The sequence below is a fragment of the Castor canadensis genome, chromosome 15 (genome assembly GCF_047511655.1).
Source record: "Castor canadensis chromosome 15, mCasCan1.hap1v2, whole genome shotgun sequence".
Taxonomy (NCBI): domain Eukaryota; kingdom Metazoa; phylum Chordata; class Mammalia; order Rodentia; family Castoridae; genus Castor; species Castor canadensis.
This window is the reverse complement of record NC_133400.1, coordinates 74,365,774-74,509,952: the sequence shown is the minus strand read 5'-3', so window position 1 is coordinate 74,509,952 and position 144,179 is coordinate 74,365,774. Positions and strand designations below refer to the sequence as shown.

Sequence of the window (144,179 nt, the reverse complement as noted above, 5' to 3'; positions counted from 1 at the left end):
ATCAGTTTTATCTTACTGAGTTCATTTCCCTCAGGTATCACAGTCCCAACTGTCTGTTTTCCAGTGTCTAAAAACTGTAGTTTCAGATATTTTGTCCAATTTTCCAGTTATTTATGGCTAGTTCAGTACCACGTATTTTGTCATGGCTGAAAGAAGAAATCTGTGTTTTCTCTTAGTTGCATTGTTGAGCAACTCAATCAAATGAAAAACAACCTACCTCTGGACTGGAGGTATGAGCCAATAAATTTCCTTTTTATTTTAATACAGGATGAGTTTGATTTTTCTGCTGTCTACTATCAAAATGTGCATCCTAATAATATATTAAACCAAGATTTGAAATGATAGTGGTCAGTATTTCTCTACATTTCCTCCCAAATTATATTTACCAATGCAAACATTATTGTAATTGAGTTCAGTTGCCTTCTACACACATTTGTTAAATGCTTAAGTGTAATGCTATCCTACATACTAGAGAACAAAAATAAACATCCTTCTCTCAGGCAGCTAGTTGTTTACTAGGAGAAATCTATGTATGAACAAATAAAGATAATATAGTTATTATAGGTTGTATAATGTCCCTCAAAAAGATATGTTGATATGTGGTGCTTGAAAAGATAGTTTTATTAGGAAATAGGGTCTTTGCAGAGCTAATCAAATTAAGATGAAGTCATGCCAAGTTATGGCAGGTCCTAATCCAATGACTGCATAACTTATATCCTCATGAAAAGGAGAAATTTTGGAAACAGACACACAGAGAGGAGCACAACATGTGAAGGCAGAAACACAGAGACACATAAGAGATAAGGACACATAAAGACAAAGGTAGTGATGGGAGTGATGCATCTACATGTCAAGGAGTACCACAGATTGACTCTAGCCACTTAGTTTGTGGCACTTTGACATGGCAGTCCTAGGATCTAATACACAGCTTTTTACATGCAGCAGTGGACTACACAGTAAAGAAGTTGCACAAGCAAGCAATGAAGCTTCCGAACTCACAGGTGCTGTGGTGCATCTCTTAGTAGTGAGGGGAGAGATCTCTCACTAGGCACTGATCTAAGTACTTTGTGCCAATCAGGAGAATCAGAGGAAGAGGGGAACAGTAAAATATTTGAACAAATATGGCTAAGATTTTTTCAAAATTGACAAAAACTACAAATCTGCATATCCAAGATTCTTGGGTCTTGGTGGCTAAAAACAGCAAAGATGTGTTTCTCATGCACACCAGTTCACTGTGACTTTGGGAGATTCTCCAGGGCAGCTGTCACACAGATGATCACCAGCAGGATCTGCCTCAGCTTTGAAGCCAGCGTCACACTGACCTCAGGACGACCCCAGTACGGGACACTTCTAATGTGTAATCTTGACCCCAGAGTTCTGTCTTGATGACAGAGACTGTCCCATCTGTAGTCTGAGGGATCTCCTGCCCAGTCCTGCTTTTTTACCTTTTTCCTTTTGTAACTTTCATTCCCAATAAAAATTTTATATCCCTAATTCTATCACTGTAACTGCTTTCTGGAGAATCCAACCAGTGCCATTCTCCTTCTCAAAAAGTAATTTAAAAATTAAAATTAAACAAATTGAGAAAATTGTCATTTAAATTGAGAGCACATTTTAATGAAAACAGGTCCAGGTAAGAGGCCAGTAGTAAATGGTATTATCTTGTAAAATAAATTGGCAAAGTCATAATCATAGGAGAAAAATGTTTCTTGTGGTCTTCAAAACAATATGAATTCTTAGTGGAGTCCAGAAAAGCTGGCTGCATTCTGTCTGTAGAGAGACAGCATCCTAACAGTTTCTGTGTAAGTCAGTTTTTGTCTCTGTGACATATAGCTGAGAGAAATAAAGGAGAAAAGATTTATTTTGGCTCACAGCTTTAGAGGTTTCAGTCCAAAGTCAGCTGGATCCATTGGTTTGGGGTTGAGATGAGACAGAATATCATGGTGGACAGTAGCTGAGGCCACTGACCTCATAGCAGCTGGGAAGCAGAAAGAGAGAGACAGGAAGGAGCAAGGGGCCAAAGTACATCTTTCCAGGGAAGCCCCCAGTGACCTACCTCCTCAACTAGGCCCTACCTGTTCCTTTATACCACCTCCCAAAAAGTGCCTCCAGCTGGAAACCAAGCCTTCAACAGATGAGCCTGTGGGAGACATTTCATATTCAAACTATGACAGTTCAGCTCAACACCAAAGCCAGAGCCTCTTTTCATTTTTCCAGATCCAGTCCACAGCTGGGCAGAAGAAAACCCATCAACTCCCGTTAGGTGTGGATTTGGCATGTTTTGCAATATCTAGAAAGGACCTGGGGCTGAGGCTCTTTTTTATGATTAAATAACCAAAATTCCCCCAAATTGGTCCTATAAAGAGATTTTAGCCAGCAAAGTCCCAAGGAACCATTTTCTGGTGGTGTGTTGCTTTAGGATGCTTGCTGGAACATACGGGTGATGACATTTTCATTTTTTATTTTTGCAAAGATTGCTTTCACTGCTGTCCCAGTTTCCTATGATTAATCTGGGAAGAAAACCACATGGCAATATTTAGAGGGGCTGCTTCTCTTCCTGATGGCCAGGGAGTCATTGTCTGAGCTTTTCCATGGCAGAAAGGACATGTTCATTTCCCCTCTCCAAAAATTATTGTAAGGATATTCCTGGTGGAATGAGAAGAGGTCTCTGTCATGCTAAGGACACATACATGTGTCTGTGTGTACATGCTCTGGTGAAATGTGGCCTATTTTAATTTTATGAGCCTCAGCAGTGTGCTGGTTTTATATTGTGGTTTCCCAATGACTATAAGACAAAACTCATAAAGTCCTTTCTGCTTCCCTAGCCTCCCCTCATTTGTCAACTCATGTCATAGTAATGTTATTATAGTCTATAAAATGTATTTTGTTATTATTATTTCCTCTATCTGAAATGAGATCCACCTATTGTCATTGTGGCTAAAATGTAATCAATTCTTGCAGTTCAACTTATACCATCTTCTCCTTGACTGTTCTTTATTCTTCTGCCCACCCTGAACTGGGGTTGTAATGCCTTTTTATTCTCCTCCTACTTTGCATACCTAATCATTTAGACTGAGAACTGGTGACTTATTGATAGAGCTTCTATGAAAGAACTAATATTTTCATGTATATATGGAACATCTTTTTCCTACCCTGCTCCTATCATTCAGATGAATTGAAGTAGAAACACCTGTAACATAATAATTCCTAAGGAAAATACTTTACTAACACTAAGCAGTGGCATAATAGCCTCAATGCTACATTCTTTAGGAGTTTTACTGAGAAAGGAGTCTTATATTTAGATCATGAAATATATGATGGACCACAATCCCCAAAGAGGAATTAGTATGTATACATTTAATCAAATACAATTTTTCAATAGGTTTTTAATATAATCAAAATTTTGCCTGTGAAACTCTATTAATCTAATTAAATACTAACTTTCTAGTTACAGAAATGTAAGGGCAAAACACAAGTTTGTTGATCCCTGACATCCTCCAGAGATGCAAAAAAGAAAAACAAGAAAGATCTTTGGTTAAGTAGGTAGTCGAGTCCTAGGAATTTCTTACATGTCAGATAGGGTTAAGTGTCCAGTGTCAACAGAGAGGTAGGGATAGTTTTGTATCTAAAATTCATAGGTCTCTGGAGAACCAGCCTCTTCCTCAACTGTTTAGGCAAAATTACACTGGCATAGGCAGTAAAATTGGCTGATTGTGTGTGCTGTCATGACTGTCCCTATAGGTGAAGACCATGACTGCTGGCTTATGGTGCCAACTGGACACACCTCTGGTTTGATCAAGAATAGCTGGGCATTTTGGGTACAGGTGCCTACACAGAAGTTTTCCATTATTCTTTTGGTTTTATATTTTGCTTTGATTTTTCATTTTAAAACTATTGTGTTTATCTTTAAATAGGTAATATAATTATATGTCACACAAAATGTTCCAAATGTCATACCTTGAAAAGTCAGTCTCAGTTTTTGAAGAGCATGACAAGATGGCAGATTAGAACATTCTAGCATCACCATGAACCTGAAATAAAACATTAGTGTACCTTACAATAACCTTAATTCCTTTTATAGGACTATAAATGATGTTTCAAATTGTTACATACTTCATTTAGCTATCTGGTTTGATTTTGAATTCACAATTTTGTTATTCTGAGGTAAACCCCAGGACAAGTGGCAAGAAATTGTACATGAACCTTGACACTACTCAGTCCTGAAAGATCTCTGAGAATACAACAAGAAGACTGTAAGTGATTAAAACTTTCAGCCAATAACTTGGCCACAGAAGTGCAAATCCCAATGCAGAAACACAAGAAATATGAAAAAAAATAAGGCAATGTTGCTTCTCAAAAAATTAACAATTCCACAATACAGGACTTAAATGATAGTGAAGTACATGAAATCTCAAACAATGAACTCAAAATAATGATGCTAAGAATGATCAATTAAAGAGGAATCTTTAAAAATCCCCAATGAATTCAAAGAGAATGCAAACAAACAGCTGAATGAAAAAAGGAGGAATATGAGGAGGAAATCAATGAAGAAATAGAAATCCTGAAAAAAGTCAAATTGAAATTCTAGAAATGAAAAACTCAATAACTTATATAAAAAACTCAGTTGAAAGCCTCATTAACATACTGATAAAATTGAAAATAGAATAGAAAGTCTTGAAAATAAGGTAGAGGAATAAGAACATTTAGTAAAGAAAGCATGAAAATAGCATATAGGTCTTCATGGAAACCATTAAAAGACCAAACCTATGAGTCATGGATGTAGAAGAAGGAGAAGAGGTACAAACTAAGGGCATGGAAAACATATTTAAGCCAGGCACTGTGGCTCACTATGTAATCTTAGCTACTCAAGAGGCAGAGATCAGAAGGAGCATGGTCTGAAGCCAGCATGGGCAAATAGTTCATGAGACCCTATTTCAAAAAAATCCTTCACAAAAAGGGCTGGTAGAGTGGCTGTGTGCAAACCCCAGTACAATAAAAAAATATATATATTTAATAAAATGATAACAGAAAAATCTCCCAATCTTGAGAAAGAGATGGTCATCCACATACAGGAGGATGTCAAACAGATAAGATCAGAAAAGGAACTCCCTGAGGAATATTAGAGTTACAACATTAATATACAGAACAAAGAAAGAATTTTTAAAGCTGTAGGAGAGAAGCAACAGTTACACATAAGGGCACACTCACCAGAACAATAGCAAATTTCTCAACAGAAACTCACAAAACAAAGAATGCCTGGAATGATGTATTTTAAGGCCTGAAATGAAAGAACTGTCTGCCTAGATTGCTGTGTCCAGCAAAGCTGTCATTCTTAATTAAAAGGAAAATAAAAACTTTCCATTATAAATAATAATAAAAAAAGAACTAAAAGAATTCATAACCACTAAACCAGCACTGCAGAAGATACTTAAAGGAATCTTACCTAGACAAGATGATAAATACAACCATGAAAGTAAGGAAAGAATAAATTTCACAAGATGAATAGATAAGCAAATGAGGATTATAAAAGAATCAAACATTACAAAAACAACAAAAGTCACAGGAATTATTATATACCTTTCAATAATAACTCAATGTCAATTTTCTAATCAAAAGACACAGACTGGCAGATTGAATTAAAAAACAATATCCAAGCATTTGTTGCTTATAAGAAATGTACCTCACTGGCAAAAAGCACAGGCTTCAGGCGAAAGGATGGAAAAAAATATTCCAAACAAATGGAACATGAAAGTAAGCAGGAGTACCTACATTAATATCTGATAAAGCACTTCAAACCAAAATTGTTCAAATGAGACAAAGGTCACTTCATTTTGATAAAGAGAACAACCCAAAAATTATATATAAAAATTGTAAACATATACGCACCAAATATTGACACATCCAATTTCATAAAAGAAACCCTACTGGACATAAAAGCATGGATAGACCCCAACATAGTGATGATGTCTGACTTAAATACCCTACTCTCATCAATAGATAGCTCATCCAGAGAAAGCAAATCAACAAAGAAACTTCAGAATTAAATGACAGTATAGATCAAATGGACTTAACATTTACAGAATATTCCACTCAATAGCTGCATAATGTACTTTTTTCTCAGCAGCCTGTGTTTCTCCAAAACACATCATATTTTAGGACATAAAGCAAGTTTTAACAAATACAAGAAAATTGAAGTATATGGTGACCTGTATTTTGTCAGGTCACCATGGAATAAAACTAGAAATCAATGCCAAAAGAAACCATAGCAAACTTTCCAACATGTGGAGAACGAGCAATACACTGTGAATGATTGTGGGTCATTGAAGAAATAAGGGGGGAAATCAGAAAAATACTAGAATCAAGTGAAAATGGGAACACAGCTTTAAAGACCCTTTGGGAAACAGCAAAAGCCATACTTTAAGAGGAAAATTAATAGCTTTGAGAGCCTACATTAAAAAAATCAGATAAAAAATTAATAACCTGATTATGTACCTTGAGCTCTTAGAAAAACAAGAACAAGCCAAACTCAAAGTTAGTAAGTGAAAGAAATAATAAAAATTAATGCAGAAATTAATGAAATGGAGACTAAAAAACAATACAAAGAATCAATAGAACAAAAAGTTTGTTCTTTGAAAAGATAAATAAGCTGACAAACCATTAGCCTAACTAACCAAAAGAAAGAGGGGGAAGATCCAAATTTATAAAATTAGAGATGAAAATTGTGACATAACAACAAATACCAATGAAACTCAGAAGATCATTAGGAAATACTTTGAATATTTATGTTCTAATAAATTGGAAAATCTAGATGAAATGGAAAAGTACATATTATCTATGTTATAGTGACCCAAGAGGATATAAACCACATGAACAGATCTACAATGAGAATGAGATTGAGGCAGTAATAAAGAGCTTCCTGACAAAGAAAAGCCCAGGACTGGATGGATTCTCAACCAAATTCTATAAGATCTTTAAGGAAGAACTGACACCAATGTTCCTCAAACAATGCTTCATATAATAGAAAGGGAAGGAATGCTATCAATCTCATTCCATGAAGCTAGTATTATCCTGACACCAAAACCCAATAAGGACACAACAAAATGAAAACTTATAGACCAATTTCCTTGATGAAAAGGTTCTGAATAAAACACTTGGAAACCAAATTGAACAACACATTAAAAAGTCATACATCACAATCAAGTTGGTTTCATTCCAGAGATACAAGGATGTTTTGACATATGCAAATAAATAAATGTAATACAGCACATAAACAGAATAAAGAATAAAAATCACATGCTCATTTCAATAGATGCAGAAAAAGCCTTTGACAAAATTCAACATCCTTTCATAAGAGCACTGAAGAATCTAGAAATAGAAAAAATGTACCTCAACATTACAAAGGTTTCTTGTGATATGACAAACCTATAGCCAACAATTGTACCAAATGAGGAAAAACTGAAACCATTCCTTCTAAATTTGGGAAGGAGGCAAGAATGTCTACTCTCTCCTCCCATATTCAATATAGTGTTTGAATTTCTAGGCAGAGCAATAATGGAAAAGAAAGAGAGAAAATGGATTGAAATAAGGAAAGAAAAAGTCAAATTACCTCTATTTACAGATGATATCATACTATATTTCAATGACCCTAAAGACTCTAACACCAAACTCTTAGATCTGATAAACACCATTTGGCAAAGCAGTAGGAGACAAAATCATCATATAAAAATCAATAGCTTTTCTATATATGAAAAATAGGCTGAGAAAGACAGAAAATAATTCCATTCATGTTAGCTCAAAAAGAGAAAGAAAAGAAACAAAAAAGAATATACCTAATTTCATTACTTACTTTAACTAATAAAATCACCACCATGAAAACAATACAACCTCAACAAGACTGAAGAAGACACTAGAAGATGGAAAGACCTTCCATGTTCATGGGTTAGCAGAATGAATATTGTGAAAATAGCTATACTACTGAAAGCAATGGATAAGTTCAATGAAATCCCCATGAAAGTTCCAATGTAATTCTTAGAGAAATAGAAAAATAAATACTCAAATTTAAATGGAAGCATAAAGGCCCCAACAAGTTGAAACAATTATGAGCAAAAAGAGCAATGCTGGAGATATCACAATATCTGACTTCAAATTATACTACAAACCATAGTAACAAAAACAGCATGGTACTGGCACAAAAGCAAACACACAGACCCATGGGATAGAATAAAAGAGGCAGAAATAAACCCACATAGCTACAGTCATCTGATTTTTGACAAAGAACCCAAAAACATGTTAGAGAAAAGAAGACCTCTTCAATGAATTGTGTTGAGAAAACTTGATATTCACATACAGAGGGATGACCCCTATCTCTATGTCAATTCAAAATGTATCAAAGACCTTAAAACTTGAAGCATTGAAACTACTATAGGAGACTTAGGGAAAACTTAGGCATACTCAACAACTTTCTGAATAGGCTTCCAATTCCTCAGGAAAAATAGTAATAATTGATAAGTGGGATTGCATCAAATTAAAAACTTCTTCACATCAAAGGAAACAATAACAAGAATGAAGAGACAGCTCACAGAATGGGTGAAAATCTTTGTAAACTATTCATTGGATAAAGGATTAATATCCAGAATATATAAACATCTAAAAAATTTAGGCACCAAAAGATCAAATAATCCAATTACTAACTCAACAAACAAATTGAATATAGTTCTCAAAAAAAGATGTAGAAATGGCAGATAAATACATAAAAAAATGTTCGACATTCTTAGCCCCAAAGTAAATGCAAGTCAAAACCACACTGAGATTCCATCTCTCCCCAAGCAGAATGGCCATCATCAAGGAAGCAAATGCTGGCTAGGATATGGGGAAAAGAGACTCCTCATGTGCTGTTGGTGGCAATGTAAATTAGTGCAGTCACTATGGAAATCACATTGGAAGTTTCTCAAGAAATGAAAAATAGAACTACCCTATGATCATGCTGTACCACTTTTTGGGATATACCCAGAGGAACATAAATCAACATAAAATAGATAACCTGCACACCCATGTTTATTTCAGCATTATTTACAATAGCCTAGCTGTGGAACCAACCTTAGTGACCATCCACAGATGAATAAAGAAATTATGGATGGAGGATTCCAAGATGCTGGCTAGAGGGAGGAAGCAGAAAGCGTGCCTCCTAAAGTAAAATCTTGGAGAGATGCTGGAGAAACACCTTACAGGAAGAACCACTGAGAAGAGGCAAAACTTTGACCCCTCCACACCTCCAGCCTGAGCAGAGCATCTCCACGTCACGTTAAACAGAGAAACCAGGAGGGCTCCTGTGCTGCCAGTCACCATGCCCAGATGGCTTGGGAAGACGCAGACAAAGTGAGCTAAGTCATATGCAGTACTCCCACAGACAACCCTGGGCCAGATCAGCATAGCCCCCTGGACAGACCAACCCCCACCTGGGAAAAAGAAAAAAAAATGAAAAATAAGCAATAACAACAAAAAAGACATGTAGCAAAGAGGGTGGGGCACCCTCAGGGCCAAAAGGGAGGGGAATCCCTCATGGAACTGTAAATAAACAAGCCAGGCCAGAGAAGTCAGGAGCAGCAGCAACCGCCCAGCAACCAGGAGTGGGAAAGTTGGTAAAAGTGGCGGTGGGAGGAAAACTCCACAGGAGAGGGGGGAAGACCCAATTCCCATGTGAACTGTAAATAAACACGCAGGCCTGAGAAAACTGGTGCAGTGTCACCTCCCCCAGTGTGCTTCAAAAGGGGAAAGCTTGTAGCAGTGGCTCACACAAGGAGAACTCTAAGTAAACAAAGCCTGCAGGGCCAGGTGAGTGCTAAGCTCACTCCTGAGATCTGCATAAATAAAGCCTCCAGCAACAGCAGGCTGACAGCAGTGGGCAGGCAAACCACAGCCTCAGATACCATTCTCAGAACTGTCTCCAGACTCTTTTTTTTCCCTCTCTTCCTTTGATGAGACAACAACCAAAGTACACCTACATGCTGAAAAACTTACTGAAACTGTATTGCATTTGAACTTGGGACACTTTGTAGGGTTTTTATTTTTTTGTTTTAGTTTTTTTCCCCTTTGATGAGACAATGACAGAATTACTTCTGAGACACCATCTCCAGGATTGGAGGCTGAGGGATGAACACCAAAATTATTAAGACAGAGACTTTATTGCATTTGAACTTGGAGATTTTTATTTATTTATTTATTTTTTATTTTTATTTATTTTCAATCCTTTCTCTGTCTCTCTAATGACTGTTCAGCTTGCTGTTGATTAGTACACTATCTCTCCCTATTTATATCTTTGAAACTTTTGTTTGTTTGTTTTGTTTTTTCTACTTGTTTATTTGTTTTTCCCTTTTTCTTTAACTTCTTTGCTTTAAATCTCCTCTCACCCTTCCATTCTAAAAATCACCATTGTTATCATTAGAAGCTAGAAAATACTTAATTGCACACAATACAAGGCCAATAACAACACCAAGCACAATGATGGGGAGACAGGAAAACAGGGAAAACAGTTTCCCCACAGCAAAAAATTAGTACAGGAGCCAGAGGGAAATGAAGAAAACAGATACTCAGATCCAAACTCCAACAAAATGAAGATAAGCTATGCAAAAGAACCCCATGAATCCCACAAGAATAATCTAAAAGAAGAAATACTGCAGGTAATCAATGTGAATTTTATAGAGATGATACTGGTTATGGTCAACCAAAATGTACAGGAGACACTCAAGAAATTCCAAGACAACAAAAATAGAGAATTTGAAAAAGCACAAGAAATAAAAAACCCATAGAATCACTGTATAAACACCAAAGTGAAACAAAGAACACGATGAATAAAGAGACAAACGAACTCAGGACAAAAATAGACAACATTAAAGAGGAAACGACTCAGGATATGGAAAACCTCAGAAAAAAGAACGAAACAGAACTGCAAAACAAAATGGAAGGCCAATCCAGGAGAATAGAACAAACAGAAGACAGAATCTCAGAACTTGAAGATGAAATGGTAATTAAAGGAAAAACCAAAGAACTATTAGTTAAATAACTCAAGACCTGTGAAAAGAAAATGCAAGAACTCACTGACTCCATCAAAAGACCAAACTTGAGAATCATGGGCATCGAAGAAGGAGAAGAGGTGCAAGCAAAGGGAATGCATAATATATTCAACAAAATAATAACAGAAAATTTCCCAAATCTAGAGAAAGATATTCCCACACAGATGCAAGAGTCCTCCAGAACACCAAACAGACCAGATCAAAATAGAACTACCCCATGACATATCATCATTAAAACAACAAGTTCAGACACTAGGGAAAGAATATTGAAGAGAGAAAAAACAAATAACATACAAAGGTAAATCCATCAAAACCACAGCAGACTTCGCAACAGAAACATTAAAAGCAAGAAGAGCGTGGGGTGAGATCTTCCGGGCACTGAATGAAAATAACTTCAACCCCAGGATACTCTACCCAGCAAAACTATCATTCAAAATAGATGGAGCAATAAAAGTCTTCCATGATAAGCAGAAACTAAAACAATATGTGACCACAAAGCCACCACTACAAAAGATTCTTCAAGGGGTTCTGCCCACAGAAAGTGAAACCCAACATAACCATGAAAGGGCAGGCAGTACCAAACCACAGGAGAAGAAAAAGCAAGAAAGTAGAGAGTAACCTCAACTTAGGTACACACAATCAAACCTTCAAACAACTAAGACAACTAAATGACAGGAATCACCACATACCTATCAGTACTAACACTTAATGTTAATGGACTTAATTCCCCCATCAAAAGGCACCATTTGACAAAATGGATTAAAAAGGAAGATCCAACAATTTGTTGCTTACAAGAGACCCATCTCACCAATAGAAATAATCATAAGCTTAGGATGAAAGGCTGGAAGAAGATTTACCAAGCCAATGGCCCCCGAAAGCAGGCAGGAGTAGCAAAACTTATCTCTGACAAAGTAGACTTCAAACCTGCATTGATCAAATGAGATAAAGAAGGACATTCCATACTAATGAAAGAGGAAATAGACCAAAAGGAAATAACAATTATCAACTTATATGTACCCAACATCAGCGCACGCAGTTTCATCAAACATAACCTGAAAGACCTAAAAGCATATATTGACTCCAACACACTGGTTGTGGGAGACTTTAACACTCCATTATCATCAATAGATAGGTCATCCAAACAAAAAAATCAATAAACAAATCCTAGATCTAAAATATGCAATAGATCAAATGGACCTAGTTGATGTCTACAGAACATTTCATCCAACCTCTACACAATATACATTCTTCTCAGGAGCCCATAGAACCTTCTCCAAAATAGATCATATCCTAGGACACAAAGCAAGTCTCAGCAAATATAAAAAATTAGAAATTATACTGTGCATACTATCTGATCACAATGCAGTAAAAGTAGAACTCAACAACAAAAGTAAAGACAAAAAGCATGCAAACAGCTGGAAGCTAAATAACTCATTGCTTAATGAACAATGGGTCATTGATGAAATAAAAGAGGAAATTAAAAAGTTCCTGGAAGTCAATGAAAATGAAAACACAACCTACCGGAATCTATGGGACAAAGCAAAGGCAGTCCTGAGAGGAAAGTTTATAGCCATGAGTGCATATACTAAAAAGACTGAAAGATCCCAAATCAATGACCTAATGATACATCTCAAACTCCTAGAAAAACAAGAACAAGCAAATCCCAAAACAAATAGAAGGAGAGAAATAATAAAAATAGGAGCTGAAATCAATGAAATAGAAACCAAAAAAACCATACAAAGAATTAATGAAAAAAAATTGGTTCTTTGAAAAAATAAACAAGATCGATAGACCCCTGGCAAACTGACTAAAATGAGGAGAGAAAAAAACCCAAATTAGTAAAATCAGGAGTGCAAAAGGGGAGATCACAACAAACACCATAGAAATCCAGAAAATCATCAGAGACTACTTCGAGAACCTATATTCAAATAAATTTGAAAATCTAAAAGAAATGGACAGATTTCTAGATACATATGATCATCCAAAACTGAACTAAGAGGATATTAATCACCTGAATAGATCTATAACACAAAATGAAATTGAAGCAGCAATCAAGAGTCTCCCCAAAAAGAAAAGTCCAGGACCTGATGGATTCTCTGCTGAATTCTATCAGACCTTTAAAGAAGAACTGATAACAACCCTCTTAAACTGTTCCACACAATAGAAAGGGAAGGAAAACTGCCTAACACATTTTATGAAGCCAGTATTACACTTACCCAAAACCAGGCAAAGACACTTCCAAAAAGGAGAACTATAGGCCAATCTCCTTAATGAACATTGATGCAAAAATCCTCAATAAAATAATGGCAAACCGAATTCAACAACATGTCAAAAAGATTATTCACCACAAACAAGTAGGCTTCATCCCAGGAATGCAGGGGTGGTTCAACATACGAAAATCAATAAATGTAATAAACCACATTAACAGAAGCAAAGACAAAAACCACTTGATCATCTCAATAGATGCAGAAGAAGCCTTTGATAAGATCCAACACCATTTCATGATAAAAGCTCTAAGAAAACTAGGAATAGAAGGAAAGTTCCTCAACATTATAAAAACTATATAAGACAAACCTACAGTCAACATCATACTTAAAGGTGAAAAAATGAAACAACTTCCCCTATAATCAGGAACAAGACAAGGGTGCCCACTATCTCCACTCCTATTCAACGTAGTACTGGAATCCTAGCCAGAGCAATTAGGCAAGAAGAAGGAATAAAAGGAATACAAATAGGTAAAGAAACTGTCAAAATATCCCTATTTGCAGACAACATGATCCTATACCTTGAAGACCCAAAAAACTCTACTCAAAAGCTCCTAGACACCATCAATAGCTATAGCAAGGTAGCAGAATATCAAATCAACATAGAAAAATCATTAGCATTTCTATACACTAATAATGAACAGACTGAGAAAGAATATATGAAAACAATCCCATTTACAATAGCCTCAAAAAAAATCAAATACCTAGGTGTAAACCTAACAAAAGATGTGAAAGACCTCTACAAGGAAAACTATACACTTCTGAAGAAAGAGATTGAGGAAGACTATAGAAAGTGGAGAGATCTCCCATGCTCATGGATTGGTAGAATCAACATATTAAAAATGTCTATACTCCCAAAAGTAATCTACATGTTTAATGCAATTCCCATCAAAATTCCAATGACATTCATTAAAGAGATTGAAAAATCTACCATTAAATTTATATGGAAACACAAGAGGCCACAAATAGCCAAGGCAATACTCAGTCAAAAGAACAATGCTGGAGGTATCACAATATCTGACTTTAAACTATATTACAAAGCAATAACAATAAAAACAGCATGGTACTGGCACAAAAACAGACATGAAGACCAGTGGAACAGAATAGAGGACCCACATATGAAGCCACACAACTATAACCAACTTGTCATTGACAAAGGTGCTAAAAATATACACCTCTTCAACAAAAACTGCTGGGAAAACTGGTTAGCAGTCTGCAAAAAACTGAAACTAGATCCATGTATATCACCCTATACCAATTTTAACTCAAAATGAATCAAGGATCTTAATATCAGACTCCAAACTCTAAAGCTGATACAGGAAAGAGTAGGAAATACTCTGGATTAGTAGGTATAGGTAAGAACTTTCTCAGTGGAACCCCAGCAGCACAACAACTAAGAGATAGCATAGATAAATGGGACTTCATAAAACTCAAAAGCTTCTGCTCAACAAAAGAAATGGTCTCTAAACTGAAGAGAACACCCACAGAGTGGGAGAAAATATTTGCCAGCTACACATCAGACAAAGGACTGATAACCAGAATATATAGGGAACTTAAAAAACTAAATTCTCCCCAAATTAATGAACCAATAAAGAAATGGGCAAGTGAACTAAACAAAACTTTCTCAAAAGAAGAAATTCAAATGGCCAAAAACCACATGAAAAAATGCTCACCATCTCTAGCCATAAAGGAAATGCAAATTAAAACCACACTAAGATTTCACCTCACCCCTGTTAGAATAGCCATCATTAGCAACACCACCACCAACAGGTGTTGGCGAGGATTCAGGGAAAAAGGAACCCTCTTATACTGCTGGTGGGAATGTAAACTAGTACAACCACGCTGGAAAAAAATTTGGAGGCTACTTAAAAAGCTAGACATTGATCTACCATTTGATCCAGCAATACCACTCTTGGGGATATACCCAAAAGACTGTGATACAGGTTACTCCAGAGGCACCTGCACACCCATGTTTATTGCAGCACTATTCACAATAGCCATGTTATGGAAACAGCCAAGATGCCCCACCACTGACGAATGGATTAAGAAAATGTGGTATCTATACACAATGGAATTTTATGCAGCCATGAAGAAGAATGAAATGTTATCATTCGCTGGTAAATGGATGGAATTGGAGAACATCATTCTGAGTTAGGTTAGCCTGGCCCAAAAGACCAAAAATCATATGTTCTCCCTCATATGTGGACATTAAATCAAGGGCAAACACAACAAGGGGATTGGACTTTGAGCACATGATAAAGCAAGAGCACACAAGGGAGGGGTAAGACACCTAAAAAACTAGATTGCATTTGTTGCACTCAATGCAGAGAAACTAAAGCAGATACTTTAAAGCAACTGAGGCCAATAGGAGAAGGGGACCAGGAACTAGAGAAAAGGTTAGATCAAGAAGAATTAACCTAGAAGGTAACTCACATGCACAGGAAATCAATGCAAGTCAACTCCCTGTGTAGCTATCCTTATCTCAACCAAGAAAAACCCTTGGTCCTTCCTATTATTGCTTATACTCTCTCTTCAACAAATTTAGAGATAAGGGCAAAATAGTTTCTGCTGGGTATTGAGGGGGGAGAGGGAGGGTGTTGTGGGGGAGGGTAAGGGAGGGGGTGGGGTAAGGGGGGGAGAAATGACCCAAACATTGTATGCACATATGAATAAAAAAAAGAAATTATGGTACACATACACAAGGGAGCATTGTTCAGCCTTAAAGAAGAATGAAACTATGTCCTTTGCAGGAAAATGTGTGGAACTATAGATCACCATGTTGAAGGAGATAAGCCAATCTCATAATAATAATAATAATAATAATAACAATAATAATAATAATAAATGATTTCAAAAGGTGGACTATTGGGGAAGACAGTGGGAGGAGGGAAAAGAAGAGGATGGGGAATGAATACGATTGAGGTACATCAGATATAGTAATTCCACCTTATTTGCAGTTTTATTACATGCTCTTTTGACTAAGCAGGGTAAAAAATAATTTAAAATAAAAAGAATTCTCAAAATGAAAAATCAAAATTACTGTGCCATTACACTGCCCAGTGGATATGGAATAGCTCTCAGTCAGTTCCATGTTATTGTCAGTTGTGTTTAAATTGTTGTGTGATTTGCTGAGTATTTTCTGGAAATTTTCCTTCCAAAAAGTAAAGGTTGCTCCCTAAGCAAGTTAAAAATGAGTGTGCTTAATTGAAGTGACAAGTATGTATGAAAATAGCACAATGAAACCCACTAAAACTGTTATAGAGGGAGGGGCAAGAAAGAGTCATTGAGGGAGTGAATTTGATCAAAGTACAATGCATGTGCAGAAATACCACAATGAAATCCTTCTGTGTAATCGATTTATTACTAACAAAAGAAAAAAGTCAGTCTCCTTCATATCCTTCCTCATTAGTCATTCAGTTCTTGTCCCAGGTAGCACCCTCTGTCTCACTTCCTTCGTATTTTCCAGAGTTTTTCCTCCACCAATAATAACAAAATTCACATGGATACTCATCTTGCTCTTTTCACTGAATAATTTTACATTATCCCAAATCACTACATCCATGTCATTCTTTAGCAACAGTTGTGCATTATTCGATCAGTGAATAAAGCATCATTTATTTAATCAGTCCTTATTAAGGATCATTTATGTTGATTTCATCCAGCATTACAAATAATACTGGCTTGAATATTCTTGAACATGTTCCTTATACATGCAAGTGGTACATTCAATATTTGATATTAGCAATTTACTCTACAGAAGTTATACTTACTTAAAATCCCATCAACTTGAGAGTGCTCGTTTCTCTACACACTTGCTAACCGAGGATGTTATCAAACTTTTGATTTTTGACATTCTGAGAAAAAGATAGTATCACACTATGGTGACAAATTTCATTTCTCTTACATTCAGGACTGCTATATGGCTGTGTGGGTTGTGCACTGAATAAATCCAAGATGAGCATTTTACACTCACCTTGATACTAACAGTACTCCCTCGAATTCTGTACAGTGGTGGATGGTAGCTCTATTCTGTGTAAGGTTGAAGTTAAGTCAACGTCACATAATAAGAGCCATATATAGATACTTTTCTGTTAACTTGCATGCCTGTTGTCTACAGACTGTGGCTTTTAAAAGTTTGTAGGGGTCTCATGTATTATACAACAATATAAATCACATAGCTAGTAGTATGACTTGAAATTTTTTCTAATTCTTTTTTTTTCATTTTGAGTTTTTTTATAATGACTTTGTTGGGCTTTTTCATTTTTCAGTTAAATTTATCATCTTTCATTTTATAGGTACCTTGTTTTGTGTCTATTTAGAAAGCTCAACCTGATTCCAATGTTTTATAAATGTGGTGTACATTCCCTCAAGTTCTTGTACAAATCAAAGAAAAGAGAAAACTCTTCCTTATAATAGAAATTCAGTTTGTATGTGTAGAAGGAATTATGGAAGCAGAATTAGTTTTAGACAAATGAGATAGTAATAATTGCTGAAGGCAACAATCATTTCTGGTGCTAAAATTAAGGGTGAATTTATAGAAATTAAGGGTGAATTTATGCTAATAAGCAGTCATGAAGCTACAAAGACTCAAAGTATCTCTCCAAGAAGGTTATTCTTGGAGAGATACTTTGGGAGCCTTATGATAGAGGTTCCACTATACACACCACCCTAACAAGTGATTCCATGGGCCTTCTAATACACTGCACTGAGAAAAACATCCTGCCTAAATACAAAATGTCCCCCACAGGTCCATATGTAGGGAATGGCTTGGTTTCCGGCTGATGGGCTTTGGGTAGTAACAGGCTCTGTCTGACCTCTGGTATTGTTTGATGAATTTATAACAATGGCGTTATTGAGAGGCAGTGGAAAGTAGGAAGTGGGGCCTGGTTGGAAGAAGATCACTGGGGGTGTAGCCTGGAAAGATTTATCTTGTTTCCTGCCCATTTTTTCTCTCTCTGCTTCCTGACTGCCATGCCTCTGTCACACACTCCTGCTGTCATAATGTTCTGTTTTGCTACAGGTCCAAAGCAATGGATCTGGCTAACCATGGACTGAAACCTCTGAAACCATGAGCCTAGATAAATCTTTCCTCTTTTAAGTTGCTTCTTTCAGCAACAACAACAAAAAAGTGACTAACACACAATCCATCCCTCCTTTGGGATTCTTGCCAAAACCCACCTACTCCAATTTAATCATGAGAAACTCAAATGGAGAGACATTGTACAACATAACTGACCAGTGTTCCTTCAAGGTATCAAGGTCATGAAAGGCAAACAAAGAGTCAATAATATTTTTTCAATGTTAACTGCCTGTTTCAATCACCTGACTATGATTACATGAACGTCTAATATAAAGTCAGAGGGTACTGAGGAGATTTGATCATTAAATTGGATCCTGGACCAGAAAAAAAAAAAGATGTTAGTGATAAAACTACTAAAATTTAAATAATTTTCAGTTTCAATAATATTTTGTCAATGTTAATTGCCTGTTTCAATCACCTGACTATGATTACATGAATGTCTAATATAAAGGGAGGTAGGTCAAGGGTATGTGGAAACTGTGCACTATTTTTTGCCACTTTTGGATAATATAAAATTACTTCAAACATAAAAGTTCAAAATGACAAAGGTTATCAGATCGGATATAAAACAACAACAAAGAAAATCCAACCATGTGTTATTTGAAGGGGTCACTGCAAGTATAAGAACACTAAAAGGTTGAAAATAAAAAAAAGTAAACGTTGAAAATAATGTGTACCATGTAATCATCAATTAAAGGAAACTAAATTAGAATTAATAAAAGAAGACACAGCAGGGACATTTCATAATAATAGTATTGACTCAACAAAAAGGCCTAAAAATCATAAATTTGCATGTGCTTAACATCCAAACACAGTTTGAAAGCACAGTTGCTGGGCATGGTGGCTCATGCCTATAAACCTATTTACTGAGGAGTTGGAGATTGGGAAGACAGAGGGTCCAGGCCAAAGCAAAAAGGGCTGGGGACATGTCTCAAATGGCAAAGCACCTGCCCAGCAAGCACAGGGCCCTTGTTCAAAACCCAGTACTGCAAAAATCCAAACACAGACTTGTTACAGAACAACAGGCACACATTCTGGGAGTTGTGTTGTTAGACAGTTTTATTGTGTGAGCCTCACAGAATGCACTCTTTCAAACTAAAATGTTTACAGGTGATTAGATAATATGTTCTTACAGGGTCACCGTTGACTATGTGGTCTGTTATTGGCCATTATGTGATGGATAACTGCATATAAAACAAATTTGAAGGTACACATAAAAGAAATGAACAAACCAGCACTCTAGTTGGAGTTTTCACAAGCCTTTGTCATTGAGAGGGAAAGTAGGCAAGCATCAGGAGGGACACAAGATGTGATAGTGCAATTGACCAGATTTCCTTAGTTATTATAGAATAATTTATTTGACAATTGCATAATACACATGTTTATTTTGAACACACGTGGATGTTTACCAATGTATACATAACCTACATCTTAGAGAAAATCTTATCAAATCTGCAAAGATTTGAAAAGCATATGCTCTTTGACCAAAGCGAAAATAAACTAGAAGTTATTACAATTCACCTAAATACTTTCAGCTATTTGAAAATTAAGCAAAATGTTTTCAAGTAAGCCATAGGGTCAAGAAGAGATACAATGAAAATTTGAAAATAGTTGGACTTGTATAACAATTAAAAATACGATATATCAAAACTTGTAGGACACAGTTAAAGCAACTAACAACTAACAACTTTATTCATAATAGCTTCTGAATAGAAACAACCAAAATGCATACTAAAAATAGAAGGAATGCATAAAACGGTTAATTATGTCCATGAAACAAGATTAACTACTGTTACAGGCAACCACATGGATGGATCTCACAGACAATATTGAGTGAAAGATGTCACACATAAACACACCACATACTGTATGACTCCCTTTATATGAACTTCAAAGACAGGGAAAGTCAGTCATGATGTCATATATTCCAAAGGTTAGCCCTTGGAATCTGCAATGCTGGAAATGTCCTGTATCTCTTGACCTTGGTGGTTCTTAGACAGAAATAGTGTATGTTTGTGTGTGTGTATATATATATATATATCACCTATGTTTTGCTGTATTCTGCTATAAGTTGTACTTCAATTAATACATAAATATCTCATATGATTAGTTTCCCTTAACTATTCTCCTCTTCAGATTTCCCCTGGCTTTGCTTGCTTCTTATTTTGCCTTAGTTGGAAGTGAAGGATTTTTGTGATGCCTGTGCAGATGTACTGCTCAGATCTCCTTTCAAGAGAAACATCGAGCGCCACACCTCCAAGGCTGCTGCTCCATGCTCTCCTACACTGCTCCAGGTCAATGACCTCGCATGGGGCTTGGGTGGGGGAGGTTAGGACATCACAGTCCAAATGGGGCTCTTTGAATGGCAGTCTTTCTTCTGGGGATGCCTAAGAGCCTGATGGAGACCTTCTCAGGTCCTCATTGCAGTCTGAGTTTCTTCCCTTCCCCCTCTCCTTTCCCTCTCCTCTTTGTCACTCACAGAATTTTCCCCAATAAATCTCTTCAACATCTAATTCTATTTTGACATCAACATGGTCTGGTCAGGTGGTAAATGTGCCTGCCTAGCAATCATGGAGCCCTGACTTCAAACCCTAGTGTGGTCAACAGAACAACACAAAACAAAAAAGCAACAGTCATTCTTCTCTGGTTCTTGTAGCTCACCGGGGGCATCAAGAGCACCAAAATAATTGGGTCTTCACTGATTCATAATCCTCCTGGTCTTGTCTAGGAAGAGGAGGAGCCCTTGCCTGTATTGTAGTTTTTGGAGACTTTGCTTCTTCCTTCAGATCAGCTGTTCCCCTTTGTTTTTTTCACAGTAGACTTAGAGATTTAATTAAACTCAAAGCCAGAATCATTAGAAACCAAAACCAAATTCTCTATTCTCCAAGGGTAGGGAGATGTTAATACACAAATATTCTGGGGTGAAGGGCATCCTGACCCTCTATATTTTCATTCTTTCCTTCCAAGACAGTCAAAGGATAAGTAAATAAACAACACAATCTGAATGAAGATATCCTGCCACTCTCTCTTAATAAATATTTGTCTTTCTACAGAAAGATCTATTTCCCATCTGGCGATTCCCTACTTCTTGACCACTGGTGTTGAGACTTTTATCTTTGCCTGAATTGGGGTCTCAAAAACAATAGATGCCCCCACACATGAACTAGCATGTCTCTGAATATGATATTTTCTAGGGACACTCAAGGATTATGTTGAATAAGGTTTTAAAATAGAGGTAAGTAATGACTTTAATATCTGTTCTGCATCTACCAAAACAATTCATGAGTAGTTCTTTTTTTTAAAATAGTAGGTTCAAATTATTAAATGAGTAAATCTAATCCTTGCAAAAAAAAGTAACTGCAGTCTTTTTTAAAAATAATAATATAAAAAGAAACAAAGACCCTAGCATTCAGAACATAAATAGCACAAATAAGGTAGTAGAACTCTTCAAATGAAAGATTCAGACCCTTAAAAAAGAAACCCACTGATTCTGTGATTTATATGGACAAAGATATTTGTGGATAAAAACAAAAAAGGATTTTGGAAAAAATATGAAGACTCTGTATTGCTTTTTCTCTCTGTGGTCTTAAGTTATTTCCTTTTTTGTTGGATCCAGCATTACCAGATTCCAGGAATAGATAAAGCAGCCAGTAACTCATATTTCTTGAATTACATCCAATAAACTGGGGACATTAATAGGTACATATGGAATTCTAACTCAGAAAATTTTTAATGTTATTTTCAGCCCTATGTTTTGATCATTTGAAATTTGTGATTCCATTGTAAGTCATTGTGTTTATCCAAGAGTACCTTAAATGTTCTACTGATATATCCTTTACTTCAACAGGATAAACAAATTTGTTTTCAGCAGCTATTTATTCCTATCAGCAGTTCTAATAATCCAAGAGTCAGTCAGTGGAATCTATTTTCATTTGGCCATGTAAACTTTCATTACTTTTTATTCACCAAAAAGAAATACTTATATTTATGTTTTCATGTGTACTAGATAAATCTTCAAAATGCAGGGGTTTTGTTTATCTGAAGACAGGAATCTCTACAGATTTAGAATGTAACTATCATTTTAAAAGGTTTTGGATTTTCTATTGATATTTGTGGTACTTCATGACATGCTCTATAGAGTAATTCCCTCAGTAGTCACAATACTGGCAAATCCATATTCATGCTCAAACACCTATCTAAATATTTGTATCAGTGACATACCTCCAAAGCCTTGGAAGCATTATTTGAGTCACAGAGCAAATTGTCACAAAAATGGAATCCACTTAAGACTTTTAAGTCCAAAGTAATAAATGGTAGCCAATTATTTTAGCAGCTATGGAACATTTCTTTCATTTTAGGCTTTATGAGCTTTGTATCAATTGCAGATATCTTGAAGGCCCATCTAGGGACTGTTAAAACACAAGCTGTAGTACTCAAGACTTTGGTGGATCTGTGTATCATTCATGCTGGTGAATCAATTAAAAGACAGTACTTTGTAGTCAGAGACTAGAAATCACAAATTTCTCATCACAAAAATAGCAATACTCTTCAGCAACATTCTCGGCTGTACTGGGGCTTGAACTCAAGGCTTTGCACTGCTAGGCAAGAGCTCTACTACTTGAACCACAGCTTCAGCCTGTTTTTCTCTGCTTATTTTGTAAACAGGGTCTTGCCTTTTGCTCAGGTCAGCTTGGATCCTTCTCCTCCTATTTAAGCTTCCCTCCATCTCCGGTATGATAGGCATGTTGTCAGCATGCCCAGCTCTTTTCCCTTGAGATGGGAGTCTCTTGAACTTTTGCCAGGGCTGGCCTCTAACTGTGATCTTCCCAATTTCAGCCTCCCAAGGAGCTAGGATTACAGGTGTGAGCCACCGGCACTCACACTAATGTTCTTAAGTAAGTATAACATCCAGTCATTTTCTATTCAAATTAATTACTTTACAAGTGCTGCAATTAGCAATGTCAAACATAGAATCATCATTTTTACTTAGATTGTATTCAGTAATATGTTCAGAAATGTAATGAACATAATCCACAGGTTCTGATAAAGTGTATTGTTAATATTAATTACCTTAAAAAAGTCACTAGTGTCTTTTGATAACTGTTAGAATTTGAATGCTAACTAGGAAAGCCAGAAGAACACTATCAGTTTATGCTTACTTTCTTACTTTATTAAGGACCAATTAGTTTGTGACTGCAATGAAAACAAATTATTTAATACACAGAATTATGTAGATATATTGTCTTTTCTGCAGTAGTAGGAATATATTTACAGACTACAGAAACTAAAGTTGAGGTGAAGAACTTATCCTCTTTTAAAAAGAAGAAAGTAAAGCTGCATTTTTTAAATTTTTGAAACTTTTTTTATTTCAATGTATCAGCTCCATGGTATAAAAATTAAATGAGATGGATGTCATGCAGGAAATAATTTGTATTTAAGAGTTTGTTTTGTCACTTAATCTTTATGTGAAGTTGTCTTTAGTCTTCAATGAAAAAAGATGCCAGGATATTTTATCCCTCTTTAGTTTTTTGATTGTTATGGAAGATTTATATTTAAAATAAGCCCTATTCCTCTGCAATCAACTGCTCAAGGAATTATGAATGCCTCCAAGGTGATCTAGACAAAATTAAAATTCCATAACTTTAACTCTGATAAATGATGTGTTGTGAGTTCTAATTTTCATCAGTTTATATAATTTCACTTAGCAATATCACAGATTATACTCTACTTGAAACTAAAACATCTTCAAACACTTAATAACTAAATGTTACTGTTCAATAAACCTATCTGCTATAATTTTTTTAAAAACTGAAATAAGCAGCAAGACTTTTTACCTTCTTATTTCAAAATATCCTACAGTCCATAATTGTACTCCTTTTGCCTGTTTTTTCTATTGTCCAAGCACTTGGGTTAAACTTTGGTTAACTGTAAATATATTTGCATTTGTTCTGAAAACTTGTTTTATGCATCATTTCTTGACATAAATGTTGAAAATGCAATTTTTGGAATGAAAAGGCTGATTCTGCCCAAAATTGGATCCTAAACTTCAATAATTTGTGGAAACTAAATTTAGTATACCTAGATCCATGCAGGGTGGCTGTCTCTTCAAGTCTTGAGGATCCTCTAAATTCAGGCTAATGGACCTTTCCTAGATCCAAACGGCCAACATGTGCCATTGGAAAGGCTTGGATTCAGACTACCTTTCCTTGCGGTAATCGAGTATCAGTTGTGATCCAGTCAAAATCTCTGGCCCAATTTGGTTAAGAAAACCCAAAAGAGATCATCTCAGGATCCTGACCTCAATCATTCTATTTGCTTTTGGATTACGTCACCATGTACAGAGCAGGCTAAGGGGGCGCTCGTTGAACCGTTCTGTCTTCTGTCAACACATTTACTCAATCTGCACAACCATGTTCTACACAATGCACTTCATTCTGGTGATTCTGGTCTGGGTTATTATCCAGTCAAGGGATCCTTCCTTAAATAGGCACAGTGATTCAGTCTTATTTTTGTCAGTATCGGGGATTGAACTCAGGGCCTCCTTGCTAGGCAAGCACTCTACCACTTGAGCCATGCCTCCAGCACTTGTGCTTTTAGTTTGTTTTTCAGATAGGGTCTTGCACAGGCAATTTGCCTGGGCTGACCTCAGACCTGATCTTTCTACTTCTGCCTCCTGAAGAGTTAGGATTACAGTCATGCACACAATCATGCCTGTCTTCAGCTTCTTTTTAAAGACAAACTAAATGTCTGTAGACAAACTAGAGGAATCATGGCATGTCAAGGGAATCATTTCACTTTTACTGTGACAGAAGTTCCTACTGCTTATCCACCAGTTAGGTTACACATCCCATGCAGAGGGATGCCAGTGCAGAAGTCATTCTGGGGCCTCCCTCACAGAATGAGATATTAGCTCAAAGGGTTATGTTGTGTCAGACATCTGTTATTGCTCTTTTTCCTCTGAGTGGAATATATCCTGTTTTGTCTTAAACCATGCAACTTCTAGCAAACAAACTGATATCTGTATAGTGTGAATCATAGAAACCAAGTTCAAAGTCAAAAGAATGTAAAAACCATTTTAAGAGCTAAATGACTGTTCCTTATGGACCTAGTCTATTAAGTTAAGCTGATTTTAACGGCTTGGAGTCAAATACACAATAAGCATTATTTACTTTGAAACTATCATTCAGGCTTTCAAATGATCTTTTTTTTGTGGTGTGGCTGCCTCTGGGCTGGGGGATACTTAGTAGTATTAACCCTGATGAATGGCCAACAGGGCTTCCCACTGTTTCATGACCATTTGCACCACAGTTCAGTTTCTGGAGCCTTTAATTTTTTTTTCTTCCCCTGGTATAAGAAGACAAATGCACTGCAATTGTGCCAAGATTTCACTTCAACCATAGCATGAGATAAAGAGGATTTACAAGCAAAGAACTCCTTTGAATGGCTGCCAAAAAGGCAGATAACTTAAATAACACAATGTGGTAGAAGAAACTGCCTTTTGGCAATCTACTGTAAGAGAAATAGTAACGATTTACAATATAAATTGGCAAACTGTGTATGTTTAAGCCCTGGAAAAGGTGAAAGGTCACCATGTAGATTATGGCTTTCCTTTACACTGAATTGAACAGTGCAGAAAACAGAAGTCTTGTGTTTCTGTTATTGTTTTTTAACCAAGTTCGACTGATTTACAATAATCAATGAAGTGACAAATTCAATTTGAATGGAAATGCACCCAAAGAATATATTAAAAAGGAACAGGTTATAATAAACTACCTAATATCATACAAATGTACCCACTCACTTGAAGCAAATTTAGATTTATAAAGTAGATAAATAATAGATAATTGCTTTCTTTACTGAAGAACTGTCTTTGTTTGGGCTGCTGTAACAAATACCACAGACTGAGTGGTGTAAACAACACACATTTATTTTTCACAGTTTTGGAGGCAGGAGGTCAAACAAGGTGCTGTCAAGATTTGGTGTCTAATAAGAGCCTTCTGAGGCCACCTTCCGGCCGAATCCTCATGTGCATGTGTTGTGTTTTGTGTGTGTGTGTGTGTGTGTGTGTGTGTGTGTGTGTGTGTGTGAGAGAGAGAGAGAGAGAGAGAGAGAGAGAAACAGAAAGGGGAGAGGAAGAGATCTCACACAATCCATTAATCACTTCATGAAGGCTCCATATTCATGACCTGATATCACCCTAATTAACTCCCAAAGTTCCCATTGGGGATTAGGATTTCTATATATGAATTTGAGGGGAACACAGCATTCCATCTGTAACAAGAGTTCTTTCCTTTCCTTAAAAATTGATTCATTGTTAGATTTCTCTAAATAGTGAACTCTCTTAATGTTCTCAAGATTTCAAAAATTCCCTTCAAAAATATATTTACTGGAGCATATCTACTGACTCAGTGATGTTCGTTATGCTGAGACTTCCAAGATGTTGACATGAGAGAGGTGATACTGTTTATGTGACTTAATTAGTTTCCCACACTAACAGCACAGAAGTGTTTGTGGGTGGTGTGTGAGGGTGGCAGTAACTAAGCACATACTTTTAAACATATACAGAATACAAGAAGACAAATGTCTCTTAGCCATGGGAATAGTTATGTTTGGCTGTGACACAGTCTATCTAGAAAGATGTTGATCCTGAAGGTTAATAATACTAAAAGATGCTGTGGTGACATCAAGATTTCTTGTTCCCTTATTCCTACTTCATATTCACTGGCAATTTTAAGTATAGGTGATTTTAATTTTAACTAGGTCACTAAAAACTGATATTGTTGGCTTGCTGCTCAAGTACCTCAATACCAGGGAAGGAAGTCTGCTTATTTATGGAAGGTGGAGATAACTTTCACTATAAATTGTATAGACACACTTAAGTATCTCTGCATGTATGGATAATATCAAGTTAGGGAACCAGAACTGTTGGGAAAAAAAATTCTGTAGATTCAGGAAATAACTTCCAGAGGTTAGCAAACTCTTCAATCAGTGGTTCCTCAAACCTTTCTACCCTAAAACACACATAGAAAATGGTAATATTTGAAGCACACTCAGGTGATCTAAAAGGGACTTGTGTGAGTCAATAGGTGGCTGGGTAAAAAAAAATACTAAATACTCTTTTCATTACCTATTTGTGGTAAGGAAAATGAAATTAAAATTTAGAATACCCCACAGGAGGGTTTTTATTTTTTTCAGTAGAAACCTTGCAGGCCAAAAGGGAATAAGAGAATATGTTCAATATCCCTAAAGAAAAATCTGCCAAAAAGAATTTGATATCCAGAAATCATGCTTCTCAAAAATGAAGGCATAATAAAGACCCTCAGACAAACAAAACCTGAGTGAGTTTATTAGCACTAGAGCTGCCTTACAAGAAATGCTAACAGGAGTTTTTCAAGCTGAAGGAAGAAGATGCTAATTAGTAATGGAAGTAAATGAAAAAAAATGAAACACTAAAGTAAACATAAGCTAATTGTTGTTAGTTTAAAATAGTCTGTTGTAAGTATCAAACATTTTATCAGAGCTTTAGAATAACCGCAAAGCAAAACCTTATAACTCATATACAAAAGAAGAATCCAAAAAGAGCACTACAGAAAACCATCAAACCACAAAGGAAGAAAGGAACAGAGGAACTACAACCAGAACACAATCAGGAAAATGGCATGAGTAAGTCCTTACTTTCAGTAATTACTCTGAATGTTTATGAATTAAACTCTCCAATCAAAAGGCATCTCAAGTAAACAACCTAGCATTACACCTAAAGGAATTAGAAAAACAAGAACAAACTAAGCCCAAGGTTAGCAGAATGAAGGGAGCAACAGAGATCAGAACAGAAACAAACAAAATAGTACCTAGAAAAACAATAAAAAGACAAATGAAATGAAGAGTTGGTTTTTTAAAAGCTAAAAACATTGCCAAACTAAAGAAAAAAAGAGAGAAACTCAAATAAATAGAATCAGAAATGAAAAGGGCAATATTAAAGCTAATAACCCCCAAATCTACTTGAGCATAAAACAGAACCATGAAAAAATTATATATCAACAAATTAAAAACCTAGAATAAATGAATAAATTCCTAGAAACACATAACCTACCAAGACTGAATGATGAAAAAATAAGAAGTCTGAACATACAAATAATAAGTAAGGAGATTGAATCCACAATTGCAACTTTCCCATCAAAGAGAAATCCAGAACCAGATGGCTTCACAGGTGAACTCCACCAAGATGCAGAAAAAGCACCTGACAAAATCCAATACCCCTTCATGATAAAAATGCTCAACAAATTAAACTTTCATGCTTAATATTTCATGCCACAATAAAAGTACAAGCCCATAGTTAACATCACACTCAACCAAGGAAAAATTAAAAGCTTTTCCTTTAAGAACAAAGAATAAGTCAGGTGCTGCTGGCACACACCTATAATCTTAGCTACATGGGAGGCTGAGGTTGAGACTGGCCTGGGCAAAAAATTTGTAAGACCTCATTTTAGACACTACTGGACAGGGTGACACACACCTGTCACCCCAACCTACATGAGGCTGAAATTGGGAGGACTGTAGTTCCAGGTAAGCCTGGGCAAAAAAGTTTGAAGACCCCATCTCAATGGGGGAAAAAAAAAAAGAGTATGGTGGCAAGCACCTGTCATCCTAGCTGTGGTAAAAAGATTAAAACAGGAGGATCACGGCTCAGGCCAGTCTCACACAAAAGCAAGAACCTATGTCCAAAATGACCAGAACAAAAAGAGATGGAGGCATGGCTCCATCTCTGAGACTCTACTCAGGTAGAGTGCCTGCCTAGCAAGCACAATGCCCTGAGTTCAAACCCCAGTACTAGCAAAAAAGACTAAGGCAAGGACATTTATTCTCACCTTTTCTATTCAACATAGTTCTGGAACTCCTAACCAGAGTAAGTAGAAAGGAAAAAAATAAAGGTCATTCAAATAAGAAAGAAAGAAGCAAAGTCATCTCTGTTGATGAGCTGATCTTTTAAAATTATTAGCATAATTGGTTGTATGGGGGGAGATACATGTGACATTTACCTACATGCTTATAATATATCTTACTTAGATTCATTCCATCATTCTTCAACCCTTCCCCCCTTCTTAGAACAATTTCAACAGGTTCCATTCTATTTTCATATAGGAATACAAAATACATTCACCATATTCACCCCATTCACCCTTTCCTTATGCCTACCCCCTTCTACTGGTACCCACCCCCAGAAAGAACCTGTTTTACCCTCCTATTCTCCATTTTTTAAAGTGTATATTGATAGTCTAAAGTACTTCAGACATGTATCTATAGTGCTTGAGTGAGATTAATCACCTCTACTACCTACTCTTTCTCTATCACCCTGTTCCCCTATTACTCAACATGATGAGCTGATTTTAAATAAAGAAAACTAAAGACTCCATTAGAACTGCTGAACAAATTCAGTACAGTTTCAGGATACAAAATCAACATGCATAATCAGAAAAAGAAATTAAGAAAATCCCATTTATCCCAGTTTAAAAAAATACTTAGAAGTAAACTTTTTTTTTCTTTTATTATTCATATGTGCATACAAGGCTTGGGTCATTTCTCCCCCCTGCCCCCACCTCCTCCCTTACCACCCACTCCGCCCCCTCCCTCTCCCCCCCACCCCCTCAATACCCAGCAGAAACTATTTTGCCCTTATTTCTAATTTTGTTGTAGAGAGAGTATAAGCAATAATAGGAAGGAACAAGAGTTTTTGCTGGTTGAGATAAGGGTAGCTATACAGGGCATTGACTCACATTGATTTCCTGTGCCTGTGTGTTACCTCTTAGAAGTAAACTTAACCAAGGAGATGAAAACTTTGTATGCTCAAAACTATAAAACACTGTTGGAAGAAATAGAAGATGATACAAATGAATGAGTTGATACTCTGTGTTTATGGGTTGGAAGAATTAATATTGCTAAAATGTACATACTACCCAAAGCAATCTATAGATCAACACAATACGATTCAAATGTCATTCATCCTAGAAATCCAAATATTTGCATGAAAACACAAAAGACCTTGAATGGACAAAGCAATATTGACCAAAAATTTCAAAACTGGAGACATTACACTATGGATTTTTAAAATATGTTACAAAGTTATTGTAATCAAAACAGCATAGTACTAGCACAAAAATAATCATAATAGCCAATGATGGAAAATTAAACCCACACATCTATGGTCAATGGATTTGTGACAAAGGAGGTCAGAGCACACAATGAAGAAAGGACAGTCTCTTCAATAAATTGTGTTTGAAAAAGTGAATATACATTTGTAGATAAATGAAAAAAGGGACCTTATCTCACCCCTGATACAGGAATCAACTCAAAATAGATCAAAGACTTACATGCAAGGCATTCAACTGCACAGATACTAGAAGAAATCAGGGAGGAAGCACCATGATGTTGGTCTAGGCAATGACCCCAAAAGCAAGACAATAAAAGCAAAAACAGATGAAGGAATTGCATCAAACCAGAGAAGCCTCCCAGAGCAAAAGAAACAACAGAGTGAAGAAAAAATCCAAAGCACGGGAGAAAACATTTGCAAATCATACATCATATTTTGGCTAACATCCAAAATATGCAAGGAACTCAAACTACTCTATAAGAAGAAAACAAATAGCATTATCTAAAAAGGGGCAAAGGGCTGGTGTGGTGGCACATACCTATAATCCCAGCTACACAGGAGGCAGTGGTAGGTGGATCACGATTCAAGGCCAGCCTGAGGCAAAAAGTGTGTGACCTCATTTGAAAAATAAACTAAAATAAAAAGGCTGGGGACTCTTTTTTTTTTTTTTGAGTTTGGAAAGATTTTATTTGTAGAGAAGAGAAGAGGAAGACTGCAGAGTGGAGAATGCAGGGGAACCTGGAAACCAGTTATCCCCTGGGGACCCTTTTTGAAGGAAGAATGTTTTTATTTGTAGATCAAAAATCCTAATGAATCTGCAAAATAAAAAAAAAACTTACTAGAACTAATGAGGGAGTTTAATAAGATCATAGAATACAAGATTGATATATAAAAATCAAATATATTTTAATACCTTTATGTAGGAAATGCAAAAAACTTAGAATTACCAAAACAATTTGAAAAAAAAAAACCCCACAATTTCTAAGACTTGCCACAAGGCTACAATAATGAAGAGGTTGTAGTAATGTAAGGATAGATACATTGATCAAGGGAAGGAAATAAAGCCCAGAAACAGACCTACTTACAAAGCATAGATTTATTTTTTGATAAAGGTGCCAAAGCAATTTGATATGTAAAGAATAATTACTCTCTTTAAGTGGTACTAGAACATTTGGACATCCATATGTAAAACTGATCATTAAAACATCTCACAACACAGGCAAAAACTAACATGACATGGACTTAGGTATAAGAATCAAAGCTACAGGACTTCTAAAAAATAGAAAGAAACTACTTTCCCTTTGGATTAGGCCAAGATTTCTTGGGTAGAGCAAAGGCAAAACAAAACAGAATGACAACAATAACACAAACAACTAATTTTATTTAAAAATGAGTGAATAGGAGTATCAAAATTTAAAGCTTTTGCCTTTGAAAGACTTTTTTAAAATGAAAAGATAGCTGGGTGTTGTGGTGCAGGTTAGTAATCTTAGTATTTGAGAGGCTGAGGCAGGAGGATTGTGAGCTGGAAGCCAGCCTGGGCTACATAGCAAGGCCCTGTCTCAAAAAGCTAAGGTCTGGGGATGTAGCTCAGTGGTAGGGTGCTTGTCTAGCTTGCACAAGTCTCTGGGTTCAATCCCCAGCACCAAAAGAAAGAAAAGAAAGGGAAGGGAAAGGAAAGGAAAGGAAGGAAAGGCAAGGAAAAAACCCCATACAATGGTAGAAAATATTTCTGAAATAAATATCTGATGTGACCTATATCCAGAATATAGAGAATTCTTACAACTCCATAGTAATAAGACAACCCAAACAAAAGTAAGAGAAAATATCTGAACAGTTTCTTAAAAGAAGGTACAAAAAAGACGAACAAGCACATACAATGAGGTTGTCATCATTTGTTATGAATGAAATGCAAATTAGAACCAGGAGATACCACTGCACACCCACTGGACTGACTAAATTTTAAAGGACAGACAATATCAAGTGCTGCAGAGCACACAACACGGTTGGAACTCTTTCATTGCCAGTGGGAATGCAAATGCAACATAGTTCCTTTGGAAAGCAGTTTGGCAGGTTCTCACAACATTAAACATACACATGATATAAAACTCAAAAATTGTATCCTGGGTATCTTCCCAAGGAGGGGGCAACATATGTTCTCACAAAAACCTGTATGTAAATGTTCAGAGCAGATTTACTTATAACAGTCCAAAATTGGAAAGAACCCAAATGTCCATCAGCCATGGATGGATGGATGATGAGCATCCTCACAGTGCCATAGGACTTGGCAAAAAAGAGAGACAAGCCACTGATCCGTGCAACTCCCTGGACACATCCAAAAGCTCTCTGCTAAGTTAAAGCAGTCACACAAAAGGCAGCATTTTGGATGGTTCTGTTCATAAGACACTCCAGAAAAGGCAAAATTATAGGGAGAGAAAACAAATCAGTTGTTCCCAAGAAAGTGGAGAAGAGGGAGAGGTTGAACTTCAAAGAGGCATGAGAGAAATTTAGGATGACGGAAGTGTCTGGTCTTCACTGTGGTAGTGCTTGCACAAGTGCAAACCCTTCTCAAATCTCATCCAACTGTAGATGTTAAATAAGCATGACCACAGGCGTATGGAATATTGATTTAGAGCATGACTATAAAAGTCAAGTCAAGCTCAATTCAAGTCCCGTCTCTGCCATTTGTCAGTATAGTGACATCCAAATTACTCATTCATACCTCATAGGATTATGATGGAGACTTAATAATTCACTTTAACCACCTCATAACCCCATGGCTCATAGTAAATATTCACCACACATTAGTCATTTGAAGAATTCAGAAACAGCCTAGGTGAGCAGACATACATATAAATAAATGAAGTATAATATCACATGAAAAGAATAGAGCAAGTACAGTAATAGTGTAAAACGGGAAATGTTTCATGGTGTCAGGAGAAGTCAATGAAGACTTCCTGGAGGAAATCATGACTAAGATAGATGTGAAAAATGAATAAGTGGTTTTCAGGCTGATTGGGGAGTACAGAGCATAAAATGTCATGGTGTAACTTGAAAGTAAAGAGCAGTATGCTGTTTCGTTGGGCAAAGAGAGAAGCTGTTAAAAGTTGGAACAAAAAGGGTCTTGAATATCAGTTTCAGCGTCTTCTTGCATCTCATATGGTGGAGCTTTTGAAGCCAGCAAGAATCTCTCCTTACAAAGATTTCTTTGATTATCCTGGAGAAGATGGATTGAAGCTAGGACAAGGCTAGAGGACCAGAGATCCATCATAAGGCTTGTTAGATGAATCCAGGTGGCGGATGGTCATGTTTTATACTTGGATAATAAGAATAGAGAGAATAAATCAAAGAGACTTTTAGAATCTAGTAACTACATATGAAGGAGAATGAGTGTTAGACTTCATGTTTGCCTAACTCTATGGGTTGTGGCACCTTTTGATAAACAGAAAAGTATGTTTTTACTAGGGGAATGGTGCATTTAGGTAGGTTGTGTTGATATTTGAGGTGCCTATGGGTATCTAAGGGAAGCTGTTCAGCAAGTGAAAAAATATATGAGCCTGGAGTTCAGTGTCAAAGTCTGATGGGAAGCTCTGTATATGGCAGTTGAAGTCACAGATATAGATAAAATTACCCTCAGAAAAGAATACAGTGTAAGAAGAGGGCCAGGAAGAGCTTTCTGGGAAATAAGAAGGCTGTATAGAAAAGACCTTAAATTATGGTCATGAGAGATGGAGGAAGATAAGAGAAGGTGGCATCACTGAAGCCAAGGAAGGAGCTTCAAGAATGAGCTATCAACAAGAGTGTTATCTGCACAGCAATGTCAAGGAAGACAAAATCAAGAAATATCCAATGCTGGTGCTGGAAGAAAAAACAAACAAACAAACAAACAGATCACTATAGTCTGAAGAGAGAAAAGGAAGTTAAAAATGTGGAAGTATCTGATGCAGGCTACTTTTTGGAAAGTAATGACCAGGAAGAGAAAGAGAACAGAATGATAGCTAGGAGACAAAGATTATTATGGTTTGGATAAATGTCCCCCAAAGGTCCATGTGTTAAAAGCTTGGTCCCCAAGGTGGTAATATTAGGGGATGCTATTGACCTTTTAGAGGTCTAGTGGAAGGCTCTTTGGTCATTGGTGGTGGGACTTTACAAAAGGATAATGTAATCCCAGGGCCTTTCTGCTTGGTTCTTCTGCTTCCTAGCTCATGAGGTGAACATTTTGCTCTACCAAGTACTCCTGCCATGATGTCTACCCTGGCCAGAGACCCAAAGAATAGAGCCAATCAATCCCCAACTAGAGCCTCCAGAAGCATGATCTATTCTCTTTATAAGCTAATTGCCTTGGGTATTTTGTTGTAATAACAGAAAGCTGAGTAACACAAAGATTGAAGGAATGCTTTTTTTTGTTGTTGTTTGTGAGGCACAGGAGAGACTCGACTATGTTTATATAATGATGGGAAAGAACTGAAAGAGAGGAAGAGACTAAATTCACAGGAAGGTATTAGTGCCCAACTAGAAGGGAAATCACATAAGAAAATTGACCATAAAAATTTTAACATAAAAAGTTATTAAATATGTATTAAAGCTCGTTGACAGGTAATTTAAAAGGTGGGAAAAAAGCATAAAAATATATGAAAGTAGCAACTGTAAAAGCATCTAACACTTCTCAGGCTGAGGGACCAACCCGGGACAGGTAAGAGACAGAGTTTGCAAAGTGTTAGGCAAAAGAAGAGATTATTCACTAAAGGCAATCAAAGAATGCTTTATGATGAGGGTGTAGGAGTGGGATTTAATTAGGTAGAAACGGAAGATTATTCGAGAGTTGCTGATCCTGGAAAATAGGTGCATCACAAATCATTGTTGAAAAGTGAAATGATGAGGAAATAGAGTGAGTAAACATTTAGAGAAATGTATGGGAGGAGCGAGAAGTTGGGCTTGCGTCGAAAAAAAGGCTCCATGCGTAACCAGCTAATGTGTTTAAAGTTTATTTGAGGAAGCCACTGACATTTGAGTGGGGAAGCCACAAATTGATTTCTGGAAGGTTGATTTGTATGTTGTGTATACAAAGACTTGGATGGAGTTTGAAATCCAAGTCATCAGCTACAAAGCTAAACACGAAGACCTAGATTGGGACGACAATGAGAGAGGACAGTAGACAAACCAATTGGTGGCTTAATTGCTGATGGCGACTGGGGAGGAAGAAACTAAACAGTTCTATCTGTAGGTGGGCGATTAAGGAGAAGGGATGAAAGAGCAAGAAGGAAGGAAGCGGAGGTTTTGAAGGGCAATGATGAGTTCTGTGATGGCGGATTGTGACTCCTCGGGTTCTTATTTCAGCGCGGGGATGGACAATGCGCGCCTCTGGAGCTGAATGCGCGCTCCCGGCTGTGGCGCGCAGGCGCAGCGTGGCGTCGCCTAGCAACCATGGGCAACAGTACCCGCCACCTTCGGTGAAATTTGTTAAGCGTGAGGAGCGGCACATTTGCCTGCAGGTAAAGGCAGGCCCAGGGTTGCACACCTGGGCTGGAGGGTGCAGGGCCCAGGCCTGAGCAAAATTTGGGGGAAGGAGAAGGCGCCGCCAGGGTGGGGACTGCACACAGAGGGACACCTTCTTAGGGGCTGTCCCTTTCCCAGCACCGCAGTGTTAAATGGTGAGCATTTAACAGTTGACAAAACTGAGGCCCCAAGAGGAGATTTGTGGATCTAAGATTCTGTCACTTGTTTGTGAACCATTCAAGAAATGGGGTCTGCCTTCTCCCTTTAAATCTGTTCAAAATAAACCCCCTCCTTGGAAAATACTTAACATCTGGCCAAAAGTGTGCCACAGAGAAATAGACATGACCAGTAAACTTGTGAGGAAAAAAAAGCTGACTCTCGAAGATGCAAATTTATGGCAAACTTGTTTTTATATCCAATACTCTGAACTTGGTATATTTTCATCCAGTTATTATACTGCTGAAGATTTATCCTAAAGAAACAGTTGGGACGTGGGTGAAAAATTTATGTTCAAGAATGTTCGTTACAGCCTTGTCCATAATTCCAGAAAAGTGGGAATAAGAGAGTGACTACCTAGTGGATTTTAAAGTATTATTTCAATGATGTGTTACGGTGATTTGTTACAGCCCAACATAGTGGCTGAAATTGTAGGAATTTGTCCCTTAATTTAAAAACTTAGGAAAATGGTCCCAAGAAAAGAAAAGTGAGAGAAGAGAATAGGAATTCAGATTGGGTGGTAAAAATGCTGTTGAAAATACGCAATGAAGTAATAGTGCTGGTCTCCTCGAGCTTATCTTTGGATGACTTTATTCGTTGGGCCATTCTTTGTTTTCCAAAATCCCTACAATAAAATATATGACCTCTATGAGGGAAAAAATAGGGTGATCTTGGTGGCTCATTGTCCCTGGCTTATACCAGCTGTTTACCCTCTCCCTCACTATTATACCCAATGTGGTGGTAAATTCGAGACGTCTCTAACTTCACCGTACTTTGTAGGACCAGCTCCATTATTAAAATCCTGTATGTTTAGGTTATTTTAGCCTCTGTACTTTTCCTTTTGCAACTGCTCAAAAAAAGTATTCTGAAATAGAAAAAAATCGTTTGAAAATCAGGTGATTTTAAACAACTTTATGCAGGGGCAATTTAACTGCTTCTTGAATATTATTCATAAGGAATTCTTTTGTAAGTCAGAGCTGCTCTCTATCTTGGACCTGGTTATAAAGAGATATGAATTCATTTTTTACCTAGAGGTTGACTATGGTTTAGCTTCTTATTTGTCCAGAATGGTTTCTGTGTGTCTGCTTGTTTGTAAGAACAAAGTAAAGGGCCTATACACTTTTCAAGTACCTATGAAAGATTTAAATTTGAAAAAAAAACTTGGTTCTAATATACAAAAGGAAACTGACAATATTAAACATTGTATTTATATTAAATTTTCATTACATTTGAAAACAATTTTCTCATTTTGCAAGAATTTCTAATATACATGCTAATTGCTGAGTTATGTCTATAGAAAAATTTTTAATGATGATAATTACATTTAGTGGGGATGTGGATACATTTTAACATCTTAATATGTTGGATGTAGTGTAAGGTAGTCTGTTACAGAGTAAGCCTGCCCAGTTCCTCAAAGTTCTCACAACTGATGTGACCTGAAGTTAGTGAGCCAGAATGAATGACTTTCAGAGGCCTCGATGAATGGCTATGAATATGTGGCTTTTTAATGTGTATGATGAATTCTGCTTGATGTCTCTAACACTAAGAGTTGTAATTGCTTTTGACTTTGACAATCAGGTTGAACTAACATTGACATTGTAGATCTTTTCCAAGGATTTTCTACTCCCCAAGATTTCCCTTGAGACTATGGCCATTTCCCCTAAGGCTAGACTGTGCCATCTGAGAATGATCTAATGCCAAACATAATTCCACAGACTCTCACTGGAGAAAGCTAGAAAGATTTCTTGGGTTATTCTAAAAGGCACCAACCTCTTAGAAAGTCCTCTGCACCTGGCTGATTTACTTCTCTGTGCCTGTTAACTATGCATACAACTATTCCTTTGACTTTTTTTCCACACAACCTTGGCATATAAGGACAGGTGGGAAAGGGTCTTATAAGAAGTAATACCAATTTCCTTATAATACATCCCTTCTAATTCTCAATTGATTTTTTTTTATTGAACTATGGTCTATATTAAGCTTTTTTGGCATTACTGGGGGTTTGAACTCAGGTCCTCTCACTTGCTAGGCAGGTGCTCAATCACTTGAGCCACACTTCCAGCCCCTGAAGCTTTTTGCTGTCTAAGAAAATGGCACAAATTTCGATTCATATTTGGTAGGTCTTATATATCATTCACAAAATCATTACTACCAGGAAAAATGGAGCTAATGACTTATATAATATTAAATGCCTACAATGTACTAGACACTGTTGTAGGTGCATGAGAAAATCGACAAAAATCCCTGCTTTGTGACACAAACATTCTTGCAGATCTCAAAAGTAACTGAGATTTAATCTCTGAAGTCTCACATAAGTGAGCTATAAACATGGTAAACTATTTCCTGTTATGCAAGTAGAAGTTATGCCACTGATACAGTCACCTCCTTTCTAAACTGGAAGCCCAGACCAGTGCTCTGCAATCTTATCACTAAATTCCTTTAAAATTGTAGAGTTTGAAAGAAGGAGGTTAGGACCATGTTTGTACATGTGCAATCATTTCTACATGTATTACATTTTCTTCTATTAGGTAAAAATAAAAATGAGAAAACAAATCCCTTCCCAAGAACATAAGTAAATGAGAGCTTTGTACATTTATAACGTACAAATGACACTATATCCATTTTTTTACATCTTTTTCCAGGATGGGTAAAAAGATAAAAAAGGAAGTAGAACCTCCTCCCAAGGATGTGGTAAGTTTCTAATTTGAATGGAAATAGCACTTTAACCACCAGTTTTAAACATGAATTGTTCAAGCAGTTTGGCATGTACCAGTATGTACATGAATACATAGTGGCAGAAGTCCAAAGTCTGACTAATGATAAGATTAGTCAGAGAAATCTAACATTATATAAACAAACATTTACAACATTGTCATTACATAATTAGCACAATTAGAGAGTAATTATTAGCTTCCTTGGTATGTGGATGGCATGTTTATAGCCGAGTTAATGAATAAATAGTTTTGGTTTGTGCTTTTAAATATTTCACATTTACATTTGCCACTCTTGTAAATGAGAACCATCCAGTGGATTTTCGAAAATAATGAGAAGTTATGCTGCATGTGTATCTCAGGTCTGGTGATGGTCTTGAACGTGAGAAATGTGGTATTTCAATTCTATTGAAAGAGTAGTCTGGGATCGCCAGCACTTTTTGTTTGAAATGCTAAGTAATACATTCTCTATTCCCTCTCTTTTAAAAGCATGGTTTTATTTGCTTTCTTTAATCAGTTACTGAGAGATTGTGTTAAAAGTGAAAAATGAGCTTTGATAATTTTCAGTTTAGAAACTTATTTCACAACAGATGTTTGATGTGATTTTCTTCAGATAGAGTATGAATATAAAAGAAATGAGGATTGTGCAGGAGTTACAAAGTTTGCAGGAATTCGAACGCACTGCAGAAACTTCCCCTCCAGAAGAGAGCATTGTGATCTACACTGAAAACCTTGTCCTAGCTCCACCTCTCATGAACTGTTAGTTACTTTGGCCAGGTTGCCAGTTATTTCAGTTTTTCTTTATTTCTTCAATGGGAATTATATCCTTCCGATCCTTTGGATTGTTGTATGAATTAAGCCAAAATAAATTACATGAAGTTCTCAATGCCTGGTAGATGTCATTGTGTCATGGAAATTCTTTGGATTCTGCTTTGCACGGGCATGAGAGCACACCCACCCACACATACACAGCCTACACAGCTACCTAGGCATGATGTTTCAATAACTTAGGAACAGAGGCTGTAGAAGCACCTGCCTGCACTGTTCCAGGAAGGCTCTGCAGATGTCATTGCTGTGGTTTTGTGATGTTGGTTCATCATTCTGGCTGCTTTCCTTTGTCTGTACTGCTAAAATGTGGCAGACAGATCCTCTTAGTTAGCCAATGTATCCTATTGGGCTTTGCTTTCCCTACTTTTTGTTGCTAAATAGCATTATTGACATCTTCTTAGTAAAAAGTGTCTCATGGATTTAGCAATAAACATGTTCTGATTAAAATTAGAATTAATAGCCACGCCTGTAATCTTAGCTACTCAGGAGGCAGAGATCAGAAGGATTGCAGTTTGAGCCCTGGGCAAATGGTTTGCAAAACTGTCTTTCAAAAAAACTCAACAGAAAAAAGAACTGGTGGAATAGCTCAAGTGGTAGAGCACTTGCCTAGTAAGTATGAAGCCCTGAGTTTGAAACCCTAGTACCACCAAAAAATTAGAATGAATACACTAATAAATAATATATTTGTATAATATACTTTCTATAATTTTATGTCTTGTTCTCTCTACTCCAATTTTGGGATACACAATGGTGGACTTAAGAAATGCAATCCTAGCGTTAGAAAAATAGAGCTCTTACTTCCTCTGTTCACAGCCACCTCAGGGGCAGCCAAACCTGTAACAATTGCCAGTGATCCTTGACTGGTTATTGCTTTTTCCAAGGGCCTTCCATTCTTCCCCTACTCTGACTTTAGACTGGAATTAAATATCTAATCCCCCTCTATTTTATAAATTCTAATACTTCAGTTTACCACAATTTACACTATCAAAACTTGCTACTTTGTTTCAGAGTGTACCTCTTCCAAGTCTATGAAAGCTTTGTTCTACAAATTGCAAATGGAAACCAGATTCAAAAGAGGGATATATAACTGATTAAGAAAGCAAACTTTTCTTAGTCTACTAATGGTAATTTCTCACCATGTATTTCCTAGAAACATTATTTCTAATTATTTAAATTTTTATCGGTCTTTAGTCTATTGGTTAAAATGGGTAATAAAGACAGCAAGGGTGTTTAGGGATATGATTAAAGTCATAACATACATTCTATATCCATATATAGTTTTCTGGTCTACTTTCCATTCTAATGAAAGAGACACTAATGAAGAAGGCTCATAGATGTGGAAAAGGTTTATCTTGAATGACCAATACAATTATATTCTGCCTTCCCAAATCATTTCTCTATCTGGCTGAAATTTGTTTGTGACACTTTAATTAAAAGCAGACTTCCTGCGTGCATAAAAGAATCCCTAGCATTAGGCATTATTTAGTATAAGGCAAGATGACTCACTCAGTGATTAAGAATAGACTTTGGAGCTCTACTGCTGGAGTTTGAATCTTCACTCTACCACCTGTGAGTAGAGTGCCCATTTGTGATCTTAGGCAAATTTCCTAACTTCTGTGTACCACAGTGAGTATGTAATGACACCCACTTTGTAGGAATACCATTCGCAATGGTGAAGGAAGGTTAGATAAATGAGATGCTTGGAACAGTGCGTAGCGCTAGGTAAGAACTTAGCAAATGCTGATGGTAAAGATGTAGCAGAGGGAGCTGTTCATCACCTTACAGACCTGAATGGGTTTGTATAAACTGTCCAAGAAGGTCAGCTGTGAGCTGTGGGAAGGCATCTGGCCATGAAAGTTCCCAGAGGCATGGTGTGTGACCACCATGATTCCCAGTCAGTCCTTTGAGTTTGCAAACATGAAAAGTACTGTTACTACTTCAGTGGTGGTGGTGTTTCAGTAGATAAATTCACAGTACCCTAAATTCTCGCCCCCAAATCTTAATGATTAAGTAGCGAGTGGAACACTTGTGATAATGGTTTAGAACTTTATCTTCCATGTAAATACACTTGGAAAACTAAGCATGGTAATTGTTGACTCAGAGCAACAGAAAATAGTAGAGCATGCTCTCTCACCTGAGCGTCACTTCCTTTCAAGAGTGGAGTGTCTCCTGGGGTTTGTTTGTCCCAAACCTTCTTCATCAATCTTAGAACTTTACCTCTCATCACTTGTCACAGGCTGACAGCGCTAACTTTTTAAAAACATAATTATCAGAGGGACTTATTTCCCCATCATAAAAAACAAAAGCACCATGAATTAGTCTTCTACAAGTACCAATTCCTAAGTAAAATGCAATATACATAGAAGCTATGTGACTCACTATCAGGAGGCTTGCTCTGCTCTGAAAGTTTACCACTGTGTTTCAAGACATAGAGCAAATTAAATGCTGTATTAGCTATATTCATTTTAGCCTTTGAACAAGTTAGCAAATTTTTACTGATATCTAAATACTCTCCACTGAAAGTTAATATCAGATGAACGTAACCTACTTCCTCCTGTTTATCTGTCCCTTTCCTGTGTAATTAGATTCTCATGATCTGAGACCACTGATGTGGTAAACACATTCCAGCAGAAATCAAAAGAACCTTTTATTTGCACATGGTGTCACTATAAAAGTCACTCGACTCCCATGATTTGTTTTCACTGAGTTCAACTTAATACATTTGTATTCTTTTGGAGCTGGATATATGCTGTAGTAACCATTAGCCACACGTGGTTATTTAAATTTAACTCATAGTAATTAAAATTAACAATTAAAAATATTTTAAAATTTATTTCTTCAATTGCACTATTTACACTTCAGAGTCATGTGTGGCCTGTGAATGCCATATTGGACAATGTAGAATCAGGGAGTTACCATCTTTGAAGTTCCACTGGACAGAGCCCTGTTCTTGACAATCTTATTTTCTTAACAGAGATATGAGAATATCTCTAGAAGTCTCTGTTTTCTCCAACTGACAGGGCTTAAAATGCAAAGCTTAGCCAACACTTCACCTTTCTTTCATTCTTTTTGTGGATAATTTTGGTTTGTCATTTATTTTGTACAAAGTGTGAAATTAAAATTTCACAACAAGCTTGTTGGTAACTGTGACTTTCTCATGGAGAAGCAGATGGGATGTGTAATTACAGCACAGTATTATTTATTTAGTCATGTGGCATTCTGTTATAGCTATCATTTTATTCTCAGCACCTTTTTTAATAAAAAATTACTGTAATGCTGTAGGCACTGTAGGAGAAACAAACATCATGCCAAGTGCCTCCGCTCTTTGCCAAACACTGGTATTTCTGAGGGACTACGGCTCTTTAGACTTAATCTCTTTCCTTTATGCTTCTCACAACTGTGTTTCCTTTTCCTTAATGATGACTAGAAGACATGGTGAAATACTGGAGTGCTTTCTAAACCATTAAGAGAGATTAAATGATACTTACTATTTTGCTTAAATGCATTTTTATGTACTCCTTTGAGAATTGTGGAAATCACAACATAGCATGTGTAGCTACAGAAGATACACTCACATGTTATAAAATCAACTTTAAAAACTTGAAATATTAATTCTGGCTGAGCACAATGGCATGCACCTGTAGTCCCAGTTACTTGGAAGGATGAGGCAGAATTGCTTGAGTCTGGGAGTTCAAGGTCAGCCCTGAGCAACACAGTGAGACCCCATTTTAAAAAAAAAAAAAAGCATTAGAGAGTATAAGTCCTAAAATGGAAAAGAAATGTGTTCTTAATGTGGGTTGGTGAAGAAAGTGACCAGCTGTAGTAATGGGGAATCTGCCTGAAGTGATAAAGATGACCTAAGGTTGGAAATGCTCAGGAGACCTGTGGAGCAGTCAGGGAGTCATAAAGTACACTGGAAACTGTGAAACTTTTCCCCACAAAGATGTCCTCCAAATCTTTTGTGCAGAATTTAAGTAAGAGAAACCAGTCTATGGTTCCATGAGCCTCTGATTTAGGTTTCCTGACATGAGAAGATAGTATACAGTTAAGGCAGTTTAAGTTCACAAGCATAAAAACAAGTTTCCAGGGGCACTTGAAGACATTCCTTTGCAGACATTTATTGAGTACTTTTATATTTCAGGTACTGTTTTTGTTAATGGCAATAGAAAAATAGTGACATGGTCCTTTGCCTGAAGAAATTCATTCACTAATTGGACAACTATTGAGTGCACACCTTATGCAATTCTTCTTCTACATCCTGAGCAAAAACATGGAAATAAAATAAAGCTCATGCTGTGAAGCAACTTGTATTACAGCGAGAGAAAGAGTTCTTAACAAATAATAATTCAATTTATGTAGTGATAAAATTAATATGAAAAATAAAGTGAGATATAGGGTGGATAGTGATTAGCTACTATGAATGGGATCTCAATCAAGGTAGGCTTCCAAGGGGGTTCACATCTGAGTTAATGAAATGAGGGAGTATGCTGGGTACATACCTGAGGGGATCACCCAAGCCTGAAAACAGTAACTAAAGCTTTCCTTAACATGTCTGAGGAATACTGAGAAAGTTAGTGTGGCTAGAGATTAGTAAACAAGGACTAGAAGGTGGATCACAAAAATGATGGGAGGGTGATGATCAGTAGGGTCTTTTCACTATTTAAAAGAAGTTGAATTTCTTTTAATGTGTAAAAAGGGTAATCCATTGGAAGCTTACAAGGAACAGAGAAGTGACATCGGGTTTATGTTTAAAAAAACAAAAAAAATACAATTATAGCTACAATGTGGAAGAAGGGTGACCAATTTAGAGGGTATTATCATAGCATAGTTAATGTGTAATGCAGCTAGATCAGGTGACAGCCATGAAAAGGTGAGAAGTAACCAGAGTGAGGATAAGTGTTATAAAGGTAGATGGTATGGTTTGGATACAAAGTTTCCCCCCAAAAGTCTCATGTGTTGAAGCCTTGGTCCACAGTTGATGGATCCAATCATTGAGAAGTGATTCAATCATGAGTGCTCTGACCTAATCAATGGGTTAACCCCCTGATGGATTCATAATTTGATGACATTGAGGGGAGATGGTGGAAACCAGGAGGTAGGACCTGGTTGAAGGAAGTGGGTCAATGGGGCATGCCTTTGAAGGGTATATCTTGGCCTTGGCCTTTTCCTCTTTCTCTGCTTCCTTGCTGTCACAAGGTGAGAAGCTTTCCTCTGCCATTCCCTTCTGCCATGATGCTCTGCCTCATCCCAGGCCCATTGCAATGGAGTCAGCCAAACATGGACTGAAACCTTTGAAACTGTGAGCCAAAATAAATCTTTCCTCCTTAAATTTTTCTTTTTGCAAGTATGTGTCACAGTGGCAAAAAAAGATCTAACACAGTAGAGTTGATCATATTTGCTAACAGATTATACATAGAGTGGGAAGAGAGGAATTGAGTGCTATTTCAAGACTTCGGGCCTAAGCAGTTGAATGAATGATAGCACAACACTGAAGAGATGAGTAAATCAAAGAAATAATGCAGAGTGTTAAGTGCTGTTACAGAGAAGTTCAGATGAATATAGCTGTGATAAAGAAAAAGAAAGCCCAAGATTTCAACTTCCAAACTATCATGAGTTAAAAAAAAAAAATCAAAATTAATCCAGAAGAATGGAGACCAGACAGTTAAATAAGCCATGAGCCCCCTTAGTTGCAAATATTACTTTATTATTTGAATCATTAGGAGATGAAATAAAGCAAATAAGAAATGGAAGATGACATATTAATATGGTGGTCACTGATGGTGACCTTAGAGGGAGCTATGTTGTTGAGTTAATGAGGGTGAAAGATTAACTGTGTCCAGCCAGGAGAAAGAGTGAGAAAATGCAGGAAAGTAATAACTCATCAGTGTTACCACTGCAAGAGGGAAGGAAAGAGTGTGGTATATAGAGGCTGCTCAGTATCTAAGGAAAATAAGAGTTTTGAGAAATCAGAATTCAAGGAGACTAAGGTGACTGCAATTTGAAGGACATAAGACCAAAATGGAAGGAACAACATAGGGAGATAGCTCCAGAAATCTGGTTAATGGTCCTCTTGATACTTTGAATTCTGAACTATCCATGATGAAACTGCACATGGCAAAGAAATGCATCTTTGCAACTATTGGAGAGGTGTAAGCTGAATAATTTTTAGAGTTCACAGAGGTCTGGAAAACTTTGATCAGAAAGATTGGATAGCCTTATTGAAGCTTTATTGAAGGCTGGGGCATTGTTAGGTAGAGTCACCAAAAGTTTCATGACCTAACAGTAGTATGGCTAACCTGGCACCTAGTGAGGCTTAAAAGCAGGCCCTAAATAGATAATGATCCATAAGTAAGATAATTTCCTTCCAGAGCAGAATTCAATATCCTTTGAGAAGATTCCTTCTCCCAGTCTATCCCTCTCCTCACACACACACAAAAAATCTATGCACTCAACTACATAGTTTTCACAATGTCAAGTACCCAATCAAAAATTATTGGGTATTAAAGGAAAACATGGCTGGTAACCAGGAGATCAGTCAATTAACCATTAGAGGAGATAAATAGGAAACTACAAAGCAAATCAATTATATAAAAGGAGACAGGAAAAAAGGAACAGGGAACAGATGAGGCAAAGTGAAAGCAGATGGCAAGACAATCGATAAAAACCCAACTTTATCAATAATTTCACTAGATGTAAATGATCTAATATTCAAAAATGTGAGGGATTGTCAAACTGAATGAAAGGCAAGACCCAGAAAACCTTCTTTAATATAAAGAGACACATAAATTAAAAGTAACACAGAGCCCAGCCCCAGTGGCTCACACCTGTAATCCTAGCAACTCAGGAGGCAGAGATCAGGAGGATCACAGTTCAAAGCCAGCCCTGGGCAAATAGTTTATGAGACCCTATCTCAAAACAAAAAAAATTCATCACAAAAAAGGCTGGCAGAGTGGCTCAAGTAGTAAGAGCATCTGCCTAGCAAGCTTGTGGCCCCGAGTTCAAACCTCAGTGCCACCAAAAAAAAAAGGAAAAATGCAAGCATTAATCATAAGAAAGCTGGAATGCCCTTGTTGACGTCAGAGAATCTGTTACAATCACAGGACAAAGGATGCTACTAGAGAAAAAGATGAACAAATAATGATAAAAAAAAGTTTTACTTTTAAGAAGAAAATGGTCCTCACATTGTTTGCCTAATAACACAAATTTTAAATACACAAAGAAAAAAAGGAGTTGACATTGCATAAAAATAATGACATACTTAAACATAAGTTCAACAAGATAAATGTAATATGTATATGTTGGATATTATAAAACATTGCTGAGACAAATTAAGGAAGACTTCAATAAGAAAAAACACACTGTGCTTGACACAGAGACATTGATGATGGGAATACAAAATGATAAAAATTCTTTGGGAAAAAAATGGCATTTTCTTAAAAAGTTAAACATACTTGCCAGACAAGTCAGAATTCTGGCCCTAGATATTTACTCAAGTGAAATGAAAACATTTATCTCTGAAAAGACTTGTATAAAAATGTGCATCACAACTATACTCACAATGTTCCCAAACAACCCAAAGGTCCGTTAACAATTGAGTGGATAAATAAATTGTGACACATTCATACCATGGGGTACCACACAACTGATACATGGATCAACATAGGTGAATCTCAGAAACATTCTGCCATGTGTAATAATGTCATAAATATCTCATTGTAGATAGGCCAAACTAGGTATCATGAAAACAGCAGAGCAGAGGTTGCCTAAGCCTAGACATGAGATGGGGAAATCAATTGCAAATAGCCAGGAGAAACTGTTTGGGGACAATGGAAAGTTCCACATATTGTTGGGAGCATTTGATTATATAGTTGTATGCATTTCTCTAACTCAGACTTAAATTAGGTGCATTGTATCAAGTCTAAATTGGCCCTTTGTAAAGTGTGTTCAAAAGAAGTAATAGGAAGAATTCAGTTGATAAGGAGAAGGTGACCACTCATGAGAGAGAAGGGATGAGTAACAGTGTAAGGTAACTAAGAACGTACAAGTTCTATGATAATAGGTGGGTCTGTGATCTTGTTTATTCTGTTACTATTAGTATTTTGGATTTATCATGGGTTGAGTTAGATGTTTATTGAATGAATGAGTGGGTATAAGTGAATGGGTTAAAAATCCAAAGCACAAACATTGGGTCTTAGTTGGTAGGAAAAACATTTTCTGTAACGTAGAAGAAAATGTGCAAATGTAGGTAGATTTGAATATGTAAGTTGGAGGTTGTTGGGAGTTTCCATCTGATAACTATATTTTCTCTGAAAATTTTGCTGGGTAAGGTAGAGGAAAAAGAAAGAGGTAAAAGTATGAAATGTTGAAGGACAGTAGAAAGGCTGAGATAACTTTTGAGTAAAAGGGGAAATCAAGTATACAAGAGGAAATGTAGAATTAGAGGGGCCCATCTGAAATGGTTGATCATGAATTTATAATAATACTAATTTCCTCTGAAGTTTAGCATTCTCCAAGAGTTGTGGGATGCTTGATTGTAAGTGTGAGAAAGCAAATACTAGCATTCCTTCATAGTTTGAATTTTTAAAGATAGATCTGTTGAGAAGACAGAAAAGCAAGAAGATTTAGGGGTTAGCAAAAGTGTTATTAAAATAACAGATCATAAAATCTAAGGTTAAGAATAAAGTGAAGAAATGAGAGAGCTGACGAGTGAAAGCAGAGGAAGGAAATGTGCTAGGAATGTAGATGAAATTGAGAAATAGCAGTAGCGAGAGTAACTGGACAATTAGGCTCTATCTTCCACTAAGAAACTATCAAAGCTTGCATACCCAAGCACTAAAGAAATTCATCTGTGAAAGGGCAGAGAGATATTAATAGAATATCAAGAATAATAGAAGACAAGTTTGAATGGTTGGTAGATGCTATTAAGTCAGAATTAGAAAAAGAAGCAGAAGGGAACTTTCAAAGTAGTTAGAACACTTCTGTTTCTGTTTAGGATGTAATAGTGGTGGTTAGTAGTGGGACCTTTCTCTAACACAATGACTATGAAAAGCAGATGGACTATAAAATATTACCCAAAAAGACTAATAATACCAAGTGTTGGTGAGGATGTAGAGCCACTGGAACTCTCCTTCAGCTGGTAGAAAAGTAAGTTGATAAAAACCACTTTGGGAAGCTGTTCTGCAATATCCCTGAAAGATCAATATCCAACCCTGACACATCCATTCTATTCCAGTTTATGTAACCAAGAGAGCCAAATGCATACATCCACAAAAAGAAAAGATTATGCAAGAATACGGGAATATTCATTACAGCCATATTCATGATTGTCTTGAGCTCGCAAAAACAAAAACTCAAAATTGGAATATAACATAAAGCCATAAAATATGACTTAGTTATGTAAGCAAAAATGTGAATGAATCTCAGAGGTGGTATGCTGAGACAAATAAGCCAGACATGAAACAGTACATGTTGTATTATTATGGAGATAAGAGCAGGAAAAATTATTTTTTGAAATATTGGGGATTGAACCTGGGGCTTTGTACTTAGTAGAAAAGCCCTCTAGCACTTAAGCAGTATGGCCCCCTCTTTTTTCCTTTCTTTTTTTTTTTTTTTTGAGACAGGCTCTTGTCAACTTTGCCTCAGCTGACCCAAAATTCGAGATCCTCCTTCCTCTGTCTCCCAAGTAACTGGAATTACAGGTGTGTACCAAGACACTCAGCTCAGAATAGGAAAAGTTATTTATTATTTTTAAGTGAACATGATAATAAAGTTTATTATTGTTGGAATACCCTTTCAATAGACTGAAAGTGGGTCATCTCTAGAGTGTAAATAAGAATGATAATTATTTTTACCCCAGTGCCAGTTTTTACTGAAGTGGAAGGGACTTGGTGCATTAAGTCCCTCCCTAAGATCAGTCCATGAGGCTGAAGTCAAAGTTAAGGTCAAGAAATTAGGATAGGACCATGGATTTGCAAAGTACAAAATATTATTGGGTCCACTTGACCCCTAGGGTATGGTTTAAAGGCCTGGGTCATTGTTTTGTTAAGTAAATATTTATTATTTCAGGAGCTGATGTTGGCACACATTAGGGTGGGTGACTCAAAAACATCTTGTGACTTCCTATGAACTTAGTGGGCTATTTTGATCCTAACAGGGGATGTTAAGTGTTTTTCTCTCAGAGACCTTGAAGAATCCTTTATTTTGGATTTCTTTTGCATATCCTCATCACTCATGGCTGCTACCTAGCATTCCCCATTCAAGAACTAGAGACTCTGAAGTCTTTTAGAGAATAGGAAGTCCAAGTCAGTTTTTGACTACTTCCTCCTGGTGTGGGGTATAGACCTAGGTCAGGAGTCTCTTGTCCTTGCTCTCTGCTGATCGGGGTAGCTGGCATCCTCTGGAGATCCTAATCAGCAATAGCTGTTTTCAAGGAGGAGGGGCCATGCTCAAAGTTTAGTAGACTTAGCCCTTGAGTTGTGATATTTGTAATTTTATAGCCTGGAGATGAAAGGGCAAGGGTGTAAACCCTGTCCAGTTGGAAGGTAGACAGGCATGGGCATCAGGTAATCAAGCTTATGAACCACCTCTTTTCATCCTCTTGGCTTTAGTTGTTTTTTGGAAGTGACTCCATTTGAAATGACAAATTTCCCATTTTGTCTGAACAGTTTCCTTTTAAAACGTTTGTCTCTAGATAGTTCCTCGTCACTGAGATGACATGTCCCAGTAGGCCTTACCAAGAAAAGATGTCCCAATCGGTCTGATTTGATCGCAAGGTAGAGATGAATGACAGGCAGGTCTGGTTGGAGTCAGTGTCATTAAAGCCCTTTGGCTACATTTAAGCACCAAAGAGGTTTAGAAGGAATGGTTCCTAGGCTGGGTTTACCTGGAGCCAACAAGGAAAACCATTAAGTTTTCCTTGTTGAAGTTAGAAACATCTAGACACAAGCCTGCAAAGGGGCTAGCATCAATAACAACTTTAATTTTGAGGACACTAGCTTGGTAAAATGTTTCCCTAAGTATTTTAGAAGGCTTACATACTTGGAGAACAAAAAATATACTCAAAATACAAGGGATAAAACAACAATTAGCATCATAGCTACACAAACGTCATATACACATTAATTTAGACTTTTCCTTTGGTAGTATAAAATAAAAAATTTTCTTTAGGACAATTTCTTGCAAATATTACTAAGAGCAGAACAATATATTTAAGATAGCTGACATGTTATACACATAGAGAATTAGGTGTTAGTATTAAATTTTGATTTTAGAAAATCCTTAGATAACTCTTAAATTATAGCCAATTTAATCACATACACATAAACTTTTTGTAAGTTCCATCTTTTATATACTTAAGACCCACTCACATCCCCTTTGCAATTTTTCCTGAGCCTTATGGTTTTTGTCCTATCCTGCTTCTCCATTTTGGAACAATTCTTTGGACAAAATTTGTTTTACAAACCCTTTCTTATCCAAAAGCATCTCTTTCCCTTTTACTCTCTTTTTCAAAATATATCCTCATCCTTTCCAACTTGTTGATTCCTTTCTGTCTCTACTGTTTAATTTTTGTATTGAAGTTAGACAAACTTGTTTCTTTCCCAATTAAATAAATCTCTTAGTAGCCTTGTATTTCCATAAAGAAATAGGAAGAAATCTGTCTTAAACTATTTTTACACAATGCAAAAGCAAAAGTATGTTAATAGACCCATATTGTAAGAAACTGATTAAGATCATTTGTACAATCAAATTTCAAGATCCCTTTTGCTACTCTGAGTTTCAAGATGGCCATTTTTTTCCCTTAGTTCACACCTGAGAGTTAAACACCTGTCTGTGTTTTAATTAGACATGAGATAACAAATTTTTAGAGTGACAACATGTTTTACATATTAACTTTATAATAGCAGTTTTAAGGACCATCCTACAGATGTTTATACACCTATACACACAAAAGTTTTAAATTAGACACAATAAGACTGCAGAGAGCATAAAAATGAAACAAACAAACAAACAAACAGAATATCAACTGAATTAGCCAGTTGTTTTCTGGAGTTCCAGGAGTAAAAGAAGTTTTTGACCAGTGTTTGATAGATTAATGCAAGAAAAATGACACCTATAGAGAGAGCACTCCTGGACCTTTTAGTCATAGATTAATTACAACTTTCCCTAAGGGGTAATAAAATGGTACAGTCCTTGGATCTGCTATCCCAGACCATCATGGCAGGCAGTGGCAGAGAAGGCTACTGTGGAGTTGGGCCACTGGGGGAGACAGTGGCCCATTACAACAGCATTTTCCCACAGCAAGGCTTTTCTGAAAGGCTTTCAGTTGGAATGTAAAGCCATGTTACTACACAACATGCAAGCACAAAACAAACACTAAACACAGAACGAATGAACAGGAAATTTTCTTTTGTTTGGGCCCGCAGAGACAGTACTTGCTCCACCTGGGGGAAGAGTTGGGAGAAGAAGGGCTTCATTTTTTGGCTGAGGCTTCATCTTTCCTTATTATTGTTACTAATATTAATACTAAATATCCTTATGAGCTATTATTTCTATTTCTTATTGTATATGTTCTATCTAGTTAGGCTAGTTGTTTATCTGCTGTAACTACAACATTCATTCCCATTTAAAATCTTCCTTGTGCTTTGTTTCTCAATTTAAATATCCTTCTTCCTTATATCTATCTATGCATTTTATCCATTCTTCAAACCATACCTAAAATTCCACCACCTTCATGCAATTTTCTCACTTTACCCCAGCTGAAGTGAATTTCCCTCTCCTTATCACAACATTATCTTTGCCATATATTTGTGCACTTTGTAGAGGATTAGAATCATAGAATCTTAGAATTTCCTATCTGGAAGAGATCATATAATCTAACTCCTTAATTTTTCTGTTTTTTGCTGTGGCCAGTGAACCACATGTGTAACTCAGATAACCTGAGATCCTTGGGCATTCTGGAGTATCTTTTAATTTCTAAATAAGGTGGCTCTCAAGCCCCAGTCCCCAGATACTTTTAGAAATTCTCCCTTAAAATTCTTTGGATTTTCTCAGTCTCATACATGGCAGCCAGCATTCCAGCCATTGCTCCTGTCTCTGCTAGAGGTCACCTTTTTTCACTAGCTCTTGTCACTAGAAACCCACAAGTGCCAGCAGACTGAAGTATATGACAGATTTTTTGTTGTAGATATGTTTCCTTCGAAAGAGTCTAAGAAGCTTAAAAGCAAATATGGCTTTTGTAACTCTTATAAGTTCTAGAACAATTAGACACAGACAGACAGCAACTCTTTAACAATGCTAGATAATGCTGTCCTGAAATCTGACAGCCATTTCTCCTCCATGGAGAATTTTTATTCTGAATATGTCTTTTCAGGTCATTGCTTACTGCCATCTCCTTTATTTTTCATTCTTCCAATCTTACACAATTGTTTCCTTATTCAGAGTAATCTACTCTCCACCTTCTACTTCATCAAATTTTATATCCCAAAACAGTACGATGTCCATAGGCAGAGCTTACACAAAGAACCAGCCTCAGCTTTGAAATCCATTTTTCTCCTTTGTCATAAACAGAACTCCCTCTTCCACAAGTTTCTGGAAATGGAAGAAAACAGTGTAATAATTTCTTTTATATTTGACCACAGAAAGACTCTAGGGAATATAAGTTTATTATTGCTCATTTCAGCTACATGTGAATTGCCCAGGACTCATAGCAGGGCATGGGTCTTATTAGTGTCTTATATGTTTTCTTTATGCTATATTACCATCTCCCCTGTGCCAAATTTTACATTATCAGTTATTGAAAATGCTGTCAGGACATCACATTTTATAGAATCCCTGAAGAATTCTTGTGTATTGACTGAGAATGATAATATTACATGTTATCTAGTGAGGATCTATTATTGTAACAATGTACTAAGGGCTTTATACATATGCTCTCCAATCCTCTCCTTGATCCTTTCCAAAAAAAAGAAATTAATACCCTAAGATCTGGAGTAATTTGTTTGATTCCATATGACTAAATTTAGAAACTATATTTGTCTGATTTAAGAACATTTTTCTCTTTCCACCAAATCCCAGGCATTCCAAGGCCACTAGTGCTGATAATTGTTTCTCTGTCAGTGATTTTTTTTTTTTCTAAAAACAAGTACTTTATAGTACACTTGTTGGGTAATGACCCCATCCTTTGTGCAAGCTGATGGTCTTTTTGAGTTTTAAGACACCATTCATTTTTATAAGATTTTGAAAGCTCATATGCAAACCTGGTATTTTCTCTTTCTATATTTCAGTTTGACCCATTAACAATAGAAAGCAAGAAAGCAGCAACCGTTGTGTTAATGCTGAATTCTCCAGAAGAAGACGTTTTGGCCAAGGCATGTGAAGCCATTTATAAATTTGCTTTAAAAGGTTTGGGTGTTTTTCAGTTTCTTTCTATTTCATTAAGTTTCATAAAATATTTACTACATAAAGGGTACACTTCTCCCTGCTCTTTAATTTACTTCCTGACAGATGAATTCTTTCAGACAACCAGAATGTCCTTTAAGGCACTGCCTGAAGTAACATGTGTCTACCTTAGTGCCTAACTTAATTTTAAGATGTCTGCTCACCACTGGGTGGAACAGTCATTTACAAAGCTTCATTGTGGTTTAAACAACTTGACATGTCACATGAGCTGAAAGAGCTCCCAGTGGTCAAAGTTGGAATAATTTGAACAAAACATAAAGTAGCATTGGATTATATAAAACTTAAAGTACAAAACAAACATCTGTGAGTCCATATGGTGCTGATATAGATAAGTGATTGATAAATAAAAAGCAAGTCTCCCATGCAGAAGACTTCCAAGTAGTTTACAGAGATTCTCTGCCCTAATATAGGTGAAATGTAACTCTCCACATTGTCGGCGTGGGCTACACATAATGACTTCTTTCCAAAGAGTGTCATATAGCAACAGAGAAAAAAGGCTAAGTCTACAGCAAAAAAACCTAAAACACCACCCCAGCTGGGTGACCAAAGTCAACATCAATTGTAATGTCATGCTGATAATATGCCCTTGATATAATGTGGTGAAAATGGCCCTTTATTTTTGTGTGTTTTCAACAATAAAACCCATAATCTCAGTCTAATCATGACTTAAAAAAAAAATCAGACAAATCCCAAATCAGGGGTACTCTGTAACATACCAACCAGTACTCTTCAAAGCTATCATAGTCATCAAAAGTAAGGAAAGTCTGACAAAATCTCACAGCCAACAGGAGCTGAAGAGATTAACTGATGTGGGGAACCTGACAGAATTCTAGAACAGAAAAATGACATTAGGTAAAAACAAAGGGAAACCCAAATAACTGCAGACTTTAATAATAACATGCTGATATTTGGCTCATGAATTGTAAAAAATTGCCAGATGTTAACAATAAGAGAAAGTGATTTTAGAGGAGGTGGAAACTTTTTGTACTCTCTGCAATTTTTCTCTAAAACTAAAATTCTTGTAAAAGAATAAAGTTTATTGTAAAATTATAAACATTAAAAATCAGATTCTAGGAGACTGGTTAAGTGGCTCGAATGATAGAGTGCCTGCCCAGCAAGCCTGAAGCCCTGAGTTCAAACCCCAGTACTGTCAAAAAAAAAAAAAATCAGGTTCTAGGGAAAGGTTTATTCATGCAAGATTTACACATGTACAAGATGGTTCATATTTTAGTTGTTTCAAATAATGACCAAATTGGACTTTTACTATGGACTTTTAATTGAACTTGTATGATATTTTAATTGAGAATATTTATAGAATTTATTATAACTTGGAATTTTAAATTTTATTTATTTTTTGTATTCTTTCATTCTTTCTTTAAAACAATTTTTTTTAAACAGTGCTGTATCCCAAACTCAGGTCCTCACACATGCTAAACAAGCACTCACCACTAACTATACCCACAATCCCAGTCTATGTTTTAAAAGAATAAGTGGTTAAAGCATTTCATGGTTTAACCATGAGTACATTAACCATTGATGGTTAATACAGTGATTAACCCTCACTGCAACTAGCTTTGTGTTGTTGTTGTGCTGGGTGGGGGTACATTGTGGCATTTACAAAAGTTCTTACAATATACCAAATGTATCATATTTGAATTTACTCCCTCAAACATTCTTCTTTATCTTCCCTCCCCCCCATTCCTAGAACAGTTTCAACAGGGATCATTTTCCCATTTACATACATGTGTACACAGTATTTGCACCATATTCTCCCTCTTGCATCCTTTCCCCACCTTCTCCCCCCACCACTTGTACCAACAATGCCAGACAGGACGTGTTCCACCCTCCTGTTCTCTGATTTTATTAAAGGAAAGAAAAATGACATTTTTGCTTGTCTAAGATAGCTACGCAGAGAGTTTTCTTGTGGCACTTCCATGTATATATGTATTATAGCCCAAACTGGTTTTAAATAAAACATTTCAAACTAAGAAGGGAACAACTTAATTTTAAAGAAATGATACTTTAAGTGTCAGGGATTTGGATGAGAAAACAATAAACCATACAATTAGTAAATGGTGCAGTTGTCACCTTGCTTTGTTACTCTGATCATCATTAGGGTTCTGGAAGGTGTGGCTCATGAGTTGATTGTGTAGAATGCTGGGCCTAATTTCAGGGAGGTGTTGGATTATGCATCTGTGACAGCATGCATTCTACTTGGCCTCAGAGGGTTATCATACATCATTTGGTGATCAAAGAATCTAATCATATCTTTTTTTGTATGACAGTTTTTTAAAGAGGTGTGTTTAATGTGATATCAGTAAAAATTATTTTATGTGTTATTTTATTCTGGCAGTATTTTCTGAAAAAAATATTTTAAGATAAATGATGAGATTTTGCCTTCTGGCCAAGATACAGCAAAGAACCGGATTTATTTACCCTACTGCATGAATGAACCGAGAAAGCAGATAAAATATATGACAGCTGGGAAGACACTGAACAACACATAATGAAAGGCAGTGACCACTGAGATACAGGAAACAAAGGAAGTAAATCTCATGATTGCTCCAGCTTATTGACTTCAGAGAGTTTCCAGGCCATAGAAGAGAAAAGAGTAAGCTTAGTGGACTCTCCAAGTGGAGAAAACAGACCTGAGAGTCTGGGGAGACAAAGGCAGCTAGCTAGAGTTTTCTGAGCAAAGTAACAGAGAGGAACGAGATGCATAGAGAACTCAGGAACTCTGTAAAGAGTCCCATTAAATACTCAGCAGAGTACTGAGCAGCCAGTATTTATAAGGGAACTACTCAATTGCCCAAAAAATAGTACAGTTTACGGGGTCTCATGTTTACGCAGGGCTAGAAATAATGCCTGTTTCCATTAGCGAGACTGAAAGGCTTCAAAATTCATGGAACAATATGTAGAATACATAGAAGAGTCTTGTATCAGTATGAAAAAAAGTTATCCTCAGTGGAGAGCCATTCTGGTACCACCTAACGAATAATAAAGACAAGACCTGAAAGGATCAAACTGTTTCCAATGAACTTAATTTGGCCTCCATATTTCAAGAATACAGAAATAGCTATTGTTAAACAAAGTAGAATTCACAATGTCTTTTATCCAATAAAAAAAATTACCAGGCAGGAAAAGGAGGAAAAAAGCAATCTACAATAAAGACACAAATCAACCAGTAAATCAAAACTGGTCCAGATATTAGAATTAACAGAAAAAGACATTATAAGATTAACTACATCTGTATTCCATATGTTCAGAGTAAGTAAAAACATGAAAGATATAAAGCAGACCAAACTATAAATTCTACAGTTGAAAACTTCAATGGCTAAGATGAAAAATACACAGGAATGGATTAACTGCAGATTAGACATTGTAGAAGAAAATATTAATGAATTTGAACACAGAAAAAACTATCCAAAATGATATACAGAGAGAAAAGAGATTTTATAAAAGTAGACAGAGATTCAGTGAACTATGGGAAATATTCAGGTGCTCAACATGTTGTAATTGGAATTTCTGAAAAAGAGACCTAAGGACAAAAAGAAAATTTGAAGAAGTAGTAGCCAAGAATAGAAATTTCCCCAAGTCTGATGAAACTTGTAGGTTTACAGATCCAACAAGCTTATCAAAACCCAGTCACAAAGAATTTGAAGTAAACCAATCCAAGGTACATCATAATCTAATTGCTTAAAATGAGGAAAAAGAAAGTATTAAAAGCAGCCAGTAGAAATAGGAGAGCTTGTTACACTCAGAGGAACAAAGATAAGGATGATAGCATGTAAAAAATAACAAATGACCAGCAAGGGTTATTTATCACCAGAAACAATGCGAGCAAGGCATCAGTGGAGCAACATCTTTGAAATATTGGAAGAAAAATCAAAACTTTCAACCTAGAATTCCATATCTTCCAAAATACCTTTTAAAAAACAAGGGTGAAATGAAGAATTTTTTTCAGACATACAAAAGCTGAACTAATTTATTACCAGCAGTCCACACTGCTAATTATGGTAAAAAGAGGCCCTTAGGCAGCAGGAAAGTGATGCCAGATAGAAATGTGGATTTCACAAATACAGTAGACCACCAGAAATGGTAGCATGTAAGATTTCCCTTGTTATTTAAATCACGTGAAGAGAACATTGGTTATTTTAAACAAAAATCATAACCATACATCATGTAGCTGCAGCAAACATATAAGTAACATATGGCAATAATAGGGCTGACGTAAAAATGGGAAAATAGAAGTACACTACTATAGGCTTCATGTACTAAACATGAAGTTGTTTAATACTACTTCTACTTAAAACTAGACTGATTAACTTAAAGGTGTTTGTATACATATATACACACACATGTATACAGACACACATACACATAAACACACACACACTAAAGCAACCAGTGAAATTAAAAGAAAAACAAAGAATAAAATCAAATAAGCCAAAATATATAAAAAAAGGAATTATAAATATTCAATTTATTCAAAAGAAGGAAGAAAATGAAGAAAAGGAAAACAATGACTAATGGGACATATTAAATGAAATAGCAATATCATATCAATAATTAAATAAAATTTAAACAGGCTATGTACCTCAATAGAGGTATTGTTATATTTGATACAAAACAAGCTCAAACTATAGGCTGCCTTTAAGAAACTAACTTAGCGATTCCAAGATGGCAGCTAGAGGTAGGAAGCAGAAAGCGAGCCTCCTATAGTGAAATCTTGGAGAGACGCTGGAGACACACTTTGCAGGCATAATCACCGAGAAAAGGCATAACTTTGACTCCTCCACATCTCCAGCCGGCGCAGAGAATCTCCACTTCACGTTAAACGGAGAACCGAGGAGGGCCCCCGGGCCGCCAGTGGCCGGCGCCCACACGGCTTGGGAAGACGCGGACCAGCTTACTGTCGATTAGTACACTAACACTCCCCGTTTATACCTTTGAAACTCTCTTGTCTGATACCTTGTTCTGCTTTCTCCCTCTTGTCTGTATATTAGTTTTCCCCTTTTCTTTAACTTCTTGCTTTCCATCTCAGCTCACTCTTCCATTCTCAATATTACCATTGTTATTATTACAAGCTAGAAAATACTTAACTACACACAGTACAGGGACAGTAACAACACCAAGGACAATGACAGGAAGACAGAAAAAACAAGGAAACCAGTTTCCCCACAGCAAAAAATTAGTACAGGAACCAGAGGGGAATGAAGAGAAGAGAAACTCAGATCCAGACTCCAACAAAATGAAGATAAACTATGCCAAAGGACCCAATGAAGCCCACAAGAATAATTTAAAAGAAGACATACTACAAGTACTCAATGAGAATTTTATAGAGATGATACTGGATAGGGTCAACCAAAATGTACAGGAGACACTCAAGAAATTCCAAGACAATAAAAATAGAGAATTTGAAAAAGCAAAAGAAGAAATAAAGGAAACCATAGAAGCACTGTATAAACACCAAAGTGAAAGAGAGAACACAATGAATAAATGGATAAATGAACTCAGGACAAAAATAGACAACAATAAAGAAGAAAACAGCCAGGATATGGAAAACCTCAGAAAAAAGAACGAAACAGAACTGCAAAACAAAACGGAAGGCCAATCCAGCAGAATAGAACAAACAGAAGACAGAATCTCAGAACTTGAAGATGAAATGGTAATTAAAGGAAAAACTGAAGAACTATTAATTAAACAACTCAAGACCTGTGAAAAGAAAATGCAAGAACTCACCGACTCCATCAAAAGACCAAACTTGAGAATCATGGGCATCGAAGAAGGAGAAGAGGTGCAAGCGAAGGGAATGCGTAATATATTCAACAAAATAATAACGGAAAATTTCCCAAATCTAGAGAAAGATATTCCCATACAAATGCAAGAGGCCTCCAGGACACCAAACAGACCAGATCAAAATAGAACTACTCCACGACATATCATCATTAAAACAACAAGTTCAGAAACTAAGGAAAGAATATTGAAGGCTGTAAGAGAGAAAAAACAAGTAACATACAAAGGTAAACCCATCAAAATCACAGCAGACTTCTCAACAGAAACATTAAAAGCAAGAAGAGCGTGGGGTGAGATCTTCCGGGCACTGAATGAAAATAACTTCAATCCCAGGATACTCTACCCAGCAAAGCTATCATTCAAAATAGATGGAGCAATAAAAGTCTTCCATGATAAGCAGAAACTAAAACAATATGTGACCACAAAGCCACCATTACAAAAGATTCTGCAAGGGATCCTGCACACAGAAAGTGACACCCAACTTAACCATGAAAAGGCAGGCAGCACCAAACCACAGGATAAGAAAAAGCAAGACAGAAGAGAGTAACATCAAGTTAGGTACACACAATCAAACCTTCAAACAACTAAGATAACTAAATGGCAGGAATCACCACATACCTATCAGTACTAACACTTAATGTTAATGGACTTAATTCACCCATCAAAAGACACCGTTTGACAAAATGGATTAAAAAAGAAGATCCAACAATTTGTTGCTTACAGGAGACTCATCTCACCGACAGAAATAAGCATATGCTTAGGATGAAAGGCTGGAAGAAGATTTACCAAGCCAATGGCCCCCGAAAACAAGCAGGAGTAGCAATACTTATCTCTGACAAAGTAGACTTCAAACCTACATTGATCAAACGAGATAAAGAAGGACATTCCATACTAATAAAAGGGGAAATAGACCAAAAGGAAATAATAATCATCAATCTGTACGCACCCAATGTCAACGCACCCAATTTCATCAAACATACCCTGAAAGACCTAAAAGCATATATAAACGCCAACACAGTGGTTGTGGGAGATTTTAACACTCCATTATCATCAATAGATAGGTCATCCAAACAAAAACTCAATAAAGAAATCCAAGATCTAAAATATGCAATAGATCAAGTGGACCTAGTAGATGTCTACAGAACATTTCATCCAACCTCTACACAATATACATTCTTCTCAGCAGCCCATGGAACCTTCTCCAAAATAGATCATATCCTAGGGCACAAAGCAAGCCTCAGCAAATATAAGAAAATAGAAATAATACCGTGCATACTATCTGACCACAATGCAGTAAAAGTAGAACTCAACAACAAAAGTAAAGACAAAAAACATGCAAACAGCTGGAAACTAAATAACTCATTACTTAATGAAGAATGGATCATCGATGCAATAAAAGAGGAAATTAAAAAGTTCCTAGAAGACAATGAAAATGAAAACACAACCTACCGGAACCTATGGGACACAGCTAAGGCAGTCTTGAGAGGAAAGTTTATAGCCATGAGTGCATATATTAAAAAGATTGAAAGATCCCAAATCAATGACCTAATGATACATCTCAAACTCCTAGAAAAACAAGAACAAGCAAATCCCAAAACAAATAGAAGGAGAGAAATAATAAAAATAAGAGCTGAAATCAACGAACTAGAAACCAAAAAAACCATACAAAGAATTAATGAAACAAAAAGTTGGTTCTTTGAAAAAATAAACAAGATCGATAGACCCCTGGCAAACCTGACTAAAATGAGGAGAGAAAAAACCCAAATTAGTAGAATTAGGAATGCAAAAGGGGAGATAACAACAAACACCATGGAAGTCCAGGAAATCATCAGAGACTACTTTGAGAACCTATATTCAAATAAATTTGAAAATCTAAAAGAAATGGACAGATTTCTAGATACATATGATCATCCAAAACTGAACCAAGAGGAAATTAATCACCTGAATAGACCTATAACACAAAATGAAATTGAAGCAGCAATCAAGAGTCTCCCCAAAAAGAAAAGTCCAGGACCTGATGGATTCTCTGCTGAATTCTATCAGACCTTTAAAGAAGAACTGATACCAACCCTCCTTAAACTGTTCCATGAAACAGAAAGGGAAGGAAAACTGCCAAACACATTTTATGAAGCCAGTATTACACTTATCCCAAAACCAGGCAAAGACACCTCCAAAAAGGAGAACTATAGGCCAATCTCCTTAATGAACATTGATGCAAAAATGCTCAACAAAATAATGGCAAATCGAATTCAGCAACACATCAAAAAGATTATTCACCATGACCAGGTAGGCTTCATCCCAGGGATGCAGGGGTGGTTCAACATACAAAAATCAATAAACATAATAAACCACATTAACAGAAGCAAAGACAAAAACCACTTGATCGTCTCAATAGATGCAGAAAAAGCCTTTGATAAGATCCAACATCATTTCATGATAAAAGCTCTAAGAAAACTAGGAATAGAAGGAAAGTTCCACAACATTATAAAAGCTATATATGACAAACCTACAGCCAGCATTATACTTAATGGAGAAAAATTAAAACCATTCCCTCTAAAATCAGGAACCAGACAAGGATGCCCACTATCTCCACTCCTATTCAACATAGTACTGGAATTCCTAGCCAGAGCAATTAGGCAAGAAGAAGGAATAAAAGGAATACAAATAGGTAAAGAAACTGTCAAAATATCCCTATTTGCAGACGACATGATCCTATACCTTAAAGACCCAAAAAACTCTACTCAGAAGCTTCTAGACATCATCAATAGCTATAGCAAGGTAGTAGGATATAAAATCAACATAGAAAAATCATTAGCATTTCTATACACTAACAATGAGCAAACGGAAAAAGAATGTATGAAAACAATTCCATCTACAATAGCCTCAAAAAAAATCAAATACCTAGGTGTAAACCTAACAAAAGATGTGAAAGACCTCTACAAGGAAAACTATACACTTCTGAAGAAAGAGATTGAGGAAGACTATAGAAAGTGGAGAGATCTCCCATGCTCATGGATTGGTAGAATCAACATAGTAAAAATGTCGATACTCCCCAAAGTAATCTACATGTTTAATGCAATTCCCATCAAAATTCCAATGACATTCATTAAAGAGATTGAAAAATCTACCATTAAATTTATATGGAAACACAAGAGGCCACAAATAGCCAAGGCAATACTCAGTCAAAAGAACAATGCAGGAGGTATCACAATACCTGACTTCAAACTATATTACAAAGCAATAACAATAAAAACAGCATGGTACTGGCACAAAAACAGACATGAAGACCAGTGGAACAGAACAGAGGATCCAGATATGAAGCCACACAACTATGAGCAACTTATCTTTGACAAAGGAGCTAAAAATATACGATGGAGAAATAGCAGCCTCTTCAACAAAAACTGCTGGGAAAACTGGTTAGCAGTCTGCAAAAAACTGAAACTAGATCCATGTATATCACCCTATACCAAGATTAACTCAAAATGGATCAAGGATCTTAATATCAGACCCCAAACTCTTAAGTTGATACAAGAAAGAGTAGGAAATACTCTGGAGTTAGTAGGTATAGGTAAGAACTTTCTCAATGAAACCCCAGCAGCACAGCAACTAAGAGATAGCATAGACAAATGGGACCTCATAAAACTAAAAAGCTTCTGTTCATCAAAAGAAATGGTCTCTAAACTGAAGAGAACACCCACAGAGTGGGAGAAAATATTTGCCAACTATACATCAGACAAAGGACTGATAACCAGAATATATAGGGAACTTAAAAAACTAATTTCTCCCAAAACTAATGAACCAATAAAGAAATGGGCACGTGAACTAAACAGAACTTTCTCAAAAGAAGAAATTCAAATGGCCAGAAAACACATGAAAAAATGCTCACCATCTCTAGCAATAAAGGAAATGCAAATTAAAACCACACTAAGATTCCACCTCACCCCTGTTAGAATAGCCATCATCAGCAACACCACCACCAACAGGTGTTGGCGAGGATGCGGGGAAAAAGGAACCCTCTTACACTGTTGGTGGGAATGTAGACTAGTACAACCACTCTGGAAGAAAATTTGGAGGCTACTTAAAAAGCTGGACATCGATCTACCATTTGATCCAGCAATACCACTCTTGGGGATATACCCAAAAAACTGTTACTCCAGAGGCACCTGCACATCCATGTTTATTGCGGCACTATTCACAATAGCCAAGTTATGGAAACAGCCAAGATGCTCCAGCACTGACGAATGGATTAAGAAAATGTGGTATCTATACACAATGGAATTTTATGCAGCCATGAAGAAGAACGAAATGTTATCATTCGCTGGTAAATGGATGGAATTGGAGAACATCATTCTGAGTGAGGTTAGCCTGGCTCAAAAGACCAAAAATCGTATGTTCTCCCTCATATGTGGACATTAGATCAAGGGCAAACACAACAAGGGGATTGGACTATGAGCACATGATAAAAGCGAGAGCACACAAGGGAGGGGTGAGGATAGGTCAGACACCTAAAAAACTAGCTAGCATTTGTTGCCCTCAATGCAGAGAAACTAAAGCAGATACCTTAAAGCAACTGAGGCCAATAGGAAAAGGGGACCAGGAACTAGAGAAAAGGTTAGATCAAAAAGAATTAACCTAGAAGGTAACACCCATGCACAGGAAATCAATGTGAGTCAACTCCCTGTATAGCTATCCTTATCTCAACCAGCAAAAACCCTTGTTCCTTCCTATTATTGCTGATACTCTCTCTACAACAAAATTAGAGATAAGGGCAAAATAGTTTCTGCTGGGTATTGAGGGGGGGGAGAGGGAGGGGGCGGAGTGGGTGGTAAGGGAGGGGGTGGGGGCAGGGGGGAGAAATGAACCAAGCCTTGTATGCACATATGAATAATAAAAGAAAAAGAAAAAAAAAAAAAGAGAAATGCCAAGTAAGGAAAAAAAAAAAAAAAAAAGAAACTAACTTAGCATATAAAGACAGAAAAGTAAAAGGATGAGGAAAAATATGCAAGCACTGATCAAAACAAAATTTAAGTAGTTGTATCAATATCAGAAAAGTAAACAGAGAAAAAACCAGCAATAAAGAGGGTTATTTTATGATGATAAAAGCTCAATTAAGCACAAGGCTATGAAAAGTCCTAAACAGTTATGTACCTAATATCAGACCTTCAAAATACACAAATACATAAAGCCAGCTATAAAATGATTAGAACTGGGGATTTCAATACCCCTCTGTCAATTAATGAAAGAATAAGCAGATGGTCAATCTGTAAGAATATAAAAGATTTGACAATCAATATTACTGAATTTCACTTAGTATTTATAGAACACTTTAAGAACAGTAGAATATGTGTTTATTTTTCAAGCGCATATAAAATATTTACTTAAATAGATTATATTCTGGGCCATAAAATGAGCCTAAATAAATTTTAAAGAATTCTAAATCATTCAAAAATATATTCTCAAATGACACTGGAATGAAATAAGAAGTAAAAATCACAAGATATTCTGGATAATCATTAAGTAATTAGAAAGTAAGCAACACACTTCTGAAGTGACCCAATGAGTGAAAGAAATAAAAAGAATAAGAACTGATAATTAAAACACAGTATATAAAAATGTATAGGATGCTACTAAATGAATTTTTAGAAAAAAATTTATTGCACTAGACACCTAAATTAGAACACTAGGCAAGTTTCAAATCAATAACCTCAGCTTCTACCTTAAGAGCAATGGAAAAGTACAAATTCAAAGTTAGTAATAGATATAATAGATATCCAAACAGAAATTAATGAAGCAGAAAGCAGGGAAAATGGACAAAAGTCATGAATGGAAAGCTAGATTTTTTTTAGAAGATGAATAAGAGTGATAAATCTTTGGCTGTGTTGATTAATAAGAGAGAGAAGACAAATTATGTATGAATGTGAAGAGTGAGAGTGGGGCCATCATTACAGATTAACAGTTTAATATAAATATTGTGAACAATTTAATCTCAATAAATTCTACAATTTAGTTGAAGTAAACAAATTTATTTCAAACAAAAACTTCCAAAATTCACTGAAGAAAGATTGATACCTTGTTCGATATCTACCACAAAAATTTCACTTTTTAGTTCACAAAGAAAACTCCAGGGCCAGATGGTTTGACTAGTGAATTCTGTCAAATACTTAAGGAAGAGACAATGCCAACAAACACTTCCAGGAAATTTGAAAGGATGAAATACTTCCTAATTCACTGTATGAAGTCAGCGTTACCCTGATACTCAAAACAAAGACTTCACAAGAAAAGAAGTCTACAGGTCAATATGCCTCATGAACATAGATGTAAAAATTTTAAAGAAAATACTAGCAAATGGAATCCAAACATATATAAGAGAGCTACTACATCCTGAGTTTTATCCCAACATTGTAAGATGGGTTTAACATCTGAGGACCAATCCAGATATTTTACCATGTATGGTAGCCAGAAAAATCCTCCCCAAATATCTACAAAATGATCTGTGGAAGCTGTGAACATATCATGTTATATGGGTAGGGGAAATAAGATTGCAGGCATAATTAAGGTTGCTAATGAGCTAACTTTTGAGATGAGGAAATTATTTGGGATTATTCAAATGGGGCCAACACTAGTTTTTTTTTTTTTTTTTTTTGGTAGTACTGGGGTTTGATTCAGAGCCTCGCACTTGCTACACAGGCACTCTACCACTTGAGCTGCTCTGCTAGCCCTCCCACACTAGCTTTGAAGATGGAAGGAGCCCACAAACTAAGGAAAACTCTCTGGAAGAGAAGAAGACATGGGGGCTGGGAGTTAGCTCAGTGTTACAGTCTTGTCTAGCATTCATAAGGCCCTGAGTTCAATTTCCGGAAGGAAGGAAGGAAGGAAGAGAGAGAGGGAGGAAGGAAGAAAGAAAGAAAATAAACCCAATTTAAAGACAAATGTTTATTTTTTATATCAATCACATACAAAATTGAGGAGCTGGGGTTTAGCTCAGAGGAAGAACTCTTACTGGCATACACAGGCCCTGGTTGCATCCTGAGCATCACAAAAACAAAACAAAACAAAATTTGATTTAAGCACAAATATCCTAAATGTTATCCTAAAATTTATATGACAAAATATTTTTAGCTAAGAAATTAACTTTAGAACTCCAGCAAAATACAGTTATTATAGACTGAAAAATGAGTTTATAATATTAAACAAAATATATTTCAATATAGTCTTACCAGGTGCTGATTGAACCATTTAGATACAGGACAATTCTGTGTGCTTTCAGAATACGAGTCACTTAAACTATAAAAACCTGAAGGCTATAAAAAATTAGGCAAAAAGTGTTAAAGTAACTTTTTTATATTCTAAAGTTTGAAAGTGAATTTTTATAACCCAGTGAAATTAGACAGCTGAAGTTAATCAGAATCTAAACATTATTCCAGACTTTCTAGCATGATATCTGCTAAGGAGATAGATCAAGTTCGGCTAAACTCTGGCCTTATTGAACTTCCACTCTGGGGCCACTTGTCACAGTGAGAATCCCCAGTAACCCTAGGGTGAGCTGAAGTCCACAGTGGCCCTGGAGGCTCGCCTCTGTGTGCGTGCACCTCCATGATGGCTTCAGGCTTATTGTGTGTCATAATGGTAGCTGTAATCCCGTTTGGTGGGATTACACACACACACCTTGAAACAGGGAGTATACATGTTAATTACTTTTATTATTAATTACACAAATAAGTATTTATCAACTGCCTATTTACATGGCCAGCACTGTGCTAGGCACCAAAGATTCAAGAAAATAGGACAAGAAGAATTACCTGTTCTAGAATAGAATGAAGTAGAAAAGCAAAGCGCAGAGGTTACTGACTGATTTGGTAAGAATAAAGCAGGATAAAAAATCAAAAAAGATGTGGACCTTTGTGACAACATTAGAGAGGGGAATCAGGGGACACTCCTCTGCATTAATACAGTGCGAGCTCAGAACCGATGATGAAACAAAATGGCTTTGTGGACAGCAGAGGTGATAGAGAGCAACAAAACTCTCAAGTTTATTCTAAGGGTGAAATGAGCAGAAGCAAAGAGGAATGAGAAAGGCAAGTGGCCAGTAAGAAACCTGAGTGAACAGGTTGGTGGAGTGGCTCAAGTGGTAGAGCACTTGCCAAGAAAGTGTGAGGTCCTGGGTTCAAACTCCAGTATTGCCCGCCCCCCCAATTTTTTTGAATGGCACAAAGAAGAATGTTAATGAAATTGATGATATCCATGTGTGATTTTACTTTACCCTGGATGTCAGGTGAGGAAAATAAAGCAACACTCCTTGAACTTGGAGCTGTGGAACCTTTAACCAAACTGCTCACCCATGAAGACAAAATTGTAAGAAGAAATGCTACCATGATATTTGGTATCCTGGCTTCTAATAGTAAGTACCAACTTTTAAAAATAATTTCTTAGGATGCCTTATCCTTTTAAATTTAACATGAAGGGATTTGCTTAAATTTTATCTATACTGACCTTAATGTAACAAAGTTAAAGCAGTACAATGCAACTAATATATGGCTTCATAATTTAAAAGATATTTTTAAATATAAAAATATGTGCAGGGCTCGTAGAATGGCTTAAGTGGTAGAACGCCTGGTTAGCAAGTATGAGGTCCTGAGTTCAAACCCAGTACCACTAAAGAATAAAGAACATAAAAAAATATGAAAACTCCTCTGAAAGTTGGTGATGTAATATATTTCAGTTTAACAAGTTGGAAGAGTAATCATTACCTCTTAAAGTTAAATTTTTATGCAGGCATGGTGGTGCACACCTATAATCCCAGAACACAGGAGGCTGAGGCAGGAGGATCATGAGCTCAAGATCAGCCTGGTGTAAATAGCAAGACCCTATCTAAACAAATTTCTCTTAACTTAGTGCAATATAATTTGCCTGCCTACAAAATAGTTTCTGCTGGGTATTGAGGGGGTGTGGGGGAGAGGGAGAGGGCGGAGTGGGTGGTAAGGGAGGGGGTGGGGGCAGGGGGGAGAAATGACCCAAGCCTTGTATGCACATATGAATAATAAAAGAAAAAATAATAATAATAATTTGCCTGCCTATATGTAAGTTAAAACACACACACACACACACAGAGTAGATGAAGCCCTGAGAAGAGTTTTGATAAATTAATATTTTTTTGAAACTCCTTAAATCAGATCTATTACTCACTTGGAGTATTCTCATACATTTGACATTGTGGCTTGGTAATATTAGTTAAAATATGCTATTATGTCTACTAGAATATCAGTTTCGCCAAAACCATGCCGATAAAGGTAGCTTGTGACTTGTGAACAGGATACATTTTTTCCATGTGTAAGTCATTTTCTGAGTCATAAGGGTAGTTTTGGAGCCACCCATCAAAGCCTTGTAACTTACAAAAAGTTTAAATGGTACTCTCAGTGGAAATTCAATTCCACCATGAAACTCAGGCTGCTAGGAATAAACGTGTCTCTCTGTCTTGGTGCACAGTTAGAGTCATCATACTCTCGACCGTAGTCTCAGCAAAACACAAGGGTGAATTCTTTCTCCTGCCTATTCCCCCTACCTCACATTTTCCTGGATGCTATGTGATGACACATTTTCTAATTTCATGTGTAGTTCTCAGTGACTGTTTTCCTGCTTGTGTTTGTTCTTAAGTTTCTAGTACTCATTTAATTATTTATTGGTCATTTTCCAATATATAAGATGTTTATAACCTATGACGTTCTTCAAATTGTTTGCTTTTTTTTTTTTTTTTTGTGGTACCGGGGCTTGAACTCAGGGTTTATAAGTCACTTCACCAGCCCTATTTTTGTGATGGGTTTTTTTTGAGATAGGGTCTTGCAAACTATTTGCCAGGACTGGCTTTGAACCATGGTCCTCCTAATGTCTGCCTCCTGAGTAGCTAGGATCAGAGGTGTGAGCCACCAGTGCCTGGCTGTTTGCAATTTTTTTGAGGATATGTAATTTGAGTTTCATGAATTTCTAAACTATTAAGAATTACTTGTACATTTGGGTGCTAAGTGAGGTGCTCTCTGGGACTGCTTTGTAACTGGCTGGCTAATCAGTGCCAGGAGGAGGCACCACACTGCTACCTGCAAAGCTGAACCAGCAGGGAGAGCTCTGCTGGCTTTGACTCCAGTGAGTGCTTGGCTTTCTGGTATGAGCAATGAAGATTGATGAAGAAGACATATCTGGTATGAGGAACAATGATGGTATAATGAAAAACTTTTGTTTGATTCCATGAATTGAATGCAAACATCAAACCATTATTTGAATTAACTTGACTGCTTTCCACTGAAGTATCTGATGATGTGGATAAACACGTGGCAGTTCTCAGCTTGTGAAGAGCTTTTCTTCTTGATAGAATCAACACGTTAACAGTTATCACTTCATTTTTCATACATGCGGGTAAAAACTTGCAACAGAAAATGAGCAACTAGTCATTCAATCCAAATGAAAAGTCATGTTTCCAAACTAAGATGTAAGTGAATGTGCCTCTACAGCTGTGTGATTAAATTGTCATTGTTGAGAAGCCTAAAAATAAGTAATACTTCTTCTTCAGAAATTTGTAAATTCACGTGGTTTTCATGTATTCGGTAATCTACTTTGTTCATGGTGGTTGAATCCGATGTGGCTGAATCAACAGAATTCCAGGTGCTAAAAGTATTCCTTGAGAACCATCTTTCCCTTTTGCAATTGCAAACACTCTTCTTTTTCTTCCTCCTCCTTCCTCTTCTCTTCCCAACCCACAAATGATTGAGCTATGTGCCTGTGTCAAGCTGAGGTCATGGAAGACATGCATTTAAATTACTTTGTGAAACCGTGTTTTCTTTATGAAAATGGAGCCACTATCTTCTTTCACCTGCCAGCTTGTATTTAATTGAATGAGGCCGCACAACAGAGACTCACTGAATGAAGTCAGCTAAATCAGTTTTATCAGAATTCATGCAAGAAGTATCCTTGGAAGTCCAGACTTTACATTACTCAAAGCAACTGAAGAGTTTGCCATCTTAGGAAGATGATGTAAAAGGCCAATGATGGTCAATATTATGAAATCAAAAGTATGAATAAGAATGCAATTAAAACAGATTGCAGATACTTCAGGAAGTAAAATGCTGACAGTTCTGAATCACCCTGAAATTGTAGGTGGCACCCTATTTAGCAAGAGTTTGTTCACATGGTCCAACGACTGAGTTTCTATTCAGTTAAGAGTGTTCTCTGTTGAAAAGGAAAGGGACAGAGATCAATACTGTGTTTACAGTGATGGGAACAGCAGCTTTCCCATTATTTTTGCTGATCTGTCTGTAAGAAAGGAAAGATTGAACGATCTGCTGTTGAAAAGCTGAATAACAAAATCAATCAACTGGGTCACCTGTTTACCAAGCTGGACTCATCCACTGGGCTTTAAGGAAGTGGTTCAGAGGATACGTTTGCTAGAGCTGTTCTTCACACCCCTTACCATTCCAGCAAACTTCTGGTCTAGAAGAGAATTTCATGTACAGAAACCCTCTGAGGACAATGTTAGTATGATGCCACCAGAGACCACAAAAGACATGCAGCAGTGTGGCCTCTCCCTGTGGGGCCGATCACACAGAGGAACAGGACAGACAGAGTGCACAGAACACGAATATTCTCAACCTCATGGGCAGTGAAGCAGCAGGAAATTTTTGAAGTACATGTGAGTTTTGTATAGCACATGGGAGTGTAGCTGGAGATGTAAAAGCATGTGAACATGGGAGACTTGGGTTGACTTTCACAAAAGTGGTCCTGAGCAATGGACTCTGAGAACATCACCCGCTTGGCCCAGTTCACCAAAACCCATGCAAAGATCTGAGTATTATGCTGAAGCTGTTATTTCTCGATCAGTGAAGGGATTGTATTTAAAAAAAAATTGAGTGACCATAAAATGACATCTGCCATGAAGGGACACTACACTTTGCAGAAGTACGATTATTCTTTTATATTTCAAATTTATTCACTTACAAGTAACTAGCCATGATATTTTGCTTGACCTAAAAGAGGGTTGAACAGAAACAGAGAAAGCAGTTTTGACATGTTGAAGAAAAGTGATGGCCCTGAATTCCTCAGGAAAAGGTGTCCAGTAAAAGCCAAACATATTCAGCAATTTATGAGAAAGAATTCCTGAGACCATTGCTTCCACTAGTACAAAGTGAACTTTTCCAAAATTCCAAAAATGCTAATTTTGGCTTATAGATGAAAGTAACAGACCAAGAAGAGAAATTGCAAAACTAAAGAAGCAGAGATGCCTTATTTCTCCAAATATCAGGGTTAAGGATAGCAAGAAAGAAGTATGGACATACCTGTCTAGCTTTAATTAGGCTAATGTAAATCATAGAAAAGTGAACTTCAAACACACAATATACTTAAGCATTGTGACATTTTTATAATTAAATGGAATGTAAGCATTCTGTCAAAGTTTTATTAAAATCAAAAATTTTAAATACCCTTTCACTAAACAAATAATTACTATTACACAATAAACAAGTGTAGGGAACAGGAACTCAACTTTACTGATATGTTTCTGTATTATTTTTCTCATCACTGTGACAAAATACCTGGCAGAAACAACTTAAGGGAGGCAAGATTTATTTGGCTCATGATTTTACAGAGTTCAGCTGTGGTTTCTTGGCCCCACGTATAGAATATCACGGTGGAACGAGCATGTGGCAGAAGAGGTTCTTTACCTCCAAGCAGACAGGAAGTAGAGTCACACAGGAAGGGATCAGGGTAAGATGTGCCCTTCAAAGTCATGCCCCGGTGACCCTCTTCTTCTAGCTAGGTCCTACCTCCCAAATTTTCTGCCACCTCCTAAAATAACACCCCCACCCCCCGTTGAGAACCAAGTGTTTAACACATGGCCATATGGTGGACATTTCATATTCAAGCCATTACTATGTTCTAGGCACATTTTGCACTTTCATGGTGTAATTTTTAGTGTTTGGTGCAGTGATTAAAGAGCAGAGGCTAGAGTCTGTATGAGGTCAAACTAACCTGGGCTTGACACCTGGTCCTACCACTTACTTGCTGGGTGATTTTTAGCCCTCAATTTCTCAATCTTTTAAAGGACTGTGTCAATCAAGAGTGCCATTACTATTCTTAATAAACATCTTTGCTCTGTGTCTTCCTTTGTAGGTGATGTTAAAAAATTATTAAGGGAGTTAGATGTCATGAATTCTGTTATTGCCCAGCTGGCTCCAGAAGGTAACTTTGCATCCTACATCTATTTCAAAAAAGGAAGTGATTTCTTTCTACATTTCATTAAACTACCTATTGACAATAGTTGATGAACCATCAATTGTGAATGGTCAATAAAATCTTGGGAACCACAGCTCAATTTTTACTTTAGACAAAAGTTGAGCTATAACCAAGATTTGGGGAGCTTTGGTTTTCAAAGCATATTTCAAAGTAGGGATTGAGTAAACACTTAGTATACTTGTGCTCTTTATTTTTTCTATACAGAAGAAGTAGTTATCCACGAGTTTGCTAGTCTTTGTCTAGCAAACATATCTGTAGAGTATACAGGGAAGGTACAAATATTTGAACATGGTGGACTGGAACCACTCACCCGACTGCTGAGTAGCCCAGACCCTGATGTGAAGAAGAATTCTATCGAATGCATTTACAACTTGGTACAGGTGAGATTCTCTTCTAAAAGATACAGCTCAGAAGTAGAGTACCTGCCTAGCATGCTTGAGGCCCTAGGCTTGATCCCCAACACTGTAAGAAAGAAAAAAAAAAATCTTGATAAAAGCTGATCATAGAATCCATTTTCCCATTTAAAAAAAAGTTTTCAAAAAACTCACCAGTTTTGCATCATCAGTTCTTCTTAGTATTTTATCCCTCAGAAAAAAAAAAGCCAGTGGAAGTTTCATGTACTTTCCAATTTTCATATTTTAAAAGTGTCTCCCATGAAGGTATATTCTAGAAATATATTTTGATTTGAAAAGAATAGGATCTCATGGAAATTAAGATGAGATTAACCTAGATAAAGAATGCTTCTTCTAAAACAGGAAATCCAAGGTTTAAGGCAAACCTGGGAAGTGACTTGTTTCTCTAGCCCTCATGGGTTAAGCACATTGATTGTAATACATGCCCTGCTCAATGTATCAAGATTTTGGATTAGACTTACTTATTTGCGAGAACCTAGTGATCTGAGAATGCTAAACAGAATGCATTAGTCACAATAGCAAGATGCTACTCAGTGGGCTGTTTTCCTCCCTCACTGTCCTGTCCTCTGTACTTTCTCCTCCCCCACCCCTCCCACACCCACATCCTCACACAGGTCAGTTTCCTAATACTTTAGCAGCCTTCTGAACTGTGTTTCCTGTTCGGGATCCTTAAAAATGATCACATACATTTAATAAGCTGAAAACACCATATTTAATAGGTATCAATAAAGCATGAAAGAGGTGTTGAATAAGAGTGAGGGAGAGGAAAAGGGTTGCGAGGCCAAGTATCCAGGCAGAGACATAAACCGCAGACTCAAAAACTCCTTTCCTGTATCAGTTAAGAATTTTTGCTGCTGTAAAAATCTTAACAGAACAATTTAAGGGAGCAAAGACTTATTTTGACTCAGGTTTCAGAGATGTCAGTCTATCATGGCAGGAAGGGCATGGCAGAGCCATGGTGGCCAGGAAGCAGAGAGAGAGAGAGAAAGAGAGAGAGAGAGAGAGAGAGAGAGAATGAGAGGGAGAGAGAGAGAGAACACTTTTGTTCAGAGCTTTCTTCATTTCCCTTTTATTTCATCCAGGGCTATGAGGTCTTCCCCATTAGTTAATCTTCTTGGGAAATACTCTCACAGAAACATGCAGAGGCCTGCTTTACTGATCTCCTAGGTGCTTCTCAATCCAATCAACTTGACAGTCAAGATTAGCCAACACATGACCTGGCATGTCCTTGCAAATTGGCCCACTGCTCCTGCTAAAAGAGCTATTCTAAGAGGAGACTCAGCTTCCTTTGTCGTCTCTGGCTACTTAGTGTTTACCTCACCCAGTAGCCTCAGACATCCCTGATTATGCTTTTAATCTCAAGACTCCTTTAGTTTCGTTTCCCTATATTTTTTTAATCAAGCAGAAATGAAAAGCATTACTTCCACAATTCTTAATACCAGAACTACTAGCAAATAACAATGTATTAGGGCTTCTTCTGTAGCAAAGTAACACCAACTGGATGCCTTAAAACAACAGAAAGTCACAGCTCTGACGCTAGAAGTTCACTCTCAAGGTGTTAGCAAGTTCACACTCCTTCTGAGACTGAGGAGAATCCTTCTTGGCCTTTTCCTGGCTTCTGGTGGTGGCCGTCAGTCCTTGGAATTCTTCGGCTTGCAGCTTTGTCCCTCCAGTCTTCCCCTTTGTCATCTCTCTTCTCTTCTAAGGACACCAGTCTTACAAGGATGCCATTAAGGGCCCAGCCTAACCAGGATGACATCCTGTTTCTTAATTACATCTGTAATGACTATTTCCAGATAAGGTTACATTCTAGGGGTGGGGGGATAAAATTCAAACCATAACAAAGAGTCACCTCTGAAGAAAGATGAACGTTCAAAGTCAGTGGAAGATGAATAGGGAAAAGCTGAGCTGTAAGTGAGACCTTTTCTACCTTTAGCACTATTTTATATTTACCATATTTTGATGAAAATGTCATGATTTAATACTCAGAGTTGATGGATTTTCATGGCTTTCTGTCATGTTTTTCCTACTGCTCACCACCACCATCTCCCTTCCCCACTCTCACACATAACTATTTGTTTATACACAAAACAACTTGTCTAAACTATAGTGAGTCCTTGATATCATAAATGTCTTAAACAAAGCTCACACATCTGCTGAACAGTTCCACACACGGGGCCGGTCCACCACACTGTACGAATATACATATTTTACAAATGAGCCATTTGAAAATGATAAGGAATTAATGCTTATCATTAATAGAATTAATAGAAGTTTACTGAATAAGCAGTAAATACTGTGAAAGTCATAGGTCATGTTTATGTCTTCTTGTTGACAATGCCTGCAAAGTTCAAATGAATATTCTGGTATTGGCAATTGAAAATATTCCTATTTTTATGAGAAATTACTGATATAATTGCTTGCATTTCATGGCAGGATTTTCAGTGTCGAGCTACACTTCAAGAACTAAATCCGATCCCTCCTATGTTAGAGCTCTTGAAGTCAGAATATCCAATTATTCAGTTGTTGGCGCTCAAAACCTTGGGTGTCATCACAAATGATAAGGAGCCCAGGGTGATGCTGAGGGACAATCAAGGGCTGGACCACCTCCTCAAGATCCTGGAAGCTAAGGTATTTAGTCTCTGCGGGGAAGCATGTCTGTCACACAGGCTGGTATCAAATACAAGTAATTTTTAAATGAAATTAGATTTAAGCATGGTGCAAAGAATAATGGAGTAATTCATTTATTGCTATATAAAGTTTATTATCCTAATCGAATCAGATTCATTTTAGAGACCATTTTAAATTGATTTAAAAAAATCTGCTGGCTTAGATTTAAGATTTCCTGAAATGCCTAGATTAGTCATTTAACTGCTCTCCACCATGATTTTGTCTGGGAGAAGACAAGAGTGTTTACCTGCTAGGGCATTTTGAGAAACACTGGAGCTGAGTTACCATAGTTCCTTAGCAGCAAATTTCATACTTTAAGAACCTGTATGCCTTCTTGTATCTCCAGTTACAAAACCAATCTAGCAGTTTGCTGGGTACCATTTAATTATCCTGAAGTAATTCACATAGCTTCTCAAAGTGTCTACTGCCTCAAGTCCAGAGTGAAATGGTAATATGTAGAGTTCTGACTCACTGCTCCATTTAAATAGCTTATTAAATTAGATTAACTCTGGGCCAGGTGTGGTGTCTCACGCTACTCACAAGGTAGACCAGACAAAAAAAGTTAGTAAGATTTTATCTCCACAAACAAACTGGGCACAGTGGAGCACATCCATAATCCCAGCAATGCAGGAGATGTAAAGTATAAGATTGCAGTCCAAGCCTATCCCTGGGTTAAAAAGCTCAGGACCCTATCTGAAAAATAGCTAAAGCCAAAAAGGACTGTAAGTATGACTCAAATGGAAGAGCTTGTGCCTGGAAAGTCAAGACCCTGAGTCCAAACCCCAGTACTGAAGAAAAATATAAAAGAGTGCAGCTCTTAGTGCCTCTTAGAAATTCAAGCCATAGTACGGAGTAAAGGAGATTAAAGGTTCCCTGAGTAACAACCAATTGTTAACTTTCACACTAAACAACCATTCCATTTTCTCCACTATGCTAAACCTCAACGATTAATACAGAACTGGAAAAATAAAAGTACAAAAGTAAAGAGCAGTCCCAGCACAAATGTGTCGCCAGCCTTGTGAAGCTCCAGCCACACTCCCCAGTGGCAGGCTCTGTGTTAGTCATTCTCCACTGTGATGTAGAATTCTGGTAACACTGTTGACGTACTATTTTATCCTGTTTCTTTAAATGGAAGCTGAAACCCAGAGAGGTTGTTTAGTCTGCTTCATGTCACACAGGTGGAAGATGGTCAACCACAGGTATGAACCTAGGTTTGTCTGACATATCACAAAATGATCAAAAACCATATGGAAACATTCACCATGTGGCTGAGGTGTTTTGCATATGTGATTTTATTAACCTCTTAATTCTTCCAAGAATGTAATAATGTTTTCTATAAAATAAGAATGATATTAATTGTATATTATAAAAATTTACATTCTTCCTAACATCATTATGTCATTAATCCCACTTTATAGATGAGAAAAATGAGACTGACAGATTAAATAACTTTTCTGCAAGTTACAGAGCTAGGAACTATGTAAGAAAGGTATTTTTCAGAATACATATATCTTAGTTGGAAAAAGTCAAATAATGCCAAAATATGTATAGAGTGAAATGTAGAGGTGCTTCTCTCCATCCTCATCCATGATGATGTCCAAAGCACAGAGGTTCACTCTCATCACTACCATTCACCATTGTCTGTTGTCCTCACCAGGACAACACAAAGAAAGGCAGAAGACTAACAGGCTGAGCATGGTGATAGATGCCTGTAATTCCAGCAATCAGGAGGCAGAAGGATCAAGGGATGGAGACTAGCTTGGGCTACATAGCAAGACCCTTTTTCAAATAAATAAATAAATAAATAAATAGATAGATAGATAGATGGATAATAAAGTAGAAAAGAAATAAAATTATTTGTACACATGACTGTGCACATAAAAATCCAGAGACTTGCAGAAGTGTACTAGAACTAATAAATAAATCTATGAAAGTCACAGGATAAAAGTTTAATACAGAAAAATGGATTATATTTCTGTATACTGGCAAGGAACAACTGAAAAGCAAAATAAATACAATTCAACTTACAGCACAATCCTAAAGCATGAATTTCAAGAGGTTAAATTTAACAAAATTTATGCAAAACCTATTTTCCCAAAATACAAAATAGCTTTAAAGAAGATTTAAACATGGTAGAGACATAAAATGCCTGTGGGCTGAACACACAATATTAGATGTCATTTTCTACCAAATTGCTTATTGAGCTAGAGTTTTCAGTCAATTTTCACGTAATGATTTGCTGATTTGGTTGGTACATAGGTAGCATTTGTTCCTTGTTTTCCATTTGCCTGGCCTACTGTTTTATTCTACTGCGTGTGCCCTGTCAATTTAATTGTTTTAATATCCCATTTAATTTCCCTGTGTGCTTCCTTGCTGGATCTCTTCACCCTTAGCAATTGCTCTAGTGATTAAAATACGCAACTTAAACTTTCGTAGTCTACTCAGAGCTTATAGTGAATTACTTCAAGTGAAATATTGGAACCTTGTAGTGACTCTTTTCCAGTTCTAAATACTATTATTGTATATTTTATAACTATGTTGATTATAAACCAAACAATACAATGCAATAATTTTTGTTTTAAACATTTTGATATAGTATGTCTTTTGAAGGAATCAAGAGAGGAAATTATATATCCATGTGTGTAATATCTGTTCATTCGTTGGCTATTTGGCTTTTTATATCTGCTCACATATTTGCTGTATTCAGTGTTTTTCATTCCTGCCTGTGGTCTCAGTCATTAATTAAGTCATTTCACTTGACCCCAACAACTTCACCTAGCATTTCTTATAGTATAGGGAGCTGGCATAAATCATCTCAGTCTTTACATTTATCCCCAAATGTCTTCCTTTTGCCTTCAGTTGGAAAATTCCTAGTTAATATATATTTTTTCTTTTAGCCCTTTCCTCTGAATGTCATTATCTGTGATAGTAATTCAGCCATTTTTTATAGCATTATTTCCCTGAATGTAATGTGTGCTTGAGATTTTGTTTTGTTTGGCTTTCTGAATTTCTTCCTTGCATTGAAGTTGTATAGTTTGTGTGTCCTGTGTGGTATCAGCAAATACTTAGATTTGCAAATTAATGTTTTCCACCAAATATGGTAATTTCAGTCATTATTTATTCAAATACTTTTTCTGTTATTTCTCTCCCTCCAGAACTCAATTACTCTTATGTTTCCTGAATGATATTGTTTTAAAACAAAATTAATTACTTGATGTTCTGACCTATCTCTATATATTTAGAAAGAGTAAATTTCTCACTACAACTCTCCAAAATGGTGTTTCTTGTCATTGTTAGGAATTGAATGACCTTCATGTAGAAGCACTTTCAGTGATAGCCAATTGCCTGGAAGACATGGACACCATGGTGCTGATGCAGCAGACAGGGGGGCTGAAAAAACTCCTCTCTTTTGCGGAAAACTCCACAATTCCTGAAATTCAGAAGAACGCAGCCAAAGCACTTACTAAAGCAGCTTACGATTGTATGTCTCATTTCGTATCATACACTTTTCCTCATCTAGTCTTAATTTTGATAAGTACTCACAAACACTAGATTATTTGCCTGCATTTGAATAATCATTTGAGAATAGCACAATATTCAGCGCTTAAAGCCAAAGCCAGTGAGGTAGGATGCAATATATGTAATGCCATTTAGTTATAATCCCATGGTTTTTTAAACAAGTCATTCCTAAATTAAATTTCTTAATTTCTTAATTTCTCCTGAATTTGAAATAGTATAGCATGCATGCGATCCTGAAAGAATTGTTTCAAGAAATCTATACTCAGAACATCTACAAGGTAGTTTCAGCTGGAGTCAGGTAGTACAGCCATGTTATACAGCTGTGAAAAATAATATGCTCATACTGTATACATAATACAGTTTTCATTTCAGTGACAAACTATTTTGACATAAATCTGTAAACTCTGAGAGACTGATTACAGCCCAAGTACTGAAGATGAAAATAATAGTTTTAATTTATGTATATTTGGAATATTTTGTTTAATAAAAGATGTGATTTTATTTTTCCCCTTCTGCATCACTACTCTTAGAAATGATGACAGCTTTGACTAGTTCAAGTGATTTATAGTCTAAACATATATACTCACATCTGCATGCATATCTGTATATATTGTGGGTAACATTTTTTTCAGCCCATACTGGAGTTCTTCAAGGTTAAGCTGTAATGCATTGAGCAGAATTCGCTGCCTAGTGGTAGTCAGCATAGAGAGGGTTCACAGGTTACACTATTGATGCCAAATCTGAAGACAGGCTGTGAAATTAAGGGTTCCAGGATGGGCAAAAGTTAGTTTATTCAGTATTGTGTCCAGTGAAACTTGGGCCTTATCATAGTTGGGCAGCCTGTTTTCTTTGTATTCCAGGATTCTTAGCTAACTGAGACCCAAAGAGAGGTATAATGGGAAGACAAGGACAACCACAAACTTAAACTTTTTGCATCTGTTGGCTTCTGGTGTGTCAGGGTCATTCTAGGTCTGTTCCACCTGCCTTGGGCTGGTGAGTTTCACATTAACCCATCATGTGACCCAGTGTGGGAGGGGCACTGGACAGACAGTGCCCGGTGGTTTAGTTTCAGTACTGGCTCTACCACAGGCACTTCAAGATACTAGCCCCTTATCTAATATTTGATTAGCAAAAATTTTCTTTCATTCTGTGGTTTGCCTTTTCACTCTGTTGAGTGTATTCTTTGATGCACATTAGTTTTTCATTCTCTTGTGTGGCTATGCGTGAACTACAGCCTCTTCAGACCTGTTAACTAACTCAGTCATTAATGATTTGTTGAGCCCCCACTTCCTGACAGTAAACCCAGAACAGGCAATCACAAAGCAGAGTTGGAGGTGTTTGATGGTGGAAACACAGGATCACCTAGGAAGGCCATCGATGCCATGTTGGGTCAGAGAAGTCTTCTTGGAATAGAGGATTGACAAGCCAGGCCCTAGAGCACGTAATAGAAATTGGGTCAGCAAAGAAAGTCTCAGTAGGTTGAGGGAGGATCAGCGTTCATTAAGGAGGAGTAGTATTTAAAGACCAGAGGATGGGAAGTGGGGAAAGCTCCAGAACTGAAAGTCTTCAGCACTGCCAGTCAATAGAAAACTGAAAGTTGAGCCTGTGGGATAATGAAGAACCACATCTTAATGGGTATCACAAGCCAAGCGTTTAATGGAGAAGAAGAGTCATTGAGGAACCCGACGAGGGGAAGGAACATTGCCACTTTTTGCTTTATAAAGAAAGAGCACTCTTGCTGCAAAGTGGAGAGGAGAGTGGAAACATGTAGGGCCAGACACAGAAGACCAAGATGGGGGTTCCGTGGTAATTCAAGTGAGATGACATGAAGGTTCCCAGACAGCGGCTTGGCATGTAACCTTTGCCTAGCATGCATGAGGCCCTGGGTTTTACACACACGCACACGCACACGCACATACTCATCTAGAAGGTTCCCTGACAGAAAGACAAACACTCACATGTTCTCATTTGTATGAGAATGTACATAGAACACACACAGAGAATAGATCAGTGGTTACCTGAGCCGGAGAGGAGTATGGAAAGGGAGCGCGAGAGGGTGGTGGTAACTAGATAGGAGAAAGCACTTCTAATGATCCCTAGCACAGTAGGATAACCATAGTTAACAACAATTAATTGAATATTTCAAAGTAAATTAGAGAGCCTTTGAATGCTCCCGATACAAAAGAAATGATAAATGTCTGAACTGATAGATAAATCAGTTATCCTGATCTGATCATTACGCTTTGTACACATGTATTGAAAAGTCACATTGCACCCCATAAACACTTGCAAGCACTGTGCATCAGTCAAAATTTAAAAAACATACCCCTTCCTCTTACTTTGACAAATGCATATGCTTAAAAACAAAAAAATCAAGAAACATGTAAATGGCTTTTATGTGATTAGAAGCTGGCAAAAATGTATTTATTTGCTTTACATATAAGACAAATGATAGAAAGAGAGAAAGAGAGAGAGAGAGAGAGATGATTGATATAGAGAGAAAGTTCCCTGAAACAGCTGTGGTGGTTGGCACAGGCTCAAGTCATTCTGCAAAGAGAGCCACCAGCACAGTCCTTGCCACATCAGGAGGAGTTCACAGCATTTGTGTCATGACCACCCTGGCTGAGGGATGAAGACAGCTGGGAATAAAATGGCACAACTCACAGAAATGGAAACTCAAGAGAAGGAGAAGATTTTGCATGAAAGAAAGGAAATGCATTCTTTTTTAAAATATAAAAACGTTTATAGTCTAAAATTTACCACGGTAACCATCTTTAAGAGTACAGTTCTATGGCATTAAACACATTGGCACTTTTGTGCTACCATCCACCCACAGAACTCTCTTCATCAGCAAAGCTAAAACAATAACTGTCCACTTCAGCTCCTGGCAAACACTGTTCTACTTTCTGTCCATGAATTTGGCTTCTTTAAGTACTTCATATTTGGACAGTTGGGGTTCTTTTACCTTTGGTTATTGTGAATAACATGAACATGGGTGAAAAAATCTCACTTTGAATCTCTGCTTTCAGTTTTTTAAGGTATCCATCTGGAAGTAAAATTGCTAAATCACATGGTAATTCTATTTTTAATATTTTGAGGAACTTCTATATTGTTTTCCACAACAGCTGCACTGTTTTTCATTCCCACCAGCAACGCCCAAGGGTTCCAATTTTCCCACATCTTGACCAACACTTGTTATTTTCTGATTAATGATAGTAACCATCCTACTGGCTATGAGGTGGTGTCTCAACATGGTTTGATTTGCATTGCTCTAACAATTAGCAAGGTTGAGTACCTTCTTCATCTGTTTATTGATCATTTATATATCCTCTGGAGAAAAGTTCATTCAAGTCCTTTGCTTATTTTAATTGGTTTGCTTAGTTTGATGTTGATTTGGAGTTCTTTATGTATTGTGGATACTAGCTCCTTATCTAATATTTGATTAGCAAAAATTTTCTTTCATTCTGTGGTTTCCTTTTTACTCTGTTGAGTATATTCTTTGATGTACATGAGTTTTTCATTTTGATGTAGCACATTCTATTTTTCCTTTTGTTGCCTGTGCTTTTGGCATTACATCCAAGAATCATTACCAAATCCAATGTTATGAGGCCTTTCTCCTACTAGAGGATTTTTCCACTTTTAGCTCTTACATTTAGGTCTTGATCTAATTTTTGTATACGGTATAATAGAAGCATCCAACCCAACTTCATGCTTTTGCATGTAGATATCAAATTTCCCTAGCATCGTTTGTTGAAATCCATTTTAAAAATTTGTAACACAAAGTAATTCAAGCAGATAGAGTTTCAGATCTTTTTGGCACTTCATGTCTTCTGACTCTACTTCCTTATGTTAGTTCTAAAATAACTACATTCCAGTTTCAAGTTGTGTCTTCTCAGTCTTTATTTTAGAATCTGATGACAAAATCTGTATCGACTTCATCTATGCCATTTGTCATTGTATTCCCTTTAATCATGATTCCTCTTGACTGAAGGATACTTACTGTTTACCCTTTCCTGGTATATCATGTCCTTAGTTTACTCTGTGATTATTCTCTTACCTCATCAATTCTCTTGTTTATAATACCCTCTTTGAAGTGTATTCATACATGTCATGGACAGTATTTTAAAGACAGGGACTATCATTTTGCATAATGGAATGATGGTTTTTTTTGTTGATTACTTTCAATTTCAGTCATGTGAAGCAAGCAATTTAGTCAGTCAGTTAACCATATCTGCATACTGGCCCAACCCCTTGAGGGAGTGACCTACTATGTGCCCAGGGCCTCTTTCTTACTCAGGAGCCAGAACTCAAAATCTTTCATTTTAAATTCTAATATTTTTGAGTTTAGTTTCAAAAATGCAAATTTCACTTTCAGACTAGTTTTGAATTTTCTCTGAAGCCTAGAATGTGGTCAATGTGCACAAGTGATCTTTCAAACCTACCGAGTCTTATAGAGCTATACTCTGGTTGTGAATACCAAGCATTTATTGTATGCCTGCTAATACGCAAGACATTGTTCCAGAAGCTAAGAAACAACTGTGAAAGTGAGAAATAAGTAAACGCTTGAACAAACAGCTATATCTCCTACAGAACATAGAGTTTGTTGTACAGTTTTCTCTTTGTTCTTATTTACTTTTTAATTTACTTGATCATCACAGATGAAGACTGTTTTGTTAAAAGTTTCCCACCAACCTCATTACTTTGTTGATTTTCTTTTGTAACTTTAAGTAACTGCTTTACTGGTAGTTTTATATCCAGTACAGATTGTTTTTTTAAAAAAAAATCTCACTTACTGCTTTTTTTTTTTTTTTTTTGCTGGTAATGTTTATTCTGAGAACTCCTTCCCTAATAAATTCCTACTTGCTGAGGATGGAACCTCAAAAAGCTTGGTTGGAAAGATAAGGCTCCAGCTTAGTCCCAGACCAAGACAAAGGGGCTCAGCTCAGCTCAAAAGCAGAGATCTGCTCCCACAGCTCCACCAACAGAGATTGGAACCAGTCACTTACTGCTCTTTAAATTCTAATTTGATATTAAGATTGCCATGCCTTATCAGAAGTGGTCTGAGTAGAAAAATGTTCTGTAAACACCAGGTAGTTTAAGTAGAGACCAATGAAGGGACTTCTTGCAGAAGTATGGTTAGGGATAAGGGAAATGAGAGGGAGTGGTGAGAGCCCCATGGGTTACCAACACTGCGAAATCTTTGCTACATTGGAACCAAAGGGCAAGGCAAAGAAATAGTGTCAGATTTGTTTTTTACAACTACTGCATTTGGTCTTATTTATGACATCATGTTTATGCTTTTTGCTCTTTGTTTCTATACTGTTTTCTTTTTTACAGACTTTTAAAACTTTTTAAAAGAGCAATTTTAAAGATGAAGTAATGATATGTAAGATGTTTAACAATTTTACTTCCACAACTTTTTCCTCTTTTGATGTTTATAAATTTAATAGAGGATTATAGATTCCCCACTCCTAAAATCTACAAGCTACTTAAAAAAAACCACTTTGCCATTCCATTCAATTTTATCCACATTTATCATACCGAGTTTTATACATATTGAACCTACTTCAGTGTACACTTTTGGCTTCTCATGATAAGGTCTATCCATTCTTAAGATTTTATTTTTATTCATTTCCCAAATTATTCACAGTATATTTTTTCCATCTAAAAAATGTTTTTGCACAAATATCCAAGAGTGGTATGTCTTTGAGATCTTACCTGTGAATATGTTTTCTTTCAAACATACCTGACAATTGATCTGGGCTTATAATTCTTATAAGTTACTTCCTCCTCCTCAGTTCTCTTTGGAGCTTGCTTTTGTACCATCCTAGTCTAAGTCCAGCCCAATTTTTACCATTTTCTATACATTTTTTCTTATTTTAACTTGGGTAGAATCTCTTATCCTGTGAGTTCAAGATTTTTGCCAAAATGTTTCTGACTCCCCCTCCCCACTCTCTCTACTACACAACAAAGCCTTTTGTTCTCTAGGCTGGTATTTCAAACCCTCCTCCAACTCAGGAAAATAATTTTTCTATTGTACTTTTGATAATTATCTTCACTTCATTTAATTTTTTTCCCCAGAAATACTTATTTTTAGTCCATCTCTGTTCTTTCTTCCATACCTATTATGAATCCTTTCACAACTACAGTTTGCAATTCACCATGGAATGCAGAATACTGGGGCCTGGCTATAACAAATAGACCAGGCTTGCAGGGAGCTCTTGGTCTGTTTCCGCTCTGGTTGAGAATTAATTGCATGAGAGGACTTTTCCTGCCATGTGGCATCACAACAGCAGCACCCTTCTTCTCTGCTGGTTACGTAGGAGGAAGTTGATGGAAGCTTGGAGCATCCTGAGAGGGCCATAAGTGTTGACCGGGGGTGCTTTATGGACATTTGTTTCTTCTCTTACTCTTGCCCCATGGTCTTCTTTCTCCTCATTCTCCTCTTTGACACACTAATCAGTTTTTAATAACTCCCCTCCCCATCTCATCTCCAACACTTAACCTCCTGTATGCAACTTTTGTTTCCAAAACAATTCTTATAGTATTTGACCTTGACCTTTAACTACAAATCCTATAGACATAAAGTCTTTTTTAGTTTGATTTTTATGTGGCATCCGTCCTTGATTGTCTCCTCCCCCTCAAAACTCTTTTCCCTTTGATTTCTAGACTACTCCTCCCTCTTGTCTGCCCTAAGTTTTCTCCTACTTATCAGACCAACATTTCCCACTTACCAGTTTCCTCTTCTCTGCTTATCTTTTCAACATTATTAAACATGTCTTCCTGTCCTCTTTCTTATTCTCTTTTAAATCTTCCTGAGAAATCTCAGTTATGACTAATGCTTCATTCTCTTCCTTATCTGCCACAAGTTTCTAATCTGTTTCTAATTCTGACATGTCTTCCAAATTCCTGTCTGTTATTTCAGATTTTCCAAACACATCCAACTACATTGCCCAAACTCTACCTTTGGAGAGTCCTGAATTTGAGAACCTGGTCAAAATAACCTTCCCCAAAATTACATTTGCATAGTATTCTGTGAATAACCTAAAGGAGTTCATGGATGGTCTTAAGCCCATCTCTCTTCTGGATTCATGGTCCCCAAATTAACAAGTCTTAGACTAGAAGAAACAGAATCAAGTCCAGATTCCTCTGCTTAGCATTAGAGATTCTTTCATCTTATACAATCATGCAGCCATTGGTTATCAGTGAGTTCTCACTCAGACACTCTCCATTGGGTTCTGGAGCATATAACGTATGCTAGACTCTAATTTTGTACTCATTTGCTCTGGATTAGTCTAGACTCTGACTTTCGAAATCCTCTTTTGACCTGTTGGTATCCATGTTCTTCAAATGGCTAGATTTAGAGAGAAAATAAAATTTTCTAATTCCATTGCTTCTCAGGATGTCGATAAATAACTGTTTTTCTGGCCCTAAGAAATTTAAAAATGTACCTTTGCATGATTTAGCCTAGCATAGTCCACTCTGCTTTCGGAATGTTATTAGTTTCCTCACACCAGCTCTTCATGGATCCCTACTATGATAAAGCAAAAGCCTGTGCACAGATCATTACCCTGGGACACCAAGAAGGCCCAGCACAAAAGCATACTTCTTCCATTGCTTAGCAGAACATTCTAGCATTACTCAACCAACAACCCAACTGTAGTGTGACAGTGCAACTCCTTTACCATCATCTTGCAGGTTTTAAATATTAAAATTTTTAAAATTATTTTTGTGGTGCTGGGAATTGAACCCAAAGCTTTGAACATCTAGGCAAGTGTTCTACCCTGACCTTCGTTCCCAGCCCAAAAAGTTTATATTTTTATAATTCAGCTTAAGTGGTAACCTTTCTCCATCCTTTCTGGCATGGTCTTTTTCCTTCTTAAGTTGATTCCATTTTTGATATCTGTATGAACACTAGAAAAGTAGGTGGAATGGATCTTCAAACCCAGTGGGTGCCTAGGTGCTTTAGTTTTTCTCTAGGTCTTGGAAATACCTGATTTGGAAGATTGATTCTTGATTCTTGATGCCTCTAGAAAGATATGAGTGTAGAAAACTTCAAGCTTTCTCTCTGGCTGCATATCCAGTGCTTAAGAATGAACGCACTTCTGATTGGAAGCTTTGTGAAAAGCTCTCCTTTTCAAGCTTCTCACCTTGGCCATATGCAAATGTTAATTTGCAGGCAGAACACAATGCAGAACCAACATCCTGAGTGTCCAGGCTAGGGATGACGTCTTCTTCGGTTGCCTGATCATTCTGTTCTGTTGGCTGGTTTATTTACTTAACTGTTTACTTGTCTTCCTCCCTGTCTGATTCTAGACTCTTCTTTTCAAATCCTACTTGTACTTGTCGTCTACTTTCATATCAATTCTTGGCCATGTCATAGTTTATATTCGGTGCAGCGGCAGACCCTAAAACTTAAAAAGGATGAATAACATTTACCTCCTAATATTTCTGTTTAGAAAGTAATCAAGGGCTGGAGGACTTAAGTAGCGGAGCTCCTGCCTAGCAAGCATGAGGCCCTGAATTCAAACTCCAGTTTTACCACAAAAAGAGAGAGAGAGAGAGAAAGTAAATAATCATGGAGAAGGAACTTATAATGACTTTTTACTTTCCATCATCATGAGAATTTTTTAAACGAGACCATGTACTGCCATGGCCCCTTGAAACACACAAACAAATAACAAAGCATTTTTTAAAGTTTTGCCTGTGCCGTAAAGTTTTATCACCCCTCCACTGCTGAGAAAGGCCAGATCAGAATGCTTCGAGCTGGCACCAGTAGGAGGAAGGTGTTAATTACTATGTTGCTGCAAGGTTTATGAACTGGAGTTAACATCTCAGCAGGAGCAAAGGTGGCACCATGACCACTTCTGAAAATGGGCAAAGGGAAGCAGCATTACAGGCAGATTTATTTTTAGCAGCAAAACCTTCTCCTTTTTATTTTAGTGGTACTGCACAAGTGTTGTTTTTAAAGGATGGTCCTCCATTGGTAGCATCTTTATTATCTGTGTAATTAAAACACAAATACTTTACTTGGTGTAGCAATGCAGTGAAAGTGCTTGGTTAATATGTTAATTCATCTTTTAAATCTATTATAGCCACATGCAGTCAGCACTCTTGAGGTTTGGTGAACACAGCTGGAATCTGAGAACTCTCCCAGCAGGGTTGAGAAGCTAATTGCCCACAGTATTTATTTAAATTATTTTTTAAAATCTTTCCAATAATTGCATATGTACTCTTTTTCGAATGCAACAATTACATACTCCAAAGTCAGTTTTTCCAAATTAATTACTTTTGTAGCTTGGCCTGTTTTCCCACTAGAATCCATGCTAAGAGTGTTTAGGAAATTTGATTCAAAGCCACCAGAGCTCTGAGGTTTTTTTTAAAAGGTCAGAGACTCTGGAAAAGTTTCCAAGATCATTTTTTCATTGAAAACTAATAAGGATTCCACATGTTTTAAGACATCTTAGGAGCCACATACTTCAGATTTAAGCATTGGCTGGCGTAGTGGCTCAAGTGGTAGAGCACCTGCACAGCAGGTGTGAGGCCATGAGTTCAAAACTCAGTACTGCCAAAAACCATTTTTTTTTCTTCTCAGATTTAGGCATTGAATGTAGCCTTTTTTTATGAAACACACTGCGGACCTGTCTGAACTCCAGTGTCACATGAAAGGAGCAAGGGGGTAAAGCAACACTTCCAAGACAGGTTCATGATTGGTTTGAGGTGAATAAGCAGCAAAGTTAGTAACTTGGCCTGTGCCAGTGATGGCCAGATTGCTTGGGATGTGTCTGTGTATGAGATCAACAAAGGCCAAAAAGTATTTGCAAATCTGGTGCCAGATGACTGTAATACTGCTCCTGCAAAAAGGGATGGTGTTTAGAATCATTAAAGAAAGATAAATCCTTTAAAATAGAAACCTAGCTGCTATAAATTTCTGAAATTCTTGAAAAAAAACCTTAATTAAAATATGTATAAGCAACGAATTAGTCCCATGACTGATGATTTTAATCAGATTATCAGCATTTTAGGAAAGACTCTTCTCATTGGTTAACATTACCAGAGCACATATCCACACATTCTTCTATTTTAGTCATGAGTATTGGCTTTATAAAGGTTAATTTACAAACTTTACAAAGGTAATTAATGGAGTATCAAACTTACAGCAAAGTGTCTTGGATGATCTGAAAATAATTTAGCAAGGAATTATTCCTAAGCTGTTTCTTTTCACACTAGTCTCTAGTATTTTTTATGACAATAAAACTGAGTTTGATGTAATGCATTTTTTTTTCTAGTAGACACTTAAAAAAGATAGAAACATTTAGAATTAATTAGAACACAATTTTTAAAAATCACAGTAAACAAAACCCAAAACCAAAAATTTGGTCTTCATGTTCTAATTTAGTTTAATGGAATATTTACTTTGGTATAGTAATGAGATAGTCATTTATTAAAAAACTAAATGAAGAGGAAAAAATGCTTAGGGAACAAAACAGCATTTAAAAAAAAATCTTTGGTTTCAGGCTTGGGGTGCAGCTCAGTGGTAAGAGTGCTTGCTAGTCTAACATGCATGGGTTCCTGGGTTTGATCCCCAGCACAATAAAAAACAAAAAAATAAAAAACAGCCAAACAAAGAAACAGAAACCATTTTGTTTCCAAATTTAGTGTCTCAGAAGTGGGTGAATTTAGTGTCCTAGAACATAGAATTATAACATTGTTTTCAAGCAAAGAAAACTATTCCAACATATTTTAGATCATTTATGGTAATTTACCAAATGATGGCTTTAAGTTTTGCTGCTTATGCATGCATTGCAATTTGGGAAAAAAGATGTGATTTTGTGATGTAAGACTGTAAGTCCTTTACACTACTTTCTCTTTGCCTCTGCTCCTCTGAAGCCTGAGCTCCAGAACCACCAGTTTGTACATCGTAGGCACTCTTCAAATATTAGGTTTTGCATTGGAAATAACCATCAACTAATTAGGATTTTGTCCTAAGTGAGAAGAGAGGCTGTGAACACTGCACACCATGTCAGCTTGTGAAATCTGAAAGCTTGCCTCTTCCTTGTTACAGGATTTTCTTTGCCACAGTATTGGTCTGTATCTTATAAGGAAATAAGAAAAAAAAAATGCAACATCCATGGCTTATTTTGCATGATCTCTGTCTTTCTTCTAAAGTTTAAATAGGTACGTCTTTTTGATTAGTGCAGGCTCTGGCACTAACGCCAGCAGACTGTTTGTGCTCCTGTCACGCTTTGGAGAAGTAAGTAGTAATTCTTATGCAGTTTTTACAGTCGGATTCTGAATGTCTTCTCTTTTGGTTTATGAAAGCTGAAAATAGAAAACTTTTTCATGAACTGGAGGTTGAAAAGTGCCTGGTAGCCCTGTTGGGTTCTGAAAACGATGGAACTAAAATTGCTGCTTCTCAAGCTATTTCAGCAATGAGTGAGAACTCCAGCAGTAAAGATTTTTTCAACACACAAGGTAAGAAAAAAAAAAATTCTGAACATTTTCTGGTTATCATATTCCAGTGTACATGGCCATTTCCAAAGTCACAGCTTACCTTTCTCTACCTGTAGGGATTCCACAGTTAGTTCAGCTGCTCAAAAGTGACAATGAAGAAGCGAAGGAGGTCGCAGCCCTGGCCCTGGCGAACCTGACCACTTGCAATTCTGCTAATGCAAAGTAAGTGTCTGAACCCTCATGCCACCCTGACTGAAGATTCTGCAGTCCAGTCTGTCCTCATTGCAATATTTTGGCCTTTAAGATAGTTACAATTTTTTTTTCAGAAAATCTATAGTGGGTTATTCTTCAGGATCTCTAATGAAACTAGAATCATCAGATTGGCTTATTTTCCAAAGATATTACAAAATCTTGAGTGTTTCTGAGTTTTTTGGGGAAATATCCAGAGCATTGGATTTAGGCAATCAGCTATCTCTTGTAGAAGTTTCTAGTACAAGTAAAAATGGAAATGCCAGAAACATTAGGGACAACACTATATAAACATGTGATACATCTAGAAAGAATTTTAAAGAATGTAAGCATTAGAGAGCTATAGGAATATTTTTTAAAACTCAGTTAAAAGCTATGCATCATGCGCAAAGACCGCTTTTAAAATTATCAAAATAGCCTGAGAACTGAGAAACTGAGACTTTGCAAGTGTACCTACTTCTCCTGGGTGCGGCTATTTATTAAAGAGCTAACCTGGCTGGAAATGGTGGTGCGCACCTGTGGTTTCAGCTACTCAAGAGGTGGAAGTAGAAAGATCATGGTTGTAGGCCAGCCCTGGCAAAGTCAACAGAAGACCCTATCCAAAAACCTAACCAGAAGCAAAAGGAGTGGGTGCATGGCTCCAGTGGGAGACTACTTGCCTAGAAAGTTCGAGGTTCTGAGCTCAATCTGCAGTACTGAAAAATAAAATAATAAAACAAAGCTAAGCTGAAAATTTAACCCAGGTCCCTCAGACGCCAAAGTCTGCACTCTTTCTTTCTCAGAAGAAAAGGCTGTTTTATGAAACGGGAAGAATGTCCTGAAGGCATTCTTTGCCCTCCCTACAAGTCACTTGGGTGTGAGTTAACTTCTGGTTCTTACTGTTTTGAGACGTTGTGGCTAACATGACTCTTTTTTACCTTGAAATGCATCCTCCTCTTCCCCAGCACTACTTCATCTCCTTCTTAACCTTTCTTTCCCTTTCTCTACTCCCACACAAATATTTTATAAGACCTTAGTGGAATGACTAAAAAATCTAAAAATCGCCTGATGAAAACACAGCAGACACGCATGAGCATCCAAACAAAGCCATGCTTCTTCATCAGCGGTAATCTTTGACACGATAATTTCCTAAATTAAGAGTCATCATTACCTCTAGGAAAGCACACAATTTCTGGAGTGTTGAGACATGGGAGGTAGCAATTTGAAAACAGCATATCCAGTGATTATTTCCCCCCATAGTCATACCACCGCAAAAAAATCTTATCAGCAACACCAAACAACTTGCTTCTCTAGTTCATTTAGATTTATATATGATCCGAAAATACTTTCATAGGCGTCCAGAGTATACAAACGTTTTGGTTTGATGCAAGTTGCCTGACTTCTGTCATTTCACAGTGTTGTGTAAAGTCATAGAAAATCGGGATATGGTAAATAGTTCAAAGGGACTGCCTTCAGATTTTCTCTTTCAATTTAATTATCTAGCTTACAGATTTTTGTCATCTGACATTTTGTCAACATGGAATCAGAGCTAAATGATGCCGGACCTTCTCTACTGCAATCTACTTTAGTTTTGCAATTTCATTTTATTCTTACAGAATTTTAATGGCAGATTAAAACAAAACCTATTATGCTTATATTATCCTTTCTCCCTTTTTTTTTCCTTTTCCAACTTTGAATTTGGTAAGGGATTTTCTGGATGTTTGTTGAGGTCTTTGCAGTTTTTACTTTCAACTTTTGAAGCTAAAAATATAATGAAAATATATGTCTTATTTGCGGTATACTGGAAATTAAGCCACAAGGCTGTGAGCTTCCTAGGCGAGTTCTCTATCACCTGAGCTACTCTCCCCTGCCCCGATCCGCCCCAGCCCTTTAGTTTTTGTTTTTGAGATTGAAAATAAATGTCTTTGAGGAACCAGAGTTGATATATTTGTGCCAAATGCTGAGAGCAATTTTGAAAAAAGATTCTACCATCAGCCAAAAGTAATGAATACAAATAAGCCATATTTTCCATCCTTCCAGCAAGCCCTTGGATTATTAATTACTAAAACAAAACAGAACAGAAATGGCAACAAAGAAGATTAGTCATTGCTAGCAGAAAATGTCTTCTCCTCAGGCAGGCCTTAAAAACCCAGTAGCACAAACTCAGCATCATGGAGGTTCTGGCCTCTCTCAGCAGAGGTGGTCCATTGGACGGATGGCGGCTCCCAGCTCCAGTCTTAGCTGAGCTGCTGGTGGCTGCACTCAGGGTGTTCTCATCGCTTTTCTGCCACCTGTAGCAAGGGAAGGAGGCAAAGCCCAGAGCTCAGGTCCTCCTGGTGCATTTGCCAGCTATTTGGATGCATGATAACTGCTAGCCTAATTTTTTAAAGTGCACATAAGTGCTGCACATGCCAGTTCTGGGGATGTGACAGTGCGGTTCCCCTCCATGCTCATCCTGATGTGCCTGGAATGCATTCTAACTCTTAAACTCATTTCACCAACTGAGGGATCACGGATGTGTCGTGATAGTGCCTAAGGCTGGTTGTTTCCTTTCTGTGATGGGCTTGGTCTGGAAACCTGTGAGGGAAACAAAATGTTCTAAGTTAAAAAAAAATCAGCAAGGGGAAGGAGAAGCAGCCTTTGTGGTGACTCTTTTTGTTGACCAGACAAATGCTTTTTCATTAAAATACTTTTATAATCTGATAGAATTTTATAATCTATCTGTAAATTATCTAATACATCTATTTGAGTTCATATTTTCATGCATCTAAAAACAAGAAAACACACTCTTATGTAATGAAATAGTATGGTGGTGAGTAACTTTATCAGCAATGATAACCAGCCAAACCATCCACACCTTTCTGTGGAAGGTTTTCAACTTTAATTTGTCCATCACCTTAATTGGTGTCCAAAGAGCTTGCCTATGTGGTATTTCTTGTGAATGTGGCTTCCTAGATACTCAAGTTTTGTGTGTGTTTCAAATTTTACTCTTTTTTTTTTTTTTTTGTGGTGCTGAGATTTAAAGTCATGCTTACTAGGCAGGCATTCTAACCACTTGAGCCATGCTTTCAGACAACTCTCCCCACCCCCCTTTTTTTTTTTTTTTTTTTTTTTGCTTTTAAACAACTTTTTCAGATAGGGGCTTATGCTTCCCCCCACTCTCAGATGGTGATCCTCTTACCCAGGCTTCTGGCAAAGCCGGGATTATAGACACACACCACCACACCCAGCTCATTTGTTGAGATGGGGGTCCTGCTAACTTTTTGCCCAGGCTTGCCTCAAACTATAGTCCTAATGTCTGCCTCTGGGATAGTTGGGATTACAGGGATGAGCCAGTATGCCTGATGAATATGGATTTCTTTCTTTCTTTGTTTTGGAGGGGGAACTGGACTTTGAACACTGGGCTTTGTGCCTACCATGCAAACGCGTTACCACTTGATCCACACCTTCAGCTTCTTCTGTTATTAACAGTTTAAAAACTTTGTAAGCAGTTTGAATTAAAATATTGTAAACCACACCCCCCCTGCACACACACCCCTTTCTGACCGGTCATAGTGCTGTTAAATTTTGGGCAGGCAGGTGTGGACAACTCATAAGTGGATAAGTGCTCCTCAGTGGTGTTTTCAGTCCCCTAAGGAACACGGGGCCACTTGCCCACTCACTGAGTATAACTTCAAGGGCCATCCCTTGGGCTTGGGTGCCTTCTGTTGGCCCTTTTTTTTTTTGGTGACTGCCAGTTGGGTTTCCCTGCTGCCTGTGATCTGCTCAAGTTCCCTTCAAAGCCCTTTCTTTCTGTAAGTTAAGAGTTCAGATGCCAGGTACCAGCATCACCAAATTGTATATAAAGGAGAGACTGAGGCCTCTGTAAGAGGACATCCCTTGCCACAAAGTTCTCTTGTGTTCTGAACATGGGTTATGTATACACATCATTGTATTTAAGAAATTATTAAACACAAATCCCTTTATTTGCAAATAAGCAAATATTGTGCAGTTAATGATGAAGGCCGTAAGACACACTCTGGAAGTTCATTCAACTTCCAGTAGTATTTGAGGTTATGTCTTCTGTACCGACCACCTTCTTGCCTGGAATGCTTTTTCACAGACAGCCTTGCAGCTCACTCCAACCCTTCTAAGTCACTGTTCCAATGTCACCCTGGCAAAGAGGCTGTGACCACCGCAAGTGTTTCAAGTTGGCCACACACGCACAGCACGTTCTCAGGCCTCCTTCCCTGTTGCCCTTGAACTCGGACACTGACTGGTTCCTGACATACTTCATAACTCACCTGTTACCAGGGTTATTTATTAGGTACTGTCTGTCTCCCATCACCAGCATTTGTGAAGGGACCAACGTCTTTCTGCTTAATTTCACCGGCACACTGTGAGCTTCTAGAACAGAGTGCTCCCCACGTAGGCATTTGGGGGAAAGAGGCTTACATCGAAAATTACAGCCCAAGCAGAGGGACCGTGAAAACACAGTCTGTTTCGAAGTCTAAAACGTCCACCGATGACAGGGACTGAGGCAGAAAGTCAGCAGTGTGGTTCGGTTTGCTTGTTTTGCATAATTTAGATAATAGAAGCAACAGCAGGGTACACAGAGACTTTCCTGGAAAAGCCTCCTAGTCACACTGTTCCTTCTTTATTATCTTCAGAGTAAAGGCTAGTGGGTAAAGATATGAAGAAATAATAGGAATAAAAAAGTATCCTAGTCAGGAGGCAGGGGTCAGGAGGACTGCAGTTAGAAGTCGGCCCAGGCGAATGGCTCGTGAAACCCTATCTAAAAAACCCAACACACACACACAGATAAAGGAGCTGGTGAAGTGGCTCAAGGTGTAGGCCCTGAGTTCAAACCCCAGTACTGCAAAAAGGAAAAATAACAAGCATAGTAAAAGGCCAGATTCACTTATAGTAGTGAAAGAAGAGTAAAACATTTTAATTGACTTACTTTAATAGACTGGATCTAAATTACAAATACATCAGCATAGTGCAGGATCATTATCATTTCAGGTGGGTGTAGAGACATTGAGAGACACCATGACAATGACAATAAGTAAAAAAAGAAGGCCAAAACAACCCCCATGTGAAAGAATAGATGAGGACGAAATACAAAAAGCAGCAATAAATTTTATAAAACCGTGTAATCCATTCAGTTAGTTTGGATGCAGAGACCCTTTCTCCTTACAATGCTAATCTATTTGACAAGTCTCAGTCTGTGATACTTTTTTTTTTAAATGAAGAGCTGTTCATTTTTGAAATTTTCAGCTGAAATTTCACGTTTGTCTATGCAGTGAATTATATCAAAACTTTATATTTTTGTGTAAGTGCTAAGAGAATTGCATGTGGTTGACAACCTTCTGAACTGATCCTATGTGATAAGTGTATTTCAGACTGATAGTTTATAACATCACTGCCATCTGTTGGATCTGATCAGAATTAGAGTTTTAAAAGTTACCCTAAGAATGAAAGGGACTTGGCATTTTTTTCATTTCCCTTTACAGTGCTAACTAAAGTTGGCCATTGGTAAGCTATGACAAGATTAGAAAAACAAGTATAAAGGTCAGCTACATATTTTTTTAAATGCAATTATTTCAGCAGATAAAATGCAATGAATAAAAATAAAATATAAAAGTAATTAACTTCAACCAGAACTACAGAAAAATCACTAAAAACTGTTGTTTTACTGGAGTGAATGCATAACCAAGACTCCACTTTTTATACACAACAATGTGTTAGATCATCCTAGCCCTAACCCTGGTTCTTCAATCTCAGACCATGGTATCTCTATGAAGAATTAGGTCATTTAAGGGGCGGGTGATTCACACCTGTAATCTTAGCTATCAGGAGGCAGAGATCAGGAGAATCACAGTTCAAAACCAGCCCCCAGGCTCAAAAAAAACCCTTCACAAAAAAGGGCTGGTGGAGTAGCTCAAGGTGTAGGCTCTGAATTCAAACCCTAGTACCACAGTACCACAAAAACAAACAAACAAAAAGAATCAGGTTATTTCCCTAAATTTTAAAGATCTTTTTTTAATCTCCAATTCCTTGGGTTTTATTTTTGTTCTACTTTTTGACTCCCCACAACAGCAATGACCCAAGAAAGCTCTAAATGGTAGCATTTATAGTAGTTACTTTAAAAAAAATTTAATTTATTGTTGGGCCAGTGCAAAGCCTCCACAACCCAGAGACGGAAAGCTCTTCTCTAGAGACCATCCTGCTATTTTGCATGACCAACCTGTGGTCAGACCACACGCAGGAAATAGTGAGCAAGGAGTATACCCCAAAAGGACTCCAGAATACAGAGTGACCCCAAATAATATGGGTGTGAGTCTGAGTGCTTTGGACACTTCTGAATCTTTCCAGTTGTGTATGAAGGTCCTCACTGTGTACAGATGGCCTGGCATTTTATATTACCAGTATTAAAAGTTCCCTTTGACTGACATGGAAATAATCATTGAATAATAATCATTGATTAAATAATGTCTACTAGAATTATTCATTGGAGTAACATGCCTAAGAGAAAGTCATATAATTTGTAGAGAAAAATTTAAAAGTATCTCACATATAAAATCTTATGCATGTATTTCCAAAGTCAATGTCTTAATAGTGCTTCAGGAAAAGTCAGTACTGCTTTTATCCACAGTGACCAAACTGTTAGCCGTCATCTCAGTGTTGTCGAGGAAGAGTGCCATTGCACACCAGAATTCTCTCTAGAGTGGCCAGAAAGGGCCTTTCAAGCTGGGGCATCGCTTGAGGGTAGAGCCTTTGCCTAGGAAGCACTTTTGAAGCCTTTATTTTACTTTTTTTTTTTTCACTCTCATCCCATTAAATATTTAAAGCTTTTTTTTAACTTGTAGATTGTACACTAATGACTATCCTTTGACTTGCCTGTGTTTTAGTGTGGAATGATGGCTACAGTAGGTGAGTGACAGTCATTTTGAAGGAAAGAAAAAAACCTCTTAAGAGGGATGACATAGGCAGCCTTGAGATGGCTACAGGTGTGTGCTATCACCTTTGAAAACTAAATTCCAACGCCCTGTCCCAGGTGGCCCTCCTTGGCCAACTCTCAGCACAGAGTCACCTGGAAACCTCAAGTGCACTGTGTTACTTAGTATACTAAACAAACATTGATCATAGAAATAACCCAGGAAGGTGCAAGCTCCTTTCAGTGTTAAAGACTTGATGTACACATGTATGCAAATGGGGAGATGAGACCTGTTGAAAGTATTCCATGAATGGGGCCAGGGAGGAATAAAGGAGAATGGGGTTGGGGGGGTGAATTCAACTCTGATAATGTAAGAACTTGGGTAAATGTCACAGTGTACCCCCGGTACAGCAATAACAAGAGAAAATAGAAATAGTGAAGTACAAGTTGGACTCCAGGCTGTTACTGTGTTTGCAGTGTAGGATTTTCCCATTTCCCTGGGCCCAGTAGGAGGAACCGCGTCTTCACACTGACCCCTAGCGGCGGTTCCGGAGGAGGTTGGGGGAGGGGCAAAAGAGTAATGGAAAGATTGTTCTGTATTTTAATGAAAAGCACACTAATTTAATTTGAAACACTCTCTGGTGAGCCTAAAATAATATTTTGAAACACTATCAAAAGCTTGTGATCTGGAAAGCATTTCATTGTGATGCTTTGAAAGAGATAATATTGTACTGCTCACTATACGTTTAACAGATGTTGGCATTTGTCCCTTTCTAAGGTGGGGTCACTTCAAAAAGTTGACACCTTCATTGTCCTGGTGGCTAAATGTCTGCTGTGCTATAGAGCCATATAGGATAAATGCTTATAAAGACATAGGAAGCACACACACAGCAATAAATCTCTTTGTATCACAGTTTCTCTAGAGTTGAACTTTTGCTCTTGATTCTGTATAATAGAAAAGATTATTTCACTTTAAATTCTTATTTAGACAGCTTTGTAGTAAAAGTCTAGGTCCTTTAAATTAGAACGCTCACCATATGAATGTCTTGAAACACAGATCGAGCTAGTCTTCGAAAGCTCAATTTTGCCTGAAGAACGATTCAATTTTTTGTTACTATTGTTAAGGAGTGATACTTCATGAAAGTATTATTACATACTTTTTAAAAGTGCTCTCTATTTGAGTGGTAAAATAGACTGGAAGAGTCTTTGCAGTAAACTGATAAATTACTTCCGAATTCTTTCCATCCAAGTTTCGTGTGTGTGAACTTTTCATTTGTAACTCCTCAGAGCCCAGATTGCTCTCTGCCTGATAGAATCTTGTTATTACATTGGTTATATTGGATTGGGGAAAAAATGTACTGGATTTGAAAGAGATGTAGAATGAATGGCAGAATTTTGTAACAAAACCACTTGGTTCCCATTTTGTGTCAGTTGATGCCTACCCAACCTTGACAAACAGCTTGAATTTAATTAGCCACCAGTTCCGTGAGGCTTGGCGAATCTCATAAAATGTTCGATTAGAAAATTGTCCACTCCGCTTTTCTTTCTTACAGAATGGAGGCTGATGTTTGCATAGCATTTGAGCAGACCCCAGCCTCTTGTTGCTTTAGTTATTTTTCAGGTAGGGTCTCACTTTTTTGCCCTGCCTGCCTGAACTGTGATCCTTTCCTACTCACGCTTCCCGAGTAGCTGGGATCACAGGCATGCACCAACATGCTCAGTTTGTTAGTTGAGATGGGAGTCTCACATAACTTTTTGCCCAGAGTGGCCTTGAACCACAATCCTCCCAATCTCGTACTCTCCCCGACTAGTTGAGATTACAGGCGTTAGCCATCTCACCCAGCTAATATTGTATGATTTAATGATTAAAGGAATGAAAAATGTGAAAAGGGAATGGATTGAAGGTCAGAATACCATGATTTTAATCCTGTTGATTAACTTACTCTGAACTTTTCTCAGCTATGAAGCAACAAAAGGAATTCGTATTTTGTATGTCTCAGTCACTACTCTTCACTAGGATTGTGGAGATCCTGGATCCCAACTTCCACTAGGGGATGGGGAAGGGGAATCCTCTCTACACCTTTTCTCATTTCATCCCAAAATTCACCCATGACCTCGGGATTCCCTCGTAACCATTTCACCACCGTGGGGGAGTTCTTTCTGTGACACATGCTACTCAAACTGCAGGGACGCAGCAGGGAGGAAGCAAAGGTTCCAGAAAGCTGCTTTCCTCCATCTTACACTGGAGTCAGGGAGACGGGCAATGCACCAGTACAATTTTAAAAGGTGATTTCAGAAGTGATGAAAGTGTAAGTAAAATAAAATAGCACAATGTCCTACAAAGGGGCATGACCCTGGGGTCTTGAGGCGGGGGGGTCCTAGGGAATGACACAGGGCTCCTGTAAGAAGGGCTCTTTGAAGAACATTTGAGCTGACGAGGGTAAGCCAGCACTGGGTTGGAGACAAAGCGCAGTGCCAGGGGTTTTTTTGTTTTGTTTTGTTTTTGTCACACTAGAACATTCAGCATCCTTATTATTTAGTTAAGAAAAACAACATCATGGTATCTTTAATTACTGTACAATCACATCCTTTCTCGTCTATACATAGTTAAATAGTCGGGACTCCACTAAACAGAAACATTTGATTACTGCAAATGCCATTCGCTGGGACTACCATAACACCTTGATCATTGTTGGTATTTTATTAGGGGACAAGTCAGCCATGTAAAATGAAGAAAGTTGTTCCTCCTGATGGCGGGTAGTTAATGGCCGGCAGGGCAATCCAGCTTTTAAACAGAGGGTAGCATGCAGGGAAGTGAAGAGTTGTGATTGAACAGATAGGTCAATAAAGACTCTGTCACTCCGTGTAAGAAAATTACATTTGATTTCCCCAGCCTTTGATTGACTGCCTCCAAATTGGTAATAAAACCGCGCGTGCGGCTTGTGGAAGTGCTGCGTTGGCACATTCTAGTCTTTACGATGATGCCGTCCTTTTTTGAGAAACCATGATGTCAGAGCAGCTGTATCATAAAAGAAGATTTGGGAAGCCTCACACCCACACCTACCCAGGCCCATCAGCACGACAGGAACAATTTGGCGTCATGTGTTTCTTAGTATTCTTTGCATTTTTCTTATTTTGCTACCAGAGGCAAAACACAATTGTATCTGTGGCTAGCTTTTACTATGGTAATTATATGTTTCTTTCAAACCCCTTCATTGAAGCATTTCCCTGCATTTAATTGTGATCATCTCCCTTTACAGTGAAAGGCTTCTTTAAATATTATTTCTTTAAGGGGAGAAAATCCTCTTGGCTAGTTTTATCAATTTTGGCATCCAGCCAGCGTTTGGGGACGCCCATCCCAGCGTTCTACAGCTGTGGGACTGCAGTGGGGAGCGCATTCCACTTCTTGGATCATTACCTTTGTTGAGACGCAGGCCGGAAGGAGAATCCGGAATCGTGTTCTCAGCATTCCAAGTCTGGCTAGGATAACCAGGGGACAACCTGATAACCTGCTTATCAGAGTGGCCAGTGGTCCACCTATGCAGCCTCCCCGTCAGCTGCAAGGCTTAAAATTGCCACCCCAAGTCGCAGCTGCATAGGTGCCTCTCCTGAACACTCACAGCGTGTCTCCCCGCTGGAATGTCTTCCTCGGTGTGACAAAAAACTCATGGAGACATATGAAAAATCATGCTGGTGGGAACAGTCGTAATCACTGTCAACAAACAAGGTTCTCACTGCCAACATCACCATCTGTTCCATCCGGCTCATGTATTACCCTCTATGTGGGCTCTGTTAAACAGATTTCCAAATGACTCAAGGTCACCCTTGATTCACGTAACCAGCTTTTACAGATGGGATGAATGTGACCCTCAAAACAGCAGAAAAGATCCGATTTTGAGAGGTACCAAATGCTGACATCTGACGACACCCTCAAACAGACTCAACAGTGTTTTCAAAGACAAAACAGATATCCCTCGATGCAAGAAATGGATATGCTCCAACGATGTGTTTTGTCCAAAGTATGAAATCTCATTTCTTGAACTCCACTGAAAAATTACCTCAATACAATTAGAGAAGCACTGGGGGTGGCAAGGGGGTAAGAGCAGCTTGGAGATCCCAGTTTTGTTGGGTGCTATCCCTTCTTGCAAGTTTAAAGCTGTGCTAAGTACCCCTCCCCCCAATTCTTTTTGAATACATGCAGTTGTCTTCAGCTCACATTGAGTTTGCCAGAAGAGGGGCTGATTGATAAAAATAAATAAATAAATAAAAAAGGCAGTGATGGCCACGAACCACCCTGCAGAGCAAGGGACAGCTGAGCAGTAGTGCGGAGTAAACAAGACAGTTCTGCAAGCAGAGGTGCGAGAGAGATGGGGAGGACATTCACTGCAGAGGGAACATCAGTGCACAGATGCAGACCTGAAGTCGGACTGTGTATTTCAGTGAGCTGTCAGTCAATGTTATTTCTATGATTGAATTTCTCCTTAGTGATGTTCTCAGTACCCATTCTGCAAGAGTTTCCAATGTGGGCTTGGGGACTTTGATGAAAAGTTGCTGAACTCCGTCACATATCAAATACTGTAAAATGATATTTTTGATTGTTACCTTTCTCTGACAGTCAACATTTGTGCCAAAACATTATTTAATCAAACAAACCAAAAAAGTATACATTCACTAAACAAAGCCTCTGAATTCATGTCACAAAAAAGAGACGGAGTTTGGGATACAGAAATGCTTCCTGGAGGAAAAGACATTTGTGTTGAACTCTGAGAGATCCGTGGGAAGTATCCAGGGGAAGAGGATGGCAGGAAGTTGGGAGAGTGCGTGAGAATGCCCTGAGGTGATAAAGAGCCCAGAGCAGAGCCATAAGAAGAGGAGGGAGGGATGGGGGTGCACATGGGGCTGGGGAGGGAGGCAGGGCCACTCACACAGCACTGTGCAGGCTGCGTGAGATATTTGGGGATTTATCCTGGGCAATGGGGAGCCATGCAAGTTTTAAGCAGGGAAGCAATATAATATTTATAATTTTAAATTATAATTTTAAAATGGAAAAAGGGCCGGAGGGAAGTACAAATGACTTGTTAGGAAATTACAGATGCTTCTCAACTGATGGTGGGGTTAGGTTCCCATAAACCTATCTTAAGTTGAAAGTATCATTAAGTCCCAAAGGCGTTTAATACACCTAAACTACACAGCATCCCAGCTTCACAGCACAGTGTCCCAGAGGTACCAGTTGTTTACCCTGGTGATTGCCTGGCTAACTGCCGATAGCATATCACTAGCCTGGTAAAAGATCCAAATGCAAAATTTGATGTGTAGTTTCTATTGGATGCGCTTTGTTTTCACACCATTGCAAAACTGAAAAATCATAAATCGTGATTCAGGAACCATTCATATTTATGTCACCCACAAGAGAGGAAGTTGGATTAAATTTGGTGAGAGGGTGGAGACAGGAGAGAGAATGGAGAAACTGTAGTGGAGGAAGGTAGTCAGGATTGGTTACACATGAATCTCAGACTTCACATTGCTTTACACACATCATATGATATACACAAGTGTTTTTATACAGTGCTGTATTTGTTTTTAACTTTGGTTTTTTTCAACTTACATTTTAAACTCTTACTTGATTAAACTCCAGCTGGATGGAGACTAGTGATAGTAAATATCAGAAAATATTTTTAAATTCTTGTGATGACACATGGCCCAATAATAACAAAGCATTTTGACTTCTGTCCCATTCATTTGCAAACTGAAATGTGTTTTAAAAATATGACAGGCTTCAATTTGTGTCCATATTAAGACAGGAAAAAATAAAACAGAAGGCTTGGGACTTGAAAGAAACAAAATTAATACTTTTTTTTCACAAATTACAAATTCTGCACTCTCATAAATGAAATTAGTTTTTAGGTAAGAATAGTAGTTTGTCTGGTGCGATGGCTCAAGTGGTAAAGGCCTGCCTAGCAAGCATGAAGCCCTGAGTTCAAACCCCAGTGCAGCCCAAAAGGAATAGTAGTTTGATTTTCCACCATAGTAAGCTAATTTCATTTTCTCTTTTCACACTTAAGCAGACTTCATAGGGGAATTAGGTATGTATGTACAATGCAAATTGTGCTTCCCAGATGTGCATGCGCGACTTGTCTTTCCACTCTGGCTTTTATGTTCAGTGTCGTAAAAGTTGTCTTCCATTGTGTACTAGAATCTTTGGAGTTTTAAACAGCTGGGTTTTTATGTATTTCTCTCTCTCCATAAAGAGCAAAGAAAAGAGCAGAAGGTGGGAATATGTGGACCAAAGCAACATATGCTTCTGTGCAGGAGAAATCAAGTCAGAGCCAAAAGGCTGAGCTGAGAGCTCATGCTTACCTGATAGAAATTCCTGTATCTTGACCCAACATTGCTTAGTTTCTTAGTTTGAGAGAAACCACAAAGACAAGGTGTGATCCTACAAACTCCTTTAAGTTTCCAAAAGCTTCTTAGTATACAAAAAAGACAAAGCCTTTGAAAATTTATTTGTGTGCATTTACTTAAGGATTTCTGCCTTTTATGATAGAAATATCTCCATTGTATGCACTTTCCTAAATCTCCAAAATGTTGTAAAAATGAATATTGTCAAAAGAAAAAAAATGCCACTGTTCAATAAAGGAAGCATGCATGTGTATCTGGATATGTTACAATAATTAAAAAGATATAAAATATTTAATTTAATGGACTGATTGGATAAGTACTTGAAAAATAATTCAAAGAAAAAATGATCTTGAAAAGATTTAAGTATGTATTAATCAATTAGAAAATATACAGAATTTTAAATTCCAGGGCTTAGGGTGTAGCTCAGCAGTTACTAAGCAAGTGCTTAGGATATACAAGGTCCTAGATTTAATCCTAGCTCTTCTCCCCCTCCCCCCAAAAAAGAAAAACCTATTGATAGGATTTTTAAAATTCAATGTTTCAACTGCAAAAATATGAAAGCAAAAATAAGAGTCATTTCCAATAAGCTAATATATTAAAACCTTTAACATTTTTCTTGTTCATAAAACCAAATGGCCACCATTTCAATTAATAATTGGAAAGAGAATTAAAAGTGAAATTATCTTAAGAGTGTTTGTTTCATCTCTTAGGAAAGGAAACTAAATGGTAACCCTCAGCTATCGTGGTGAGGCACAAGCCTTTCCGACAATTATTATATAAGTAACAATTATACAATTGATTTGAGTTTCATGTCATCTAACCAGACTAATTTTAAGAGTCATCTTTCCAGAGAAAGAAAGAGAGATGGCATAAGAAGTGCCACCAAAGGTAGAGAAAGGGGAGCAGTGGAACCCAGCATTGCCTCTGCCTTGGAGTCAGTGGGGTGTGTTAGATGGGTGGGTTTATGTAAGGGAGCACGGCCACCTGCCCAGCTCATCGTTATCCAGAGTCGCTGTTTCCACTCACTGGACCCCTGTCCAGGCCCTGCCCTTCAGTTTCCTCTTTGGTCTGGCTTGTCTACGATCCCCACCCCTTGCGCCCAGGGCTACCAGGCTCCTCACCCAGATTTTATTTGTCATGTACGCTGCTGGACAATCCTCAACTTCTGTTCTTGAGGTGGCCCATCCTCCTTCAGAGTCAGCAAATCAGTGACAGTAGCAAGTTAAATGCCTAGGGTGGTGGTTAATCAGAGAGCCTCACTCAGTCTGTTTCAGTTTGGGCTATTTCATGACCCTAAATGAAAAACAGAACATTTGTCAAAAATTAACTTGAGATGTTTATGTCATTGGAGTTGCATTTTTATTTATTTATTTTTAATTTCAAAATAAAGTATTGCTAACCATAAGTGTATTTAAAACTTTATAAAAATCTTTTTAAAAATTATTGTTATACTGGGGGGAATACATTATATCATTTAACAAAGTTCCTACAATATATCATAGTTGAATTCCATTATGCTCCTTTACCCCTCTCCACCTAGCAATTACTTCATTGTCTTGATAACTTCTGTTAACATGATGACTTCAGTGGATTTATAAGATATAATTGTGGGTTTTCCTTTAAAATCATGACACAATGTATATCTTATTGTTTGAATTTCATCTATTTAAAGTAATTCCAAATGCTGAAGAACCTAGTTAAATCGTCTCCCACTCATTAAACTAATCTAATTTTTACTTTTACTGTTCTATGAGCTTCAAAGTGATTAAAAGGCAAGGACCATAGAGAACTACTGTGTTCTTAAAAGAAGATATAGGCTAATTGTGAAAAGAAAGTTAAAATATTAATGGATAACTGTAGTCTTTCTACACTAGAAACAGGAAATCAAACCACTAAATAGTACATTACTAAATTTATATCAGAATCTTTGATATTTAATTTGAAAAAGAAAAATTTACACATAAAATAATTTGCTGGTTTCAACTGTTTAGCCTCTGCCTATGATTAGCCCTCATTGAAAGAAAGGGAAGATGGGCCAGAGAATTTTAACTGTATTTATTTATTTATGTACTTGGGTTTGAACTTAGGGCCTCACACTTGCTAGGCGGGTGCTCTGCCACTTGTATGAAAACTCCAGCCCTGTTTTTGTGTAGAGTTTTTTTGAGATAGGGTCTCTAGAGCTATTTGCTGGGGCTGGCTTCAATCCACAATCCTCCTGATGTCTGCAGCTAGGATTAAAGTGTGACCCACCAGCACCTGGCAAATTTTAACTTTGATCAGGAGTTCTCATTCTTGCTTCTTCTTATTTAAGGTTTTGCCTTCCCAATAGTAATTGTTTAATAGATTTTCTTTGAATAGAATTTCCTGGTCTTACAAGTATCATTGAATTAAAACAAAATAACAGTTGTAACAGTGCTTCTTTTTTTTTTTTTTTGTACATTTTAGAGCAAATTTTATGTATTTTTTTAATGTGGTGGGGGTACAGTGTGACATTTACACAAGTTCATACAATATATCGAATATATCATACTTGAATTCACCTCCTCCATCATTCTCCTTTATTTCCCCTCTCCCCATTCCTGGAATAGTTTCAACAGATCTCATTTTTCCATTTACATACATGTGTACACTGTATTTGCACCATATTCACCCTCCCACACCCTTTCCCCACAATCTCCCCCTCCCACTGGTACCAGCCCCCACACAGGATCTGTTCTGCCCTCCTGTTCTCCTGTGTGTAACAGGGCTTCTTAAATGTATATAAATCACATATTTTTTCTATAACCCCAGCTGCAGAAGTAGGAAAAGAATTATTCAAATTCATTCACACCTGGAATTTTCCCTGACTCCACTTAAACCAGGAATGCCCAATTCTGGGTTGATCACATGACAGACTATTTCTAAAACTGCATCTCTATGTTCATGTGTTGTCTGAACTTAGTTTCATGTTCCAAAGATACTGACATGAATGGCCTTCGTTTCTCCTTGTCCTCCCAGTGCTGCTGCTGAAGCGGATGCGGTTGACCCATTAGTTAGCATCCTGTCTAGTAATCGAGATGGAGCCATCGCCAACGCTGCCACAGTGTTGACCAACCTGGCCACGCAGGAGCCGCTGCGCATGGTCATACAAAATCATGACATCATGCGTGCCATCACCAACCCGTTACACTCCACCAACACTGTGGTGCAGAGCAAAGCTGCGCTCTTGGTGGCTGCCACTGCCTGCGATGTGGAGGCTCGGACAGAGGTGAGAGTTTTGGGAACAGAGTCTTAAGAGTCTTAGAGGAATAATGTGCTCAAATCAGAGTGGGTAGGTAGCAGGTCAGGGACATGAGGACAAAGCTTTCTGAGGCCAGAGCCCAAGTTTGGCACTATGCTGTCTGCTCAATTACCAAGTCTTTTTTCTTTTGTCTTAGACATCTGCTCTACTTCCTTTCCTGTTCCCATTGACTCAGTTCATTTGTACTCCTCTATTCAGGTAGTAAGATAGCCACCCAGGTATTCCTATCTACTTAAATAGCCCAAGCACCAGCTTTTACCTAGGTGCAGCTCTACACCCCAGAAATAACACCTCATTTATAATTCCATCAGAGTGCACATTTTGCTGATTTATACCTCCTTGATTTCCCTGCAGGGAAAGCCAGTCTCCCTTGCATCCACCTGATAATTCCTCTTCCCCCTTCAAAGCCATGTCCACCATCCTGACCTCCATGAGGCTGGTCTTCAGCCCTCAAACTCGGTCGCATCCTCCTCTGTGCTCCTGTTACACCCCACACATCCCTCTCTGTCTTTTTTGTGTTCAATGGTTCTTGTATGAAAAACTATAAGCTCCTTGAGGCTTCAGAGAAAGGGACAAGATTTTTCTTCCTTAGGTCCATGTCATTAAAGTACGCCTAGTACATTATATGTATTTAATAAAGCTGTTAAGTGAATGAGAAAGTGAGTCAATGAGTGGATAAATGAATTAGATTTCTGCCAAAAGAACACTGGACTTTGATTACTATCTCGCATTATACCAGAAATAAAAATGATCAGAAATCTGGCTTGCTAAACACAGATGCTTCAAATGAATTTTCTGAGCTGGCCCAGTTACAGGTGCCAGAGTGGGAGACCTGCCTGAACCCCTGGTGTGACAGGAGAATGACTGAAAGTGGCCAGGGGCTGTGGATAATGCCTTGGGTACTATTTGGTATTCTTTCTGTCCTCCCAGCTCAGATAATACAGTATTGCATTGCAGACAGGTGAAAAGACCTCTTTCAGATCTTTACCCCATTGGAATCATTTTATACCTTAGCAATTTTTAAATAATGGAATTCCATTCAATTCTTTTCTTGTTCTTTATCTTCTCTATTCCTTGAGAAAAGAAAAATACACACTGTACAGAGAGCAAAATTGGGCCTTTTCCTAGAGAATTGCCTCAATATCGGTTTGGCCACACTGCTGACTAACACTGGTGGCCATGCTGTGATAAGGGTGACACTTGTCTGCATCAGTTCTTCCCATTCCAGCCCTGGAGATTGTATTAGTTCCCTATTGCTGCTATAACAAATTATCACCATTTAGTAGCTTAAAACAATAAAAATCTATTATCTCACTATTTGAGAGGTCAGAGATCTGAAAATGGATCTTCTGAGCTAAAATCAAAGTGTAATAGGGCTCTTTCTTCTGGAGACATTAGGGGGGAAATTCCTTGTCCTTTCCAGTTTCTAGAGGCCACCTGTACTCTTTGTCTTGTGGTCCCTTTCTCATCTTCCACGATTATCATTCCAGTGTTAGCTTTTATCCCATCCCCCTTTCTGCTCTGATACTCCTGTCTCCCTCTTGTAAGGGTTTTTGTGATAATCCAAGATAATCTCCCAATGTCAAGGGACTTACTTTAGTCACCTATGCAAAGACCCTTCCAGGGGTGAGGACATCTTTGGAGGAGCATTATTCTGTTTACCATAGGACCAAAAGGACATTCAGTGTTCAGGAGCAGAGTGAATAACCATAGAGCATCCCTCGTGAAGACAGGGCAGAGGGAAACTCCTTCTCCAGTTCCAATCCAGCTGACATTCTGGTGATCTCCCTGGGGCATCTTCTTTTCTTTGAATGGAAAACTGGATTCTTGTCTGTAAGGATGCAATAAATCTAAATATAGACACATTCTAAAACATTTTTACATAGTTGAAACCTTTCAACAATCAAATAATGCTATTTTCTAAAGCATTAATGTTGATACTCTCTCTCTCTATTCTTTTCTCATTGAGGGGCTTGAACCCAGGGCCTTGTACTTGACATGCAAGTGCTCTACCACTGAGCACTGAGCTGCATCCCCAGCCCTTGGTTTTCTGAGAGTCTCGCTGTGTAGCCCAGGCTGGCCATAAATTCAGAGTCTCCACCATGCCTGGTTACACTGTACAATCTTAAAGCACACATTTTTGGCTTTTGCTTTTAGTTAAGAAACTGTGGTGGACTGGAACCCCTTGTACAGCTGCTGCATTCCAAGAACGATGAAGTCCGAAAGCACGCCAGCTGGGCTGTGATGGTCTGTGCCAATGATGAGCCAATGGTCACTGAGCTATGCAGGCTTGGGTGAGTGGATGGCATATTGAGTTTCTGGCTCAAGCAAAAAGAAGAAGATGGAGAAGCATACAGTCCAAGGAAGAACAAGTGGAGCGCTCCAGAATCCTGCATGTCCACTGCACGGGTGGGGAGGCAGAGAGGGGCTCTTGAGCATTCTTCCTTCTCTGCCCTTCGCAAAATCATCTTCACTATTTCCTTTCCTGGTTCATTTTGATAAAGGCTTTTCTTGTGCTGTTCTCTGCTACTGGCACACACAATCCTATCTGTCTCTCAGATTCAACGCTAAAATCAAATGGGTGAGTCCTGACTATTATCTCTACTTTTCCCCCTCCACCAGCCTTTTCACCAGAATTCTGTACTTACCTTCTTCATCCATACTGCTGTCCTTACAAATAGGAGATGAGTTTGGTTGCCTTTAGCAGAGCAGTGAAGAAGGTTTTAGGTTCCATAGACAAGTTCAGCCTATTAATTTCCAAGCATTTTTTTTTCTTTGTAGATACTGCCTGACTAGCTGGAAAAGTCAAGGTCCAATATTAGTTTTGCTTTAAATGAGCAATGAATTTTGTTGTTCTAAGAGTGTCTGTGTGAGCCTTCCATTGTCATGACAAATACCTGAGATAAAGCAACCTGCAAAGAGGAAAGATTTATTTGGGCTCACACTTTTGGAGGTTTCAGTCTGGGTCAGTTGGCTCAATTGCTTTTGGACCTCTGATGAGGCAGAACATGACAGCTAGGAGTGAATGTTAGAGGGATTTGCTCACCTCATGGCAGTGGAGAAGAAGGAGGAGGAGGAGGAGAAAGAGAGAGACAGAGAGAGAAAGAAAGAGAGAGAGAGAGAGTTAGTTTGAAGAACAAACTAGGGTCCCAATGTCCCCTTCATACACATCCCAATCACCCCACCCAATAGGGGCATAGGCTGGGGATCGAGCCTTTAACACCTGGGCCTTTGAAGGACCCTAATCCCAATCATAGCATGCTCCTTCACAAGTGTTCGAATAGGAGTTACTGTGGGGCATGTGTGTTCTTGGAACAGGGCTAATTTGTCTTCACAATGCTGTCAGGATTGCTCTATGTAAAAGAGTTCCATCTCAATTCTTCATTCAGGAGCTTGTGGATATAAATGGGAACTCAGTGTTGGACTGCTTATAGAAAGAAAATAATGCTTTTAACTTCTTTTGACAGGGCTTTAGACATCCTTGAAGAAATTAATCTATCAGTAAGTCGAAAAAATAAATTCAGTGAGGCAGCTTATAACAAACTGCTGAACAACAATCTTTCCCTGAAATACAGCCAGACTGGCTATTTGTCATCAAGTAACATAATTAGTGATGGATTCTATGATTACGGTCGGGTAAGTGGCAGCATTTCTTTGGATCTTGCTACATATGATAGTAATTTTTCCTTGAATCATGATGCTATTACAATGCCATTTTATAAATACCAAGTGTAATTTATATTTTTACTGACAAAAATTTAAAAATCAGCATTTTATCCTTAACTTTGGTTATAAGATTTTGTATTTTTGTACAGTTTTAACTAGAATCTACTGAGTAGTAGTTAAGCACCTTGCTAATGCAAACTCAAGTTTCAAATAAGAGATAAACAGATGGGTGTAGTGTAGCTCAGTGGTAAATCACTAGCCTAGTATGGTCAAGGTCCCGGGTTTCACTCCCAGCCAACATACACACATATACACACACAATATAAAAGGAGTGTTTTAATTTTGGCATTTCATTACTTCTAGGGCTTAGTATAAGTGATAAGGATAAAAGTATAAGCTTTTCATTTTACTATGATCTGCTTGAAATCAAATTCTAGTACTGGATTTAAAATGTAGATGAAAGCTGGGTGCCAGTGGTTCATGCCTACAATCCTAGCTACTTGGGAGACTGAGCTTGGGAGGATCACAGTTTGAGGCCAGCCTGGACAAATAGTTCATGAGACTCCATCCCTACCACAACTATGCCCTACACTGCGACTATGACATACAGAGTAATTGTCCCAAGAAAGTCCGTCTCATTCAATGATGAGTAATCTTCAAAGAACCAGCATAACATCAATACAAAGATGCTTTGAAGGAACCAAGGAAAAGAGGAGAAAAACCAACAAAGAACACTCATCAGGAAAACATTGCCATAATGACACTGTGACAAAATGCATTTGGTCATGAGTTCTTAAAGCATTTCATGAGACAGAATCCTTTATAAAGGAGAACTCTGATTCATTCGTTCGGAAAATATTAAGTTTCTGATATTTCAGACTTTGACTATGTCAGTGAACAAGAGACAAAGATTCTCTTCCCATGGTGCTAGTGGGAGGAGACAGACAACAAATAGCAACCTTGATCAGTCAATAAATAATTTCACATGATAGAAATGATGAGGGTTGGGGAGGAGGGGCAAAGGAAAGTAGAGTAGAAGCACACAAGAGGTTCTGCAGTGTTGAGGTTGATGTCTGCCATTTTTAAAATGGTGATGAGGTAGGCCTCACTGAGACAGTAATAGCTAAGCAAAAACTTGGAGAAGGTGAGAGATTTACCTATGGCAATATCTGGGGGAAGAGCTTTCTGGGCAGAGGAAACAACCAACACAAAAGCTATAATGGGTGAACATGCTTGTCTTGTCTAAGAAATCAAGGGTTGCATTGCTTTCTCTTATATGTAGACGCTAGACCTACAAGTTAAATGTATATATAGACACATATATGGTCATACACACACACATGCACACACATGCACATATATACAATGAGAGAACAAAATTGCATCTGAGGGGGTTACAGGAGGCAGGAAAGATAAGGAAAATATTAGCGAATGAAAAATATTGCAACAACTATAATATAGTGCACTGTACAGAAAGCTGTTGAATATTAAGGGAGCATGGTGATAGAGAAAGAATAAGTAATGGGTGGTTAATTTGATTAAAGCATGATTTATACAGAGCTGAAATACCAAGGCAAAATCCCCTTGGTACTTCCATCAATATATACTTAATAAAAAAAATAAAGGGCAGGAGGGAAAAATAAATCTTTTCCAGAGGAGGGTTCCAGTGGGAGGAGGGTGGGCACAAGGAAAAGGGGAATGAGGGTGTATATAGTGGATGTATTTTGTATCCATATATGAAAACAGAAGAATGAAAAGAAATTGTTCTAAGAACAGGGTGGAGGGGGGAAAAGGGAGAATGATGGAGGGGGTAAATCTAACTAAGATATATTAGAAGCACATATGTAAATATCACAATGTATCCCCATATACAACTATATATGCTAATAAAATCATAAAAAAGAAAGAAAGAAACAGCATGAAGGAGACTAAATCAGAGAGCAGAGGTAGGAGGATTGCAGTGAAGCCAGGTCACATGAGTGCTGAAGACCATCGTAGGGTCTGGACACTTCTAGGTTGGGAGTGTTCCAGGTTCTTGGCAAATTGAACAAAGATTTGGAAAAAACATGCAGAAGTAGCAAGCAAAGTGTAGATTTGTTGAAAGTGGGATGCACTCCCACAGACAGAACGATGGAGTTTGAGGCCACAATTCTCTGTCAGGGCTTAATTTAAATTTAAGACCAAAACTAGGGCTTGGTGGGGGTAGGGGATTAAAAGGGGACTTGAGAGGGCATTCCTTCTTATGACTGACAGGAGGACGTTATATAACTTTTGACTACACGTGTCCCTACCCTCAAAGCATTGTGTTCTATTACATGCCTGAGATGCAGTCTCTACATATGAAGCTTTAAATATTGGAGGCTGGTTCCCCAGCCCTCAGCGCATGCGCCAACTCTGGGACTTTCCCTTCTGCACAAACACTATCTTTTATCATGATGTAGTGGCTACTGGAATTAACCACAAAGAGAGGGTTCCAAGGACATTTCAACTGATGTCTCCTAAAGAGGGCATGTCCTAGGCGGGACTTTTGTGACATTTTATCTGGTCAGACTCCATCTTTTCTTGACCAAACTGTATTTCCTGCCTCAGAAGGACTGGGCCTTTAATTCGAATGAAGTGGAAAACCATGGCAGGGCCCTGAGCAGAAGGAAGACTCCAACAGGATCTCTTTGCCTTCTTCTAAAAGTATCATGGGAAGAATCTTGGATGAGAGAAGGATCCAATGGTCATTTGAAGGGAAGACATTTCAGAAGTTGATCTGGACCAGCCCTTTTCTCCCAGGCTGGCAAAATCGCCTGTGTAGGACTTCACTTGGCCTATCTGTGGACACCTCACATACTTTCTGTAATCGGTTTCATGACTCAGTTACTTTTACAGGCAGCAAATTCTCCCAAGGTGCACAGATAGATTTGTGAACTCAAACACTTTCAGAAGCTAAAATAATAACTATGGTAGGAAACAGCTGATGGTAAAGCAGGAGAGATTGTGGGCGACTGGGGATGTATCCTGCCTGAAGGCGAGAATGTTCACAAGTTCTGAATACATACATACTTATATGTGTTTAGAATGAATGAATTAAACTCCTCAAACTGTGAAGAACGTATTCTATAAGCATTCATGTTTAAAATATTCACACAGAGAATATTCTACAGTCTCTGAATTATCTTATAGATAAATCCTGGCACCAAACTTTTGTCATTGAAGGAACTCTGCCTGCAAGAACCAAGTGATCAACGTGCTGTACTGTTAGTCAACAGCAAATCTGATGTGTAAGTCTTTTGGGGAACAAGGTAGGGGACAAAGAGAAGGACTTTTGTTGTTGCCTGTCAACATGTGAATATGTAAAAGTCCCTGGTATGGTATCTTTCTTTTCTCTTGCATCTTACACCATCATGAAAATAAAAACTGATCCATAAACTCACATAGCCTGGCGGGGAATAACCACCACCATAAATTCACCCTGCTCTCTCCATGACACAGTCGTTTTCCAATGGATTTGGGAAGTCAGGACTCTTACTGTTGGAGTACCAAGAATTATATTTAGGGGTCTCCAGAACCGTGTGCTAGAATATAATTAGCAAGCAACATTTCTTTGAAACAAAGTAGTAAATGGTAGAGGTAAAAATTCAAGCTTCAACATTCTTCTTTAAAATGATCATGCATATCTCTATAGTTCTGCAGCCATACATTTTATATAAATATTTCCTGTCCGACTTGTGAAAAGCTTTATTGACATTCTTTTTGTCTTAAGCTCACCTTTATGGTTTTAAAGTAGCATGTCACTGTTAAAAGTTATCCAAGTACGACTTTCGGAAAGACATGTTTTGTAGGACAAAGTCAATATTGACAAATTATTTTCATTTGTCCATAACTGCAAACGTATGAAATTTTAGTTCTCCGCCTCCTTCTATGGAAGACAAATCATCAGACGTCGGTTATGGACGAAGCATTTCTTCCTCATCTTCCTTAAGAAGAGCAAGTAAAGAAAAGACTAGGTAAGAAAACCATGTTTATCTATTCTCAAATGACTCTCCCCTTAATGTTGGGGTGAAAAAAGAAGTTTCGATTTTAAGTTTTGGCAACTTGATTCTTACTCTTCTTTCTAGTTGCTTTTTAAGTTGCTGTAGCAAAGCTTTCTGGAAGAGGAGGCGGGAAATGTGGGTGCTGTGGCCCGCCAGTATATTCAGTTTCAGTAGCTGTAAAGGGAGTAATGCCTGCCACCCTGCTTCCTTGAGAGGAATCAAGTCATAATGGAAGTGAAAAGGCCTTAGAAGGGACACGATGTGATGTATTGTATGTTCTGTGTGATTGGAATCAGTTGTGGTTTCTTTCAAACGATAAAAAAGAAAATAGTTTTCGTTTTAGTACTGGCTTTGGATCTCCCTCAGAAGAGAAATCGGAGCCTGCTTCAGGACGAAATACTGGTGCTAGCAAAAGTGCCACTAAAGAAAAAGGATCAAGGTAAGAAACACGTCTTATTCTCCTAATCATATCACGCCAAGTTTTAGTCACCCAGCAAGTTGGTGAAAAGGAAAGGTAACTTTTTTGTTTTTGCTGTGCTGGGGATGAACCCAGGATCTCAGCGTGCTAGGCAAACACTCCACCACATCCCCTAGCACCTAAAATTTCCCATTTAAAAGCCACAGCTTAGGCTGGGGATGTAGCTCAGTGGTAGAGGAAAGTGACAAACCATCAATTCCATTCCTGGGACTGCAAAAAAAAACCAAGGGAGTGATTTTTACTTCTGAAACTGGTGTGTTGAACTAGGCAAGTTGCCTAGTGCAGTTTTAAAGTCCTTTTATTTTTGTCCCTCACTGTCTCTTCTGACTCTGGATGGGAACTCTGGTCCTTCTGATCACTAGTAGGAACTATCAGCTCCTGCAGTCACTTTAATTCATCACGACAACAGAAACAGCAGGCTCTGGTGAGTCATTGAAGCCCAACCCTGGGTAGTAATCAACTTCAAGTGTGTGTTCCTGCCTCCTTCACTGTTGCCTTTTGAAGGATACAAGCCATCCACAAGAGTGCCTTGTCCTGCCACCATCCCCCCACGTCCCCCACTGTCCCTGCCTTTCAGGCCCCCTGTTGCTCACTAGGTTTCTGGAGAGGAAAATAGGGCAAAGCTCTTACTTGATTGGAACAATTATAATATGCTTTTGTGCTCTTTGGGCCTGGCATATTTTAACTGTACTTCCTTCCACATGTTGACATCTTAAAAACCTGTTTCTTCTCCTGTGAGAACTTTTCTGGATTCTTTGAAAACCTCCTGCCACTCTCCATAACCCTTCAATTATTGTACACTCCAGCCCTTAAGAGTCGCTGTGGTGCTGGAAGCTGTTTGCACATACACCAAATATCTCCTTTCCGAGTAATTGTGCTCTTATGGTCTAAGCAGAGGTGTGCTCTTCCCCTTAGACCTCTTTATTTTCTGCCTCTGCTCCTAACTGGCTTCTGTTGTTCCAGTGCTGCTAGGCTTTCCCCTTCCCTTCCTTTTCTTTTTAAATTTTTGTTTTATTCATATGTGCATACAATGTTTGGGTCATTTCTACCCCCTTCCCCCGACCCCTCCCTTACCCACCCCCCACTCCTTCTCTTACCTCCCCCCAGCCCCTTGCTACCAGGCAGAAACTATTTTGCCCTTATCTCTAATTTTGTTGTAGAGAGAGTATAAGCAATAATAGGAAGGAACAAGGGGTTTTGCTGGTTGAGATAAGGATAGCTATACAGGGAGTTGACTCGCATTGATTTCCTGTGCGTGGGTGTTACCTTCTAGGTTAATTCTTTTTGATCTAACCTTTTCTCTAGTTCCTGGTCCCCTTTTCCTATTGGCCTCAGTTGCTTTAAGGTATCTGCTTTAGTTTCTCTGCATTGAGGGCAACAAATGCTAGCTAATTTTTTAGGTGTCTTACCTATCCTCACCCCTCCCTTGTGTGCTCTCGCCTTATCATGTGCTCAAAGTCCAATCCCCTTGTTGTGTTTGCCCTTGATCTAATGTCCACATATGAGGGAGAACATACGATTTTTGGTCTTTTGGGCCAGGCTAACCTCACTCAGAATGATGTTCTCCAATTCCATCCATTTACCAGCGAATGATAACATTTCGTTCTTCTTCATGGCTGCATAAACTTCCATTTCCCTCCCTGCTCTTTCCTTCCCCTCTTCCTCTCCACCCCCCAACCCCATCCTGCTTCTCCCCCACCTCCGTCCCAGAGCTTCTCTCCTACTGAACTGGAATGTTCTTAAGGACAAGAACACATTCTTATTTCCATAGTTTCTTTTCATCCCCAGGATTTAGCACAGTGCTTAGTTGACATATAAGCATTCATATTTATTCAGGAGACTAGAAATCCAAACTTTTGCAGGAAAAGGTTATTTTTGACAAGTTCCACACTTAGGAACTGTGTGTCTCCAGAAAATAGTTTACTGACTCTTTGCCTGCGTTTCCTCGTCGGTAAAATGGAAATAAAAACAGTGTCTTTCTCAATAGTGTCGTTGTGAGAATTAGATAAGTTAGGATGGGAATGGAGGTGCTAATGCTAGGTCTGTCTTTCTCCCTCTTTTTCTCTCTCTGTGAGCATATCTTATTTACAATTGCTTTATCTTCCTTGCTTTCTTTTTGTTACTGCCTCACTAATAATGGTAGCTTTTATGTGATTTGATTTGCCATGGGACCAAATCTGCCCCCAATTCCCAAACAATCTTTGAGTTCAAAGGCCAACAGCAATCCAGTCCAATCTGTGTGTCTCTGTTCCAGGGGTAAGTGACCTTTTTTGGGGCCCATTTGCTATCTCCCTGTCCTGGTAATACCTTCAAGATTGATGATCTCAAGGATTCTTGTGCTCCTTTTTTGTAATCTCACATTTGTATGCCAGCTTAGTCCTTCTCCTGTGTCCAGACCCAAATGGGGGTCAGCTTCCTATTGGAGTTCCTCTCTGCCCCGCACCTGCTGGTACCTCAGGTTCACTCTGTCCAAACAGCTCATTGTTTCTCCCAAATCCCGGACCTCCTGCTCCTCTGTTCCCTTTGCTGGGAACGTGGTTCAGATTCCTCTGCAATTGCCCAAGCCTAGGGATCATCTTAAAGTCCTTCTTCCTCCTGACCCCCTACCTAATGACTCAGTCCTACCCACTCTGTCTTAGGTGCCTCTTAATGGATTGCTTCCTCCTCTATTTTCACGTTCCTGCCCCAGTTCTGGCCTTTGTACTGGATGTCATTCACATAACCTCCTTATTGTCTGGGCCTCCATTGGCCCATCCTTCATGCTAACCCCCACTGTCACTATTCTCAATTAAGTCTTATCTTATTGGTACTGAACCAGGACTATTTTGCACAATGCTGTATGTCAATCACTGAAATAACGAGTTTTGCAAGAGTTTTTTTCTCAATGAAGTGGCCAAGGGTGGAGATGGAAGAGCCAATCTCAAAGTCGACTTTTAGGGTTGGGGGCTATTTTTGGGTTGAGGTATGGGGAAAGGTGATTGAAGGGCAGGTGTAATTGGGGTTTTGTGCAGGCATCAACTTCTTCAGCTCAACCGTTGTGCCCACAGTCAGAGGTATTACCTATTCCTCTGAAATTGGTCAAATCAGCAGGTAACGATGAACAGGTGAAGTGGATTAAGTCTAAAGAGTTTATTCAGGCTTCCCTTGCCTAAAACCATCACTTGCTGTCATCCCCCTTCCTGGCATGGCACACCAGAACAGCCTTCCTGGCCTTTTCACTTTCTTTGTACTTTGGTTTTGGTGACACTTTTCCTGATCACCCAGTTCAAACATTGACTTTGTACCTGCTTCTTTGTGAATCTGGTTTTTTGAATCTTTATGTATTTATTTAATTATTTTCCAAGTTTTATTGAGGTTTCATTGAGAAATAAAAATTACATATGTTTACAGCGTAGAGTGTGATATTTGAACAGACACTTCAAAATGTTTACCAGAATCAAACTAATTAACATATCCCTCCCCTCCCAGAGTTACCTTTCGTTTTGTTTTGTGGTGAGAACATTTAAGACCTACTTTTCAGACAGCTTCAAAAATACAGATTTTTGTTGTTGTTTGGTTTGGTTTTGGTTTTTTATTGTTTTATTGCTTTTTGCACTGGTCTTGAGTTGAAGACCTTGCTTATGCTAGAGAAGGGCCCTCCCCAAATCTATATCCCCAGCCCTTCAGCGTTGTTATAATGTCACCATGCTATACATTAAAGCCCCAGAACATACTTACCCTACATGGCTGAAGCACCTTTGTGAAGTGACTCTCTCTGGGGTGTCCCCCGCACTGACTGGTGATGATTTGTTTCTTGGTCATTCTTCCTAAGCATCTTTTCATCTTTAGAATCATAGGACCTAGAATAGTTTCATGCATATCAGGGATAGTTAAAAAATTATCGACTAAATATTCACTAACTAATTATTGAATGCTGCTTGTTGAAAGGAATAGATGTTCAACTCCCTTATAGTACACCCAGAGAGAATAAATATAAACAAACAAGGATACCTGTTCATTCTTTAGACTGTCTCCACCCTCCCTCCTGTCTCTGCACATTCTTGCAACTCACTCCCCACTTGAAGACAAACCCTTGTATGCTCCCAGCATCCAAGAACACTGACTGACATCGACAAGACTGATCCTCGGTCTTCTTACCTGAATAATGGAGATGGTGATCCCTACCTCATAGAGCTGCTGTAAGAGTGGTTGCGATGACATGTAGCAATATGCCTGGATTGTTGTCTGGCACACGTGGACGCTTATATATGTCCATTCTCTTCCTTCTTCTTAGCGCTTGGTCCCCTGAGGGATAAGTGTGTGATAATTCTGTTGTCCTGAACTCCATCTTTTGGTCAACCTCTCTTGTCTCATGACTATGAAAATTTTATCTTTTTTTTTTTTTCTTGGTACTGAGGATCAAACCCAGGGTCTCAGGCGTTCTAGGTAAGTGCTGTACCACTGAGCTAACATCCCCAGCTCATGACTGTTAAAGTTTCAGACTTCTGAGAATAGAGTAAAATATTTTGACTCTGCTTATCTGATCACGTCACTGAGAATGGTTCACGTAACAAAAAGAATTGAGAGGCAAAGAATGAGATGTCTGGAAGCTGAAATTTTGAAAGGATAAATAGTGAAGAAATGAAAAACAAGATCAATGGCATATAAGTGGTTTAACACAGACAAGGGAAAGCCAAAGTATGGATTTCTGTCTTTTTCTTGATGAATATTATTACCGTATGCCATGTAAATGAAAACTCTTGTCTCTTTAGGCAGGAGAGACTCATTGTTTTAGAGAGTTTTTATATTATTGTTGTTGTTAGGTTTTAAGAGTTTTAGTCATGCTCACTTTCATGGAAAAACACAGGCAAGGTGACTAATTTATTTTCTATGTATCCACTAGCCTGCTTGATAACTTCAGCTTCACTGAAATCAGTATGTCAATACTTCTTCTAAAGCTTTTTCTTATAAAGACCATTCTCCAACCACTTTGAACATCGATTTAAATATTAATAACAAAAGAAAGGACTATAAAATAGGTACAGTGAAGGGGTACTTGTGGGAGGGGGAGGGGAAGTGAAGGAAATTAAGGTGAGGGAATATGGTTGATGGGCTTCATATACCTATATGAAATAGAACAAAGAAACCTCTTGCAATTGCTTTAAGTGGGGCGGGGACGGGGTAGAGGGAGAGAAACAGTAGGGTGACCTAACCAATGTACAATATAAGCCTATTTGGAATTGTCACAATGAATCCCCCCTGTACAACAAATACATTCTAATTTAAAAAAAAAATCTTTAGCAATGAATAGTTTTCATAAAGCAAATTAAAACTCTCAGCTTGGAATTTCAATAAAAAGAAAAAGACCATTCTTCCTATAACAAATGTTCACTAAACCTATTCTTGTAGTATAAGTTCTCTTTGGCACTCAGACCAGCTTTCATAAAATAATCAGATTTTACATGAGTTTATTGCACACTTAGAAACGTGTTGTCTTTCTGTCTCCTGTGTCAGATCCTCCTTCCAGTCTGCTCATCCCTGGAGTCTTAGAGATTTACAATGCACACTTTATCATTTCTGTGAATCCCAAGTTAATGAGCTCATAACACATTTTTGTTTTTAAAATAATTTTCTACACTCTCTTTTACCCATACCTTAGCTGTTTTTGTTTCTTCTCTCAAATCTTAACTAACTACAAATGTCTGTCAGAAACAGGCATTGTCTCTTAGTCACATTTAAATATCCTCTCACTTTCTTTTCTTGAATTTATTTACTCAGTCAACAAATACTTATTCAGTACCTACTATGTGCCTGGAAGCTCTCCAGTGTTGGAGATACAGTAGTGAACACAAACCTCTGCCCACATAGAAGTTACATCCTAGAGAGAAGACAAAGTAAACTGCTTGCACTCTCTCTCTCTCTTCCTCCTTCCCACCCCTTTTGTCCCTAGTTCCTTCTCTCTCTCTCTCTCTCTCTCTCATCTACCCAGAACAAACCATATTGCCACTTTGAACAATATCCTCTTCCCATCCTTTTGGAATACACAGGGTGGAATACATACCTAATTAAAATAGATCTCCTTCAACATTGAACTCCTTACATGTCATCTATGTGGAATTTATTGAATGCTCTCTGGTATTGTGATTATTTTCCACACACCAAAATCTTCCTGCTCTAATTAAAACTCCTAGAGAGCTGGGTTCATGACTTACATTTCTCCCAGCAGCCTTGCCCTATAATTTATGTATTTATCAAAAATATCAAAAGTGAGCAAGTGATTAAACTTTGAAAATGTCAGTGCACAATTTGGGGCCAGCTAAACACTATTATATTGCCTCCTATTCATCCACCTGTGAACATGGAAAAACATCCTTAGAGTTTTAAGACCCAAAGTAAACCTGTGTTTTCTGGAGTAGTTTTGCCAAAGCCTCTACAGGAGAGGTAGATGTTCTATTGTCTTTCATCATAAATTAGTGTTCTCCCTGAGAATTAAATTGCACAGGGGTTAATTTTAAAATTTTAATTTTGTTTCTGCATTTATTAGAAGTGAAATGTAATTATTGAAGTTTTTATGAATACATCACAAATAGCCATCATCACAAATCAGGATACAAACAATTCCCAACACCCCCGACTCCTAACCCCTGGTATTCTCTGCTCTGTTTCTCAACACTGATCTCCATCTTTCTCAGGATATTATGTGAATGACATCATACTGGGATTGGGGTTTCTATCCAGCATACTGCCTTTGAGAGTCTTCCAAATTGTATTAATAATTTTTCCTTTGTTAGTATGTGGTACTGGATTTGCTTACCAGGCAGGTGCTCTACCACTTGAGCCACATCTCTGGCTTTTTTTTTTTTTTTTTTTTTTTTTGCATTCAGTACTTTTCATAGGGTCTCACATTTATGCCTAGGCCACTCTGGACCCCAGTCCTCCTATTTATGCTTTCCTTGTAGGTGAGATGGCAGGTGGGTACCACCAGCACCCAACTATTGGTTGAGATAGGGTCTCTCGAACTTTTTGCCCAGGCTGGTCTCTAGCCAGCTCCTCCCAATTCCTGCCTCCTGAGTACCTAGGATTACAAGGTATGAGCCACCACACTCAGCCTAATAGTTTATTTCTGAGTAGTGTTTCATTGTTTGGATACACCACATTCACCTACTGAAAAACATTTCAGTGGTTTCCAGGTTTTGATATTTATGAAAATACACCGGCTTTAAGCATTCATGTACAGTTTTTTGTGTGTATGAATGTAAGTTTTAATTTCTCTATGGCAAATATTTGGAGTGAGACTTCTGTGTTATGTGGTAGCTATACCTTTAACTTTTTGTGACACTACCACCCTTTTCCTGGATGGGACAGCATTGTACATTCTTGCCACCATGTAGGAGAGTTTCAGATGCTGCACACCCTTGCTATTCCGGCACAATACAGTGCTGTGTCAGTCGTGTGGTTCCCTAAAACCCAAGGACACTTCACAGCTTTTCACATCTCACACGCACCCTCGCTCATGTCTGTCCAGGCCTTTTGCTCACTTTTTAATTTGGGCTGATTCTTTTCTTGCTGTTCTGTCTGGAGAAATCTTTATATAGTTTGCGTATGAGTTCTTTGTTAGATATTTGATTTTAAATATCTTCACCCAGTCTGTAATTTGTCTGCTCATTCTCTTAGCTATGTTTCTCAGAGCAAAAGTTTTCATTTTGACAAAGTCCAATCTACCACTTCTTTTTTCTAAAAATTGGACCCTTTTTAGGTTTTATGCTTTGATCTAGTGTTGATATTGAGTTAATGTTTGCAGAGGGTGTGAGGCTGAGGTTGAAGTCCAGTTTACACATGGATGTCCATCATTCCAGTGTCATTTGCTGAGAAGCGATTTTTCTCCCTTGAATTTTCTTTGCATCTTTGTCAGAAATCACTTGGTAACTCCAGGCAAGCCAAGATGGGGTTTGGGCCACAGTTATCCCCAAAGGTACAATCTCAAAAGTCACAAAGGTCAATGTTGAAATCCTGAAAGATGTAAATCCCAAAAATATAATTCTGAAAAAAAACCTTAATTCTTTAAGACATGTACTTGCATTTGAAAAGGAGATTTGAGAAACATAAAAAAAGAAATAAAGAATTCTTCAGAGGTCACTTTACACAAAAATCCAGACAGTAATAACAAACATAGTCAGTTCTATACTGACAGTGGCACAGGTATCACAGGTATGAGCAGGTGAACTATATTCACAAAGAAATAGACTAAAAAGTGCAATGTCTAAAAACACCTCAATGTGGTAGGTAACTGAGCTTACCAGCTTCATGGCCACCCTCATCTGAGATACAGTGATGGATGAGGCCTTTTGATGAGATTAGTCAAAAATCTCAATGGGCCAATACCACATATGTGGTCACCCAAAGAGCCAAAGTGTTGAGAAATGTTTTTAACAAATGCAAATGTACAAAAAAGAACATTGTCCTATTTGTTGAGGATGTTTTAGCATTTTTACAATAAAATGTTAACTCATACATTTGACATTGTGATAATGCACTTTGGAAGAGTCAAATTTGCAAAGACAAAACAAAAAATCCCTTCTCTTCATGTCCCCAAAATCAGAAACGATAAAAAGATTAAATTCATAGCATAGCAAAGTATAAAAGACAATGATGGGGGCTGGCAGAGTGACTCAAGTGGTAGAGAGCCTGCTTGGCAAGCATGAGGCCCTGAGTTCAAACCCCAGTGCCACCAAAGCAACAGCAACAACAAAAACCCAATGCTAACTTTTTTAAATGGTGGGAAAAAAAGCTAAAAAAGACTAAAAGGTAAAAAGAAAGTACTCCATATGAAAAGCCTAATTCAGGGATGGTTATGGGAACCTTCGGGGAGGTAGCCAGTGAGAGCTGGCTGAGTGTCATGATAGGTGACTTTTTTTTTTGTAAGCTTTTGAAACATGGTCTCCCTCCTTATATGGCCTTAAACTTGAGCTCTTCCAGCCTCAGCCTTCTGAGAGCTGGGATTACATGTGTGTACCACCACACCCAGCTAAATGACTCATCCTTTCCCAGGAATTTGGCTTTTAACCTCCCTATATAGCTTTTTAATTATTTTTTATGGGAGTTACAGTTTTCTGAATATGGCTTTCAGGATTTCAACATTTGGGATTGTGACCTTGGGGATCATGATTGTCAAGAGTGCACGGACCAGCTTTTCTCTGCTTCTCCCCTGAAGACAACTATTAACCCTATAAAGGGTGCCAGAGGCAACCAAAGGAGCGCTCCAAAGATGCTAAGGACTGGGAAGCAACACAGCAGCAATTCACCTGATGTCCTCCACCCACCTAATAGAAGACCCCCAACCTAGCAACAGAAGGTGTCTAATAGTTCCTGTGACAATACCAGGAAAGTCCAGTGCCTCTGGCAAATCCCCAGGGAACAAATATGCTGGGCCACATACCAAACCTCTCAAATTTAAAACAATTAAAATTCCACAGAATATGTTCTCTGGCCATAATAGAATTAAACTGGGAATTAATTACAGAAACACAACAAAAAATGTTCGAGTCCAGGTTTAGTAGCGCACATGTAATCCCAGATACTCAGGAGGCCAGAAGTAAGAGGATTGCAGTCCAAACCCACCTAGGCAAAATCATGAGACCCTATCTGAAAAACAAAAAGAAAAATAATTTGGGTGTGGCACTAGGCTAGACCTAAATTCAAATTCCTCAGTAGTGCCAAAAAAAAAAAAAAACTCTTTGAACATGTGGAAATTGAATGACACACTTTTAAATGATCCTTGGGACAAAGAAGCCATCTCAGGAAATTAAAAGATATGAAGAAGTGAATGAAAATGAAAATACGGGGTGGGGGGGTAAAAGAGAATAGTGGAAAGGGTGAATACTACTACTATATATTGTAAGAACTTTGGTAAATGTCACAATGTACCCCCAGTACAGCAATAATTAAAAAAAAGAGAGAGAGAAAATACAACCTATCAAATTTTATAGAGCAGATGAGCTTGAAATTGTGTAAGCTCTCTATCACTGTGACAAAATACCTGAGAAAATCATCTTAAAAAGAGGAAAGGTTTATTTTAACTCACAGTTTCCAAGGTTTCAGTCCATGGTTTCTTGGCCCTGTTGCTTTGACCTTGTGACAACACAGTATGTCCTGGTGGGAGTGTACAGTGAAGGAGAGAGAGAGAGAGAAAGAGGGAGAGGAGGGGGGCCTGAGTCCTAATATCCCCTTCAATGACCTAACTTCCTCCTGCTCAGCCCCACCTCCTAAAGGTTTGGCCACTTCCCAATAGTGTCACAGATTGGGGGCCAAACCTTTCACACATGGGCCTTGGGGCCAAACTGCAGTAGAAATATACTGCAGTAAACACATTAAAAGCAAATAAAGCCTTCAAATGAATAATCTAAACTTCTACCTCAAGAAAGTAGAAAAAGAAGAAAATAAACTCAATGCCAGCAGAAGGAAAGACAATAATAAAGATGGGAAATCAATGAAATTGAAAACAAAAACAGATAATCAATAAAAAGTTGTTTTTTAAAATTTTTATTTGTTTGTGTGCTTTCCAGCAGTAGTGGGGTTTGAACTCAGGTCTCTAGCAGATGCTCTACCACTTGACAACACCTCCAGCCATTTTTTCATATAGGGTCTCATGTTTTTGTCCAGGTTGGTCTCCGACCATGATCCTCCAACTTAAGCCTCACACATAGCGGGATTACAGGGCTGAAACACCGTACCCAGCTTGTTCTTTGAGGCAGGGGCTTGCTAATTTTTTTTGCCCAGGCTGACTTCCTCCTATCTTTGCCTTCTAAGTAGCTGGGATTATGGACATGAGCGACTGCACTTGGCTGATTCTTTAAAAGGCCAATAACATGAATAAACTTTCAGCAATCTGATAATTACTAACAGAAAGTAGACATAAATGATCAATATCAGGAGTGAAAGAAGGAATTATCGCTACACATTGCACACACATTAAGGGACAAGAAGTAAATGCTAAAGGAATTGAATTTCAGCAACTTAGCTATAATGGGCCATTCATGAAAAACCACAAACCACCGAAACTCACCAAACACAAGGGACTAGTCCTTTAGCTATTAAACAAACTGAATTCATTTTTTTTTAATTTCAAAAGAGAAGTCTCCTGACTGAGATAGTTTACCAAAATTTAAAGAATTAGCACCAATTCTGTACGATCTTCTTTTTAGGAAAACAGAGAGGGTGTTTCCCAACTTGTGTTGTGAGACCAGCATTACTCCAATGGGAATATCAAACAAGACCTGTATAAGAAATAGTTAATACCCATCATTGACACAAATCAGAAATCCTGCAAATGAAACCAGCAATATAAAAAGAGTACTTTCATCTCAACAAGCAAGTTTTATCCTAGGGATACAAGGCTGATTCATATTTGAATAGTTACCATATTAGTGGTATAAAGAAGAAAAAACACAGGCTCATATTACCTGACATAGAAAACGCATTGGATAAAATCCAACACTGTGTCATGATTAAAAAAAAAAAACTGCTGAAAAAAAAGGAATAGAGAACTTCCTCAACCTGATAGAAGAAAAAAAGCCATGCAAATTGCATCATGTTTAACAGCAAAAACTGTGACCTTCATGGCCAGGCAGGATATCTTCTCCACGATTACTCAGCATTGTATTTGAAATCCTAGATACTCAACAGCGATTTTTAATAAGTTGAATGTTGGAAAATGTGGGGAAAGAAACATCCTTATTTGCAGAGAGCATAATTTGTTTAAATAGAAAATTTAAACAATATTTAAAATAAAAAATTTTCAAAATATATTAATAGCTCTAAGAAATGAAATGTGAAATAAAAAAATAAAGTGAAATAAAACATGTACAGGACTTATATGTTGAAAACTATAAAAACATTCATCAAAGAAATAGAAAGTTGCCAAGTAAAGACACACCATATTCAAATATTAGAAAATGCAACAAAGTAAAAATGTCGGTTTTCCTCCACCTGATTGATATATTTGATAAAAATCCATCAAATCCCAGCAAGATTGTCTGTAGATATAGACAAGCTGATTTTAAAACTTTTATGGAAATGTAAATAAACTATAATATGACAGTGTGGTATTGGTCTATTGAACTTCAATTAAAAATTCCTTGGCTCTATTTTTTTTTTCAGTACTGGGGCTTGAACTCAGGACCTACACCTTGAGCTCACTCCACCAGCCCTTTTTTTTTTTTGTGATGGGTTTCTTTGAGAGAGGGTCTTGAAAACTATTTGCCCAGGTGGCTTCACACCATGATCCTCCTGATCTTTGCCTCCTAAGTAGCTAGGGTTATGGGTGTGAGCTACTGGTGTCCTGCTTGGCTCTATTTTTAAAGAGGTAATAATATAAAGAAAAAATATAATACAATAATATAAGAAATAATACAAAAAGATCCCAGGCCAGGCATGTTGGCATACATGCCTGTGATCCCAGCTACTAGGAAGACAGAAGTAGGAGGATCGAAGTCTGAACCCAGCCCTGGGAAAAGGTGGGAGACCCTATCTGAAGAACAAACTAAAGCAAAATGGCTCAAGTGGTGGAGTGATTTCTTACAAGTACAAAGTCCTGAGTTAAAACCCCAGTGCCACCAATGAGGAGAGAAAGAGAGAGGGAGAGGGGGAGAGAGAATTTGTAACTATAAAATTATAAAATTTTGAGACTATAATACAGTATCATAATTGGGGTACTGATATAATTCATTGATTTTATTGGGATTCCCCAGTTTTACTCTTCTGAGGCATCCATCTGTGTTTGTCTCTGCACTAGTATCACTCTGATTTTCCATAAAAATTTTAGAACAGTGTTTTCTGTGTGGAAGCTCTTTGCTATGGTGGCACACATTTATAGTCCTGCTGTTTGGGAGGCTGAGGCGGGAGAACTGGGGTTTGAAGGGCAGGTTACTGAACAAGACCCTGTCTCAAGAAACAGATAAGCAACACAAGTGAAAAAGAAAAGGAAATTCTTTGCTGGGATTTTGATGGGAGTTTTATTAAAACTCCTTGGGGAGATTTGACATCTTTAATATGTTGTCTTCAAATCCATGAACACAGCCTGTCCATGTATTTTGGTGTTCTTTGATTGTGTTCAAAAGCACTTATCAGGTTGCTTCAAATGGAAGCAAACCATCTTGAATTCAAACCATCTTGAATTCCTACATGTTTTACAAAATGTATACCTAAGTATATAATTTTCTTTGGAGCAATTACAACCAGAGGTTTTTTTGTTTTATTTCTGGTTTCCCTGTGTTCATTGTTACTATCTAAAACACAGCTGATTTTGTGTTGATCTTATGTCCTGAGACCTTGAACTCAGTTCTTATTTCTAGGAGGTTTTTTGGTGGATTTCCTACATAGACAGTCCTGTCATCTGCTTTGCCTCTAATTCTCAATAGTTTGATTTTTGCCTAGGAGTGGATTTCTTTGGATTACTTTATTAATATTCAGTGAAATTCTTGACTATGAAGATTGATGTCTTTAAAGGAAGCCATTTCAGCCCCAACTCATTTGATTTTTTTTTTCTGTGTTATACACTTTCTTCTCCTCTTCTGGAACTCTGATGAAACCAGTCTAAGACCTTCTTTTTACTTGTACCACAGGTCCCTGTGGTCAATTGTCTTTTTCAATCTTTTGTTCTCTGTGTTGTTCAGAGTGGATAATAATTTTTATTATTCAGTCTTTACGTTTATCATTGTCTCCATTCTTCTACTAAACACATTCAGGGAGTTGTAATTTTTAAAGTATTTGGTTATTATATTTTTCAGTTCCAAAATTCTCTTTTTATATCATCCATTTCTCCCTAAGACTTTCAGACTCACTATCCACTTCAAGGATGTTTGACCTTCTTTCTTAGAGTACTTTTGAAATCTTGCTAGATAAACATCTGTGATCATCATTTTGCCTGTGAGTTATGATTTTCCTGGTTCTTCATATACTGAGTAATTTTCGATTATAATATTATTGCTGTCAATCCTACACATCTTGCCAGACTGTGGCTCACACCTGTAATCCTAGTTATTCGGGAGGCTGAGATCAGGAGGATAGCGGTTCGAGGCTGGCCTCTGGCAAATAGTTCATGAGACCCCAACCAGTCTTCTGTGAGTTGTCCTTCCAATGTCAGTCCAGTTTTCAGAGTCCCTGCAGTGCTGTTTAAATCAGTCCTGTGTGCACACCAACCAGTGTCCAATTTGGGACTTGAGTGATAGTCTGTCCTAAAGCTCAATTCTCGAAGTCTATGTGTGTGCTGTTTATGGTCAAACCACACACACACTGCTCAGGCTTATGCCTAGGAAGTGGTTAACAACTCTGTGAGGCTGCTTTCCTGAACTCCTTCCTCAACATGATGTCCCTTGCCTTTCTGGATTTCTTGGTGCTTCCTTTTGGGTCCTCCACTCAGAAAACATCATTTACCCTGCTCTGCTACACTCATGCCATGACTGCTCCTATGTGTACAGCCAAACAGCTGGAGGAGTGAGTGACTGCAAAGCAGACTTAACTCTTGCAGGATCCTGGTGCCACCACTGCCTCCACTGTCGTGGGATTCCCATGGGGTTGGGGTGCACAAGCATGGAAAGAATATGAAAAAACAAAATAACACAGGGGCTTGCTGTTCTCTCTTGCCTGTTTCTCAAGAGGGCTCCTCTTTGATCTCTGTCTGTGCTGCGCTCACTTTCAGTTATTGGGGTAGGTTTAGTCCAGTGTGGGGAAGAAATTAAAAGGATAAGCTCACCATCAATTCAGTATATTCATACTTTGTCTTCTCTGATCTTCCTGCTACTACTTACTTTCCAGGGTCCTCAAATAACTGTTGTGTGTGTCTTGCACCCAAGTTCTGTCCTGTGTCCTGCCTCGTGCTATGACTAGCTCAAGGGGAGATCAGGGAGGAGTGTGCTTACTACATGTTACCTGAAATGAGACCCTATATCATCCTTTTACATTTAACTCATTAATTGACAAGGGAACCCGTAAGATAGTTTAAAGGAAATTTGAGGTACAAGGTATTTATGTCTGATTTCATTAAGTAATATTACAAAAAGATTGCTGAGTTCTATGTAAAACCAGCGAACATCCTACAGGATGATGAGCTGCCACCGTTGGGAGGAGTTTTCCATTGGACAGAAATTATTTTCATGTTTACTAAACAAAAATCTACATGCTAACTCATAATTCTGCAAGTCTGGAATTTTTAATGAATAGTGAATAGTATTTTTGCTGCTGACTAAGCATTTATATTTTTACTAAGTATTTTTGTCTCAGTAAATATTGCATGAATCTTCTTGCTATATGACTTGGAAATTGTGTGCCTTTCTTATTTTGTTCGATGCTGTATTTCCATGCATTGGATAATTTTTCTTAAAAATAGTGATCCCAAACCTTCTTGCAGAAGATCACAACTGAAGCAAGAGTTGTTACAGACTGGCTTAGACTCTCTGCAGAGGCAAACTCATTTTTTTCTAGTTCAATAAATACTTACTATATTCTTACTGTGTGCCAGATGCCATGCTAAGCCATGGCGCAGCAGTCCAGTATATGGTTTTTGTCATAGATATCAATCACACTGTGTTCTCTGAAAAATTAACTTCTCTAGCATAATGTAGACTCGACAAGTGAAAATTCAAAGTGGTATATGGTATGGTTGGTAAGGTTATTCCTGCAACATTCTTCACAATAAATCAGCATGGTTGCATTTATTCACTTGGTTAGCAGAAGATAGGATTCTGATTGTAGTTGTTGACTCTCAAAGGAAAGGCAGAGGGAAAAAAGAAGAGGAGAAAGTGAAAGAGGAGGAAGAGGTTCTGGCAGTGCCAAAGTTGATTGGAGAAGGCAGTGCTGAAAAAGAATGGTACCCTTCCCATGACCCCGACTTCTGTGTGTACGTGTACGAGGTGACCAAATCCATACTGCCCATAACCAGTATCAAGGAACAGATCGAGGTCCTTGCCAAGTAAGTTCTTTCTGCACACATATATGTTTTTAAATGTCTGATTTTTTTTCCCAGTGATTTGCTTTTGTTTTAGCCATTTTTAAATAAATCCACCAAAATAAAATTGAACTTCCTAGCACCCTAGCTCTGACCCTGCAATGGAAACACAATGAATTTTAAAAGTTCTATGTTAGGTCACTTTTCCATGAAGAATCAGAGCTAGGACCTAGAAACTGCTTAGAGAAAAATGCCTGTTATTTTCTCCTGCTATCTCTTGGTGTGATCTTGGAAAAGTTATGAAGGAATCGGTGTTTGAAAAATAAATCATTCCTTAGGTTATGAGGTACTCATAATTTTAAGGAATCCTGCTGTGAATTATCTGTAAACAAACTCACACATCTTCTAATACAATTAGCTATCTCTATTTTTCTGCTGTGTGTCTGATTGCGCTGGCTGCTAGGCAGGTCAGGGCTCTATAGAAGGCCGTGACATTGCCTTCTTCCCCGTGTTTATTTTGACTCCCCCTTAGGAAAGGCGGAGACTGTGACTGGGTGGCTGTAAGGGGTTGGGAATCTGGAGAAACAGAGGATTAGGCCTCAGGATTGACACTACTAAGTAGGTGAGCTGTTGGCTTGTGCGACAGCTGCAGTCTTGGTGGGAACTTGTATCTACTCCAAGTAGAAGTGAGTTGTGATTGTCAAACATGGATATGACAACTAAGTGTCACAGTTGCCAGATCATTGACTTCTTGTCAACCAGGAATGGAAGAGAGTGTTTTTGGCAACCAAAGTTTTCCTCATGTCCTTGAGAAGTGATGATGCAGGCAGAACTGTGACTCAGCTCCTGCAAACTTTTGACAAAGTCCCTCATGCTTTGTTTCTGCCAGAGCTACCTTTCATCACTCCCAAATTACCGTCCTTTAACCTGTGCCCACAACAAGTCAGCAAGAGATGCTGCCCTGTGCCTTTGGCTCCTTGCCAGTCACTAGAGTCCTCCTGGCTCCATGGAACTGCAGGGCTGTCCCCCTCCACCCTTTTGCGTTTGTGTGTTTGTTTGAACCACTGTTTTTCATAGTACAACAAGAGGAAATCCTTTCCTTTAATTTCAATTCTTCCTTTATTCAAGAATGCAGTGGCCTTAGTTGACAGAGGGTTTTTGGAGCGCATTTCCTGACTTCTTCAAAGACAACCTACTATCAAGGAGAAAAAGAATCCCAGTTTCATAAATCGCTTATGTACCTGCTACTTACTTTTTCTTTCCTTTTTGTCTTTCCTTCTCTTCTTCCTCTCCCTTCTAATTTCATTGTTATGTAATGTCATGTCTTTCCTTAAATTTAAAAAATGTGAGGTGGGTGCTGGATGTGTGTCTCAAATGGTAGAGCACCTGCTTAACAAATGAGAGGCCCTGAGTTTAAACCCCAGTACTGCCAATAATGATAATAACTAAAAGAAAAATTATAAAACTGAAAAATGTCATTGAATCTAATGGGAAAATTTTCTCTGTTGTCTTTGAGTTTAAGTTCATTGAAAAAAAGACAATGCCTTGTATTTCAGATTAAATCATTTCAAAGCACTTTTCAAGAGTAAGATAAAAATTTAAAACTGCATGTCAATTTAGCATAATATTGAGTTGTATCTTGTTAGTAATATTGGGAAATTAGCATTCATTTTCTTCTTTGAATAAATTTGCTAGAATTTCAGTTTAAATATGTGATAGTTTGAGCATAACATTAACCTACTTATTATAAGTATACTTTTAAAAAGTAAGCAAATAATAAAAATTAGAAGAAATACAGTTTTGGGATGTATAATTGTATATCTAATTATATGTGAACCATTCAAAGTGAGATATTAAAATTAAATGATTTTTATCTCAATATAATTGAACAGGTATGTGGCAGATAAAATGGGTGGTAAGATTTCAAAAGAAAAACTACCTGATTTCAGCTGGGAACTTCACATAAGTGAACTGAAATTTCAACTTAAATCCAATGTTATACCAATTGGATATATCAAAAAAGGAATCTTCTATCATCGGGCTTTGCTTTTCAAGGTATTAAGATATTTCATCTCACTTGACATTAGGTTAAAATGGTTTGCTTTTACTGTATCAGAGTAAGCCAGTTGCTAACACTTTAATTCCTGGGTAATATTAATCCTAACATTTAGACTGTTGACATACATGTGATATACATATATATATACAAATACATACACGTAATACACACACAAATATATGAATGCACACACACACATGCATTCATCAGACTACTGATGAATGCATCAGTAGTTCACTCAATGTTTAGCATCCACTTTGTGTTAGACTTTCATTGTTATAACCAAATAACTTAGATAATGACTTAAGGGAGGAAGGATTTATTTGGGTTTATGGTTTCAGTTCATGGTTCTTGTCTCCTTCAATTTAGGCCTGAGACAAGCTGAAAGCTGATAAACCAGTGAAAGCTGCTCCCATCACGGTGGCCAGGCAGTAGAAAGACATGACACCTGTGCTTGTGGGCTTCTTCCTTCTCCCCCTTCTCTTCCATCCAGGTCCCCAACCTATTAAGGATGGTACCATCCACACTAATTCTCTCTGGAAATGGACTCGCCCAGAAATTTGCTTTGCTAATCTCTTAGCCACATCATTCCAATCCAGTTGACAGGATTCTTCTGACCCAGAATTCTTCTCTTCTCCCGCTATGTACTACACATGGTAGGGTCTCTTCTGTAGGCCTTAAATAGTACCTAAATGCCTAAGACCTACAACTCCTCTCTTCCATCCCTCAAACAGCTCCTGACTCCAGATTTTTGTATCTGATCACCCTAGCTGGCTCCATGTGAGTATCTCACAGGCACAGTATTAGACAGCTTAGCTTATTATAGACTGGAGACTTAAGCAGCATTTACTTCTCACAATCATGGAGGCTGAGAAGTCCAAAGTCAAAGTGCTTGCAGATTCGGTATATGGAGAGGATCCTTTCCCTGGCTTACATATAGCTGCCTTCTTGGGTGGGCAAAGAGAGGGCTCTCACCTGTTCCTCTTCTTTTAAGGATTCTTTTAAGGTCCCACCCTCATGACCTTACCTAATGAGCCTCATCACCTCCCAAAGGCCTCACCAGGCTTGAGTGAGCATGTGTATTGCCTGGCCATACTTTTCCAGCTCATCATTACAAGCTCTTGCCCAGTTTTCTTCAGCACCCATACTCCACATCCATTCCTCTTCCCTCTAAGTAAATGATCTGTGTCCCACCGATCATTTCAGACAGGAGTCTGACTTTCAGACAGGAGTTCATTCATTCACTCGCCTGCTCAGGAGGCTACATACTCAGACTCTGGATATAGATGCACTTATCCCTCACTGAAGGTCACCAGTCATGGTGGCCTCGGAGAAGCATCTGACCTCAGCTTCACTCTGAAATGGGAAATGACACCTAGCGTTTTGGTAGTTTAAAGTGCTTTGACAGGGAATAAGACCAATAAATGTAACTTTGAAAAACACCACACGTATATGATGTATATGTCTCTGTACCCTACTGGACTATGACGGTCATAGACTCAGAGGCTGTCTGTGATGTGGTTGACTGTTTACTTAGTGGTCTTGGGTTAGGCAGAATCTAAAGTCCTGAAAATGGCAACCATGTCTTAATCATTTTTGTCCACCCAGAACTACCTGGTGCAGTCATTACATAGTAAGTAATCAATAAATTAAATTACTACATGAATATACAAACTATTAAGACAGCACACATCTTGCCTGCTGGTCTTCCATAGCATCTGTACAGTACTTGCTCTTAATACTTGGCACGTATTAATTCACTTCATCTTCTTAAGCACCTCTTGAGGATGCTGCAGCCATTGTTCTCCTCATTGCACAGAGGAAGAAATGGAAACTCAAACATGCTGTATTATTGCTTGTGGTGAGAGACTAGTAAACCTCTGAGCTGAACTGAAATTTAAATCTGAGCAATCTGACCCTGCTCTTTTGCTCACTATGCTATGCCTAGAAGTTTCCAGATTATTTTAAAGATTTTTTTCTTTTAAGAAAATGACCTCAGAATCAGGAAAAATCAGGGCAATTAAATGAGACAAAATCCAAGGACCATGGCAACCTCTGGTAAGGTGGCACATGGAGCCATATACATGACACGGAATAGGACAGAATAGGTGCTCACTAATTTGATGCCTCCATATAATCCCACTGCATCCCACAAAGCAGCTTGGATGTGTGGGAAGATGGATAGACACATGGGCCGATAGCCTTTGGAATAGCTTGCCCTGGCTACCTCATCCATCTTCTGCCCAAACAATACAGTGTAACTGCCTGGAAGGTGTCACTTCCCAATGGGACCCACACAGAGACTCAGCCTACAGAATCTGTGAGACCAGGGACTTCTTACATTTGACTGGCTCCTGTCACAATGATCTACGTTTTTCTGCCTCCAGTCTAAGCAATTCACTGTGAGAAGGGTCTATTTCATCTTCATCGAAGGTGGGGTTACAGCTCCTTCTTGACCTGTTCCCTCATGACCCTCAGCTGTCCGTCTCTTGTTTCTCCCACAGGCTCTGGCAGATAAAATTGGTGTTGGCTGCTCTCTGGTGCGAGGTGAATACGGCCGGGCCTGGAACGAAGTGAAGCTGCTGAACGAATCCCGAAGGGGGATGACAGGGGCCCGTCCCCTGCCCGAAGTCTACATCGTGGATCTCATGTTCCACCCAGGGGGACTGATGAAGCTGCGAAGCAGAGAGGCTGATCTTTACCGATTTCTTTAAACGGTGCAAGTAACAAGAAACAATCAAACAAGAAATTTGTTATATAAACCTTCTAAGAGTTCCACCAACTGATTTGTTCCTTTCAATGAAATTATTCAGTTTTATTCCTTTCTAAAAGTACTAGAAATGCTGTCTGTGTAGAAATGAGGAAATCTGGATTGGACTCTATTGTGTCTTTGATTCCAGGCCTGTGGCAAGAATTTGGGGCCTTGTTTTAGAGATCTCATGTTCAGTTCCTCACCTAAAAGTTATTATGGCCCAAACCGCCCTGGCCCACTGGTTCCTAAGGGACTTATCTGTCACTTAGGAGTCATCTGCGAAAGCTTGTAGCTGCTGATCCTAGGATAATGGTGACAGTGATCTTGTCACTGTTCCCCTTTGTGCATCAAGAACACTTTTTAAAATAATGTCCTCAGTCACCTTGACTAAGTAAGATTTTGATAATTTGAATACTTATAGATCTAGTTTAGTATTACAAATTCCTTTCCAGTGTTTTTTTTGTTCATAATGGTTTTTAAAACTTGCCATTAAGAACACTGTTTAAATATACTTTACCCAATAAAAAATAGTTTTAAGGGCTGAGAGTGTAGCTCAGTGGTAGAGCACTAGTCTAGCATGCTGAAGGGCTTGGACTCCATCTACAACACAGTAATAAATTAATTAAATAAATAGTTCTAAAAAATATTTCCATGAAATATCTTTGTCTTGCCTATGTTAACTTGTAGATAGACCTTCAGTTAAAAACATTGCTGATTTCCTCTTAATGTTTTAGTACTAGGTCACCAAAATATAATTTTAAATTAATACAATTTAAAATTTGTGATTTTGGGGGGAAGACTTTGAAATATAAAAATAAAGCAAATCTTTGCTAAGGAATTGTGTTTTCAGGATTGTGCACAAAACAGGGAGTGAATACTCATTTCAAACCATAAGGCAAATAAAACCCAGAAATCCAATAGACCCTTATGGAGTATCTATTTGCTGGCTGGAATTTCAGTCTAAAGTTTACCTTAAAAGGTATTTAAAGTGAGTTTAAGCTTAGAAATTAAGGCTAAGATTACTTTTTATGAGCTAATCTGTAATTTCAAAGAGTATAATTATTTCAGAATAGTTCTTTGTTTCCAATGGTAGGGTCTATTGTGATCCAGACACATTGTGAATTACACAATGGCAGAGTGGCTCAAGTGGTAGAGCACCTGCCTAGCAAGTGTGATGCCCTGAGTTCAAACCCCAGTGCCTCAAAAAAAAAAAAAAGTGAATTGCAAACTATATAAGGCATAAAAAGAAGGAAAATAGATGAAAAAACAGGCATAAGTATAGGAAAGAAAGATCAAGGCCAGGACTAGATTTAGAATTACAATTCAAAATGTATCCGTGGAATGATGAGAAATGAAAATTTGACTCAAATCTGTCACGCAGAGTGAAACATCATCACTGTGATTTATACTGGGGTCCACTAGATAAAAGAATGGAGCAGTTTCTCGGGAGAAGCAAAGACCAGGGGATTTCATCTGGGAGCTTTGTAGATAGTGAAAGGTAATGTAAGTGCTGAAAGGAATTCTCGCAGGCTGATCCCCTAACTCCAATGTGGAGATAGGTAAAACTTCCAGGCATAGCCACTGTGGTATAGCCCGGGTGGACACAACGTGTTTTTTTTTTTTTTTTAATTCTTTGCATGCCACAGACACTTCTTTTTTTTTGCCTCTTTGACATAGTTCTATATAATAATGTCCTCTTTCAACTAGATCCTAGATAAGTAGTGAACAGGAATAATGTAAATTGTATTGTCACACAGGTCTTTGTAGTTCACCTATTCTGTTTTATCAGTGAAATGTAGAACCATCAAATTATTTTTTACTTTTTTTTATTTGTTTATTCATATGTGCATACATTGTTTGGGCCATTTCTTCCCCCTGCTCCCTGTCCCCTCATTCTCCCCGCCATCCCTCCCTCGCTTCCAGGTAGAATTTGTTCTGCCCTTTTCTCCAATTTTGTTGAAGAGAAGACATAAGCATAATAAGAAAGACAAAGCATTTTTGCTAGTTGAGATAAGGATAGCTATACAGAGAGATTCCTAGCATTGCTTCCATGCACAAGTGTGTTAGAACCTGAATTGATTCATCTCTACCTGACCTTTTCACTATTTCCCAATCACCTTCCCATATTGACCTCTGTCATTTTAAGGTTTCTATATTAGTTCCTCTGCAGTGGGGACATCACATACTTTCAAGTTTTGGGTTTCCTACCTATCCCCATTCCTCCTGTATGTGCTCTCCCCTTGTCATGTGACCCAAGCCCAACAACATTGCTGTATTTGCCCTAGATCTAAAGTCTCCATATGAGGGAGAACATACAATTTTTGGTCTTCTGAGTCTGGCTAACCTTGCTCAGAATGATGTTCTCCAGTTCCATTCATTTACTTGAGAATGATAAGATTTCATTCTTCTTTATAGCTGAGTAAAACTCCGTTGTGTATAAGTACCACATTTTCTTAATCCACTCATCAATAGTGGGGCATCTTGGCTGTTTCCATAACTTGGCTATTATGAATAGTGCTGCAGTAAACATGGGTGTGCAGGTGCCTCTGGAGTAACCTGAGTTGCATTCCTTTGGGTATGTCCCCATGAGTGGGATTGCTGGATCACATGGCAGATCTATGTTTACATTTTTAAGAAGCTTCCAAATTTTTTTCCAGAGTGGTTGCACCAGCTTGCGTTCCCACCAGCAGTGTACAAGGGTTCCTTTTTCCCCACATCCTCGCCAACACCTCTGTTGGTGGTGGTGTTTTTGATGATGGCTATTCTAACAGGGGTGAGGTGGAATCTTAGTGTGGTTTTGATTTGCATTTCCTTTATGGTTAGGAATGGTGAGAGTTTTTTCATGTGTTTTTTGGCCATTTGAATTTTTTCTTTTGAGAAAGTTCTGTTTAGTCCAGTTGCCCATTTCTTTATAAGTTCATTGATTTTGGGAGAGTTTAGTTTTTTAAGTTCCCTGTATATTCTGGTTATCAGTCCTTTGATGTGCAGCTGGCAAATATTTTCTTCCACTCGGTGGGTTTAGAGACCATTTCTTTTGTTGTGCAGGAGCTTTTTAATTTTATGTAGTCCCATTTATCCATCCTTTCTCTTAATTGCTGAGCTGCTGGGGTTTTATTGAGGAAGTCCTTGCCTATACCTATTACTTCCAGAGTATTCCCTGCTCTTTCCTGTACTAACTTCAGAGTTTCAGGTCTGATATTAAGGTCCTTGATCCATTTTGAGTTGATACTAGTACAGGGTGATAAACATGGATCTAGTTTCAGTTTTTTGCAGACAGATGACCACTTTTCAACATTTGTTGAGGAGACTGTCTTTTCTCCATCATATGTTTTTGGTGCCTTTGTCAAAAATAAGGTGGGCATAGCTGTGTGGATTTATATCCCGGTCCTCTGTTCTGTTCCACTGGTCTTCATGTCTGTTTTTGTGCCAGTACCATGCTGTTTTTATTGCTATTGCTTTGTAATATAGTTTGAAATTGGGTATTGTGATACCTCCAGCATTGTTCTTTTTTGCTGAGCATTGCCTTGGCTATTTGCAGTCTCTTGTGTTGTCAAATGAACTTTAGGGTAGATTTTTCAATCTCTGTGATGAAAGTCATTAGGATTTTGATGGGAATTGCATTAAACATGTAGATTGCTTTTGGGAGTACGGACATTTTTACTATGTTGATTCTACCAATCCATGAGCACTGGAGATCATTCCATCTTCTGTAGTCTTCCTCGATCTCTTTCTTCAGGGGTTTGTAGTTCTCCTTGTAGAGGTCATTCACATCCTTTGTTAAGTTTACTCCTAGGTATTTGATTTTTTTTTTGAGGTTATTGTAAATGGAATTGTTTCCATATATTCTTTCTCAATTTGTTCATTGTTGGTGTATAGGAAAGCTAATGATTTTTGTAAGTTGATTTTGATCCTGCTACCTTGCTGTAGCTGTTTATGGTGTCTAGGAGTTTTGGGGTAGAGTTTTTTGGGTCTTTAAGATATAGGATCATGGTCTGCAAATAGGGATATTTTGACAGTTTCTTTACCTATTTGTATTCCTTTTATTTCTTCTCCTTGCCTAATTTCTCTGGCTAGGAATTCCAGGACTATGTTGAATAGGAGTGGGGATAGTGGGCACCCTTGTCTCCTTCCTGATTTTAGAGGAAATGAGAGCCATCAAATTTACTAGTCAGCCAATTAGAAAAAGATAATACATTTGCCATGGTAACAAAGGTTATGAAATGCCTAGAAATAAATTTAACAAGAAATATGCAAGAAAATTTTTTTTCTTTTATTCATATGTGCATACAATGTTTGGGTCATTTGTCCCCCCTTCCCCCTGCCACAAGAAAAATTTTTAATGCGACCTGAATAAACAGAGAGCCAGCAGTTCTTAGTTGGGAAACTCAGCAGTCTATCATCAAGCTCTCACTCCAACCTGGATTGCCATACACAATTAGTATAATTGGGTTTCCGTTAGAATCCCAACACATCATTTTTGGACTTGACAGCAAAATTTATCTAGAAGGAAGAATATATGAATACCAAGAATATTTTTGAAATAGAATAATGCAGAGGGATTGCCTCTGTCTATCAGAATACATATTTAGAAAAGCAATAAAAAGTAAATTAGCTCGGCACAGTCATGCAAATAGAAAGATTATAACTCCAGACACAGATCTATCCGTCTGTCATTTATTTATTCATCTACCTACTAAGGTTGTAAAAGTAGCTTTTTTGTCCAGAGGGAGAGTGATAGCCTACTCAACAACCAGAACTGGGAAATTATAATCTTAGCAATGGAGACCCTTTCTATATATGGCAGAAAAACCTAGGAACCATAAAAGAACAAGTTTAGCTATATAAACTTCTAAGTTCTTCACAACAAAATACACTATAAATAAAAATTGGAAAATAGACAAAGACTATTACAGTAGACCCTTGAAATCCATGGGTCTGTGGTTCCAAAGAGACCACCATTGAGGAAAAAAAACCCCAAATGCTCTGGATGCCTAGAGTTCTGTGCCATTCTGCAGATGCTGGATTCATTTCTCTAGAATGCCATCTCAACTTCTTCTGAAGCCTTATTGCTTCAATTAAGTGCATTCACTTTGACCTAGCTTTTTGGGAGGCAGATTTTCAGAGAATTAAAGGCAGGGAAACAACAGGTCACACAGGGATTTAAATACAACTGACAATAGCATGGAACAGAGCGAGTGCTTCTCTACCTTAACGGAGCTCATGGAATGCACACACAGGAATTTACAATTTTTGTTTTCGAAATTTCCTTTTTTTTTTAATCATTTTTTCGACAACACTTGGCATGTAATAAATCCACAAATAAAGTGAGCTTACTGTATACATTTCTACAGTGGTAACGTAACAATCACCTGAACTTGATAGCTTAAGGCAAAGGTCTTTTATCACACTGTATGTCAAAGACAAGTTAACGGAAAGGACTCTGTTTCACACAGTCATCCAAGACCATGTGCTGCCATGCACCTTGGGACACAGCCAGGTGGCCTTCTCCAGATGCAGGAACCATGATGTTTAGACTTTCCAGCCACCAGAATCGTGAGCCAGGCTTAGGCATTTTGTTACAGTAACCCGTAAGACAAAGCATCTCTACTTTGTAGTCCTGTTATCGGGAATACATGATCTTCTTAGTTACTATAGTAGGAGAGAGAAGTTCAAAGGATCTCCTTCTGGAATTTGCCAGCCCAGGCAAATAGTTTGCGAGACCCTATCTTGAAAAAAACCCATAACAAAAAAAGGGCTGCTGGTGGTGATGGGGCTCAAGTGGTAGAGTGTTCAAACCTCAGCACTAACAGAATACCACTGCTACTACTACTACTAATAAATGTGGGCTTTGCTCCCAGGGGCAATCATCAAAGTGACAGGTGACTATATAAATGAGGCAAATTCCAATAAACTACTTTGGAACCCATCCAGTTCAAAGGACCTGGAGCATCAACCAATAAAATAAGCCACAAATCACAATTCTAAAAAAAAGTAGTTAGAAAAGGTAAAGGAATTTTATTATAGTGATTTTATTTATAAATTTAATAAGCTTTCATTATTGAGAGGTAATATAATGACCAAAGTAAAGAGCCCAGGTCTCAGAATCAGAGCCGAGGTTAAGTTCTGCCTTTCCTTTTTCTAGCTGTGTAAACTTGAAAAAATTACTTAGCCTCTCAGTCCCTCAGTTTACAAAGTAGTAATAAATAATAACAGCAAATATTTACTTATTATTCACTACATGCCAAAGGCTGTTCTATGTAGTTTTAACTCTTCCAGAAACCCTTTTATGCAACCAACAATTAATTAGAGAAAACTGAGGCACAGAGAGGTTAAGCAATTTACTTAAGATCACTCAGCTCATGTGGCAAAGCTTTAACTGTGAACCTTATTTGGCTTTACTGGTTATGCTCCACAGGTATGGGATTGAAGTAAGATTAGTATGTAAATGACAGGTGTGAAGTGGGGAGTGCATGTAGACATGCATAAGTGAGCAGGGGTGTGTGTGTGTGTGTGTGTGTGTGTGTGTAGCTCTCTGTGCTGTCATGGTCTGTTCTGTTTGCCTTTAGTTTGCTTTTAAGGGAATTCCTTATTCTCTGGGTTTGTCTCTTCCTTTAGATTTCCCTGTAGGGTCAAATAGTAACTAATTGAGCTTGCAGGCCAGGTAGTCTTTGCAGACACTCACTTTGCTGTTGAACTACGAAGCAGCCACAGAAAACACCTGGACACTAAAACCCTTTTCATGCAGAACGGGGCACATTCGGCCAGTGGACCAGTTTGTGAGCCCTGGCTTTAGACGGTGAACTTTTGAGGTATGGACCTGCAGAGGACTTTACGTACGCAGTCCCTGGACGCCTGAGCTAAGCATCCCATGGAGGTCCCACCTGTATTTAGATGCTCTTGGCTTCTTTGGGCCGTAAATTGAACCTACGTGATTTAAATCCAGTGGATGCCAAGCTTTCAGTAGGAATGAGGATGAATTTGACAGGTGTCCTGCCTGCTGTGTCCTTGGGCTGTGATTATACACTGCTTACAAGCTAACCACCCCAGTCTGAGGGCTGCTGGCATGAGAT

General features: G+C 37.9%; 1 protein-coding gene across 3 annotated transcripts; it reads left to right on the top strand.

Moving 5' to 3' along the window:
• Positions 1 to 35,671: 35,671 nt before the first annotated feature.
• Armc3 (armadillo repeat containing 3) lies at positions 35,672 to 137,848 on the top strand. Of its 3 annotated transcripts, XM_074055428.1 has the most exons (19): positions 35,672 to 36,047; positions 38,910 to 38,958; positions 54,089 to 54,206; positions 68,332 to 68,457; positions 73,209 to 73,277; positions 73,536 to 73,711; positions 76,181 to 76,375; positions 79,712 to 79,895; positions 91,256 to 91,408; positions 91,504 to 91,609; positions 107,931 to 108,180; positions 110,371 to 110,507; positions 111,681 to 111,849; positions 115,051 to 115,148; positions 115,773 to 115,874; positions 116,245 to 116,340; positions 132,122 to 132,322; positions 134,191 to 134,353; positions 136,862 to 137,848. In XM_074055428.1, exons 2-19 carry the CDS (start codon positions 38,911 to 38,913, stop codon positions 137,069 to 137,071), a joined length of 2,601 nt encoding a protein of 866 aa, XP_073911529.1. In that variant the 5' UTR covers positions 35,672 to 36,047; position 38,910; the 3' UTR covers positions 137,072 to 137,848. The 3 variants fall into 3 exon arrangements, with proteins under 3 accessions (XP_073911529.1, XP_073911528.1, XP_073911527.1); XM_074055427.1 differs by lacking the exons at positions 35,672 to 36,047; positions 38,910 to 38,958; positions 54,089 to 54,206 and having other exon boundaries at positions 68,342 to 68,457; XM_074055426.1 differs by lacking the exons at positions 35,672 to 36,047; positions 38,910 to 38,958; positions 54,089 to 54,206 and having other exon boundaries at positions 68,342 to 68,457; positions 116,233 to 116,340.
• Positions 137,849 to 144,179: the final 6,331 nt, after the last annotated feature.

What these genes read in the sequence shown, in the direction of transcription:
- Armc3 (XM_074055428.1), top strand. Translation starts at nt 38,911, where the DNA reads ATGGGTAAAAAGATAAAAAAGGAAGTAGAACCTCCTCCCAAGGATGTG. An exon ending in TTATAAATTTGCTTTAAAAG is followed by an intron (nt 54,207 to 68,331) that starts GTTTGGGTGTTT and finishes CCTGGATGTCAG; the next exon opens with GTGAGGAAAATAAAGCAACA. An exon ending in ATCGGGCTTTGCTTTTCAAG is followed by an intron (nt 134,354 to 136,861) that starts GTATTAAGATAT and finishes TTTCTCCCACAG; the next exon opens with GCTCTGGCAGATAAAATTGG.